Below are 113,666 nucleotides of genomic sequence, written 5' to 3'. Positions count from 1 at the left end.
TGCAAGACAGGCAGACAGTGCAGGGATTCCTCGTGGCCATTTCCCTTCAAAACAAGTATACCATTTTGGATGCTGTTGGGGGGGATGACCTACCGGGGGAAGGCCATAGCGGCCAGGTCTCTTGCACTGAGTCTGGCTATGGGGCTCAGAAGGGAAGGGGGAGAATAGAAAAGCAAAGTAGTCGGAGATTCAATGGTTAGGGGAATAGATAGGAGATTCTGTGGTCGCGAGCGAGACTCCCGGAAGGTATGTTGCCTCCCGGGTGCCAGGGCTGTCTCGGATCGTGTCTTCAGGATCCTTAAGGGGGAGGGGGAGCAGCCAGAAGTCGTGGTGCACATTGGTACCAACGGCGTAGGTAGGAAAAGGGGTGAGGAGGTAATAAACGAGTTGAGTGAGTTAGGCTGGAAGTTAAAAGCCAGGACAGACAGAGTTGTCATCTCTGGTTTGTTGCCGGTGCCACGTGATAGCGAGGCTAGGAATAGGGAGAGAGTGCAGTTGAACACGTGGCTGCAGGAATGGTGTAGGAGGGAGGGCTTCAGGTATTTGGATAATTGGAGCGCATTCTGGGGAAGGTGGGACCTGTACAAGCAGGACGGGTTGCATCTGAACCAGAGGGGCACCAATATCCTGGGAGGGAGGTTTTCTAGTACTCTTCGGGAGGGTTTAAACTAATTTTGGCAGGGGAATGTGTTGCTCGTTTTAGCCTTAGTTTATTTATTTTTATTCTGTCACCTTTGCTCATGAGTCGCCAGGTATCTTTCGGATACCGCCACGTGGTTCAAGTCCAAGTAATGATTAATAATGCAACACACCGCTTAGTAAGAGTTAAATCAACGCTCATTTATTATATACAGCAATTAATACTTATACAATAATCCTACTTCTAGACTACTACCTACCACTAAAGGCCAATACTTAACTTTGGAAATGGCCCACCAGGTCAGGGAAACGAATGGTCTTTCGAATTGGTTCTGAGCCTGCGAGATTCAAAAGCTGGTACAAGTCGATAGTCAGGAGCGCCTATCTGGTAGCGATCGCTGGAGTAACACTTACAGTTTCTTGTAGAAGGGTCTCGCAGGTTGCGAGCAGGAAGAGAAGGGTCGATTTGAACTTGGCCCCTATTCTTATAGTCCCCAGGGGCTTCCCGCCTCTCGGGGTGGACCTCGTACCTGGTTCCAAGTGATTGAACTTGGTCCCAATCACTTGGTTCGATATGCTCCAATAATGGGGTGATTCCTTGATCGGGGGGGGGGGGGGGGGCGGTCATTTGCCTTTCTTTGTGTCAGCCCCTGCTGGCGCCGAAAGATCTGGGTCAGCTTTCAATTGCTAATTTGTAGCAATTGTTCCCGGGGATGGCTGATTAAAATGCAGATGGCTGGGTTGTTGTGATGTTGATGGTGGCAGGTATCGGTCTGGACTGACGTCCCCAGAGGCGAATACACTGTTTTACCTGCAGCTGTCCTTTTGAGTCCTGTTTGCTGATTTTCCCATCAGCCTCTTTCATTCGCCATTTTAAATCGGGGTTTGACCATTCTAATCGGGAATCAGCCATTTTACGTGGCTACAAATGGGAACCGGGTTTGCAGTCCAGCAACTAAGGTAGCCGATATTCAGGACGCCAAAGGCTGTAGTGAGGCAGTGGGGAAGGGAACACTGACAAAGGAGAGTACTTGCAGGCACGGAGATGGGTTGACGTGTGTATACTTACACGCAAGAAGCATCAGGAATAAGGTGGGCGAACTTAAGGCATGGATCGGTACTTGGGACTATGATGTGGTGGCCATCACGGAAACTTGGATAGAAGAGGGGCAGAAATGGTTGTTGGAGGTCCCTGGTTATAGATGTTTCAATAAGATTAGGGAGGGTGGTAAAAGAGGTGGGGGGGGGGTGGCATTGTTAATTAGAGATAGTATAACAGCTGCAGAAAGGCAGTTCGAGGAGTATCTGCCTACTGAGGTAGTATGGGTTGAAGTCAGAAACAGGAAAGGAGCAGTCACCTTGTTAGGAGTTTTCTACAGGCCCCCCCAATAGTAGCAGAGATGTGGAGGAACAGATTGGGAAACAGATTTTAGAAAGGTCCAGAAGTCACAAGGTAGTAGTCATGGGTGACTTCAACTTCCCAAACATTGAGTGGAAACTCTTTAGATCAAATAGTTTGGATGGGGTGGTGTTTGAGCAGTGCGTCCAGGAAGCTTTTCCAACACAGTATGTAGATTGTCCGACCAGAGGGGAGGCCATATTGGATTTGGTACTTCGTAATGAACCAGGGCAAGTGATAGATTTGTTAGTGGGGGAGCATTTTGGAGATAGTGACCACAATTCTGTGACTTTCACTTTAGTAATGGAGAGGGATAGGTGCGTGCAACAGGGCAAGGTTGACAATTGGGGGAAGGGTAAATACGATGTCAGACAAGAATTGAAGTGCATAAATTGGGAACATAGGCTGTCAGGGAAGGACACAAGTGAAATGTGGAACTTATTCAAGGAACAGGTACTACGTGTCCTTGATATGTATGTCCCTGTCAGGCAGGGAAGAGATGGTCGAGTGAGGGAACCATGGTTTGACAAGAGAGGTTGAGTGTCTTGTTAAGAGGAAGAAGGAGACTTACGTAAGGCTGAGGAAACAAGGTTCAGACAGGGCGCTGAAGGGATACAAGATAGCCAGGAGGGAACTGAAGAAAGGGCTTAGGAGAGCTAAGAGAGGGCATGAACAATCTTTGGCGGGTAGGATCAAGGATAACCCCAAGGCCTTTTACACATATGTGAGAAATATGAGAATGACTAGAGCGAGGATAGGTCCGATCAAGGACAGCAGCGGGAGATTCTGTATTGAGGCTGAAGAGATAGGAGAGGTCTTGAACGAGTACTTTTCTTCTGTATTTACAAATGAGAGGGGTCATATTGTTGGAGAGGACAGTGTGAAACAGACTGGTAAGCTCGAGGAAATACTTGTTCGGAAGGAAGATGTGTTGGGCATTTTGAAAAACTTGAGAATAGACAAGTCCCCGGTCCTAACGGGATATATCCAAGGATTCTATGGGAAGCAAGAGATGAAATTGTAGAGCCATTGGCAATAATCTTTCCGTCCTCACTGTCAACAGGGGTGGTACCAGGGGATTGGAGAGTGGCGAATGTCGTGCCCCTGTTCAAAAAAGGGACTAGGGTTAACCCTGGCAATTACAGGCCAGTTAATCTTACTTCGGTGGTAGGCAAAGTAATGGAAAGGGTACTGAAGGATAGGATTTCTGAGCATCTGGAAAGACACTGCTTGATTAGGGATAGTCAGCACGGATTTGTGAGGGGTAGGTCTTGACTTACAAGTCTTATTGAATTCTTTGAGGAGGTGCCCAAGCATGTGGATGAAGGTAAAGCAGTGGATGTAGTGTACATGTATTTTAGTAACGCATTTGATAAGGTTCCCCATGGTAGGCTTATGCTGAAAGTAAGGAGGCATGGGATAGTGGGAAATTTGGCCAGTTGGATAATGAACTGGCTAACCGATAGAAGTCAGAGAGTGGTGGTGGATGGCAAATATTCAGCCTGGAGCCCAGTTACCAGTGGCGTACCGCAGGGATCAGTTCTGGGTCCTCTGCTGTTTGTGATTTTCATTAATGACTTGGATGAGGGAGTTGAAGGGTGGGTCAGTAAATTTGCAGACGATACGAAGATTGGTGGAGTTGTGGATAGTGAGGAGGGCTGTTGTCGGCTGCAAAGAGACATAGATAGGATGCAGAGCTGGGCTGAGAAGTGGCAGATGGAGTTTAACCCTGAAAAGTGTGAGGGTGTCCATTTTGGAAGGACAAATATGAATGCGGAATACAGGGTTAACGGTAGGGTTCTTGGCAATGTGGAGGAGCAGAGAGATCTTGGGGTCTATGTTCATACATCTTTGAAAGTTGCCACTCAAGTGGATAGAGCTATATAAGAAGGCCTATGGTGTGCTTGCGTTAATTAACAGAGGGATTGAATTTAAGAGCTGTGAGGTGATGATGCAGCTGTACAAAACTTTGGTACGGCCACATTTGGAATACGGTGTACAGTTCTGGTCGCCTCATTTTAGGAAGTACGTGGAAGCTTTGGAAAAGGTGCAAAGGAGATTTACCAGGATGTTGTCTGGAATGGAGAGTAGGTCTTACGAGGAAATGTTGAGGGTGGTAGGCCTTTTCTCATTAGAACGGAGAAGGATGAGGGGTGACTTGAGAGAGGTTTATAAGATGATCAGGGGAATAGATAGAGTAGACAGTCAGAGACTTTTTCCCCGGGTGGAACAAACCATTACAAGGGGACATAAATTTAAAGTGAATGGTGGAAGATATAGGGGGGATGTCAGAGGTAGGTTCTTTACCCAGAGAGTAGTGGGAGCATGGAGTGCACTGCCTGTGGAAGTAGTTGAGTCGGAAACATTAGGGACCTTCAAGCAGCTATTGGATAGGTACATGGATTACGGTAGAATGATATAGTGTAGATTAATTTGTTCTTAGGGGCAGCACGGTAGCATTGTGGATAGCACAATTGCTTCACAGCTCCAGGGTCCCAGGTTCGATTCTGGCTTGGGTCACTGTCTGTGCGGAGTCTGCACGTTCTCCCTGTGTCTGCGTGGGTTTCCTCCGGGTGCTCCGGTTTCCTCCCACAGTCCAAAGATGTGCAGGTTAGTGGATTGGCCGTGATAAATTGTCCTTAGTGTCCAAAATTGCCCTTAGTGTTGGGTGGGGTTGCTGGGTTGTGGGGATAGGGTGGAGGTGTTGACCTTCGGTAGGGTGCTCTTTCCAGGAGCCGGTGCAGACTCGATGGGCCGGGTGGCCTCCTTCTGCCCTATAAATTCTATGATTCAAGTAAGGAGAGTTCTATGATAATCTATGATTAATCTAGGTCAAAGGTTTGGCACAACATCGTGGGCCGAAGGGCCTGTTCTGTGCTGTATTTTTCTATGTTCTAAGACAAGATCACAGGACACAACACAAGACACCTTGGGCGTGATTTTCCAAAATGGAGGCTGTTATAACCTGCCTACTTACGATTGGCTGGGGACTAATGACTATCCCACAATCCTATGGGAGTATGAACTTCCCCAATGAGGGGGGCGGAGAAACTCCTAGTATAAATAAGCTGGCCAGTTCAGGAACCAGAGGAAGGAGAAGGTAGCAAGGGAAGTTACTGCTACTGTTATGTATATATTGTTATAGTAAATAAACGTTATTATTTTGTATCCTTAAAACTCGTGCTGGATTCTTCGTGGCCCTTACAAAAGAGGCAGAGTGTGAACGCCGTCGAGGTTCACGACGGCGCGAAACGGCTCCTATCCCGACCGATTCAGGGCCCGATAATGGGCTAGGAGCAATGCCGCGTCATTTACGCACGCCAGGCCTTGGCGCCACGTAAAGGCGGCGCCGCATAACTGGCGTCACCCGCACATGCATGGTTGCCGTCCTCTCCTGGTCCGCCCTGCAAGAAGACGTCTGACGGATCTTGCGGGGCTGCGGAAGAAAGGAGGTCCTCCTTCAGAGAGGCCGGCCCGACGATCGGTGGGCACGGATCGCGGACCAGACCCCTTTTGAGGCCCCACCCCCCCGGTGCAGGTTCCCCCCGCAGGCCGCCCCCCCCAGCGTTCCCACCGGCAGCGACCAGGTGTGGACGGCGCCGGGGGGAACCCGCCGTTTTGGGCAGGCCGCTTGGCCCATCCGGGCCGGTGAATCGCCATTTTGGCTGTCTCGGGCGATTCACTGTACCGTGCCGCGCAAAACGCGATTGTGCCAATCTGGCCGCTTCCGTGAATCGCGGGAGGGCGTCGGACCGGCATCGCGAGAAAATTTGGCGACCCAGGCAATTCTCCAACTGACGCGAGAGCGGAGAATCGCGCCCCAGATTCTGCCATGGATGTGGGCTGGGCAGTGGGGTAATTGTATTCTTACTGCCTCCACGTGGCTCCAGATCTACAGCAATGTTGTGGTTTACCTTTTTTTAATAATCTTTGTCACAAGTAGGCTTACATTAACATTGCAATGAAGTTACTGTGAAAAGTCCCTAGTCACCATATTCCGGCGCCTGTGGGTACACAGAGGGAGAATTCAAAATGTCCAGATTATCTAACAACACATGTTTTCGGTACTTGTGAAAGGAAACCGGAGCACCCTGGGGAAACACGCAGACATGGGGAGCACGTGCAGACTCCGCACAGACAGTGACCGGAATCAAACCTGGGGCCATGGCGCTGTGAAGCAACAGTGCTAACCAGTGTGCTACCGTGCTGCCCTCTGTAAGTGCCCTCTGAAATAGCCTCACAAGACACGCAGTTCAAGGGCAATTGGAATGAGCAGTAAATGCTGGCCCAGCCAGTGACGCCCACCTCCCATGAATGAATAATTTTTAAGAAGGCTCACTGTTCAATCTGAAGATTAGTAAGAAACTGTCTCTTTGATTGGAATTGATTTATTGTCACGTGTACCGAGTACAGTGAAAAGTATTGTTCTGTGTACAGTCCAGACAGATTGTTCCATACATGAAAAAACAAAGTGCGGATCTTGGCAGTTTGCTCAGTTCATAAAAGATTTTAATGGCTTTGTAGACATAGATTAAGATTTTAATCACCGTCTGAAACATACCTAATGTGTGCTCATATATGTGTGCTCATATAGACAGACACTAACGATACTGTAACTGAATTGGAGGAAATGACAGAGATTTAACTGAATCACCTTTTTGAAAAAATGTGTCTTCATGATGGAGAAACAAGAAAAAACACTCAGGGAGATGAGGAAATCCAGACTCAGTGCGGATTTGCTGTCACCTCCTTTCTTATACATGAACGGTATTTAGGCTGCAGAATGTTTCACACCAAAACACAGAGGGGTCAAATATAAGCAACACATAATTCTCAATTCACTTCCATTTAATGATATTTGACTTTGTTCAAAAGCTGACTGTGGTCAGACTGAACAAAGATTCATGGGATTTGTATTACCCAGTGAAACGCTTTCTTTTTTTGGTCAGTCATGTTTGCAATTCAATGGTGTATATTTCAGAGTGAAGTCTCGAGTTATTCAATTTGAAATGAAGTCATATGTAGCAAATAAATATACTGATATTAAGCATTGAATAATGAAACAAAGATGGTGGAAATTTCTGCAGGAAGATAAGAATGATGGATTAATGATTGAACAGAAAACATTGTTCCATTAGATATTTGCTTAACAAATGCTAAATTCAATACAAGCTTATCGCCGTGTAAATTGAGACCTCTGTTTTGAAGAAACAGCTGTCTTCTTGGAAGAAGTGACCTGGCCTCTCAGCCTAACCATGAGAAGCTGCAGCAAGACAGTGCAGCTGAATGTTGCACAGGGCCTTTGGCTGTTGTACAGCCAGCCGTTTCTGTAGAGTAGCAGTTATCACATTCGCCTCACACGTGAAAAGTCCCCGGTTCAAAACCCGGCAGAAACATTAAATTATTCTCATATAGTATGAGAAAAGTTTGTTACTGAATTTCACCTGAATCTCGTATATTACATGAATATGAGATTTAGTCTCACTTCAGCCACAAAAATTCATTCAGCAAAGACTGAAGCACTGAACTTTCAAGACGCAAGGAGAAGAAAAAGGTTTTCCTATTTTGTCACAATTCACATATTAGCAGTTTGTTCATCCACAACAGAATTTAATGGGTTTACAAATGCAGATGAACGTATTTAATCACCATCTCAAACATGTCTAAATGTACGATAAATGCAACTTACTGCGGATGCTTCATTCTGAAACAAAAACAGAAAATACTGGACAATCTCAGCAGGTCTGACAGCCTCTGTGGAGAGAGATGGCAGCTGATGTTTCGAGTCTGGGTGACTCTTTGTCAAAGCTGGAGAACTGGAAATGGGGTCAGAATTAGACAGTTGTGGGTGGGGAGGAGTATTGGGCAGCAATAGGTGGAGAATGACAAAAAATGATTGAGCAGAAAGAAAAAGGGAATGTGAATGAGTGTAATCAAGGCTCAGAAAGGTGCTGATGGTGGCGCATTAAGATATTAGGATGTATTAATGGCAGAACAAAGTAAGCGGTGAGTCAAAAGACAATTAGGAACAGAATTGCTCAAGTGCAATGAGCTGGGGGAAGGGGGGGCAATGGTGAGGGGAAAACAGATTAATGCAAGAACTGAAAATCAGTTGATAGAAATGAACATGTGGTGAAGGTGGAGGATAGAGTTCAGTCTGAAGTTGTTCAACTCAAAGCTAAGTCCGCAAGGCTGTAACATGTCTAATCGGAGGATGAGGGGCTGTTCCTCGGCTTTGGGCTGGACTTCAGGGGAACATTGCAGCAGGCCAAGGTCGGACATGTGGAAATGAGAGCAGGACAGTGAGTTTAAATAGCAAGTGACAGGAGGGTCTGGGTCCAGCTTGTGGATGGAGCGAAGGTGTTTTGCAAAACGGTCACCCAACCGACATTTAGTCTCTCCAATGTAGAGTAGACCGCATTGCAAGCAGCAAATGCAACAGGCCAGATTGAAGGATGTCTAATAGTAATGTGTAATCAAAAGGACAGACATAGACGATATGTAACTGAATTAGAGGAAATGCCAGAGATTTAACTGAATCACCTTTTTGAAAAAATGTGTCTTCATGATGGAGAAATAGGATAAGCCTCTCAGGTAGATGAGGAAATCCAGGCTCAGTGCGGATTTGCTGTCACCCCTCGTTTCTTATACATGAACAGTATTTAGGCCCCAGATATTTTGCAACAAAACACAGAGGGTCAAATATACGCAACGCATAATTCTCAATTCACTTGCATTTAACGATATTTGACTTTGTTTAAAAGCTGACTGTGGTCAATCTCAACAAAGCACCATGGGATTTGTATTACCCAGTGAAAAGCTTTCTTTTGTTGGTCAGTCGTGTTTGCAATTCGATGTTGTATATTTCAGAGTTATTCAATTAAAAATGAAGACATATATAAGTAAATATACTGATGTTAAACATTGAATAACAAAACAAATATTGAGTAAAGTTGGTTGAATGTTTCTGTAGGAAGACAAGAGTGATGCATTAAAATTGAAGAGAAAACATTGTTCTGTTAAATATTTGCTGAACAAATACTAAAGTTGAACATAAGTACTATTTCTTATGGTCTTATAAGTTGAGACATTTGTTTTAAATAAACCGTTGCCTTCTTGTAATCAGTGACATGGCCTCTCAGCCGAACCATGAGAAGCTGCAGCAAGGCAGTTCAGTGAACGTGGCACAGGTCCGGTGGCTTCTGCATTGACAGCTGTTTCTGTAGTGTAGTGGTTATCACATTCGCCTTACATGCGAAAGGTCCCCGGTTCGAAACCGGGCAGAAACATCTCATACTTCTAGTTTAGTCCTTTGCTGAATATTACCTCAATCTCGTAAACGGTCATTGTGAAAGAGAACTAGCAAAAGCCATGAAGGGTGGGCCAGTGGCACAATGGATAACGCTTCTGACTATGAATCAGGAGATTCCAGGTTCGACTCCTGGCTGGCTCGGACTTCAGCGTTTTGGCGTCCGGTTTAGCTCAGTGGGTTGGACAGCTGGTTCTTGATGCAGAGCAAGGTCAACAGGGCATCGTCAATTCTTGTATTGGCTGAGGTTATTGATGAAAGCCCTGCCTTCTCAATCTTACCGCATCAGGTGGGATGTCTGAGTGAATCCTTTCCCACATTCGGAGCAGGTGAAAGGTCTCCCAGAATGTGTGTACTTTGGTGTGTCAGTAGCGCTCGTCTGCTTTTGAAACTCTTCTCGCAGTCAGAACATTTGAAAGGTCTCTGATTAGTGTGAACCACTTGATGTTCAGTGAGGTGGGATAACCAAGAGAATTTCTTACCACACAGAGCAGTCGAACGGTCTCTCCCCAGTGTGAATTCGCTGGTGTATCAGAAAGTCAGATGAATGAATGAATCCCTTCCCACACTCTGAACAGGTGTACGGCCTCTCCCCAGTGTGAGTACGTTGGTGAGTCAGTATCTGGTACCTGCTTTTAAAGCTTTTCTCACATTCAGAACATGTAAAAGGTCTCTGATCTGTGTGAACCAGTTGGTGTGCAGTGAGATGGGGTGACCGCGAGAATCCCTTCCTACACAGAAAGCAGGTGAACGGCCTCTCCCCAGTGTGAACTCGCTGGTGTGTCAGCAGGTGGGCTGACTGAATGAATTCCTTCCCACACTTTGAGCAGGTATACGGCCTTTCCCCAGTGTGAACTCAATGGTGTGTTCGAAGATCAGATGAATTAATGAATCCCTTCCCACATGTGGAACAGGTGAACAGCTTCTCAGTGTGAGTTTGTTGGTGTCTCAGAAGGTCGGATGACCGAGTGAATCCCTTCCCGCACATTGAGCAGGGAAATGGTCTCTCCACAATGTGAGTGTGTCGATGGTATTTCAGCCGTGACTGGTAATTGAATCCCTTTCCACAGTCTCCACATTTCCACGGTTTCTCCATGGTGTTCGCACCCTTGTGTCTCTATCCAGGTTGGATGATCAGCTGAAGCCTCTTCCAACACAGAACGGTTTTTACTCGCTGTGAATGTTGCAATGTTTTTTTCAGGCTGTGTAATTGCTGGAACACTCTCACTTGAGTGTGTGTGTGTCCAGAGACAAACATTTCTCCTTCCACACCCAAAGGCCGGTAATATTTCTGTCCTGATGAGTTCAGTGGCTTTGACAGACCTCAATGAGACATATTTCCGTCTGAAAATCATGTCCTTCTGGTCCCCTGTAAAAGGAGTTACCAGTGTTAATATCAGTCCAGGATAGAAATTCAGAACAGATAATTCTAGTTTTTCCCCTCTCTCTTCTTTCAAATATGTGACCCAATCAAACGGTGGCACAATGGTTAGCAGTGCTGCCTCACAGCTCCAGGGACCCGGGTTCGATTTCAGCCTCAGGATACTGTCTGTGTGGAATTTGCACTTTCTTCCCATGTCTGTGTACATTTCCTCTGGGTGCTCCGGTTTCCTCCCACAGTCCAAAGATGTGCAGATGCGGTGGATTGGACATGTTAAATTGCCCCTTAGTGTCCAAAAGGTTAGGTCAGGTTCCGGGGATAGGACGGAGGCATGGGCCAGTGCAGACTCGATGGGCTGAATGGCCTCCTTCTGCAACAAAGTCATAACAGAAGGGAAGGGAACATTCTTAACAAAACCAGAATGGTTTTACAAAATACAAACAAGGAGCAGGAGTCGGCCATTCAGCTCCTCGACCCTTAATAAGATCATGGCTGATTTGAGTAACCTGAAATCATAGAATTTACACTGCAGAAGGAAGCCATTCAGCCCATTGAGTCTGCACCGGCTCTCCTACCTACGCCCACGCCTCCATCCTATCCCCGTAACCCCACCTAACCTTTCTGGACACGAAGGGCAATTTATCATGGCCAATCCACCTAACCTGCACATCTTTGGACTGTGGGAGGAAACCGGAGCACCCGGAGGAAACCCACACAGACACGGGGAGAATGTGCAGACTCCACACAGACAGTGACCCAAGCCGGGAATCAAACCTCGGACCCCGGTGCTGTGAAGCAACTGTGCTAACCACTGTGCTACCGTGCTGCCCAAATCTGCATCCCAACCACCCCGATAACCTATCAGCCCATCATCGCTGTTTTAAATGGGCGACTCCTGATAATAATAATGATAATCTTTATTATTGTCACAAGTAGGCTTCCATTTACACTGCAATGAAGTTACTGTGAAAAGCGCCTAATCGCCACACTCCGGCTCCTGTTCGGGTACACTGAGGGAGAATTCAGAATATCCAATTTATCGAACAGCACGTCTTTCGCGACTTGTAGGAGGAAACCGGTACACCCGGAGGAAACCCACGTAGACATGGGGAGAACGCGTAGACTCTGCACAGACAGTGACCCAAGCCGAGAATAGAACCTGGGACCCTGGCACTGTGAAGCAACTGTGCTAACTACTTTGCATCGTGCCGTCCTTATTTTTAAACAGTGATTGACGAGTTCCAGATTCTCCCTCAAGAAACATCCTCTCCACATCCACCCTGTCAAGACTCCTGAGGATCATATGTTTCAATCTATTTGCCTCTTATCCTTCGAAACTGCAGCCTAACAAACAAACATTTCTCCACCCACATTCAAAGGTTGATATTCTTTATTATTGCCACAAGTAGGGTTTCATTAACACTGCAATGAAGTTACTGTGAAATTCCCCTAATCAACACACGGTGATAAAGTAGCACAATGGTTAGCACTGTTGCATCACAGCTCCAGGATCTGAGGTTCGGTTCCTGGCTTGGTCACCATCTGTGCAGAGTCTGCACATTCTCCCCGTGTCTGTGTGGGTTTCCTCCGGTTTTCTCCCACAGTCCAAAGATGTGCAGGTTAGATGGATTGGCTGTGCTAAATTGCCCTTAGTGTCCAAAAAGGTTAGGTGGAGTTAAGAGAATAGGGTGGAGGTGTGGCCTTAAGCAGGGTGCACTTTGCAAGGGCTGGTGCAGACTCAATGGGCCGAATGGCATCCTTCTGCACTCTATGATTCTATGATAACCTCACCTAACTTTTTGACACTAAGGGGAACTTTAGCACATGTTAATATAGTTATTTAAACACACGAGTTAATTTGCCTGCATACATAATAGTACAACAGCAAATTCTTTAGCTTCACCAATGTGATTGGTGTAATTAGTCTCAAAGTTAACCTGGAAAATTCATTAAAACTTTCAGTCATTCTGATATCTGAAATCATTGTCCAGACAGAACAGACAAACCATTTTACCTCCCAATGATATTCAGGTCCTGATGAATCGAGTGACTCTGTCAGATGATGTTGTGATATGTGGTTTGAAGTTCCCGTGAGTAAATCCTCCTCTTTCTTAAGGAGTTTCCAAAGGAATTTCACTCTCACTCCAGGAGAGAAATTCACAAGATTCTCTCTTCCGGCTTCTGGTTCCTGGGTGCCCGCGCATGCGTCCTGATGCACATGGCCGGCGAGCAAGATGGCGGCCGCGCAGGCGTCTGCTGCATATCGCCCCCGAAACACATGACAGCCATTAACAGGGGCCGATCAGAGAGAAAAACGCCGATGCGGCCGCCCCATTCGGTACAAACACCGAATTGTATCAAAAGTGCCGGAACCAATTTCTCACCCTGAGGAACGTAACGGAATAATGGCGGATAAGGCTACCCGGAATACCGGGCGCGGATGAATACGGCCTATCTCCATCACAGGAGCCAGAACGTGCAGTGTTAATGTAAGCCCACTGGTGACAATAATAAAGATTATTCTAAATGTATAAAATTCTGGGGGATCATGGTGGCACAGTGGTTGTGTGCCTGCGTGCTGGGGACTCGGGGTCAATCCTGGCCCCGGGTCACAGTCTTCAAGGAGTTTGCACATTCTCCCATTGTCTGCGTGGGTTTCACCCCCACAACCTAAATATGTGCAGGGTAGGTGGCTTGGCCAAATTAAATTGCCCCTTGATTGGAAAAATATATAAATTTACATTTTTTTAAAATTCTGAGGGATATAAATAGATTGGATAGGAAGGTCCTATTCCCTTTGGTTGAGGGATACATATAAAAGGGGGCAGAGAGTTAGGGAAGGACTAGGAGATTTAGAGGGTGGTGAGGATCTGTAACATGCTGCCTGAAATGATGGCAGAAACCCTCATAACATTTAAAAAGTAATTAGATAGACATCTGAATTGATGTAACTTAAAAAGCTACAGACCACAATCTGGAAATGGAGTTTAGGCTGAATACCTACTTTGTAGCCACGATGAGCTGAATGAAATGCAACAGGAACAACAAACTTTAATAAAATCCGGGACAGTAACTCTCACGACTAACAAGGTCAGCAGTTTGCCCAGTTTCGCTGCCAAGTATGCTAATGTGGTCATTTTTAAATTTACCTGCATACATAAGAGTACAACAGCAAATTATTTAACTTCCCCAATGTGATCGGTGTAATTAGTCTCAAATTTAACCCGGAATGGTCATTTAAATTTTCCCAGTCACTCTGATATCTGAAATCTTTATCCACGGACAGAACAGACAAACCATTTTACTTCCCAATGATTTTCAGGTCCTGTTGAATCGAGTAACTCTGTCAGATGATGATGTGATGTTTGGATTGAAGTTCCCGTTAGTAAATCCTCCTCTTTCTAAAGGAATTTCCAAAAAAAATTCAACTCAGTCCAGGAGAGAAATTCACAAGATTTTCTCTTCCGGCTCCTGGACGGCCGCGCATGCGCCCTCCTGCACCTGAGAAAGATGCAGGCGCCCTGCGGCATATCGCTCCTTAAACAGATGACAGGGGCCGATCAGAGAGAAAAACACCGATGCGGCCGCCCCATTCAGTACAGACACCGAACTGTATCAAAAGTGCCGGAACCTATTTATCAGCCTGAGGAACCTAATGGAATAATGGCGGATAAGACTACCCGGAATGCCGGGCGCGGATGAATACGCCCTATCTTCGTCACAGGAGCCAGAACGCGCAGGCGTCAGAATGTCCCGTCCCCGGAAGTACCCCCCCCCCCCTCCCTGTGTGGAGCATGCGCGTTGCTGCTCCGGGCTGAGCGCAGCCGCAATGAGAGTGAGTGCGACTCCCAGAGGGTGAATGAGAGCCGCCGCGAGCGGGGACAATGGTGAGACCCCAAACCCCCCAATAAGACCCATTGGTTTTATTGTCAGTCTGCAGACAGGAGCTGGAGAACTGGACCCAGGCAGAGGAGAGGGAGGGAGAAAACTGGCAGTGGAGGAAAGAGATGGTGAGATGGGTTTGGATTTCAGCCCAGGGAGGAGGGAGAGTGTGTGGAACATTTACAGCTTAAGAGGAACAAGAGGGAAAAATGTTCCAGAGAAACTAGAATTGTCTGTTCAGAATTTCTGACCTGGACTGACAGTGATGACTTTTGTAAACTCCTTTTACAGGATATTGGAAGTGGAGGATTGGCCAACAGAAAATTCAAACCAAACATCACCTCTAAATCTGACAGTCACTCAATTCATTAAGAGCTCAATATCTTCAGTCTTTGAATTTGGAAGAAGTGTTTGTTCTGTTTCAACAGTGTGACTGCAAAAGCACCGAGACCCACCCCAAATGAGAGTTTTCCAGTCCACTGACTGTGGAGAGAGTTTTAACCAGTTACACAGCCTCAAAAAAAGTATCACGTCATTCACTGCAGGGAGACATTAAACGCTTGTTTGTGTGTGGACAAAGCTTCAACCGGGAGAGACATAAAGACCCCTCACCACGGAGAAACTGTGGAAATGTGCGGACTGTGGGAAGGGATTCAGTTACCCATCACAACTGGAAGTTCATTGTCGCAGTCACACTGGGGAGAGACCGTTCATCTGCTCCATTTGTGGGAACGGATTCACCCATTCATACAACCTTCTGACACACCAGCGAGTTCACACTGAGGAGAGGCCATTCACCTGCCCTGTGTGTGGGAAGGGATTCACTCGGTCATCCCACATTGTGACTCATCAACTTGTTCACACTTATAAGAGACCATTTACATGTCCTGACTGTGAGAAGAGTTTTAAATGTAAAAATGATCTGCTGACACATCAATGTATTCGCACTGGGGAGAGACCGTTCACCTGCTCCCTGTGTGGGAAAGGATTAATTCAGTCATCACACCTACAGCCACATCAACTTGTTCACTCTGATAACAAATTGTTTAATTGTCCTGACTGTGAGAAGAGCTTTAGAAACAAAAAGGATTTACTAACACACCAATATGCTCACACTGGGGAGAGACCATTCATCTGCTCTTGTGTGTGGGAAAGGATCCAGCCGTCCATCTGCCCTACTGAACCACCAGAGAATTCACACAGGGGAGAGGCCACTCACTTGCTCTGACTGTGGAAAAGGATTCATTAATTCATCCAACCTTCTGATACACCAGCAACTTCATACAGCGGATAGACCATTCACCTGCTCTGAATGTGGGAAGGGATTCACACGTTCATACAACCTTCTGACACATCAGCAGGTTCACAGTGAGGAGAGGCCGTTCACTTGCTCAGTGTGTGGGAAGGGATTCACTCATTCATCCAACCTTGTGAATCACCAGTGAGTTCACACTGGGGAGAGGTCATTCACCTGCTCTGTGTGTGGGAAGGGATTCAGTCGGGCATCCAACCTGCTGTCACACCAGAGAGTTCACAGTGGGGAGAGGCCATTCACTTGCTCCATAGGTGGGAAGAGATTTTCTCATTTATCTTATCTTCTGAAACACCATCGAGTTCACACTGGGGAGCGGCCATTCAACTGTCATGTCTGTGGAAAGGGGTTTACTCACTCATCCCACCTGTTAACACACCAGCGAGTTCACAAGCAACCACAAAGTTTAGATTACACCCTTATTGATGCTGCTAATCATGTACAGGACTGAATAATGTTCACTCTGACAGTCTTAATCTGCTGATGATGTTTATTATTCTGAATAAATGTGTTTGAAACGTTGTTGCAGATTTTTGTCTTTCCCACCTGAGTGTTGAACATCACACTGAACCTCTCCGCTTTCTGAGTGAACATCTCATTTATGGAGACTCAATCCTTTCTCTCTCTACCTCTCACTTTCTCTCTCTGATTGGCCCTGACTCACTTTTAATCTCCTATTTTCTAATAACCCTCTTTGAGGAAAATTTAAGTTTCTATAATGTCCCCTCATTTCTCCCAGTGATAATCCTCAGTCCATCTTGCAATTCAGAGAACATGTTAAAAAATTAAATAACCTCATATTTTAATGTTTAAAATGGGAAGTGAGGTGAATGTAATGCTGAGAGCGGCAGCAATCTGTGTGGTTGTTCTTGATGCTGTCAGAGTGAGGTCACCCTCACAGGCAGGAAGACTGTTCACGATGATAACGTGAAACTGACGCCTGCTGTTGCATTCTCAGGAAACACAACTTCCTGTTTCTCTGCTGCCGGTTCCAAACCGCACATCTCACTTCTGAGCAGAAAATAAATCCAAGGGATACAAACTGGTGAGAACATCTGTCAGTGCGGCCGATATCTGTCCACAGAGTCAGGGCAGAGTCACCCAGATCACATTGTGGTGACATTTACAAATGAGCCGGTTATTTCTGTTCAGAGTCTCCATTCCCGGACAGAAGCGGCTGTGACTGTGGATCAGTCACTGAGTTCCCTCTGCTCTCTGTAGCATAACCTGCTCCCTTATATTTTATATCATTCTTTCTGTGTTACTTGTTTCCTCTATTTCTCAGCTTTTATCTCTTGCCACCTCACCTTTCTGTTTTTTAAAATCTCTCAGTTCTTCTATCAGTTTTTCTTTCTCCATCTATATTTCACTCCTATTCCTATTTAACTGAGGTGATCAAAATCATGAAGTGTTTGTGATAGATTGAAGAAGGAAAAAGAGGGAGAAAAACAGAAAATGTTGGAAAACTCAGCAGTTCTGGCAGCATCGGTACTGAGAGAAACAGAGTTAACGTTTCGAGTCCTTGTGACTCAGAGCAGGAGAAACCGGGATTGTCCCTCTGAGATCAGGGAAGGTGAAGGGGAGATTTAATAGAGGTGTTTAAAATGAGGAAGGATTTGTGATAGTGTCGATGGGGAGAAGGAGGGTTTGTAACCAGAGGACACAGAGATTTAAGATATTTTACAACAGAACCCAAGGAGGTGTTGAGGAGAATTGTTTTTACACAGTGATGTGATGTGATCTAGAATTCACACTGACACGCTGCAGGAAGCAGATTTAACAGTAAATTGCAAAGGGAATTGGATAAATTCTTGCAGAGGGTAAATTGGCAGAGTTATGGTGAATGGGGTTAATTGGACAGTTCACTCATCTTTGTGACGTTCTGAATTTTGCTCAAACTGATGTTTTAACATTTGACCTTTTCAATCACAGTGTGTCTCAAAGAGAAGATGAAAACTTTGGTTTTGATGATCTGTCGGATACATTTCCTGTGTGTCTGTGTAACTCGAGAACCACAAGAAGGAACTGAATATTTTCAGTTCCTCTAACAGATGTACCTCGAATATCAGAAATCTTTGGAGTTCCCCATGTCCTCATTGCTGTCCCCTTGGGTATAACAGCTCTCAGTCAGGTGGAGTCAGTCACACGTGTCTGTCATGTTTCCATTCCTATTTTATCACACACCTCCCAGTGACACTCACCACAACACAGAAACCTCAAAATATCGTTGCTTCCTTACACCTTGTCCTCCTATTACAATTGGATATTTACTGGGCCTTTTGTCTCGATTAATGTCAGCTTACCTGCAGGTCAAATGACCTCAGAGGCACTGGAACCAGACTCTGTTTATTGTACCAGATTCATTCAGCCCAGGACCTACAGTGGTAACATACACCAGAATTGGAATAAAAGGCAAGGTTATTATCTAATGAAGGGAGCGACATGGTGGCCGCCGCATGCATCACGCTCGATCATAAATCATAGAATTTAAAGTGCAAAAGGAGGCCATTCGGCCCATCGAGTCTGCACAGGCCCATGGAAAGATCACGCGATCTAAGCCCACACCTCCACCGTATCCCGGTGACCCAGTAACACCATCTAACCTTTTTGGACACTAAGGGCAATTTTGCACGGCCAATCCACCAAACCTGCACATCTTAGGAATGTGGCAGGAAACTGGAGCTCCCGGAGGAAATCCATGTGGGCACGTGCAGAACGTGCAGACTCCGCACAGACATTGACCCAAGACGGGAATCGACCCTGGGACCCTGTAGCGGTGAAGCAACTGTGCTAACCACTGTGCTACGGTAGCACTGCTGCCTCACAGTGCCAAGGTCCCGGGTTCGATCCTGGCCCAGGGTCACTGTCCGTGTGGAGTTTGTAAATTCTCCCTGAGTCTGTGTGTGTCTCACCCCCACAACCTGAGGATGTGCAGAGTAGGTGGATTGGCCACACTAAATTTCCCCTTGGAAAAAAATGAATTCAGTACTCTAAATTTTTTTTTTTAAAGGTTATTGTCTAATGGGACAGAGTAACACACTCCAGAAGCGGATTATATTATGTTGTCAAGAAACCATGACTACTTCACTATTATTTGAAAACCAAATTTAGTTTTGGTTCTCTTGATACTTACTGTATCATCATTACATTTGATCCAATGATATTTTCACTCACAAACTGCAGCCTGACTTATTATGGGAACAGACAGTATTTGTTGCTCTCAAAGTGAGTGAATCCTTTGTTGCTTCTCCTCTGGGTCCCATCGCCACTATTATTGTTACTGAGACTCTCACTGTTATTATTGGAGAATCAAGGAGCACGGTGGCACAGTGGTTAGCACTGCTGCCTCACGGTGCTGAGGGCCCAGGTCCCATCCTGGCTCTGGGTCACTGTCCATGCGGAGTTTGCACATTCTCCCTGTGTTTGCGTGGGTTTTGCCCCACAACCCAAAGATGTGCAGGGTAGGCGGATTGGCCACGTGGTCTAGTTATTTTTTTAAACATTATTGGACAATCAGCGAGTCAGCCTGAGCCTGTGGCGGCTGTCACCAACTGGAACTGTCACAATGACCGGCTGATTGACAGCGGCTCCGGACCAATAGGACGTGGAGGGGCGGGAGTGGAGGCCCGACAGAGAGAGGCTGGTCGTCCAACCAATCGGAGTGAAAGAGAGGCGGGGCCCGCTGTGATTGAAGCATGCGCAGTATCAGTAATGGCGATGGAGAGCGGCTGTTTCTATTTTGCATCTATAATTTGTAAGAGGCGGTTAACAATATGTAGGATGCTTGAGATCGCGGGGAAGGTTGGAAACGCTGTGTAAGCACATTGTGAGTCATTAAACTCTGAAAAGAGTTTACCGGACCCAGATTGTACCGAGCGGGGCTGCAGCCCCTCATTTTCGGCCTGGATTAACGGCCGCCATCTTTATTGGAATGAGTGTGCACCATGGCGCATGCGTGGTCGCCATCTTTATCGGGGGCAACGTTTTGATGAGTGGGAGGAGCTTGTTACCCATTGTTCAGAATGCAGACAACTTGTCCAGGCAAAGTATAAGCGGGGAGAGGGCAGTACAGTGGTTACCACTGGGACTCCGGCGCTTAGGACCCGGGTTTGAATCTTGGCCCTGGGTCACTGTCCCTGTGGAGTTTGCAAATTGTCCCCGTGTCTGCGTGGGTTTCACCCCCATGTGCAAGGTGGGTGGATTGACCATGCTAAATTGTCCCTTAATTGGAAAAAATGAATTGGGTATTCTAAAGTTATTTTTAATAACTTTATTTTAAAAAAATTATTGGATAATCAGCCTGAGCCTGTGGCGGCTCTCACCATCTGGAACGGTCACAATGCCCGGGAGATTGACAGCGGCTCCGGACCAATAGGAAGAGGAGTGGCAGGCTGGAGGACCAACCGAGCGCAGCTGGTCCTCCAACAAATCAGAGTGAATGAAGGGCGAGGCCGGGCTATGATGAAAGCATGCACAGTATCAGTAATTGCTCCATAAATTGCCTTAATTGGAAATAAATAAATACATAAATAAATAATTGGATACTCTAAAAAAAATTTTTTAAGTGCAGAGGGGAGCATGAACATTCATACTGGATTAGGGAGCAGGAGAAGGGAATGTTGGGAATTTCTATCCTAGACTGGCAGTCATAGAATCCCGACAGTGCATAAGGAGGCCATTCAGCCCATCAAGTCGGCACAGATCCTCTGAAAGAACACCCTACCTAAGCCCCCGCCCTGTTCCCGTAACCCCACCTAACAAACATATCTTTGGACATAAGGGGCAATTTAACATGGCCAATCCACCTTTGGACTGTGGGAGGAAACTGAAGCACCCCGAAGAAACCTACGCAAACACGGGCAGACAGTGACCCACACAGACAGTGACCCAAAAGATCAAAATTGAATCCAAGTCCCTGGTGCTGTAAGGCAGCAGTGTTAATCGCTGTGCCACCGTGCCGTCCCACACAATGATGGATTTGGGAAACTCCTTTTACAGGAAGTTAGAAAGGGAGAACTTACACACGACAAACCCAAACCCCAATTTTATTTTCTGAATTCCATTTTTGGATTGACATTAGGGTTGACCTTTTGTAAATTTCATTTTCAGGGTATTAGAAAAGGATTTACAGACCGGAACCTTGAGCAAACTCTTACATCACAATGTGACCAATTAGAACCTTAGTTAGGCCACACTTGGAGTATAGTGTTCAATTCTGGTCACCACACTACCAGAAGGATGTGGAGGCTTTAGAGAGGGTGCAGAAGAGATTTACCAGAATGTTGCCTGGTATGGAGGGCATTAGCTATGAGGAGCAGTTGAATAAACTCGGTTTGTTCTCACTGGAACGAAGGAGGTTGAGGGGAGACCTGATAGAGGTATACAAAATTATGAGGGGCATAGACAGAGTGGATAGTCAGAGGCTTTTCCCCAGGGTAGAGGGGTCAATTACTAGGGGGCATAGGTTTAAGGTGAGAGGGGCAAGGTTTAGAGTAGATGTACGAGGCAAGTTTTTTACGCAGAGGGTAGTGGGTGCCTGGAACTCGCTACCGGAGGAGGTGGTGGAAGCAGGGACAATAGGGACATTTAAGGGTTCATCTTGACAAATACATGAATAGGATGGGAATAGAGGGATACGGACCCAGGAAGTGTAGAAGATAGTAGTTTAGTCGGGCAGCATGGTCGGCACGGGCTTGGAGGGCCGAAGGGCCTGTTCCTGTGCTGTACATTTCTTTGTTCTTGTTCTTTGTGACAGCTTCACTCGATTCATCAGGCAGTGAACATTATCGTCCTTTGAACGCAAGTGTTTGCGTTTCAGGTCATTACCATTCGCTGTATTTACACACTCACTCACACAAACACATACATACACTCCCTCGCTGTCTCTGCCTCTCTTTCCCAAATTCTCTCTGTCCCACACACACTCTGTCTCTCCCTCTCTCTCTCGCACCATCTCTCTCACACACACTCTCCCTCTCTCCTCCCATAGAGGTGAACCAGTTGTTTTTTATGACAACCCAGCAGTTTTCATGGTCACTTTTTCCCAGTGCCGGCCCCACAAGTGTCCAGATTCATTCAGCTCAATTTCACAACCTGTCTTTGTGTTTTTGTGCGTTCTCTCTCACTCACTATTTTCTGTTTTGAATCAATTTTGCAGAGTATTAGAAGTGAAGGAACGTCAGTCAGGAAATTCAAACTGAACATCACATCAAGATCTACACTCACCAAAACGTTTGTAACATAAATATCATGGGAGTTTGAAGATGGAAGGAAGATGCACCGTTCACAGTGGGGAGAAACCGTACTCACGTTCTCTGTGTGTGGACAAGGCTTCAGTCGATCATCTGGCCTTTCGAAACATAAATGCAGTCACACCGGGGGAAAACCATGGGAAAAGTGGGATTGTGGGAAGGGATTCGATTATCCATCCAAGTTGAAAATCCATCAGCGCATTCACACTGGGGAGAGACCGTTCACCTGCTTCGAGTGCGGGAAGGGATTCATACACTCATACCACTTGCAGACACACCAACACATTCATGCTGGGGAGAGGCCATTCACCTGTTCGCAGTGTGGGAAAGGATTTGCTCATTCCTCCAATCTGCTGAGACACCAGCGAATTCACACTGGGGAGAGACCATTTAAATGTCCAGACTGTGTTATAAAAGTTCTGGGGAACTGATATCTCATCACCATGTTCACACTGACGAGAGACCGTTCAGGTGCTCTCACTGTGGAAGTGGATTCAGGCGATCATCTGACCTCACTGTACACCAGCGAGTTCACACTGGAGAGAAGCCATTCACCTGCTCGGAGTGTGGGAGGGGATTCACTCAATTATCCAACCTGCTGATGCACGAGCAAGTTCACAAGTAACTTCAGTGATTGGAGCTCGCTGTTAATCACATCCTGGACTGGAACATGTTCATTGGGGGGTCAGTTGCTGCTGATGTTCATAAACTCTAATAGTTACAAAGAATTAAATTCTGAATAAAAATAAAGTCAAATCAGTTTGTGTTAAACAAAGCGTGTGGTGTCTTTTTAATATCGCTAACACAAGTTAGTTCCTTGTGAAGGTCTCTTTCTCCCCGTGTCCCCCATCCTCACCTCCAATAACAAGTGTGAGGAGCTCTCACAGCTTCTTTGTCACTAAGATTGAGACAATCTGATCAGCTACCTCTGCTGCTTTCCTCCACTAACCTACCGGACGAAACTGTCTCTAAAGCCCATTTTTGTTGAAGTTCTGAACTTACATCTTTCTCTATTTTCTCTCCCGTCAGAACTCCCCTTGTCCATGAGACCCCCCTTCTGCTCCATTGATAATTCCCATAAACCGCTGACATCCCAACTTCTCCATGTGAGCTGATATAGTGAAGAGCTCTCTATCTCTGCTGGTACTGTCTCTCTCAGTGTTAAATCCACTGTCATCACGCATCCCAAAAAAACACTTGTCCCTCCCAGCTTTGCAAACTACTTCTCCATCTCCAAACGCCCTTTCCTCTCCACAGTCCTTGTACTCAGTTTCTCCGAAGGATCTATCCTTAGCCCCTCCTATTTCTCTACAAGCTGCCACGAGGTGACATGAAATGAAATAAAAATCACTTATTGTCACAAGTAGGCTTCAATTGAAGTTACTGTGAAAAGCCCCTAGTCGCCACATTCCGGCGCTTGTTCGGGGAGGCTGTTACGGGAATTGAACCGTGCTGCTGGCCTGCCTTGGTCTGCTTTAAAAGCCAGCTATTTAGCCCTGTGCTAAACCAGCCCTAAAACATCATCCAAAAGCACTGTGTTAGTTTTCACATGCACACTGACAACACCCAGCTCTACCTCCCCGCCATCCCTCAAACCCCATTTATCCAGGCGAATCACTGAACAACGCAAACTCCACATTCACTCTATGCTAATTTACTCATGGTGCAGGTATTCATTTGGAACACATTTGTGATCATTTTTAAATTGAGGTCAGGGCTGCTCGTGCGCCATCAGCAGAATCTATTAAAGGAGATGATTACGATTAAAATGCAGATGGAGAGAAAGACCTGGCGGGGGGAAACAGCTAAATCTAAGAGAAAAGAAAAGTGAACCACAGGAGAAGGGAGGAGAGTGAAGGGACAGGGAATAATAGAGGGGAATCAGAGAGGGTGGGGGGAGGCGAGGGAATGAAAGCCGGAAGGAGAGCATGGGAAACGACAACAAGCTCAGCAAATACAGTAACAGAGAGCAAGAGAATACTGGAGAAAGACTGGCCGAATGGTGGAAACAGAGGTGAACGCGCAACAACAGCGGCAGTGAAAACCGTCCAGGAGAAGCAAGCAAAAACACCAACACCAGATCAATTCTTGTATTGCTTCTCTGTATTGGACAGAACTACTGTAATTGTTTCTCCGGCACCCAAATGTATATGCACCTCCCCAGTTTCCCAGTCGTCGTCCCCCCCGCCCCCCCCCCCCACAATCAGGTGCCTACTTATTTGTCAAACGTAAGATTGCGAACTGTACAGAGTTGCTGTTCTTGTGCCAGTGTACAATATCCTACCAGTTTTTTCCTTTTTTTAAAAATATATATATTTCAATCTGTGTACATAACTGTAAATATACTATGTTCAAAAACCCAATAAAAAACATTTATTAAAAAAAAGATTAAAATGGGAATTTCGAACCCAGAGATAGAGAAACTTTTCAGGGAATCAAAAGATTTGGGGAGGATGGTGGGAAGTTGGAGATTAAACCAAGATCAGCCATGATCACAGTGAATATTGAAGCAGCTCAATGGGCTTTATGGTATACTCCTGCTCCTATTTCATATATTTGTATAGAGGCCAGGATCCTGTGTAGGCCCAGACCGGATGGTAGGTTCCCATCCATGAAGGAAATTCCTGACCAGGTAGATTTTTATGACAATCCAGCAATTTTCATGGTCACCTTTTCCCAGTGCCGGCCCCACAAATGACCAGATTCATTCAGCTCAATTTCACAACCTGCCTTTGTGTTTTTGTGGGTTCTCTCTCACTCCCTATTTTCTGTTTTCAATCCGTTTCACAGGGTGTGCGAAGGGGAGGATTTGCAGTTGGGAAACTGAAACCAGACATCACATCAGGACCTGAATATCATCGGATTTTTAACATGCAAGAAAATAGCAATGCTGGCAGTGCGGAGAAATGTGGGGACTGTGAGCAGGGATTCAGATCCCTGTCGGAGCTGGAAGCCCATCCGCCCAGTCACACTGGGGAGAGACTGGTCACCTGTCCAGAGTCTGGGAAGGGATTCACCTGATCATCCAACCTGCTGAGACACCAGCGAGTTCATAGTGGGGAGACGCCATTCACCTGCCCAGAGTGTGGGAAGGGATTCACTCGATCATCAGGGCTGCAACACCAGCGGGTTCACACTAGGGAAAGGCCATTCACCTGCTCCACGTGTGGAAAGGGATTTACTGATTCTTCCACTCTGTTGAAACACCAGCAGGTTCACACGGACGAGAGACCTTTTAAATGTGTAGACTGTGCGAGGTGCTATAAAAGTTCCCTCAACCTAAAGCGTCATCAGCGAGCTCACACTGATGAGAGACCGTTCAGGTGCTCAGACTGTGGAACTGGGATCAGGCAGTCATCTGAACTCATTGTACACTAGCGAATTCACACTGGAGAGAGGCCGTTCACCTGCACCGAATGTGGGAAGGGATTCACTCGATCATCAGGGCTGCTACACCAGCGAGTTCACACCGGGGAGAGGCCATTCACCTGCTCCAAGTGTGGAAAGGGATTCAGCGATTCTTCCACCCTGCTGAAACACCTGCAGGTTCACACTGAAGCGAGACCATTTCAATGCACTGACTGTGGGAAGTGCTATTAAAGTCCTGTGGACCTGATGCGCTAATGTCTCAAATTTCCTTTTTGGCTGTGCCCTTAACAGTAAATAAACTCCAGCTCAGTTATAGGGGTTAATATTCCAGGTAAAAGTTAAATAAATCAGCATTGCGTGAAACAATGTGCATCAAGTATTTCAAAATATTTCTAACAAAAGTTCTTCCTTTTGAAATGTTCTCCCCCCTCTCCCTGTTTCATCTATCCTCACCTCCGACAACAAGTATGTGGAGTTCATGGGGTTCCTTTGTCACTGAGATTGAGACAATCTGATCAGCTGCCTCTGCTGCTTCCCTCCCTCCCACTAACCCGCCAGGCCAAGCTGTCTAAAGTTCTTCCTCGTCTGAGCCCTGAACCCGGATCTTTCTCCAGTTTCTCTCCAATCTTCTGTCTCCCTCCGAGCTTATATTGTCCACAAGCCCCAACTTCTGTTCCCTTGACTCCATTCTCACAAAACAGTTGACCATCCAACCTCTCTATGTTAGTTGATATGTTTCCAGTTCTCTCTCATTTGGTCCTGTCCTTCTCACTTTAATGCAACATCATCACCCATCCTAAACAGAACACTTGACCCCACCAGCTTTACAAATTTCCAAGACATTTAGGGCAGCACGGCAGCATAATGGTTAGCACAATTGCTTCACAGCTCTAGGGTCCCAGGTTCGATTCCCGGCTTGGGTCAATGTCTGTGCGGAGTCTGCACGTTCTCCCCGTGTGTGCGTGTGTTTCCTCCGGGTGCTCCGGTTTCCTTCCACAGTCCAAAGATGTGCAGGTTAGGTGGATTGGCTATGCTAAATTGCCCTTAGTGTCCAAAATTGCCCTTAGTGTTGGGTGGGGCTACTGGGTTATGGGGATAGGGTGGGGGTGTTGGCTTGGGTAGGGTGCTCTTTCCAAGAGCTGGTGCAGACTCGATGGGCCGAATGGCCTCCTTCTGCACTATAAATTCTATGATCCCCAATCTCCCTTTCCTCTCCAAATCCCTTGTACTCGGTGTTCCCGAAGGATCTATCCTCAGCCCCTCATATTTCTCGTGAGGTGACATCATCCGTGACAACACAAAACAACTGTGTTAGTTTTCACATGTACACTGACAACACCCAGCTCTACCTCACCCCCATCACTCTCCATTCCTCCACTGTTACTAAATTATCAAACTGCTTATCCCACATCCAGTACTGGATGAGCAGAAATTTCCTCCAATTAAAAATTGGGAAGACCAAAGCCATTAACTTCAATCACCACTACAAATTCCGTTCCCTAACCCCCGAGTCCATCCCTCTCCCTGAGAACTGTCTGAGGCTGAACCACACTCTACACAATCTCCGTGTCAGATCTGACCCCAAGATGAGTTTCGGACCCCATATCCACACCATCACTGATACCAGATATTTCAATCTCCATAATGTTACCAGGTCCACCTCACCCCAGCTCATTCGCTGCTCTTATTTTGTGTAATAACCTTTGATGTGGCACCTTGGGAAATACCTTCTGGAAATCTAGATAAAGCACATCTACAGGTTCCCCTTTATTGACATCCCTCGTTACTTCCTCAGAGAACCTTGATAAATTAGTCAGTCACAATTGATTCCTTAAACCCATTTTCAAACACTGTGTCAAAAGAAAAATCAAATCTCCTCTACCCCTCTGGCTCCTTTGCCAATTACCTTAGAGGGACTCACTTTCTGTTAAAGAGCTTGTCAACCCATTTCACCCATTTTTCCTAAAGTGAATAAATTTAATCAAGACAAGTTCAACCAATTCAAATATTTTCCTGTTAAAAGTTTATTGATGAAACAGAACATGGTTAAAAAAACTAACAGAAAATTACTTGAGGGTCAAAGACAACCAGAGTAACAGGATGTTCACAATGTTCTGGACCCAAATGGTTTCCCTTCGGCTCCTCTGTACCCTGTTCCCATGACTCCCTGCTTTGGACACGGGGGCCACTGAACCCTGGGGGTCACATCACCGTCAGCCCCGGTCACCCCCCCCCACCCGATTGGTTGGAGGTGCAGTTCCCAGTCAGTCCTCCAGCACCTTCCTGTCTCTATTAGCGACGCCCATGGCAGTTCCCCAACTGGGGCACAGGCCCCGTTATTCTCAGCTAAATTCAGCCCTCAGCTCCATCACCTGGCTGTCACTGACACGAGCAATAGAGACAGAAAGGTGGCCGAGGGTCAAATAGGAAATCAAAATTTGTGGATTAGGATCTCCATAAAGGTCAGCAACTTCTTATAAAAAATCAAATTCCCAGTCAACAAATTAAAGGATCACACGACGGGACTTCAAGTTTTATGACTTTTAATGCAACAAAAAAACAAACTAGAAGCTACTTTAACTCGGAAACCTACACATGAAACTATAAACTAGAACTTTGCCCTTTATACAATCTAAAAATCACACTCCACGATTATAGTTAATCTGTCCTGGAAGTTGAAACTTAATTGTCTCAGAACCTGTCCAAAGTGATGATTCATTCCCGAGGATTTACTTCAGTTCTTCGACCAAGACACTGAGAAACAAAGGGAGAATAGAATAGAATGTGAATTGGCAAAATACATAAAAATGGACTGTAAAAGCTTCTGTGGCTACGTAAAAAGGAAATGTTTGGCTCAGACAAAGTTTTGTCCGTTCCAGATAGAGTCAGGAGAATTTAGAATGAGGAATAGAGATCTCTACAGCCACCTCGTTCAACACTCTGGGATGTAGGTCATCAGCTTTGGGGGATTTATTGACTTTCAACCCCATTAATTTTTCCAGTGCTACTTTTTCACCAATACTAATCTCTGCCAGTCCCTTGGTTCTCTGGTGTTTTGGGGACAATTTCTGTATCTTCCTCTGTGAAGTCAGACACACATTGTTCAGTTTCTCTGCCATTACCTTACTCCCCATTGTAAACTCTCCTGTCTCTGCCTGGAATGGACCCACATTGGTCTTTGCTAATCTTTTCCTTTTCACATTCCTGGAGATGCTTTCCCAGTCGTTTTTTATATTTCTCGCCAGTTTCCTCTCATCAGTTTCTTGGTCCTCCTTTGCTGAATTCTAATGGATCTCATGGAATCTTCAACTTTTCTTGTCAGCCACGGTTCCATCACTTTTCCTTTGGATTTTTGTTCCTGAAAGGAACCTATATTTGTTGTATATATGTGAAATTAAAGTTGTTCAACCACAGAGGACCATAGGCTGCTCTCCCCTTTGACAGAGAGAGCTGACTGGAGGTGATTTAACCCGAGGGTCAGCACACCTCAGGCGAGGGGCCTGGTTGAGAAGGCGGGGCCTTCATGAATAAACGCAGCCTGTACAGGAGTCGAATCCACTCTGTTGGCCTTGGTCTGCATCACAAACCAGTCGTCCAGTCAACTGAGCTAACCGACCCCTGATAAATATGTAATAATTCCTTAAATATTAGGTATTCCCTGTACCAATCAGTTTCCCACTCCACCTCAGACAACTTGCCCCTCATACCCTGATAGTTTTCTTCTGTGAGGAACGCCCAGATAAATTAAACAAAAGAACCATGTAACCACCAGGGCCCATTTCCATGGCAACATGGCACACTTTTGTGGGGGTTGCAAACAGAAATGGGAACAAGTATCTTCAAACTTCCAAACACCCTTTCACTCTGTGATCCTTGTGTAATTTGAAGCCAGGTATTAGTAACAAGGGTCAAAGAGCATCTGTCCACTGGAGGCTAAGTGGTGAGAACGGCCAGTCCAGCAGAAAGAAACCCTCCGTCCATCCCTATGGACCACCTGTCAGAATGAACAAAATGCAGTCCTGGGTGTAGAGCAGAAACAATAACAGGAGAATCCAACCCCTGTAATCAATTGTGAAATTGTTGGCGTCACAGCAGGTGTGGTAAAACATGCAATCCCGTCTCACATTGAGAGGTGGACGGCGTCTCCCCAGTGTGACCTCGCTGGTGTGTCCGCAGGTGAGATAACTGAGTAAATCCTTTCCCACACTGAGAGCAGGTGAATGGCCTCTCCCCAGTGTGAACTCGCTGGTGCCTCCGCAGGTTGGATACTTCAGCAAATCCTTTCCCACATTGAGAGCAGATGAACGGCCTCTCTCCAGTGTGAACTCGCTGGTGTGACTGCAGGGTGGATAATCGAATAAATCCTTTCCCACACTCCGAGCAGGTGAATGGCCTCTCCCCAGTGTGAACTCGCTGGTGTCTCCGCAGGTGAAATAATTGAGTAAATCCCTTCGCACATTGGGAGCAGGTGAATGACCTCACCCCAGTGTGAACTCGCTGATGTGTCTGCAGGGTGGATAACCGAGTAAATCCCTTCCCACACTGAGAGCAGGGGAACGGCCTCTCCCCAGTGTGAACTCGCTGATGTGTCTGCAGACTGGAGAACTGAGTAAATCCTTTCCCACACTTTGAGCAGGTGAACGGCCTCTCCCCAGTGTGACTGCGTTGATGAATCTCCAGCTGAGATGGGACTCTGAATCCCTTCCCACAGTCCCCACATTTCCACGGTTTCTCCATGTTTTGGGTCTCCTCACATCTCTCCAGATTGGATGATCAGTTGAAGCCTTGTCCACAACACGGGTATGGTCTCTCCCCACTCTGAATGTTGTGGTGTTTTTCAGGCTGTGTAACTGGTTAAAGCTCTTTCCACAGTCAGTTCACTGGAACACTCTCACCCGGGTGTGTGTTGTGTGGGTCTCGGTGCTTTCTCAGTCACACTGATGGTTGAAATATTTAGCTGACAGTTCGGGGAAACATTTTTCCTTCTAGATTGAAAGGCCGATGATATTCAGGTTCCAAGGAAGGGAGTGACTGTAAGATCGAGACGTGACGTTTGAGATTTCTGTCTGTAATTCCTCCTTGTCCAATATCCTGTAAAAACAATTTACAAAATTCATCACTGTCAGTACAGGATAGAAACTCAGAAACTGGCATTGTCTGTTCTATGTCACATTTTTTCCTCTCTCTTATTCCCCGAGAGCTGTAAATCTCCATCCCACACACTGCCTCCATTCTTACTCTGCTGTATCTAATATTGACCCTCCTAATTCTCCTGAAGGTGCTGATGCAGGCTGACTGACAGATCCAAGCTCCCAGCTTCCTGTCCAGGAGATCATAACAAATATGAGCTGCAGTTGACCATTCGGCCCATCGAACCTGAACCATTCAATGGGATCATTGGCCGATCTACCTCAGCACCGTTTTCCCCACACTATCCCCCATATCCCCCGACGTCTTCAATATCTAGAAACCTATCAATCTGTGTCTTGAAAATACTTGACGACTGAAGCTCCAGAATCCTCTGGGGTAGAGAATTCCAAAGCTTCACCACATCCTCGAATAAAGAAATCCCTTTCATCTCAGCTTTCTCCCCATTTTCCTGCCAGTTCCCCATAACCCTTGGAAGGGGGGGGGTGGAATGTGACACTGGCATGGGAGTAGCTGGTTTGCTGCAGGTTCTGGTGCCTCTCACCTATAATCTGTCACTTATCCTGATCGCCCAGCACTCATCTACCTAATCCTTGAATTCATATTTGTTAACCACTGGCGGGTGAAAGCAGAACTAGGGGGCATAGCCTCAAAATAAGCGGAAGTAGATTTAGGACTGAGTTTAGGAGGAACTTCCTCACCCAAAGGGTTGTGAATCTATGGAATTCCTTGCCCAGTGAAGCAGTAGAGGCTCCTTCATTAAATGTTTTTAAGATAAAGATAGATAGTTTTTTTGAAGAATAAAGGGATTAAGAGTTATGGTTTTCGGGCCGGAAAGTGGAGCTGATTCCACAAAAGATCAGCCATGGTCTCATTGATTGGTGGAGCAGGCTCGAGGGGCCAGATGGCCTACTCCTGCTCCTAGTTCTTATGTTCTTAACATGTCCTGGAAGACTTCAGGGTTCGGTCTGGTAGGATTATGCCAGAAAAAGTGAAGAAATGCACCAATAAAACAGCGGAGGTGGATTCAGCGGAAATGGAGTCGCCTTTTCAACATGGCGGCCTGACACTCGGGAGGTCTCTCGACCCCGCGCTCTCCGGGGCTCTCTGGGAGGCGGCGAAAATGATGACTGCCGATATTATCCGTGTTATTGACCAGGGGCGGAGTGTGCTGACTCAATATCTATGAGCTCATGAGGCCCAGCTGCAAAACGCCATGAGAGGCTCGATGATCCGGAGGAGAGGATCTGGAATGTTCAGCAAGATGCCTCCACAACGGGGGCAAGAATTCAATCCTTTGAAAACCAGCCGAGTGGCTGGCGGATGTCCTGGAGGCCTTGGAGAACTGAGGGTCGGAGAAAGAACATCCGAGTCGTCGATCTGTCAGAAGATGTGGAGGGTAAGGCTCCCGTTAATTCTTCAAGGACCGGAAGCCATGTTTTCTCAAGCTGGATGTGAAGCCTGGGTGTTCCAAATTAGAAAGGGTGCATTGTATCTCTGAGGCTGAGGGACAGTTTTCATCCCAGGCCTGTAATCATTCACTTCCACAACTGGAAAGATCGCCAGAAGGTCCTGGAGATGGGTATGGTGAGGTGGCATCTGGCCCCAGGAGGGAGGGTGGATTCAGGACTTTCGAAAGCAACACAAACAAAGCGCTGAGGCTTCGATGAAGTTCAAAGGCAGGTCAAGCCTGTGGGAGTGAATTACGTCAGGCTTTATCCTGAGACCCGAAAAATGGTATCCAACAACTCCGTCAAGCCTTTCAATAATCCAACTATTGCCTTGGCCTTCATTAAATCCATGAAGAGCCAGGATCTGAAGGGATGGTTTGCAGCTCGGATTAACTCAGGTTCTAATCCGGACTCTTTCCCTGTCATGGTATTCTTTTTTTTTTTAATTTAGTGGACCCATTTCATTTTTTTTCCAATTAAGGAGCAATTTAGTGTGGCCAATCCACCTAGCCTGCACATTTTTGGGTTGTGGAGGCGAAACCCACGCAAACACGGGGAGAATGTGCAAACTCCACACGGACAATGACCCAGAGCAGGATCGAACCTGGGACCTCGGCGCCGTGAGGCTGCAGGGCTAACCCACTGCGTCACCGTGCTGCCCCTGTCTAGGTATTATTGTCTGAATTTCAGAATCACAGAAATACCCATAGGGACAGGAGTAGGCCATTCAGCCCCTCGAGTCTGTCCTGCCATTTAGTGAGATCATGGCCTATCTGTGACCTAACTCCATATCTCTGAATATCTTTGCTTAACAAAATACCTCAGATTTAATCTTAACAACTGATCCAGCTTCACGTGCTGTTTGTGGGAGAGAGTTCCAAACCTCTATCACCCTGTTTGAAGAAGTTCTTCCCAACATCTCTACTGAACTGTCTAGCCCTAAATTTTAGACAGTGATCCCTCCTTTTAGAACCTCCAACCAGTGGAAATAGTTAATCTTTCTCTGTTAATATCTTAAATACTTCAATCAGATCACACCTTAACCTTCTAAATTCTAGCAAAAACAGGCCTAATTTGAGATTAAAACTTTGGGTCAGAGCCGCTGCAATCTCTCCCTCGCCTCCCACAGCATCCTGGGACACAATTCATCCAGACCTAGTAATCTAATAATCTTATGGGCGGCATGGTAGCACAGTGGTTAGCACTGTTGCTTCACAGCACCAAGGACCTGGGTTTGATTCCCGGCTTCGGAGTCTGCATGTTCTCCCCGTGTCTGCATGGGTTTCCTACAGGTGTTCCGGTTTCCTCCCACAAGTCCCGAAAGTTGAGCTTGTTAGGCGAATTGGACATTCTGAATTCTTTCTCTGTGTACCCGAACAGGCTCTGGAGTGTGGCGACTAGAGGATTTTCACAATATGTTCATTGCAGTGTTAATGTAAGCCTACTTGTGACAATAATAAAGATTATTATGAATGGGTCAAAGGGCCTCTATTTGTGTTGTAAAGAGAGGGAATGAATGAGAAGGAATTGACAGAGACAGTGCCAAAGCCACAACACTCACCAGCTCTGAGGACACACCTTAGCTCCCTTTCCAATCTGAAAGCAGCCTGAGCTGGATTTACATTCCCCTTAATTGATCATTGCTGGGTGATAATCCTGTACTTCCTCACCTCACACCACTGTGACAGCACCTTCACTACACAGACTGCAGCAACTGACCAAACATCACCTTCCCACTTATTCCTGAAGGCACCGCCTTCCCAACCTGGCCGCTTGCCTGAGGTGCGGTGATCCTCAGGTCACATCACCGCCGGTCAGCTCTCTCCCGGGACCAGGCCCTGATTCACAGCCGCCATCTTGGGGAAGCAGAGCGCATGCGCTGGCGTCTTGGTGATGCAACAGTTAGTGGGCGGAACCTGAAGGTTTCTGTTCCCAGCCGGGTCCTAGTGCCCGGCGAAGATAAACAAAGTCAACAGTTTTTCACCCACTCCGGATGAAGCTGATATTTGTCGCCTGGAGGTATCTCTGGATTACGTAGAAATTCAGTGTGAGAGGCTGCAGCCTCTGTATAGCTACCTGAAGGGGGTTATACAGCGTTTGATTACATTTCGTGGTCCTTTCCAGTCCATTATCAGGATGTTTGTGTGATATTTCCTTGCCCTCAGTGTGATTTTTCTTTATTTAAAATACATTTCAGCAGCAGGCTTACTGGTAATTTTTAAAGGAATAAAGGTTATTTATTATCACACTATTTCTCTGGATGTTTGAACATTGGGGGGGTTTAAACTAATGCAGCAGTGGCATGGGAACCTGGATTGTAGTTTTAGGGTAAGGGAGAATGAGAGTATAGAGGTCAGGAGCACAGATTTGACGCCGCAGGAGGGGGCCAGTGTTCAGGTAGGTGGTTTGAAGTGTGTCTACTTCAATGCCAGGAGTATACGAAATAAGGTAGGGGAACTGGCAGCATGGGTTGGTACCTGGGACTTCGATGTTGTGGCCATTTCAGAGATATGGATAAGATTTTCTCTCAGTCTCATCCGATGTGTCTGTGTGGTGTTATTTCCCTGATGGTAGCACAGTGGTTAGCACTGTTGCTTCACAGCACCAGGGTCCCAAGTTCAATTCCCGCTTGGGTCACTACCTGTGCAGAGTCTGTACATTCTCCCAGTGTCTGCGTGGGTTTCCTCCGGGTGCTCCGGTTTCCTCCAAGTCAAGAAAGAGGTGCTTGTTAGGTGAATTTCACATTCTGAATTCTCCTTCTGTGTACCCGAACAGGCACCAGAGTGTGGCAATGAGGGAATTTTCACGGTGACTTCATTGCTGTGTTAATGTAAGCCTATTTGTGACAATAATAAAGATTATTATTATGTGTTTGGGTATTTTAACTTCCTTGGTACTACCTGTTGTCCCCTCAGATATTCCATCTGTTTTTGGTTAATGTGTCTGGAATCTCCTTCTTATCTCGGGTATATGGGTCGAGGTAGCTTGGTGTTGTGATTTGTGTTGTTCTATTGTCTTGTCTGTCTCCAGCAGATATTGTTGGCTCTCGATAATGACTGTGCTGTTGTCCTTGTCTTCTGGTCTGATGAACATATCCGTGTTGGATCCAACCTCCCGGATTGTCTGTCTTTCTCTCCGGGTAAGATTCTGTTTGTCTCTTGTATTTCACTGTGACAGGGCAGAGACCTGATTGAAGGGATTCAAACATGGGAGTTCTGGGAAAGATGGGCAAGGATTTGGGGGGTGACAACATGTTCAAAGAGTTTGGAGAGGAGAGGGAGGTTGAAGAAGGAACAGTAATTTGTAAGGATGGCAGGGTCAAGGATTTGTTTTATTGAGGAGGGGGTGATGATGGCAGATTTGAAGGACAGTGGGACAGAAATGTTGACAATATCCATGGAAACAGGGAAGTTGGCTGATCAGTAGCTCAGTGGGAATAGGGTCGATGGAGCAGGAGCTGGGTCTCATGGACAAGATGAGCTCAGAGAGGGCATGAGGGGAGATGGGAGAGAAACTAGAGAAAGATGTGGGTTCAGGGCTCGGGAAAGGATGAAATTTAGAGACACTTTGGTCCGGTGGGCTCGTGGAAGGGAGGGAAGCAGCAGAGGCAGCTGATCGGATTTACTCAATCTCAGTCACAAAGAAGCTCCTCACACTTCTTGTTGGAGGTGAGGATGGAAGAGACAGGAGAGTGAGATTACTTCAAAAGGAATTAACTTGTGTCAGAGATATTAAAAAGTTTCAACACACTACATATTTCACACAAATCTAATTTATTTGACTTTTAGCCAGAATATTAGCCCCTGTATTGTTATCAGCAGAAAGTGATCCAAATGAACATGGTTCAGTTCTGAATGTGAGTCAACAGCAAAATCTAATCACTGTGGTTACTTGTGGCCTCGTTGGTGTCTCAGCAGGTGGGATAACTGAGTGAATCCCTTCCCACACTCGGAGCAGGTGAATGGCCTCTCCCCAGTGTGAATTCGCTGATGTACAATGAGCTGAGATGATAGTCTGAACACAGTGCCGCAGTGAGAGCACCTGAACGGTCTCTCGTCAGTGTGAACACGTTGATGGCTCATCATATCTCCAGAACTTTTATAGCATTTCCCGCAGTCTGGACATTGGAACGGTCTCTCATCAGTGTGAACTTGCTGGTGTCTCAGCAAGTGGGCTGACATAGTAAATCCCTTCCCACACTCTGAGCAGGTGAATGGCCTCTCCCCAGTGTGAACTCGCTGGTGTCTCAGCAGGTGAGATGAACAAGTGAATCCCTTCCCACACTGTGAGCAGGTGAATGGTCTCTCCCCAGTGTGAATTTGCTGGTGTGTGGACAGAGTGGACAACTCAGTGAATCCCTTCCCACACTGTGAGCAGGTGAATGGTCTCTCTCCAGTGTGACTGCGTCGATGAGTTTCCAGCTTGGATGGGGCAGTGAATCCTTTCCCACAGTCCGCACATTTCCACGGTTTCTCCTCAGTGTGACTACATTTGTGGCTTGTGAGGTCTGATGATTGAGTGAATTCTCGTCCACACACACAACACGTGTACGGTTTCGCCCCACTGTGAACGATGCTTTTTCCGTCCATGTTCAAAGTACGATGATATTCAGGATATGATAAATTGAGGACTCTGTCAGATCCGGATGTGATGCTTGGTTTGAGTTTCCAAACTTTGAAGCCTCCCCTTCGAACACCCTGTGAAACTGATTGAAAAGGGAGTGAGAGAGAACCCACAAAAACACAAAGGCAGGTTGTGAAATTGAGCTGAATGAATCTGGTCATTTGTGGGGCCGGCACTGGGAAAAAGTGACCATGAAAACTGCTGGATTGTTATAAAAACCCAACTGGCCTCTTTGGGAGGAGAGAGAAAGAGGTGAAGAGGGATTTTGTATATCTACAAGACATATTTGTTGGCAAAACAAATTCGATCTTGAGCTTCATAAATGGTAATATTGATACCGAAACAATGTTTCTGGTGGCACGGTGGTTAGCACTGCTGCGTAACAGCGCCAGGGACACGGGTTCAATTCCGACCTTGGTGACTGTGTGGAGTTTGCACTTTCTCCCCGTGTCTGCGTGGGTTTCCACCCGGTGCTCAGGTTTTCTCCAACAGTCCAAGAAGGGAAACTTAGGTGGATTGGCCTTGATAAACTGCCCCTTAGTATCCTTGGAATGGCAGGATAGGTGGGGCTATGGGGTTACAGTGACAGGGGTGTGGGCCTAGGCAGGGCGCCCTTTCAGAGAATCAGCGCAGACGCGATGGGCCGAATGGCCGTCTGCACTGTAGAAATTCTATGGTTCTAATTCTATTCTATGAATCTTTATAAAGCTCTGGCCACCACTCTTCAGGAAGGATGTGAAGGTTCGTGAGAAGGTGCAGAGGAGATTTACCAGAATGGTTCCAGCAAAGGAGGTTGAGGGGACATTTGATTCAGGGACACAAGATGATGCCAGATTTCCATCAGGTGGACAAAGAAACTGTTGTTTCCATTCACTGGTCGTACAAGCAGTCGGGACACAGATTTAAAGTTTGGGGTAAAACCTGGATTGAACTATATAAGATCCTGAGGGGTTTTGACAGGGTGGATGTGGAGAGGTTGTTTCCTCTTGTGGGAGAATCTAGAACAAGGGGGTCACTATTGCAAAATAAGGGGTCACCTATTTCAGATGGGGACAAGGATATTTTTTTCTCCTGAGGGTTGTAAGATAGGGAGTGGCCAGTGGTTAGCACTGATGCCTCACCGCACCAGGGACCCGGGTTCAATTCCGACCCTGGGTGACTGTGTGGAGTTTGCAAGTTCTCCCCATGTCTACGTGGGTTTCCTCCGGGTACTCTGGTTTTTTCTCACAGTTCAAAGATGAGCAGGTTAGATGGATTGGCCAGGTTAGGTGGATTGGCCATGCTAAATTGCTCTTTCGTCTCCAAGGATGTGGACGTTGCGTGGGGTTATGAGGATGAAGTGGGTGGGATGGGGTGGGCTTTGGTGGGGTGCTCTTTCAGAGGGTTGGTGCAGATCTGATGGGCCGAATGGGCTCCTTCTGCACTGTAGGGATTCTATGACTTCGGAACGTCCGTCCTTAAAAGGCAGTGGAAGTAGAGTCCATCAATATTTTTGAGGCAGAATTGGATAGATTCTCGATAAGAAAGGTCATCAGGGTCGGCAGGAATGTGGAGTTGAGGTTAAAATTATTGAATAATGGAGCAGTATTGAGGGGCCGACTCCTAGTTTGTGTGTAAGGAGCAGGCTCGAGAGGCCGACTCCTAGTTTGTGTGTAAGGAGCAGACTCGAGGGGCTGACTCCTAGTTTGTGTGAAAGGAGCAGGCTCGAGACGCCGACTCCTAGTTTGTATATAAGGAGCAGGCTCGAGGGACCGACTCATAGTTTGTGTGAAAGGAGCAGGCTCGAGATGCCGACTCCTAGTTTGTATGTAAGGAGCAGGCGTGAGGGGCCGGCTCCTAGTTTGTACGTAAGGAGAGGCCCTAGGAGGCAACTACTTTTTTCAGAGACACAAAAATCTTTTTTACTGTGATAATGATTTTCGAGAGACCCAGGCATGAATCTCACCAAGGCAGAAGGTAAAATTTGAATTGATTGAAGGTCTACTGATGACCATGAAACAATTGTCGATTGTTGCAAAGACCCATCTGGTTCACTCATGTCCTTCAGTGAAGGAAATCTTCTATCCTTACCTGGTCTGGCCTACATGTGACTCCAGATCCACAGTTAACTGGCTGACTCTTAAAATGCCCTGAGATGCCCTCAGTTCAAGGGCAATTAGGGATGGGCAGTGAATGCTGGCCCAGCCAGCGACACCCGCATCCCGTGAATGAATAGAAAACAAAATTTGACAATAAAACCAATTATTCACCATTTTCTCTCCTGGTGACTGGAACCCTGAAGCCCCGCCCACTCCGGGCTGTTCCACCATGAAGGTCGCGTGTGAAGCAAACAAGCTCCGCAGCTGCAAACCAGGGAGTGGAGATTTATTCTGAAGGGTTTACTCCAACTCACAATGCCCGGGACTGATTGACGGCAGGTAGCGACCAATTGGAAGAGGGGGCGAAGCTGGATGACCGAACGCAAGCGGCTGATCCTCCAACCATTCAGAATGAATGGATGGGGCAGAGCCTTGGGCTCAATGTATGCGCATGCGCCAGGCCAAACACAGTCTCCCGAGAAAATGGCGTCCGTTAACTCGGGCCTGTTTCCGGGAAAAGCCCGAGCAGCTTTCGCCGGTTCAAATGCCGCATCTCAGTTTCGTATTGGGGGTTTCAGGCCTGTGCAGGGGGGGGTTATGAAGCCTCCCGCCCCATTCCTCCCTCAGGACTCACCCGGTGGTACCTCACAGCCAAAACTTTCAACACAACCTCCTCAATCCTGAGCCATGAATGGCACTGCGCATGCTGCAGTTTGTAACAAGGGACATCCGGGCTCAGCCCCGCCCCTCATTCACTCCGATTGGTTGGAAGACCAGCCGCGACCTTTCGGGCCCCCAAACCCACCCATTGCCTCCTATTGGTCTAGAGCTCCCGTCAATCATTCCCAAGGCATTGTGAGCCGGGGCATGCGCAGTGCCGATGCTCGACGCGGCCGGGAGGTTGCACTGAAACCCGGTGGAGGCTTCAAACCCCAAGAAGAAGTTTCCGGGCCCGGGTTTGCATCGAGCGGGGGGACAGCTGCGGCCTGCTCCCGGTAACAGGCCTGAGTTAACGGCCGCCGTCTCTAGAAAGGCTCCAAATCCACGGGAATATAATCAGAGATAGAGTTTGTTGTGAAACCAATGGGATGTAAAACAGGAGGTCAGGGTTACAGTCAACAACAACAACTTCTATTTATATAACACCTTTAACATCATAAATCATCCCAGTCAACTTCACAGGAACATTATAAAACAAAGTGAGACACACAGACAATGAAAAAGATATTCGGCAGGGGGACCAAAAACCTGATTAAAGAGGTAGGTTTTAAATTGAGTCTTAAAGGGGGAAAGTGAGGTGGAGACGGGGAGGTTCAGGGAGGGAATCCAGTGCTTGGGGCCGAGGGAACTGAAAACATGGCCGCAAATGGCAGAGCAATTATAATAGGGAGTGCGCAAGAGACCAGGATTAGAGGAGCGCAGATATCTCGGAGGGTTATGGGGCTGTAGGAGATTCCAGAGACGGAGAGATGAGGCCATGAAGGGATTTGAAAACCAGGGTGAGAATTGACTGGGCGCCAATGCAAGTCAGAGAGCACAGGGGTGATAGAGGAAAGAAACTGGCTGTGAATTAAGACAGCAGACGTTTAGATGGTTTCAAGTCCGGGGCTGGTTTAGCACAGGGCGAAAGAGCTGGCTTTTAAAGCAGACCAAGGCAGGCCAGCAGCATGGTTCAATTCCCATACCAGCCTCCTCGAACAGGCGCCGGAATGTGACGACTAGGGGCTTTTCACAGTAACTTCATTTGAAGCCTACTTGTGACAATAAGCGAATTTCATTTCATTTCAGGTTTCTGGGGTAGAATGTGGGCAAGCAGCCAGGAATGTATTGGAACAGCCGAGTCTGGAGCTTACGAAGGCATGATTTTGGGTTTCAGCACCAGAGGCGTTGAGTCAGAAGCGACACCAGGTGCTGTAGTGTAAGTGGAAACAGGCAGTCTTAGTGATAGGAGAACAGAAACTCATCTTGGGATCAAATGTGACACTGAGATTGCAATGGGATTGTTACCAGGGAGAGGGATGGATTCGGTATCTTGGGATCGGAGATTGGTGTAGGGACTGAAAACAGTGGCTTCAGTTTCCTCAATATTTAATTTGAGTTAATTAGGCAACAGGAAGACAACCAGAAATCAGAATAGGCCCTGAGAACAGTATCAGGTTTAACTTAGTTGGAGATGGAGAGAAAGAAGGACGGAAACCCTGGGAGGTTTGGAGAAACCACCTTCACGATTGCTCATTAAATCTCCACACAGTCAAGGGCAGCACGGTAGCATTGTAGAGGGAAGCACCGTAGCATTGTGGATAGCACAATTGATTCACAGCTCCAGGGTCCCAGGTTCGATCCCGGCTTGGGTCACTGTCTGTGTGGAGTCTGCACATCCTCCCCGTGTGTGCGTGGGTTTCCTCCGGGTGCCCTGGTTTCCTCCCACAGTCCAAAGATGTGCAGGTTAGGTGGATTGGCTATGCTAAATTGCCCTTAGTGTCCAAAATTGCCCTTAGTGTTGGGTGGGGTTACTGGGTTGTGGGGATAGGGTGGAGGTGTGGACCTTGGGTAGGGTGCTCTTTCCAAGAACCGGTGCAGACTCGATGGGCCGAATGGCCTCCTTCTGCACTGTAAATTCTATGACAAGAGTGAGATTCTATGACAATCTGACACTTTATTTGGATTTCAGACCAGGGAGGAGGGTGTATGGGATGGGGATTTACAGCTTTGGGGGAACAAGACAGAAAAATGTTCCATAGAAACTAAAACTTAATTCTGAATTTCTTCCAGGACTGACAATTGTGACCTTTGTAAATTCCTTTTACAGGATATTAGGAGAGGATTTGTGGACAGGAAAGAGAAAACAAACTTCAAGATCTTCAGAGTCAACAGGACCTGGGTATCTTCGGACTCTGAATATGGAAAGAGAAATATTTATCTGTTCTGTCTGTGGTTAAATATTTCAAACATCAGTGTGACTGGAAAAGCATCGAGACCCAGACACACATTGAGCGAGAGTGTTCTCGTAAACTGACTGTGGAAAGAGGTTTAACCAGTTGCACAGCCTGAGAAAACATCACACCATTCACAGCAGGAAGAGACCATGCTCATGTCCAACATGGAGAGACAAGATGACACCGACACCTCAGAAAAACCATGGATATGTGGGGACTGTGGGAAGGCATTCACTTGCCCATCCAAGTTGGAAACTCATCGACGTGTCCACACAGGGGAGAGGCCCTTCAGCTGCTCTTTATGTGGGAAAGATTTCAGTCAGTCATCCAACCTAGCGTTACACCAGCGAGTTCACACTGGAGAGAGGCCGTACACCTGCTCTGTCTGTGGGAAAGGATTCATTCAGTCATACAATCTAGCATTACACCGGCGAGTTCACACCGGGGAGAGACCATTCACCTGCTCTGTATGTGCGAAGGGATTCATTAATTCATCTAACCTAGTGGCACACCAGCGAGTTCACACTGGGGAGAAACCATTCAGCTGCACCTCCTGTGGAATGAGCTTTAGGCTTTCATCCACTCTGCTGAAACATCAGCGAGTTCACACGAAGGAGAAACCATTCAACTGCCCTGACTGTGGAAGGAGCTTCAGGCACTCAGGCAGTCTCATTGTACACCAGCGCGCTCACACTGGGGAGAGGCCATTCACCTGCTCCATGTGTGGGAAGGGATTCACAGATTCATGCCAACTGCTGAGACATGAACGGGTTCACACTGGGGAGAGGCCGTTCACCTGCTGCGATTGTGGGAAGGGATTCATTGATTCATCCCAGCTACTGAAACACCAGCGACGTCACAAGTGACTCAGGGATTGGATTCTGCTGTTATTGCTGCTGTTAATGACAAGCAGGCCCGAATCACATTAGTTCTGACAGTTGGGGTTTCTGCTAATGTTAATCCACTGTTTAACTGGGCTGGAGTTTATTATTCTGGATCTATAGCTGATTGTGTTCTCGGGGCTGCGGTGTCCCTTCTGGAACTGCTGTCTGTGATCTTTCCCCATAATCCAGGAACTCTCATCAGAAATTAGTTCGCAACAAGAGTCTGGACTTTTACTTCAATCTCAAATTGAGATTTTGTGTGAAACTCTACAATTGAATGTCTGAACATTCCGCTGATTAACATCGCCAATTAGAAATTGCTGATTAATCCTTGCTGACAATTCTTACTGACCTGTACATTACACACACAGACACCTCTGTTATCGGCCAGCGAGACTGGAACTGGGAATTGGTGGAGAATCGAGCTTTCCCAAATGCTATCCTCCAATCTGATTCAGAAATCCTTCGGCATGGGAATAGAGACAAGTTGAATCCAAGTAACAACTATAAGAAATGGCTATCTAATAACTGCATAATATCTTTTGCAATTTATGGAATATTACAGAAATAGCTCACTCTCATAAAGAAAGCTTCCCTAGCAGCTTGCTGGGTGACAAACACAGGACAGACCTGTTCCCTCTGCCAAGGACATATCTCTAGCACGGGCCCTGAAACAAGTAACCCTGATACGATTACGGGGCAGCAAGGTAGCATTGTGGATAGCACAATTGCTTCACAGCTCCAGGGTCCCAGGTTCGATTCCGGCTTGGGTCACTGTCTGTGCGGAGTCTGCACATCCTCCCTGTGTGTGCGTGGGTTTCCTCCGGGTGCTCCGGTTTCCTCCCACAGCCCAAAGATGTGCAGGTTAGGTGGACTGGCCATGATAAATTGCCCTTCGTGTCCAAAATTGCCCTTAGAGTTGGGTGGGGTTGCTGGGTTATGGGGATAGGGTGGAGGTGTTGGCCTTGGGTGGGATGCTCTTTCCAAGAGCCGGTGCAGACTCGATGGGCCGAATGGCCTCCTTCTGCACTGTAAATTCTATGAAATTCTATGTAAAAAAAATTCTATGATTGGATCTCAGGACACATAGCCTAAAGCAGTTGTCTGTGTGAATGTTAAAACAGGCTCTCGAGAGCAATAGATTTTGAAGTGATCAATACTGGCTTTAGCCCAACACCACACTCTGGCTCACACCAGTTAACCGTTCAGAGGAGAATGCCGTCACCAGCTGCAGAGACCAGAACTCACTCATCTGTCCGTTTGTCCTCCAGGTTGGTTAATAGGCTGGTGAAAAAGGCAGATGGAACACTTGCCTTTATCAATTGAGGCATAGATTACAAAAGCAGGGAGGCCATATTGGAGCTGTACAGAACTTTGGTGAGGCCGCAGCTGGAGTACTGCCATTCTGGTTGTCACATTATAGGAAGGATGTAATTGCACTGGAGCAAGTGCAGAGGTGATTCACCAGAATGTTGCCTGGGGTGGAACATTTAAGTTATGAAGTGAGGGTGGCTAGGCCTGGGTTGTTTTCGCTGGGGCAGAGAAGACAGGGGTGACCTGATGGAGGTGTACAAGATTATGAGGACCGTGGACAGAGTGGATACGGAACAGCTGTTCCAGTTGAAGGGTTAGTTACGAGAGGACACAGGTTCAAGGTGAGAGGCAGGAGGCTTAATGGGGATTTGAGGAAAAACATTTTTACCCAGAGGATGGTGACGGTCTGGAATGCACTGCCTGGGAGGGTGGTAGATGCGGATTGCCTCATATCCTTTCAAAAGTACCTGGATGAAGACTGGCACGACATAACATTCAAGGCTATGGGCCAAGCGCTGGTAAATGGGATTAGGTCGGCAGGTCAGATGTTTCTCATGCGATGGGGCAGACTCGATGGACTGAAGGGCCTCTTCTGCACCGTTATTCTGTGTTTCTGAGACGGGTTTACTATTATCACCTGTCTTGGGTCATGTGTTTTCCTGACCATTTAACTGCTGAATCATATTTAAACTGTTATTTCTCAATAAACTACTTTAAAATCGCTTCTGAGCTCAACCCCCTTTTAGACTATTCTGTGACTTGTGGACCTGAATGCTACAAGTGGTGTTAAGAGTGGTATCACAGGCACAGTTAAACGTGAATGGAGACATTCCTGAGTGAAGCCTGGGGTAGACAATGCCATTGATATATTACCGGAAACGACTGATAGATAGTCTGACAGAGAAAACAGACGATCCGGGGCTTATATATAACCCCACACGAAGGGGCAATTTAGCATGACCAATTCACCTAACCTGCACATCTTGGGCTGTGGGAGGAAACTGATGCACCCGGAGGAAACCCACGCGCACACGGGGAGAAAGTGCACACTCCTCAGAGACAGTTTCCCGAGGTCGGAATCAAATCTGGGTCCCTGCTGCTATGAGGCAGCAGTGCTAACCACTGTGCTGCCATGCTGCCCCAACAGACAGCTGAAGAATCTTTAAAGTCTGTGTATGAAGTTTGTTTGAACCAGATATATTTACAACGTGCCAGTAATTTGGAATTGTGTGAGATGACCTGCAGGTGGGGAGGATGAATCTAAGTTGATACTTATCATATTTTTCTATCAAAAGGTTTTACATTTATTATTGGTCGCAGCTGAAGCGATTGTGTTGCTGATTCTGATCATTCTCGTGGCATTACTAAGTTATCTATGGTATGTAATCAAGAAAACATGCATTGAAATAGCTTAAAATTGCGACGTCAGAAATTAGTTGTGAGAAGTTAATAAGGATATTCTCTCTCGGGTTGGGGAGATCTGTAAAAAAATTAGTGTCGAATAACACAATAAATTCTTCTGAAATGTGTTGACTATTATAGGACTATTTCAGTCTCTCTTCCTCCCATTGGGAACATTTTCAGGATTGACAAATACAGGGCAGTGTTAGCCTGTTGTCTCTGCCAAGGACATGTGGCTTGCACAGGGCCTGAAACAAGACAATCTTGGTGTATTTGTGATCTCAAGTCCAACATGTAAACCAGCTGCCTGTGTAAAGATTAAACAGGACGTCCGAGCAAGCGATGAGCCACAACCTGGCTTCATGGACATCCGATGGAAAATGAGGTTTTCACTTGAATATCTATTCCTGACTAATGGACAGTTGAATAAGTGATTGATGTAAGACCCTAGAAATAATGGTTATAAATGGGCTTTTGAGAGGGATAATCATATCAGGCAGTGGGCGGTGCACAGTGGTTAGCACTGCTGCCTCATAGCGCGAGGGACCCGGGTTCAATTCCAGCCTCACGTGACTGTGTGGAGTTCTCACTTTCTCCCGGTCTCTGCGTGGGTTTCCTCTGGTGCGCCGGTTTCTTCCCACAGTTCAAAGGTGTGAAGGTCAGGCAGGTTGGCTATGCAAAATTGCCCCTTTGTGTCCTGGGATGTGTACGTCAGGTTAAGGGGTTACAGGGAAGTGGGTTTGGGTGGCACGCACTTTCAGAGGGTCACTGAAGTCTCGATGGGCCGAATAGCCTCTTTCTGCACTGTCGGGATTCTGTGACCTCAGATATCAGAAATCTCTGAAATTCCACATGTCCTCATTGCTCTCAGTCAGGTAGAGTCAGTCACACGTGGCTCTGTCATGACGTTTCCATTCCTATTTTATCACACACCTCTCAGTGACACCACAACACAACATTTTTGCTCCTTTCCACCTTCTCTTCCTTTCCACCTTGTCCTCCTTTTATTGTCTAATAATAATAGTAACAGAGTAACACACACCAGAATAGGAATAACAGGCAGCTTATTGTCTAATAACTGTGACAAAGTAACAGGGGTGGCATAGTGGATAACACTGTTACCTTACAGCGCCTGGGTTCAATCCTGACCTTGGGTCACTGTGTGGAGTTTGTACATTCTTGCTGTGTCTGCACAGATTTCCTGTTGGTGCTCTTCTTTCCTCCCACACAGTACAAAGATGTGCAGGTTAGGTGGATTGGCTATGCTAAATTGTCCCTGGGAGGGGTTATGAGGATAGGGTGGGACTTTGGATTCAATGATCATAGAATTGCTACAGTGCAGGAGGCCATTTGGCCCATCGAGTCTGCACCGCCCCTCTGAAAGATCACCCAATCTGGGCCAATCTCCCACCCTATCCTCATAACCGCTCCCAGGGACAATTTAGCATAACAGTCCACCTCACCTGCACATCTTTGGACGGTGAGGGAGGAAACAAGAGCAGCGGCAGGAAATCTGTGCAGACACAGATGTGTTCACTCACACACACTGCAGCCTGACTTTTATTATGGGAACAGACACTGTGTTTGTTACTCTCAAAGTGAATGAATCCGTTGCTGTTTATCCTCTGGGCCCCATCTCCAGTGTTATTGTCTGATTGTCCCACTGAGACTCCCACTGTTATTATTGGACTATCAGCGAGTCAACCTGAGCCTGTGGCCACTCTCACCATCTGTAACCGTCACAATGCCCGGGTGATTGACGGCAGCTCCCGACCAATAGGAAAAGGAGGGGCGGAACGGAATTTCCCGACCGAAAGCGGCTGGTCCTCCAACCAATCGGAGTGAATGAGGGGCGGGGCCCGCTGTGATTGAAGCATGCGCAGTGTGGGTAATGGCGAAGGAGAAGCAACTTTTCTTCAGATCCGAAATTGGTAAGAGGCGTTTAACAGTATAGAGGCAGCGAGAGAAAGCGGGAGTGGGCGGAAACGTTGTGTAAAGCTGTTGCAATGGCAAACCTCGCAAAAGTTTACGGGACCCAATTTGTACCGAGCGGGGCTGCAGCTCTTCACGTTCGGCTCGGGTTAACGGCCGCCATCTTTAATGTGTATCAGCACGCATGCGCGTTTGTCATGTCTGTCGCGGGCGATGTTTCAATGAGTGGGAGGAGCTTGTTCCCCATTGTTCAGAATGGAGACAACTTGTCCATCAAACTGGATTAGTCTTTGAGTCCCAATGTCTTATTGATGCGAAGCGGTGGCAGAGATGGAAAGAAAAGGAAGCCAATCCTGTCCTCCAGATATTACTGTCTTATTAGATATCCTGTTCCATGTGTCCAAAGCACTGCGGCTCTGTTGAGCAGCACAGTAGCATAGTGGTTAGCACAATTGCTTCACAGCTCCAGAGTCCCAGGTTTGATTCCTGGCTGGGACACTCTGTGCGGAGTCTGCACGTTCTCCCCATGTCTGCGTGGGTTTCCTCCGGGTGCTCGGGTTTCCTCCCACAGTCCAAAGATGTGCAGGTTAGGTGGATTGGCCATGCTAAATTGCCCTTAGTGTCCAAAATTGCCCTTAAGGTTGGTTGAGTGGGGTTACTGGGTTATGGGGATAGGGTGGTGTGGGCTTGAACATAGAACATAGAAAATACAGCACAGAACAGGCCCTTCGGCCCACGATGTTGTGCCGAACCTTTGTCCTAGATTAATCATAGATTATCATTGAATTTACAGTGCAGAAGGAGGCCATTCGGCCCTTTGAGTCTGCACCGGCTCTTGGAAAGAGCACCCTACCCAAATTCAACACCTCCACCCAACACCAAGGGCAATTTTGGACACTTAAGGGCAATTTATCATGGCCAATCCAACTTTGGACTGTGGGAGGAAACCGGAGCACCCGGAGGAAACCCACGCAGACACGGGGAGGATGTGCAGACTCTGCACAGACAGTGATCCGAGCCGGAATCGAACCTGGGAACCTGGAGCTGTGAAGCAATTGTGCTATGCACAATGCTACCGTGCTGCCCTTGAGAACAAATAAACCTACACTGTATCATTTTACCGTAATCCATGCACCTATCCAATAGCAGCTTGAAGGTCCCTAATGTTTCTGACTCAACTACTTCCACAGGCAGTGCATTCCATGCCCCCACTACTCTCTGGGTAAAGAACCTACCTCTGATATCCCTCCTATATCTTCCACCTTAAATTTATGTCCCCTTGTAATGGTTTGTTCCACCCGGGGAAAAAGTCTCTGACTCTCTATCTATTCCCCTGATCATCTTATAAACCTCTATCAAGTCGCCCCTCATCCTTCTCCGTTCTAATGAGAAAAGGCCTAGCACCCTCAACCTTTCCTCGTAAGACCTACTCTCCATTCCAGGCAACATCCTGGTAAATCTTCTTTGCACCTTTTCCAAAGCTTCCACATCCTTCCTAAAATGAGGCGACCAGAACTGTACACAGTACTCCAAATGTGGGCTTACCAAAGTTTTGTACAGCTGCATCATCACCTCACGGCTCTTAAATTCAATCCCTCTGTTAATGAACGCGAGCACACCATAGGCCTTCTTCACAGCTCTATCCACTTGAGTGGCAACTTTCAAAGATGTATGAACATAGACCCCAAGATCTCTCTGCTCCTCCACATTGCCAAGAACTCTACCGTTAACCCTGTATTCCGCATTCATATTTGTCCTTCCAAATGGACAACCTCACACTTTTCAGGGTTAAACTCCATCTGCCACTTCTCAGCCCAGCTCTGCATCCTATCTATGTCTCTTTGCAGCCGACAACAGCCCTCCTCACTATCCACAACTCCACCAATCTTCGTATCGTCTGCAAATTTACTGACCCACCCTTCAAGTCCCTCATCCAAGTCATTAATGAAAATCACAAACAGCAGAGGACCCAGAACTGATCCCTGCGGTACGCCACTGGTAACTGGGATCCAGGCTGAATATTTGCCATCCACCACCACTCTCTGACTTGTATCGGTTAGCCAGTTTGTTATCCAACTGGCCAAATTTCCCACTATCCCATGCCTTCTTACTTTCTGCAGAAGCCTACCATGGGGAACCTTATCAAATGCATTACTAAAATCCATGTACACTACATCCACTGCTTTACCTTCATCCACATGCTTGGTCACCTCCTCAAAGAATTCAATAAGACTTGTAAGGCAAGACCTACCCCTCACAAATCCGTGCTGACTATCCCTAATCAAGCAGTGTCTTTCCAGATGCTCAGAAATCCTATCCTTCAGTACCCTTTCCATTACTTTGCCTACCACCGAAGTAAGACTAACTGACCTGTAATTCACAGGGTTATCCCTAGTCCCTTTTTTGAACAGGGGCACGACATTCGCCACTCTCCAATCCCCTGGTACCACCCCTGTTGACAGTGAGGACGAAAAGATCATTGCCAACGGCTCTGCAATTTCATCACTTGCTTCCCATAGAATCCTTGGATATATCCCGTCAGGCCCGGGGGACTTGTCTATCCTCAGGTTTTTCAAAATGCCCAACACATCTTCCTAACAAATATTTCCTCAAGCTTCCCAATCTGTTTCACACTGTCCTCTCCAACAATATGGCCCCTCTCATTTGTAAATACAGAAGAAAAGTACTCGTTCAAGACCTCTCCTATCTCTTCAGACTCAATACACAATCTCCCGCTACTGTCCTTGATCGGACCTACACTCGCTCGAGTCATTCTCATATTTCTCACATATGTGTAAAAGGCCTTGGGGTTTTCCTTGATCCTACCCGCCAAAGATTGTTCATGCCCTCTCTTAGCTCTCCTAATCCCTTTCTTCAGTTCCCTCCTGGCTATCTTGTATCCCTCCAATGCCCTGTCTGAACCTTGTTGCCTCAGCCTTACATAAGTCTCCTTTTTCCTCTTAACAAGACATTCAACCTCTCTTGTCAACCATGGTTCCCTCACTCGACCATCTCTTCCCTGCCTGAAAGGGACATACATACATACATTGGGTAGGATGCTCTTTCCAAGAGCCGGTGCAGACTCGATGGGCCAAATGGCCTCCTTCTGCACTGAAAATTCTATGATTCTATGAGTCACATGAAGACCCAAGGCAGAAGCTCACAACACGTGAGTAGACGTTGCCCTCAAATCAAGGGACTGCTGATGACAACGAGGGTCAGTGTGCAGCGGGGGGCATGAGCGGTCATCCTGGACCAGGGAGCAGGAGGAGGACTGACTGCGATGGATTTTGGAAACTCCTTTTACAGGAGATTAGACCATAAGACATATGAGCAGAATTAGGCCACTCGGGATCATTCTTGTGAACCTCCACTGGACCCTTTCCAAGACCAGCACATCCTTCCTTAGATATAGGGCCCAGAACTGCTCACAATACTCCAGATGGGGTTTGACCAGAGCTTTATACAGCCTCAGAAGCACATCCCTCGTCTTGTATTCTAGCCCTCTTGACATGAATGCTAACATTGCATTTGCCTTCTTAACTGCCGACTGAACCTGTACGTTAATCTTAAGAGAATCATGAACAAGGACTTCCAGTTACCTTTGTGCTTCTGATTTCCGAAACATTTTCCCATTTAGAAAATAGTCTATGCCTAAATTCCTTCTTCCAAAGTGCATAACCTCACACTTTTCCACATTGTATTTCATTTGCCACTTCATTGCCCACTCTCCTAGCTTGTCCAAGTCCTTCTGCAGCCCTCGTGCTTCCTCAATACTAACTGTCCCCCTTTAGATCTTTGTATCATGTGCAAACTTAGCAACAGTGCTTTCAGTTCCTTCTTCCAAATCATGAATGTATATTGGAAAAAGTTGTGGTCCCAGCACAGACCACTGAGGCACACCACTAGTCACCGGCTGCCATCCTGAAAAAGACCCTTTTATCCCCACTCTCTGCCTTCTGCCGGCCAGCCAATCCTCTATCTATGCCAGGATCTTGCCCTTAACACCATGGGCTCTTAACATATTTAACAGTCTACTGTGCGGCACCTTGTCAAAGACCTTCTGGAAATCTAAATAAATCACGTCCACTGGTTCTCCTTTGTCTATCTTCCATGCTACCTCCTCAAACGGACTTGTTCGACATGACCTCCCTTTGACAAAGCTGTGCTGACTCAGTCCTATTTTACCATGTACTTCCCAATACTCCGCGATCTCAGCTTTAATAACGGACTCCAAAATCTTAGCAATGACCGAAGTCAGGCTAACCGGCCTCGAAGTTCCCATCTTCTGCCTTCCTCCCTTCTTAAACAGCGGTGTTACATTAGCCACTTTCCAGTCCTCTGGGACCCTTCCTGCCTCCAGTGATTTCTGAAAGATCACCACCAATGCCTCCACAATTTCCTCAGCTATCTCTTTTGGAACCCTGGGGTTCTAAACCCATCCGGTCCAGGTGGTTTATCTACCTTCAGACCTTTCCCCAGAACCTTCTCCTTAGTGATGGCCACTGCACCCACCTCGGCCCCCTGATTCTCCTGGATCTCTGGCATCCCACGTGTCTTCCACCATGAAGACTGATGAAAAGTAACTGTTCAGTTGCTCTGCCATTTCTTTGTTTCCTATTATTACTTCTCCAGCCACATTTTCCAGTGGTCCAATGTCTATATTTGCCTCTCTCTTACCTTTTATATATTGAAAAAAACTCTTCATATCTTCACTTATTACTAGCTAGCTTGCACTTCTATTTCATCTTCCTTTATTGCTTTTATAGTTGTCCTCTGATCGCTTTTAAAGGCTTCCCAATCCTCTGGCTTCCCACTAATCCTCGCCAAATTGTATGCTGTTTCATTTGCTGTCCTTGACTTCCCTCTTCAACCATGGATGCCTTGTCTCCCCTTTAGCATGTTTCCTCCTCCTTGGGATGACTTTCTGTTGTGAATTGGACATTTTGAAATCTCTCTCAGTGTACCGGAACAGGGGCAGGAATGTGGCGACTAGGGGATTTTCACAGTAACTTGATTGCAGTGCTAATTACGTGTGACAATAAAGATTATTATATTATAATTGGGGGGATAAAACTCATGCAGATTTGCAGCTCCACAAAGTGTTTCCAACTCCTCCCACACATCTCCTTAACAGGTTGACGCATTTATTTGTCTTGACTAAAAGGGTGGTCACTGGTGGCACGGTGGTGCAGTGGTTAACACTGCCGTCTCACTGTGCCGAGAACCAGGTTCGATCCCAGCCCCGGGTCACTATACGTGGGGCGTTTGCACATCTCTGCACATTCTCCCCATGTCTAAGTGGATTGGCCACGCTAAATTGCCCCTTAATTGGAAAAAAAATAATTGACGTTGAATGGGCATCTTGACAAATACATGAAGAGGATGGGAATAGAGGGATACGGACCCCGGAAGTGCAGAAGATTTTAGTTTAGATGGGCAGCATGGTCGGCACGGGCTTGGAGGGCCGAAGGGCCTGTTCCTGTGCTGCACTGTTCTTTGTTCTTTGTTGTTCTAAATTTATTTTTAAAAAGGCTTGTCTCTTTCCTGATGTTCACAATTAAAGGGGTGGGTTCCCCAGGAGATGGCTGACATTTCAGGGGACAGTAAATTAATAATGGACAGAGATATGTCTCGTGTTGTTACATGGCACAGATTAGATATATTATTTGCAGTTTGTAATAAAGTAAATTTGTTCTGATATATATATATATATATATATATATATATATATGGTTAGGTGGATTGGCCATGATAAATTGCCCTTAGTGTCCAAAATTGTTCTTAGTGTTGGGTGGGGTTACTGGGCTATGGGGATAGGGTGGAGGTGTTGACCTTGGGTAGGGTGCTCTTTCCAAGAGCCGGTGCAGACTCGATGGGTCGAATGGCCTCCTTCTGCACTGTAAATTCTATGATAATCTATGATAAGACTGCAGCTATGTCATAGATTTCCAGTCATCTCTTCCCTCAGAGGGTTGTTAGTCTTTGGATTTCTCTTTCAGAGGGACCAGTTGTATCTGAAAAATTAAAATGAAAATCGCTTCTTGTCACAAGTAGGCTTCAATTAAGTTACTGAGAAAAGCCCCTAGTCGCCACATTCCGGCGCCTGTTCGGGGAAGCTGGTACGGGAATTGAACCGTGCTACCGGCCTGCCTTGGTCTGCTTTCAAAGCCAGTGATTTAGCCCTGTGCTAAACAGCCCCTATCTGGGGATCATTGAATATATCAAAGCACAAGTTTGACAGATATTTTATTGACAATGGAGTTAAGGGTTATGGACAACAGGTAGGAAAATAGAGAGAAAGCTGAGATGAGGATGTGGTGAAGCTTTGGAATTCTCTACCCCAGAGGAATGTGGAGCCTCAGTCATCTGGGATATTCAAGACAAATATTGGTAGGTTTCTAGATATTGAAGATATCGAGGGATATGGGGATTGTGTGGGAAAATGGTGCTGGGGTAGATCGGCCTAGGATCGCATTGAATGGTTGAGCAGACTCAGTGGGCCGAATGGCCTACTCTTGCTCCTATTCTAATAGAACATAAGAACTAGGAGCAGGAGTAGGCCATCTGGCCGCTCGAGCCTGCTCCACCATTCAATGAGATCATGGCTGATCTTTTGTGGACTCAGCTCCACTTTCCTGCCCGAACACCATAACCCTTAATCCCTTTATTCTTCAAAAAACTATCTATCTTTATCTTAAAAACATTTAATGAAGGAGCCTCTACTGCTTCACTGGGCAAGGAATTCCATAGATTCACAACCCTTTGGGTGAAGAAGTTCCTCCTAAACTCAGTCCTAAATCTGCTTCCCCTTATTTTGAGGCTATGCCCCCTAGTTCTGCTTTCACCCGCCAGTGGAAACAACCTGCCCGCATCTATCCTGTCTATTCCCTTCATAATCTTATATGTTTCTATAAGATCCCCCCTCATCCTTCTAAATTCCAACGAGTACAGTTCCAGTCTACTCAGCCTCTCCTCGTAATCCAACCCCTTCAGATCTGGGATTAACCTAGTGAATCGCCTCTGCACACCCTCCAGTGCCAGTACGTCCTTTCTCAAGTAAGGAGACCAAATCTGAACACACTACTCCAGGTGTGGCCTCACTAACACCTTATACAATTGCAGCATAACCTCCCTAGTCTTAAACTCCATCCGTCTAGCAATGAAGGACAAAATTCCATTTGCCTTCTTAATCACCTGTTGCACCTGTAAACCAGCTTTTTGCGACTCATGCACTAGCACACCCAGGTCTCTCTGCACAGCAGCATGTTTTAATATTTTATCATTTAAATAATAATCCCTTTTGCTGTTATTCCTACCAAAATGGATAACCTCACATTTGTCAACATTGTATTCCATCTGCCAGACCCTAGCCCATTCACTTAGCCTATCCAAATCCCTCTGCAGACTTCCAGTATCCTCTGCACTTTTTGCTTTACCACTTATCTTAGTGTCGTCTGCAAACATGGACACATTGCCCTTGGTCCCCAACTCCAAATCATCTATGTAAATTGTGAACAGTTGTGGGCCCAACACTGATCCCTGAGGGACACCACTAGCTACTGATTGCCAACCAGAGAAACACCCATTAATCCCCACTCTTTGCTTTCTATTAATTAACCAATCCTCTATCCATGCTACTACTTTCCCCTTAATGCCATGCATCTTTATCTTATGCAGTAACCTTTTGTGTGGCACCTTGTCAAAGGCTTTATGGAAATCCAGATATACCACATCCATTGGCTCCCTGTTATCTACCGCACTGTTAATGTCCTCAAAAAATCCTCTAAATTAGTTAGGCAAGATCTGCCCTTTATGAACCCATGCTGCGTTTGCCCAATGGGACAATTTACATCCAGATGCCTCGCTATTTCTTCCTTGATGATAGATTCCAGCATCTTCCCTACTACTGAAGTTAAGCTCACTGGCCTATAATTACCCGCTTTCTGCCTACCTCCTTTTTTAAACAGTGGTGTCACGTAATCTCTGTGTCCTGGTCAGGAAGCAGAGAGCTGAGCTTGGATCTGTCAATCAACATGAATCAGCACCTTCAGGAGAATTGGGAGGATGAATATTAGATACAGCAGAGTGAGAATGGAGGGAGATTGTGTGGGATGGAGATTTACAGATTTTGGAGACCGAGAGAGGAAATAATGTTCCATAGGAACTAGAATTGTCTGTTCTGAATTTCTATCCCGTACTAACAATGATGACTTTTGTAAATTGTATTTAAAGGATATTGGAAGAGGAGGAATTATAGACAGAAATCTCAAACATCACGTCTTGATGTGACAAACTCACTCGATTCCTTCTGATCTGAATATCATCGGGCTCTGAATATCATTGGCGAGAAGGAGAAATGTTTGTCTGATCTATCAGCTTCAAAACATTTTAAATGTGAGTGTGATGGGAAAAGCACCAAGACCCACACAACACACACCCGAGTGAGAGTGTTCCAGTGAACTGACTGTGGAAAGAGCTTCAAGGTGTGATACAGCCTGAAAAAACATCACACTATTCACAGTGAGGAGAGACAGTGCACATGGTCTGCGTGCAGACAAGGCTTCCACTGACTGTCCAATCTGGAGACACGAGACCCAAAACATGGAGAAACCGTGGAAATGTGGAGACTGTGGGAAGGGATACAGAGTCCCATCTCTGCTGGAGATTCATCGCCGCAATCACACTGGGGAGAGGCCGTTCACCTGCTCTCAGTGTGAGAAGGGATTTACTCAGTTATCCACCCTGCAGTCACACCAGCGGGTTCACACAGGGGAGAGGACATTCACCTGCTCTCGGTGTGGGAAGGGATTCACTCGGTTATCCACCCTGCAGGCACACCAGCGAATTCACACTGGGGAGAGGCCGTTCACCTGCTCTCAGTGTGAGAAGGGATTCGCTCAGTTATCCACCCTGCAGACACACCAGCGAGTTCACACTGGGGAGAGGCCGTTCACCTGCTCTCAGTGTGGGAACGGATTTATTGATTCATCCACCCTGCAGAGACACCAGCGAGTTCACACTGGAGAGAGGCCGTTCATCTGCTCTAAGTGTGGGAAGGGATTTATTGATTCATCCACCCTGCGGAAACATCAGCAAGTTCACACTGGGGAGAGGCCATTCACCTGCTCCCTCTGTGGGAAAGGATTCACACTGTTATCCAACCTGCAGAGACATCAGCGAGTTCACACTGGGGAGAAGCCATTCACCTGCTCTTAGTGTGGGAAGGGATTACATAGAAAATAGGAGCAGGATGAGACCATTTGGCCCTTTGCACCTGCTCCGCCATTCATTATGATCATGGCTTACCATCCATAGCCTAATCCCGCTTTCCCCTTCATATCCTTTGATCCCCTTCGCCCTCAGTGCTATATCCATCTGCTTCTTGAAAACATACAATGTATTGGCCTCAACTATTTCCTGTGGTAACAAATTCCACAGGCTCACCACTCTCTGGTTGAAGAAATTACTCATCTCTGTCCTAAATGGTTTACCCCCTATCCTCAGACTGCGACCTCTGGTTCTGTACACTCCCACCATCGGGAAAATCTTTCCTGCATCTACCCTGTCAAGTCCTGTTAGAATATTATAGGTTTCTCTGAGGTCCCCCATTCTTCTGAACTCCAGCGAATACAATCCTAACATTCAATCTCTCGTCCGTCAGTCCCACCATCCCAGGAATCAGTCTGGTAAACCTTTGCTGCACTCCCTCTGGAGCAAGAACATCCTTCCTAAGGAGACCGAAACTGCACGCAATATTCCAGGTACTGCCTCACCAAGGCCCTATATAATTGCAGCAAGATATCCCTGCTCCTGTATTCAAATCCGTTCGCAATGAAGACCAGCATACCATTTGCCTTCATTACCGCCTGCTACAGCTGCATGCTTTCCTTCAGTGACCAGTGTACGAGGACACCCAGGTCTCAATGCACATTCCCCTCGTAATTTATGGCCATTCAGCTAATAGTCTGCCTTCTCATTTTTTTTTTAATGAACAATTTTATTGAGGTATTTTTGGCATTGTAAACAGCCACAGTGTACCATTATCATGTGCCATTATCACGAGAAACATAGTGCAAAAAAACAAGTCATCTCTCACAAACACCCGCCTATTTATCCCCCTACTCTACTCTACTCACCACACACCCCCTCCCCCCCGCCCGCTGACGTTTAATTCTCCGCAAAGAAGTCGATAAACGGTTGCCACCTTCGGGCGAACCTTGTCATTGATCCTCTTAAGGCGAACTTAATTTTTTCCAAACCGAGAAAACTTTCGGACATGGCAAGCTATATTTCAGTCTTTGGGTGCTTTGAGTCCCTCCATGCCAGCAGTATTCGTCGCCAGGCTACCAGGGAAGCAAAGGCCAAGGCGTCGGCCTCTTTCTCCTCCTGGACTCCCGGGTCTTCCAAAACCCCAAAAATTGCCACCTCTGGACTCATCGCCACCCTTGTTTTCAAAACCTGGGACATGAAGTCCGCAAAACCCTCCCAGTATCTCCTAAATTTTGGACATGCCCAGAACATGTGGACATGGTTCGCTGGTTCTCCTGCGCATCTAGCACACTTGTCCTCCAGTCCAAAGAATTTACTCATCCGGGCCACCGCCATGTGTGCCAGATGGACGACCTTGAATTGAATCAGGCCGAGCCTTGCGCATGTTGGAGTTGAGTTTACCCTACTCAGGGCTTCCGCCCATACGGCGTCCTCCATCTCCTCACCGAGTTCCTCCTCCCACTTAAGTTTCAGTTCCTCTGTCTGAGACTCCTCCGCTCTCATGAGCTCTTTATAGACGTCCAAGACTCTCCCTTCTCCCATTTCTCCCTTGGAAACTACTCTGTCCTGGATCCCGTTTGGTGGGAGGCGTGGGAAGGATGGGACCTATCTGCAAATGAAATCAGGTACTTGCAAGTACCTGAAGTCCTTTCCCCATGCCAGTCCAAATCTCTGCTCCAGCTCCCTTATGCTCAAAAAACTCCCTACTAGGAACAAATCGCCCATCCACCCCGCCCCCACCCTTCGCCATGCTCGGAACCCGCCATCCATGTTCCCCAGGTTAAAACGGTGGTTGTCACAGATTGGGGACGAGACCGATGCTCTCACCTCCCCCACATGTTTCCTCCACTGGCCCCAGATCCACAGGGCCGCCACCACTACAGGGCTGGTGGAGTACCTGGCCGGCGGGAGCAGCAGAGGAGCCGTGACCAGGGCTGCTAGACTGGTGCCCCTGCATGAAGCTGCCTCCAGCCACCCCCAAATAGACCCCGTACTCACCATCCATTTCCTTATCATGGCTATATTGGCTGCCCTGTAGTAGTTGCTAAGATTCGGCAGCGTCAGTCCCCCCTCGCTGCGATTCCTCTCTAGCATCACTTTCTTCATCCGCGGGGACTTCCCCGCCCAAACAAAGCCCCTAATAATTTTATCAACCCGTTTAAAGAAGGATGAAAATTGGGAGGCACTGGAAAATAAATAGGAATCTCGGGAGGATCGTCATCTTCACCGTCTGCACTCTCCCCGCAAGTGATAGCGGGAGTGCATCCCATCTCCGGAACTCACTCTTCATTTGCGCCACCACCCTGGTCAAATTTAACTTGTGTAGCCTGCCCCAGTCTCGCGCCACCTGTATCCCCAAGTATCGGAAGCACTTCCCGACCAGCCTAAATGGAAGCCCCTTCAACCTATTCTCCTTGCCCCTCGCCTGTACCACAAACATCTCGCTCTTTGTCATATTTAGCTTGTACCCAGAGAATCAGCCAAATTCTCTCAGTGTTTCCATTATACCATCCATCCCGGTCAGTGGGTCCGATACGTATCGAAGCAAGTCGTCTGCGTAGAGCGAGACCCTATGCTTAATCCCCCCGACTATTCCTTTCCAACCCCTGGCTGCTCTCAGAGCAATCGCCAGCAAACAGCAATGGAGAGAGTGGGCATCCCTGTCTGGTCCCGTGGTGTAGTCTAAAATAATCGGATGTTGTCCTATTCATCCTTACGCTAGCTTCCGGGGCCTGATATAGCAATCTGACCCAGTCGATGAAGCCCTCCCCGAACCCGAACTGTCCCAATACCTCCCACAAATAGTCCCACTCCACCCGGTCAAAGGCCTTCTCGGCATTCATTGCCACCACTAATTCCACCTCTCTGCCCTCTGGGGGCATCATGATCACGTTAAGTAGTCTTCTTAAGTTGGCTGTCAGCTGTCTACCTTTAACGAACCCAGTTTGGTCTTCCCCAATTACCTCCGGTACCCAGTCCTCAATTCTAAACGCCAAGACCTTGGCCAGCGGCTTAGCGTTAACATTGTTCAGGGAGATTGGCCTATATGACCCACACGCTTCCGGGTTCTCGTGCCGTTTTAGTATCAGCGAGATGGTGGCTTGTGACATCGTCGGGGGTAGAGACCCTCTGTCCCTCGCCTCATTAAACACCCTGGTCAGAACCGGCCCCACTATCTCCGGGAACTTTTTGTAGAACTCTACCGGGTATCCATTCGGCCCCGGGGCTTTGCCCTACTGCATGTCCTTCAAGCCACCCAGTATTTCCTCCACCCTGATCGGGGCCCCCAACCCGTCTACTAGCCCCCTTCCCACTTTAGGGAAGGTCAGTCCGTCCAAGAAGCGCCTCATCCCTTCCGGCCCCTCGGGGTTCCGAGGTATAGAGCTTGCTATAGAAATCCCGAAACACCTTGTTCAGTCCTGTTGGGTGGTCCACTTTGTTTCCCTCACCATCCGCTACCCAACCTATTTCTCTGGCTACTTCCTTCTTCCAGAGTTGTTGCGCAAGCATTCTACTGGCTTTCTCCCCATGTTCATAGATCGCGCCCCTTGCCTTCCTGAGCTGTTCCACAGCCTTACTCGTGGACAGCACTCCCACTTCCATCTGTCTCTGAGTAGGTCCTCCCTCGGGGACTCCGCATATTCCTTGTCCGTCTGGTGAATCTCCCTGACCAGTCTGTCCATTTCCGCTCTGAACCGTTCTATCCCTATGGGCTTGTATAGAGATCAATTCCCCTCTCACCACCGCCTTCAGCGCCTCCCACAGGACCGCTGCTGAGACTTCCTCTGTGTCATTGACCTGCATATAGTTCTGCATACACTTCCTCAGGTCTCTCACACACCCCCTCATCCACTAGTAATCCGACATCCAGTCTCCATTGCGGGCGCAGGTAACTCTCTTTGCAGACCTGCAAGTCAACCCAGTGTGGGGCATGGTCCGAAATAGTGATCGCCGAGTATTCCGTGTCCTTTATCCCAACTAAACAATCCCTACTCATGATGAAAAAGTCAATTCTAGAATAGACTTTATGGACATGTGAGTAAAACGAAAACTCCTTTCCCATCGGCCGACTGGCTCTCCATGTATCTACATCCCCCATTTGCTCCATGAACCGATCAGTTCCCTTGCCATTGCTGGGACCCTACCCGTTCTGGAGCATGACCGGTCTAGGCCGGGGTCGAGAACCATGTTAAAGTCTCCACCCATAATCAGCTTGCGTGAGTCCAAGTCGGGAATTTTCCCCAACAGCCTTTCAATGAAGTCTGCATCGTCCCAGTTTGGGGCATATACATTCACCAGGACTACCCTCATTCCCTCAAGCTTGCCGCAGACCATAAGGAATCTGCCACCCCATCAGCAATTGTGTCCTCCGCCTTAAATAGAACCCGTTTATTGATCATAATTTCCACCCCCCTGGATTTGGAGTCTAAACCCGAGTGGAAGACCTGGGTAATCCAGCCCTTCCTGAATCTAGTGTGATCACTCACTTCCAAGTGTGTCTCCTGCAGCATGATTCCGTCCGCCTTTAAAGCTCGCAGATGTGCAAACAGACACGTCCTCTTGACTGGCCCGTTTAACCCTCTGACATTCCAGGTGATCAGCCTGGTTGGAGGGCATCCGGCCCTCCCCCTACGCCAATCAGCCATAACCTTTCCTGGGCCCGCCTCCAGCCCATGTGCCGCGCCTCTTCCGGTTCGCCACCTGGCGGCTCCCACCCCCAACCTCCTGTCTGTTACTTGATTCAAATCCCTCCCATGTCAGAATAGCTCCCCCCGACCCCCCCACCCCCCCCCCCCACCCCCAGCAACAACCCTCTGTAACCCAACCCCTGCCATATACTGGCTGTATGCACACCCCCCACCTGGCTTCCGTTGACCAGCTTTCTCAGCGAGCCCGATGACTCATCACTCCGCCCACTTGTCTCGCTCTCATTGTTCCCCCTCTCCCATCCCCCCGCCCATCAACACATAACCTTGCATGTCTCCAAATAATACTGCATCTCCTTTCATTTGCCCACTCACTCAACTTGTGCAAATCACACTGAAGGATCTCTGCATCCTCCTCACAGCTCACCCTCCCATGCAATTTGGTGTCATCTGCAAATTTGGAAATATTGCATTTTGTCCTCTCCTCCAAATCATTAATATATAGTGTGGCACAATGGTTAGCACCGCTGCTTCACAGCACTGAGGACCAGGGTTCAATCCTGGCCCCGGGGCACTGACCGTGTGGAGACAACGTCTCCCCGTGTCTGCATGGGTCTCACCCCAGAACCCAAAGATGTGCAGGCTAGATGGATTGGCCCTAATAAATTGCCTCTTAATTGGAAAAAAAGAATTGGGTACTTTACATTTTTTTTAAATCAATTAATATATCTTGTGAATATCTGGGGACCTAGCACCGACCCCTGTGGTACCCCACCCGTCACTGCCTGCCAATTGGAAAAACATCCATTCATTCCTACTTTTGTTTCCTGTCTACCAACCTGTTTTCTATCTATCTCAATACACTACCCCTAATCCCATGTTCCTTAATTTTACACATTTAATATCTTATGTGGGACTTTGTCAAAAGCCATCTGAAAGTCCAAATATACCACATCCACTGACTCCCCCTCATCAACTCTACCAGTTATACCCTCGAAGAATTCCAGTAGATTTGTCAAGCATGATTTCCCCTTCATAAATCCATGCTGATTCTGTCCAATCCTGCCACTGTTTTCTAAGTACTTTGCTATAACATTTTTGATAATGGTTTTCTCGAATTTTCCCCACTGCTGATGGTCTATAATTCCCTGATTTCTCTCTATCTCACTTTTTAAATAGTGGAGTTGCATAAATCACCCTCCAATCTTCAGGAACTGTTCCAGAGTCTGTAGAATCCTGGAAGATGACCATCAATGCATCCACTATTTCTAGAGCCACTTCCTTAAGTACTTTGGGAAGCAGATTATTAGGCGCTGGGGATTCTTCAGCCGTCAATCCCATCAATTTCTCCAACACCATTTCTCGAATATTGATCTCCTTCAGTTCCTCCCTCTCACTAAATCCTGCATTCCCCAACATTTCTAGTATCTGCTATGTGAAGACAGAACCAAAGTATGTATTTATTTGCTCACCCATTCCTTTGTCCCCTATTATACATTCCCCTGTTTCGGACTGTAAGGAACCTACATTTGGCTTCACCAATCTTTTTCTCTTCACATTCCTATAGAAACTTTTACAATCAGCCTAATTTCCTGTTTTATGCCATTCCCAACATCACCACTGCAGTTTGGGAGTCTATATACAATGCCCACTAATTATTTTGCCCCAGCTCTACCCATACAGATTGCACATTGTCGGAGTTAATATCCTTCCTCACTATTGCATTAATTTCCTCTTTAACCAGCACTGCCTCGCCACTGCCATTTCCTTTTTGGCTGTCCTTCCTAAATACTGAATATATTCAATTCCCATCCCTGGTCATCCTGCAGCCATGTCTCTATAATCCCGATTATCTCACACCCGTTTGTGCGTCGATTTGGGCGATTCACTCGGTTATGCTGTCTACAGTCACACCAGGGAGTTCATACTGGGGAGAGGCCATTCACCTGCTCACAATGTGCAAAGGGACTTTGTAATTTATCGCACTTTCTGAGACACCAACAGGTTCACAACTAATTACAGGGATTGGATTCTGCTGTTATAGTTTCTGTTCTCAATTACATCCAGACTGCATTTTATTCATTATGTTGGTCAATGGGGATGGTCAGAGGGTTTCTTTCTGCTGGACTGGCCGGTCTCACGACTTCGCCTCCAGTGGGCTGATTCTCTCTGAGCCTTCTTGCGAGTATCTAGTTTCATATTTCACAAGGAATGAAAGGGGGTTTGGAGGTTAGAAGATGTTTCATTACCATTTCTGTTTGGATACCCCAAAACTCATGCCATATTGCCATGAAGATGGGCTATGGTGGTTACATGGTTCTTTTGTTTAATTTATCTTGGTGCTTCTCACAGAAGAAAACTATCAGGGTATGAGGGGCAAGCTGTCTGAGGTGCACTGGCAAACTATATTAAGTAGTATGGTGGGAGACAGACAATCAGTAATATTTAAGGAATTATTACAGATTGACACGGGGATCGGTTAGCTCAGTTGGCTGGATGGCTGGTTTGTGCGGAGTGACACCAACAGCACACGTTAAATTGCCATACCGGCTGAGGTTAGCCATGGATTGTGTCAGTATTTATGCTCCACATGATCCTCCACCACCCCTCTACATCTCCCCCCCCATCAGCATCTCATTCTATTCCTTTCTCCATCATTTGTGTATCTAGCTTTACGTCCAATGGATTCATGCTGTTCACCTCAACCACTCGCTGTGGAGTGAGTTCCACATTCTCACCACTCGCTGGGTAAAGAGGTTTCTACTGAAATTCCTATTGGATTATTGAATCCATTCATAATCTTAAAGATTTTCTACAGGTCATCATTCAGTCTTCTCTTTTCCCGAAAAAAGCAGCCCCAGCCTTTCCTGGGTGTTAAATGCTCTCAGTTCTGAATATTTTGAATCTTTGTTGCACCTTCTCCAGTGCCTCTATTTCCTTTTTCTAAATGGAGATAATCAATGTTGACAGAGCTCCCAGTGTAGTCCAACCCTGGTTCTAAACAAGTTGAACATTTCCTCCGTGCCTTTCAATTCTATCCCTCTACAATGGAACCCTATATAGGGGCCCCACACTTTAGGAAAGTTGTGAAGTTCTTAGAGACAGTGTAGCAGACATTAACAAGAATGGCACCAGAGTTGATGGACTCCAGTTAGTTGGAGTGATTGGAGCAGCTGAATTTCTCTCCTGAGATCACAGCATCTGGAGGGTGGTGAATGGGGCCGTTCAGCCCTTTGAGACCATGTCGGCTCCCTGTGGAGGAAGCCAGTCTGTCCATTGCCCCATTCTATCCCCAAATCCCCATGATTTATTTCTGTCAGTGCCCGCCCAATTTCCTATTGAAATCATTCCTTCATCTCCTATCCTCTTGAGCAGTAGGTTCCAGGTTGTTACCACTCCCTTTACATCTACACAAGGCTCATGGAGCATCGAGGAGTCTATTTGGCCCATTTTTCCCGTGCCAGCTCTTTGTACAGCGACCCATTTAAGCCCATAGTTCGATTATTTTGTTTTCTTTTTCAGAATGCACTAAATTTCCTTTTGGAAGTTACAGTCCAATGAGATTCTGGCACCATTTGTAGACAGTGCATTCCAAATCACAACAACTCGCTGTGTTTTACAACAGATAATTGTGCCTATGGTGTGTCTGGAGGTTCACAGAGTATTCAAAATGGTGTCAACGACGTGCTTATTACACAAAATTAAGACTCTACCTTTATCAATAAATTGGTGAGGACAGCGAGTGTAATATATCCTAGTTTGCGGACAGTTCGAACAAATGTATATTTCTATAAAACATCTCATGACCACTGGATCTCCAAAAGTATTTTAAAGCCAATGGAGTACTTTTGAAACATATTCACTGTTGTAATGTAGGAAGCTGTAAGTACGCATGTGTAATCACATTTAGTTATAAAATTGTTATTTTCATAGTGTAATCACTATCATTAGTAACAAGGTCAAGGAAGCCCTTTTATACCTCGAACATGTGGCTTCCTGCAGCCATTTCACCTTCTGTACCTTTTCTATATTAACTATGTATTGATTTCACAGCAAAAAACAATTAAATTCATGATTATTCAGTAGTGAACATTGATTATCATTAGTGAATTGGTGTATTGGGTAATTATGTTGTAAAGACTAGATCTTTATTTAAAAAAATAACACTATCAACCAAAATGTTTCCAGAAACTGCAGAGTTATCAGAATTTGGTTGAAAAAATAAATTACTTTATAATTTTGAGAAGTTACTAGACATCATATTCTGCCAAGTCTATGTGGGCTAGGCAGTGGTGTAATGGTATTGTTACTGGGCTGGTAATCCAGAGACCCAAGTTAATGCTCTTGGGGATCTGGGATCGAATCTGGCAAGATAGATGGTGAAATTGAATAAAAGTTTGCAATTAGAAGTCCAATGATGACATTGTTGAATGTTGTAAAACCCACCTCGTTCACTAAAGACCTTCATGAAATCTGCTCTCCTTATGTGGCCTAGCCTAAACGTGACTCCAGATCCACAGCAATGTTGCGGTTAATTTGTAAGTGTCCCCTGAAATAGCCTCACGCAGTTCAAGCACAATTGGAATGAGCAGTAAATGCTGGCCCAGCCAGTGACTCCCATGAATGAATAATTTTTAAGAAGACTCTTTGTTCAATCTGAAAACTAGTAAGAAATTCTCTTTGATTGGATTTTTAATTTTTTTTAAAAGTTAGAGTACCCAATTTTTTTTTTTTCCAATTAAGGGACAATTTAGTATGGCCAATCCACCTAACCAGCACATCTTTGGGTTGTGGGGACATGGGGAGAATGTGCAAACTCCACACGGACAGTGACCCAGAGCCGGGATTCAAACCCGGGTTCTCCGCGCCGCAGTCCTAGTGCTAACTGCTGCGCCACATGCCGCCCTCTCTTTGATTGGATTTGATTTGTTGTCACGTGTACCGAGGTAGTGAAAAGTATTGTTCCATCCATGAAAAAACATAGGACATACGATAAATATACAATGTAAACACAGACACCAGGTGAAGCATATGGAGTGTAGTGCTACTCAGTAGAGAACAGTGCATCTTGTATTAACCAAATGTATTTATTACAAATTACTGTATTAATTATTTTGTAACATGATTAAATGTGTAGTGATCCTTAATTGAGTTACAATTAATGAAACAATTTTTTTTTATTCATTGGACGTGGGCGTCGCAGGCTGTGCCAGCATTTATTACCCATCCCTCATTGCCCTTGAGGGGACTGATAAGTCAACCACATTGCTATGTCGTCTGGAGTCACATGTAGGCCAGACTGGGTAAGGACGGCAGATTTCCCTCCCTAAAGTACATTAGTGAACCAGCTGGTTTCATAAATTTTTAATTCCAGATATTTTATTGAGTTTAAATTCCATCACCTGCAGTAGTTGGATTCAAACCCGAGTCCCCAGATCATTATCCTGGGTCTCTGGATTACTTGTCCAGCGACGATACCACTACACCACCGCCTCCCCACTGTGTAACTGGTTAAATCTCTTTCCACTGTCAGTTCACTGGAACACTCTCACTCGGCTGCATGTGTATTTTGGTGCTTTTCCAGTCACACTGATGTTTGAAATCTTTTCTCACAGGCAGAACAGAGAAACATTTCTCCTTCCACATTCGAAGGATGATATTCAGTTGCTGATGAATCAACTGACTTCTGTCCGAACTTGATGCAATATTTAATTTGAATTTCCCGAATGCAAACTTCTATTGTCCTGTGAAAGGAGTTTACAAAAGTCATCACTGTCAGGACAGGATAGATATTCACAACACCTAATGCTCGTTTCTATGGAATATTCCTTCCTCTCCCATCCCCAAAACCTGTATATCTCCATCTCACACACTCCCTCCATTCTCTCTGCTGTGCCTAATATACACCGTCCCAATTCTTATGAATGACAATTCATGCTGATGAACATATCCATGTTCACTAATTCCTGTGCAGGGCAGAGACCTGAAAAGGATCATATAGGTAGGATATGTATATATTACTGGATTAAAAATGTGTGTAAAGTACACTGCATCACTCGGTGTGGTGATGACATATTGTTAATATCACATGACTAGTATGGGAAGCATGGTGGTTAGCACTGCTATCTCATGGTGCTGAGGTCCCAGGTTGATCCGACTCTGGGTTACTGTCCGTGTGCAGTTTGCACATTCTCCCCCTGTTTGCGTGGGTTTCACACCCACAACCCAAAGATGTGCAGGCTAGGTGGATTGGCCACGCTAAATTGCCACTAAATTGGAAAAAATGAATTGGGTACTCTAAATTTACTTTTAAAAAGTAGAAGTCCAACACACTATCCATTGCCCATAGAGCCATATCCTTTGATCACTTTAGCCCTAAGAGCTATATCTCACTCCTTCGACGATTTTAGTATTGACGGGCAGCATGGTCAGCGCAGGCTTGGAGGGCCGAAGGGCCTGTTCCTGTGCTGTACTTTTCTTTGTTCTTTGTTCTTGAAATTGCACAATGTTTCGGCCTCAGTGACTTTCTGTGGTAATGAATTCCACAGGCTCATCACTCTCTGGGTGAAGGATTTCTCCTCACGTCAGTTTTATTCCTTATCCTCAAACTATGAGCCCCTAGTTCTGGACTCCCCACCAGCGGGAGCATTATTTCTGAATCTACTCTGTCCACTCCTGTTGAAATTTATATGTTTCTATCAGATCCCCTCTCAGACCCACAAAAATGTGGTTGATCTCAAATGCCCGAACAAATCAACCCAGTTCAAGGGCAATTAGGCAATAAAGGCTGACCCAGCCAGCGAGGTCTAGGTATCATGAATGAATGAAAAAAAATTACAACAAAGAAGATCTTTATTTATGAGTGAATGCACATGACCAGGAACTTGTTACCTATGAGATGAATGAGTTCTAAATGAAATTGGATCAGCACTTGAAGAAATAAACTTACTGGGGAAGGGGATACAGGCAGGGGATATAGACCGGGGAATGGACTGACTGGATTGATCTAAAGAGAGTCAACATGGACACAAGTTGTTAAATTTGACTTTGTGTGCTTTAGTGACACTATAACTGGAAAAATATAACACAACTAGAGTAATATATTACAAGACTAGAAATAATTATGAATGAAATTTATTACAGGCCAATAAATATCTAAAACATACCATATAACATCACGAGACATATCTCTATCCTCTCTGAATTTACTGCCCCCTTAAATGTCAATCGCCTCCTGAGGAAACCAGCCCTTTAATTGCGAACATTAGGAAAGAGACCATCCTTTTAGCCAGACAAATAAATGTCATGCTGAGAGTGCAAAGGATGTTAATGTCTTTAAGAGAGAGAGTGAGAGGAAGGCATGGTGGCTAGCATTGCTGCCTCACAGCTCCAGGGTCCCGGGAGATAGGATGGAGGTGTGGACTTAAGTACTTACCTACCCTTAAGTAGGGTGCTCTTTCCAAGGGCCGGTGCAGACTCGATGTGGCCGAATAGCCTCCTTCTTTACTGTCGGGATTCTATGACCTGGACCAACCTTTCCAGAGTGTCCAACCTCCCTGAATTCACTTACTTTCCCTTCAGTTTCAGCAAATCAACAATTGAAATCCAGAATTAGAAAAGAAATGGAAAGGGGAAAGAAAGTAAAGTGATTTTCTCACAGATGTTTGAAACAGGAGGAAGTTTCAGTCTCCGTGAAGCTCAATCTTCATTCACACAAAGCCCGCCCTCTGATTGCCTGGAGGTGCAGAGTCCTTCCGGTCCTGCAGAGCTCCTCGTTGGCCGGTTACAGGGAAACCTTGGCTGGAAGGGGTCTTGGTGAGGGACAGGGTTACAATGACGTCACTGTGAAGCAGTGATTCTTATTGGCTGATTCAGGCAGGACTCCGTTGTGGCGTCACAATGGCTCAGAGGGTTTACCCAGCACACAATTGGAGTCCCATTGGGAGACTATCACTGGTTCCTGCTGTAAAACACTGCGGATTGGACAACAGTTCAGCGCATCAAAGTGTCTCCCAGCCCCACGTGGGGTCGGAATCCGCTCCGCGCGAGTTGACCAATGGGAAGAGTCAGCGCACCGGAAGCACTATGATCATCCCGCGTCTGAATACGGAAGTTGGACAATGGGTCTGTGAACCTGTCCATTGCTGTGCAGCAAAGCGGCTGCTGCTCCATCGCTGAATGAAGATTCAGATTCACACAGACTAAACCGCCTCCCGTGTCCAATATCTGTGAGTAACACACTTCTTTTTCTCCACATTTCTAATTTTGAACTAAATTGTTGACTTGCAGGTGGGACAGGAGGTGAATTTAGGAAGGGTGTAGACTCTGGAAAGATTGTCCTAGGTCTTTCTCAGAGACATTGACATAATTTGCTCCCTCAGCTTGAAACATTTATTTCTAAGACAAAAGCAAACTACTTACTGTGGATGCTGGAATCTGAAACAAAAACAGAAAATACTGGAAAATGTCACGCCTCGAGCCTGGATGGCTTTGTCAAAGAGTCGTCCAGACTCGAAACATTAGCTCTGTTCTCTCTCCACAGATGCTGTCAGACCTGCTGAGGTTTTCCAGCATTTTCTGTTTTTGTGACATGTATTGTCTGGCTAAAAGGATGGTGCTTTCTAATGTTCATAATTATAGGGATGGTTTCCCCAGTAGATGGTTGACATTTAAGGAGACAGTAAATTAATATAGGATAGAATGTATCTAGTGTTGTTATATGGTACTTATTTTATCTAAATTATTTTGATTGTGAAAAACTGCATTTATTATTATTTCTATTTTAAAAAATATATTACTAAATATATTCCCAGCCATAGAATCATTAAGGCACAAAAAGAGTCCATTCGGTAACTTGAGTCCATGCCGAGACACTCTAAAGCAATCCAGTCAATCCCTTCCCCCTCTATAATCCAGTTTCTGTGTCGGTTTGTTTTCTCCAATTGCCTATGGAATTTAATTTTGAAATTATTTGTCTCCACTTCCACCATCCTCAGAGATGGGGATTTCCACATTATGACCACTGGCTGTTTAAATAAAGCTCTTCCACACTTCCCCTTCCAATTGTATGTCTCTCCAATTAAGAAATACATTACTGTATGTCACACACACACATACATACAAGCAGTCTCTATAAAGATTTTTAATCCACTGTCCTGGACAGAAAGCAGTGACCGTGGATCTGTCAATCAGCATGAATCGCTCCTTCAGAAGAATTGGGGGGGTGAATATTAAGTACGGCAAAGTGCAAAAGGGAGTCTGTCTGGGATGACTTTAGGCAAAAGAGCGATGAAAGAATAATCCATTGAAACTAGATTTGTCTGTTGTATTTCTGTACTGTACTGACAGTGATGACATTTGTAAACTCTCACAGGATATTCAAAGGGGAGGATTTGCAGTAAAATCTCAAACCAAACTTCACATTAAGATCTGACAGAGTCACTCAATTCGTTTAGGACGGGGAAAACCGTTGGCTGTTTTACTGTCAGTGTGACTGGAAAAGCACTGTGTCACGGACACCCGCACCATGGGGAAATCGTGGAAATGTGGAGATTGTGGGAAGGGATTCGGATCCCCATCTGAGCTGGAAACTCATCGACGCACTCACACCGGGGAGAGACCGTTCATCTGCTCTCAATGCGAGAAGGGATTTAGTACGTTATCCAACCTGCGGACACACCAGCGAGCTCACAGCGATGTGCCACTGTTCATCTGCTCTGAGTGTGGGAAAGGATTTACTACTTCATTCAACCTATGCACACACCAGCAAGTTCACACTGGGGAGAAGCCGTTTACCTGCTCCGTATGTTTGAAGGCATTCGGATGTCAATACAACTTACAGAGACACCAGCGAGTTCACACTGAGGAGAGACCATTCACCTGCTCAGTGTGTGGGAAGGGATTCACTCAGTTATCCCATCTGCAGAAACACGAGCGAGTTCACACTGGGGAGAGACCATTCACCTGCTCAGTGTGTGGGAAGGGATTTACTGATTCGTCCAACCTGCTAGCACACCAGCGAGTTCACACTGATGAGAAACCGTTTATCTGTTCCGTGTGTGGGAAAGGATTCAGAAGTGCAGCCCACCTGCAGAAACACCAGCGAGTTCACAAGTCATTACAGGGGTTGGATTCTGCTGTTGTTGCTGCTGTTAATCACATCCAGGACTGAACCATGTTCATTCTGACAGTTGAAGTGGGAGGGTCAGAGAGTTTGTTTCTGTTGCACTGGCTGGTCTCCCAATTTACAATCCAGTGACTGAATTTCCTTGAACGAGGGCACATTTCCACTGAAACGATTCACAGAAGCAGATGTAATGTATTAATTTTATCTTGTACAGTTATGATGAATGTTTATTATATTAAATATATTGTATTGTAGGAACATAGGAACCAGAGTAGGCCATTCAGCCCCTCGATTCAATGAGATCATGGCTGATCTGTGGCTTATCCCCATATGGGCCTTTGGCCCATGTCCCTTAATATCTTTGCTTCACAAAAATCTATCCATCTCTGATTTAAAATGAACAACTGTTCTAGCTTCAACTGCTGTGTGGGGGAGAGAGTTCCAAACCTCTCCCACCCTGTGTGTGAAGACGTTTTTCCCATCTCTTCTGAATGGTCTGGCCCTAATTTCCAGATTATGCCCCTAGGTTTAGAGGCTCCAACCAATGAAAATAGTTTACCTTTATCGACCTTATCTTCTCCTGTTAATATCTCCTTTTTCACATTTTCTCCCAAATTTACACCCACCGAATACAATGTCAATCCCCATCTCAACAACAACAATCCCATCCTCCCACCAAACCCCCAAACAACTGCTCGCATGTTAAAATAAACAAATAACAAAAAGGAATCGGGAATCAACCACCGTCACCATTAACACATACAGTCCCAACCCACCCCCCTCCCTAATGTTCGATGTTATCCAATTCTTGAAAGTGCATAATGAATTATGCCCATGAATTGTAGAACCCCTCCATCCTTCCCCTCTGTTCAAACTTAACCTTCTCAAGAGTTAAGAATTCCAACAGGTCCTCCCACCATGCCAGGGCACAGGGTGGAGAGGTTGCTCTCCATCCCAACAGGATCCGCCTTTGGGCTATCAACGAGGCGAAGGCTACAACATCTGCCTCCACACCCGTTTCCAACCCCGGCTGGTCCGACACCCCGAATATGGCCTCCCGGGGATCCGGGTCCTGTTTCACGTGCACCACTTTAGTGATTACCCTAAAAACCTCCTTCCAGTAATCCTCCAGCTTTGGACGGGACCAGAACATATGAACATGATTCGCTGTAAAGTAAAATGGGAAAGATGTCAATTGAAACAAGTAGGTATGACAAAACCCAAAGGTCTGAGAAAAAGCAAGCAAAAATCCCACAAAGGGTTAACAGCATTCAGAAAAGAGGGTTTGAAATGCAAATAGCCTTTACCAGCTTGAAAACCAGCTTGAGACTGCTTAATCTGACGCTGTCCTTTCAAGTTAAAGAAAAACTAGTCATTTAAGTTTTTAGTTACATCGAGGGAAAACTACCTCACACTTTCATAGAAGTTAATTATTTTAGCAAGCAGTTGATACGAATTGCCAGAGTCTAATAAAGCAGAAATTAACACCAAGAAGGAGTCTGTTTAAACATGACCAGAACCAGAGGTATCACTCCACTAAGATTAAGAGACAAATATCAAAGCATTTTTACCAATGCTTATCATTGAAGCATCTTCTTGTTAGACATGATGGAAACTAGGAGTGTGCAACAGACAAATAAAATTACATAAATGAGCAGAAGATATTACTTGAAGATAATAAAATTTAACCAGCACTGCTTTGAGAAGGAAATAAATATCCTGAATCGCTATAGTCATTCACTTCCAGCTCTCAGAGCTGTTTCGGTAGATGGGAATGATTGAATGCACGAACCTAACAAGGGATCGAAGCTACTGAGAACACCCACAGATAAGAAGAGAGATTGTCAAGGATGCCACGAAGGTCTGATCAACTCGAACTGAAAATCCAGAAGCAAGATCTTTTTTACTTGTTGTAAAGTCAGTGATGTTATGTTTTGAAGTAAAATAAAGTAATTAAAAAATTAACCGTAACCTGAAACAGAGGTTATTACAAAATATCAATGAGTCTACTATACTTTCTTAGCAAGGCGGGACCCAGGATCAAAGCTATTAAGTGGTAAGTAGATAAAACCTTCTTTGAAGATATAGATTATATCTTCTAACTTGAAACACTAGTTTGGCCTGAATAGCACCTACTTAAATCTGCGAAGGAATCGAGGAGTGAAAATCCTTGTTCACCATTTAGAACATCTTTTTTGACCCTTTTTGGTTCAGGGGGAGATTTCTAAGAATAGTGGTGATTTTAACTTGAAGGCATGCACTCTCCGGGGCACCTCACAACAGAACCCCTCCTCCATACCCTCTCCCAACTCTTCCTCCCACTTTGCTTTGATCCCTTCCAGTGGTGCCTTCTCCTCTTCCAAATTAGCCCGGTAAACCGCCGACACTACGCCCTATGTGTAGGTTAAGTTAAGGAGTTATTGGGACAGAGCAGAGGAGTGAATTTGGATGTAGTGCTCTTTCAAAGGGTTGGTGCAAACTCAATGGACTGAATGGCCTCCTTCTGCACTGTAGGAATTCTCTGATTCTATAATTTATTGGTCCAAAATGAACAACCTCACATTTGCTAACTTTGAATTCCATCTGCCACAATTTTGCCCATTCTAGTCTGTCAATATCTTCTTACAATTTTTTTGTTTTTTTAAAATAAATTTAGAGTACCAAATTATTATTTTTTTCCAATTAAGGGGCAATTTAGCCTGGCCAATCCACCTAACCTGCACATCATTGGGTTGTGGGGGTGAAACCCACGCAGACACAGGGTGAATGTGCAAACTCCACACGGACGGTGACCCAGGGCCGGGCTTCAAACCCGGGTCCTCAGCGCCTCAGTCTCACTGCTAACTGCGCCATATGCCACCCTATCTTGTAATTTAATGCTATCATCTAGCCTGTCTACAATGTCACCTAACTTTGTGTCATCTGCAGATTTGGATATATGACTTTCTATGTCATCATCCAAGTCATTAATGAATAATTGCGGTCCCAACACAAATCCCTGTGGTACAGCACTAGTCACATCCTGTCAATTAGAGTACTTCCCATTATCCCCACTCTGTCACCTGCCACTCAACCAATTTCTAACTATCCTGGCCGCGAGGTTTGCTAGTGTCACACGGGAGGGTTTAAACTAGTATGGCAGGGGGGTGGGCACGGGAGCAATAGGTCAGAAGGTGAGAGCATTGAGGGAGAACTAGGGAATAGGGACAGTACGGCTCTGAGGCAGAGCAGACAGGGAGAAGTTGCTGAACACAGCGGGTCTGGTGGCCTGAAGTGCATATGTTTTAATGCAAGAAGTATTACGGGTAAGGCAGATGAACTTAGAGCTTGGATTAGTACTTGGAACTATGATGTTGTTGCCATTACAGAGACCTGGTTGAGGGAAGGGCAGGATTGGCAGCTAAACGTTCCAGGATTTAGATGTTTCAGGCGGGATAGAGGGGGATGTAAAAGGGGAGGCGGAGTTGCGCTACTGGTTAGGGAGAATATCACAGCTGTCCTGCGGGAGGACACCTCAGAGGGCAGTGAGGCTATATGGGTAGAGATCAGGAATAAGAAGGGTGCAGTCACAATGTTGGGGGTTTACTACAGGCCTCCCAACAGCCAGCGGGAGATAGAGGAGCAGATAGGTAGACAGATTTTGGAAAAGAGTAAAAACAACAGGGTTGTGGTGATGGGAGACTTCAACTTCCCCAATATTGACTGGGACTCACTTAGTGCCAGGGGCTTAGACGGGGCAGAGTTTGTAAGGCGCATCCAGGAGGGCTTCTTAAAACAATATGTGGACAGTCCAACTAGGGAAGGGGCGGTACTGGACCTGGTATTGGGGAATGAGCCCGGCCAGGTGGTAGATGTTTCAGTAGGGGAGCATTTCGGGAACAGTGACCACAATTCAGTAAGTTTTAAAGTGCTGGTGGACAAGGATAAGAGTGGTTCTAGGATGAATGTGCTAAATTGGGGGAAGGCTAATTATAACAATATTAGGCGGGAACTGAAGAACATATATTGGGGGCGGATGTTTGAGGGCAAATCAACATCTGACATGTGGGAGGCTTTCAAGTGTCAGTTGAAAGGAATTCAGGACCGGCATGTTCCTGTGAGGAAGAAGGATAAATACGTCAATTTTCGGGAACCTTGGATAACGAGAGATATTGTAGGCCTCGTCAAAAAGAAAAAGGAGGCATTTGTCAGGGCTAAAAGGCTGGGAACAGACGAAGCCTGTGTGGAATATAAGGAAAGAAGGAAGGAACTTAAGCAAGGAGTCAGGAGGGCGAGAAGAGGTCACGAAAAGTCATTGGCAAATAGGGTTAAGGAAAATCCCAAGGCTTTTTACACGGACATAAAAAGCAAGAGCGTAGCCAGGGAAAGGGTTGGCCCACTGAAGGATAGGCAAGGGAATCTATGTGTGGAGCCAGAGGAAATGGGCGAGGTACTAAATGAATACTTTGCACCAGTATTCACCAAAGAGAAGAAATTGGTAGATGCTGAGTCTGGAGAAGGGTGTGTAGATAGCCTGGGTCACGTTGAGATCCAAAAAGACGAGGTGTTGGGTGTCTTAAAAAATATTAAGGTAGATAAGTCCCAAGGGCCTGATGGGATCTACCCCAGAATACTGAAGGAGGCTGGAGAGGAAATTGCTGAGACTTTGACAGAAATCTTTGGATCCTCACTGTCTTCAGGTGATGTCCCGTAGGACTGGAGAATAGCCAATGTTGTTCCTCTGTTTAGGAAGGGTAGCAAGGATAATCCAGGGAACTACAGGCCGGTGAGCCTTACTTCAGTGGTAGGGAAATTACTGGAGAGAATTCTTCGAGACAGGATCTACTCCCATTTGGAAGCAAATGGACGTATTAGTGAGAGGCAGCACGGTTTTGTGAAGGGGAGGTCGTGTCTCACTAACTTGATAGAGTTTTTCGAGGAGGTCACTAAGATGATTGATGCAGGTAGGGCAGTAGATGTTGTCTATATGGACTTCAGTAAGGCCTTTGACAAGGTCCCTCATGGTAGACTAGTACAAAAGGTGAAGTCACACGGGATCAGGGGTGAACTGGCAAGGTGGATACAGAACTGGCTAGGCCATAGAAGGCAGAGGGTAGCAATGGAGGGATGCTTTTCTAATTGGAGGGCTGTGACCAGTGGTGTTCCACAGGGATCAGTGCTGGGACCTTTGCTCTTTGTAGTATATATAAATGATTTGGAGGAAAATGTAACTGGTCTGATTAGTAAGTTTGCAGACGACACAAAGGTTGGTGGAATTGCGGATAGCGATGAGGACTGTCTGAGGATACAGCAGGATTTAGATTGTCTGGAGACTTGGGCGGAGAGATGGCAGATGGAGTTTAACCTGGACAAATGTGAGGTAATGCATTTTGGAAGGGCTAATGCAGGTAGGGAATATACAGTGAATGGTAGAACCCTCAAGAGTATTGAAAGTCAAAGAGATCTAGGAGTACAGGTCCACAGATCACTGAAAGGGGCTACACAGGTGGAGAAGGTAGTCAAGAAGGCATACGGCATGCTTGCCTTCATTGGCCGGGGCATTGAGTATAAGAATTGGCAAGTCATGTTGCAGCTGTATAGAACCTTAGTTAGGCCACACTTGGAGTATAGTGTTCAATTCTGGTCGCCACACTACCAGAAGGATGTGGAGGCTTTAGAGAGGGTGCAGAAGAGATTTACCAGAATGTTGCCTGGTATGGAGGGCATAAGCTATGAGGAGCGATTGAATAAACTCGGTTTGTTCTCACTGGAACGAAGGAGGTTGAGGGGCGACCTGATAGAGGTATACAAAATTATGAGGGGCATAGACAGAGTGGATAGTCAGAGGCTTTTCCCCAGGGTAGAGGGGTCAATTACTAGGGGGCATAGGTTTAAGGTGAGAGGGGCAAAGTTTAGAGTAGATGTACGAGGCAAGTTTTTTACGCAGAGGGTAGTGGGTGCCTGGAACTCACTACCGGAGGAGGTAGTGGAGGCAGGGACGATAGGGACATTTAAGGGGCATCTTGACAAATATATGAATAGGATGGGAATAGAAGGATACGGACCCAGGAAGTGTAGAAGATTGTAGTTTAGTCGGGCAGTATGGTCGGCACGGGCTTGGAGGGCCGAAGGGCCTGTTCCTGTGCTGTACATTTCTTTGTTCTTTGTTCTTTGTTCTTTGAGACAGGATCTACTCCCATTTGGAAGCAAATGGACGTATTAGTGAGAGGCAGCAGGGTTTTGTGAAGGGGAGGTTGTGTCTCACTAACTTGATAGACTTTTTCGAGGAGGTCACTAAGATGATAGATGCAGGTAGGGCAGTGGATGTTGTCTATATGGACTTCAGTAAGGCCTTTGACAAGGTCCCTCATGGTAGACTAGTACAAAAGATGAAGTCACACGGGATCAGGGGTGAGCTGGCAAGGTGGATACAGAACTGGCTAGATCATAGAAGGCAGAGAGTAGCAATGGAAGGATGCTTTTCTAATTGGAGGGCTGAGACCAGTGGTGTTCCACAGGGATCAGTGCTGGGACCTTTGCTGTTTGTAGTATATATAAATGATTTGGAGGAAAATGTAACTGGTCTGATTAGTAAGTTTGCAGACGACACAAAGATTGGTGGAATTGCGGATAGCGATGAGGACTGTCAGAGGATACAGCAGGATTTAGATTGTTTGGAGACTTGGGCGGAGGGATGGCAGATGGAGTTTAATTCGGACAAATGTGAGGTAATGCATTTTGGAAGGTCTAATGCAGGTAGGGAATATACAGTGAATGGTAGAACCCTCAAGAGTATTGAAAGTCAAAGAGATCTAGGAGTACAGGTCCACAGGTCACTGAAAGGGGCAACACAGGTGGAGACAGTAGTCAAGAAGGCATACGGCATGCTGGCCTTCATTGGCTGGGGCATTGAGTATAAGAATTGGCAAGTCATGTTGCAGCTGTATAGAACCTTAGTTAGGCCACACTTGGAGTATAGTGTTCAATTCTGGTCGCCACACTACCAGAAGGATGTGGAGGCTTTAGAGAGGGTGCAGAAGAGATTTACCAGAATGTTGCCTGGTATGGAGGGCATTAGCTATGAGGAGCGGTTGAATAAACTTGGTTTGTTCTCACTGGAACGAAGGAGGTTGAGGGGCGACCTGATAGAGGTCGACCAAATTATGAGGGGCATAGACAGAGTGGATAGTCAGAGGCTTTTCCCCGGGGTAGAGGGGTCAATTACTAGGGGGCATAGGTTTAAGGTGAGAGGGGCAAGGTTTAGAGTAAATGTACGAGGCAAGTTTTTTACGCAGAGGGTAGTGGGTGCCTGGAACTCGCTACCGGAGGAGGTGGTGGAAGCAGGGACGATAGTGACATTTAAGGGGCATCTTGACAAATACATGAATAGGATGGGAATAGAGGGATACGGACCCAGGAAGTGTAGAAGATTGTAGTTTAGTCGGGCAGCATGGTTGGCACGGGCTTGGAGGGCCGAAGGGCCTGTTCCTATGCTGTACATATCTTTGTTCTTTGTTTGTTCTAACCAAGTTAATAATTTTCCCTCAACTCCATGGGCTTTCACTTCCGTTAACGGACTCTTATGTGGGACTTGGTCAAATGCCCCTGGAAGTCCAAGTTAATAACATCAATAGACATTCTCCTGTCCACTAGCTCAGTCACCTCTTCAAAATATTCACTGAGATTTGTCAGGTATACCCTTCCCTTCACCAATCCATGCTGGCTCTCCATGATCGATCAAAATCTTTCAAGCTGTTCAGTTACCCTTTCCCTAAGTATAGAATCCAGCAATTTCCCCACCACAGATGTTAGGCTAACTGGTCTGTAATTCCCTGGTTTCCCCTTTCACTCTTCTTAAAAGGTGGAGTGACATGTCCAATTTTCCAATCCAGGGAGAGTACTCCTGAATCTCGTGAACTCTGAAAGTTTATAGTTTGGGCATCTACAATGTGCTCCCCTCCTTCCTTTAACACGCTCGCTTGGAAACCATTAGATCCTGGTGATTTGTCACTCTTCAGTGTCATTAATTTCCTAATTACTGATGCTATACTTACGTTAATTGTATTAAGTTCCTGTCCTCTATCAACATTACATTTTCAGGACTACCGGCAAGTTATCCTCCTTTTCAACTATAAACACTGAGGCAAAGTAATTGTTCAACACATCTGCCATTTTCCCATTATCACTGACAATCTCTCCATTTTCAGCTTTTAGTGGCCGACACTACTTTTGTCCACCTGCTTTCCCTTTATATAACTGCAACATTTCTTCTTATATACTTGCGCTGTATCTCATTAAATGTTTCTTAAATATTCTCCACAGATCTTCAGTTGTTTGACCCGTTAACAGATGTTCCCAGTTTACCGTGGACGGTCTCTGCCTCATCCCGTTAACATCAGCCTTACCCAAGTCTGAAACTCCAGTATCTGAATCGTGCTTTTCACTTTCAAACGCTACATTGAGTTCAATCATGTTGTGATCACTATTTGATAAATGTTTGTGCACACTTAGGCCATTAATAGAATTTGGTTCATAACTAAATCTATTACTGATCCCCTTGTTACATCTCGAACATGTTGCTGCAGGAAACTACATGTTCCAGAAATTCACTACCTTTCTGATAGCTGCTTGTCTGCCTCTCCCAATCTTGTGTAAGTTAAAATCCCCCATTAATACTACACTGCCTTTGTCACACATGTGCCTAATTTCTGGATTAAGCATTCTCCTGCCCACTACCTCAGTCACCTCTTCAAAAAATTCAATGAGATTTGTCAGACATCACCGTCCCTTCACCAATCCATGCTGGCTCTCCCTGTTTGATCAAAATGTTGATGTATGCAGTACACCTCAGAGCCCCCAATGGGGAAGTCTGGGATGAAACGGTTCCTTGATGGACTGGACATTCCAGTCGTGGGGGAGGGCAAAATACGGGGCTTGGAAGCACCACTAGCACTGGGAGAGATCATGGACAGCATTAGCTCCATGCAGGCGGGGAAGTCTACAAAAAATTTGGGACAGCACTGGCCCCGCATCTGCGGGAGATGTTCACAGACTCGCTAGCGAGGGGCACACTGCCACCCACGCTAGCACAGGCCTCAATCTCGCTGGTACCTAAGAAAGACAAAGACCCAATGGAATGTGGGTCATACAGACCCATCTCACTGCTGAATGCAGACGCCAAAATACTGACCAAAATCCTAGTCAAAAGGTTAGAAGACTGTGTACCTGAGGTGGTCGCAGAGGACCAGACGGGATTTGTCAAAGGTAGACAGCTTACCTCGAACATCAAGCGCCTGTTGAACGTGATAATGACCCCCTCCGAGGAGAGAACACCAGAGGTGATGGTCTCCCTAGATGCAGAAAAGGCCTTCGACAGAGTCGAATGGAAAAACCTCAGAGGTAGTGGAGCGGTTCGGACTTGGAACAGGGTTCACCTCCTGGGTAAAGCTCCTATACAACACTCCCATGGCGAGCGTATGGACCAACAATACCAACTGCCAATACTTCCAGCTGCACAGGGGCACCAGACAAGGATGCCCACTGACCCCGCTGCTGTTCGCTCTAGCGATCGAGCCACTAGCAATCGCGCTCAGAGCAGCAAATAGCTGGAGGGGGAACCGAAGGGGAGGCAGAGAGCACAGAGTCTCACTCTATGCAGATGACCTGCTGCTCTACATTTCAGATCCACAGAGCAGCATGGACGGAATCATCGCGCTCCTGAAAGAGTTGGCACCTTCTCGGGCTACAAACTCAACATGAGCAAAAGCAAGATCTTCCTGGTACACCCACAAGTAGGTGGGGCAGCCCTAACGGGACTGCCTTTTAAACAAGCCCGACTCAAATTCCTCTACCTGGGAATCCAAATAGCCCATGACTGGAAAGGGATCCACAAATGGAACCTCAGCAGTCTGACAGAGGAAGTAAAAAAGGACCTGCAAAGATCGAACACACTCCCACTCTCCCTCGCGGGGAGAGTCCAGATAGAATCATAGAATCATAGAATTTACAGTGCAGAAGGAGGCCATTCGGCCCATCGAGTCTGCACCGGCTCTTGGAAAGAGCACCCTACCCATGGTCCACACCGCCACCCTATCCCCATAACCCAGTAACCCCACCCAACACTAAGGGCAATTTTGGACACTAAGGGCAATTTATCATGGCCAATCCACCTAGCCTGCACATCTTTGGACTGTGGGAGGAAACCGGAGCACCCGGAGGAAACCCACGCACACACGGGGAGGATGTGCAGACTCCGCACAGACAGTGACCCAAGCTGGAGTCGAACCTGGGACCCTGGAGCTGTGAAGCAATTGTGCTATCCACAAGGCTACCGTGCTGCCCAGGTATCTCTTTCTATTCAGATCCTGGGGGGGGGGGGGGGGCGTCGACAGCCGAGCGAATAAGGGGATGGATCAAGGAGCCAGAAGCCGAGTGGGTGCGCGTGGAGGAGGCCTCCTGCAGGGGGACCTCCCTCCGGGCCCTGGCCACGGTGGCGCTCCCATCCCCACCCAAAAAACACTACAGCAGGAGTGAAGGACAGAAGGACACTGACAGTCAGGGGCCTATACACGGATGGAAGGATCGCAACACTGGGCGAACTGACAGAGAAATTCCAGCTAGCCAGGGGGAATGAGCTAAGGTACCTGCAATTAAAAAAACCTCCTACGAAAGGAGACCGGGACATACCCACAACCACCACGCGAGACGTTACTGGAAGAGTTACTGGACGCAAACATACTAGATAAAGGAAACTGTAGTGAAATGTATGACCGACTGGTAGAAGAGGCCGACATCTTACTGGACGCAACAAGAATGAAGTGGGAGGAGGACCTGGGGATCGAAATAGGGTGGGGACTCTGGAGCGAAGCACTGCATAGGGTCAACTCCACCTCCACGTGCGCAAGGCTCAGCCTGACGCAACTAAAAATGGTACATAGAGCCCACTTAACAAGAACCCGTATGAGTAGGTTCTTCCCGGAGGTGGAGGATAGATGTGAGCGGTGCCAAGGAGGCCCAGCCAACCACGGCCACATGTTCTGGTTCTGCCCCAGACGTGTGGAGTACTGGACAGCCTTCTTCGTGGCAATGTCCAAGGTGGTGGGGGTGAGGGTGGAGCCATGCCCGAAAGTGGCGGTCTTCGGGGTTTCAGACCAGCCAGATCTATTCCTGGGGAGGAGGGCGGACGCCCTTGCCTTTGCCTCCCTGATCGCCCGCCGTAGAATCCTGTTCAGCTGGCGGTCAGCAGCACCACCCAAAGCCTCTCGGAATCTCTCCAAATGGAGAAAATCAAATTTGCCATCCGAGGGTCAGCTGACGGCTTCCACAGAACGTGGGAGCCATTCACCCAAATGTTCCGAGACCTGTTTGTGGCCAACAAACAAGCAGAAGAATAGCCAGGTAGCCAAGAAACAGGGGAGAGTAGCCAAAACGTGAGAGGGAGAGATAGACCGGGGGGGGGGGGGCAGAGACAGCTAAATCTAAGAGGAAGGAAAGGCGAGCCACAGGGGGAGGTGGGGGGCAGGAGTGGAGAGTGGGGGGGGGGGGGGGGTAGAGGGAAGAGACCGGGAACAATAGAGGAGAGCCAGGGAGGGGGGAGGCAGGGAAGCGTTAACAAACTTAACGTCCAAAGGAACAGAGAAAACGGGGAAGACGGGAGGGCCGCAGAAGTGGAACGAGACGACAGCGGCAGCGAACTCCGTCTGGGAGAAGCAAGGGACAACACCATCACAAACAGATGCCTACTTATGTGTGTAAATAATTTTGCCAAGTGTACAGAGCTGCTGCTGTTGAGCACCGGGGGCGTAATACCGTCCGATGGCTTCTCAGGGAAAATTAAAACGTCAGCAGCAGTAGGGGAGTGGGGGTGAGTGTTCCATTGGGAGGGTGTGGGAAGACTGAGGCGCGTGCGGTCACGTCTCATCAATTGCTATTGTATATTCTCTTTTTGCACTATGTTAATTTTCACTCTATTTTGCTGTGTTAGGATTATTACTATTTATTATGAAAAATTTTGCAAAACTTTAATTAAAAAAAATATTTTTTTTGAAAAAAATGTTGATATATTACCCAAGCCACGTCCAAATTGGCATAGAGATGAGAAAATTAGGGAAGTTAACACGTGGCTAAAGGAGTGGTGTGGGAAGGAGGGGTTCCATTTCATGGAATACGATCTAAAACCTCAGAACTGCCACCAGGGGGTGATATACAACACCCATTATAGTTTTAGATCATTTCCTGTTCCTCAGTTCCACCCATATGGTCTCCACTGGATGCTTTCCCCTCATTATATCCTCCCTCATCATTGAGGTTATAGTATTTCTAATCAGTAAGGCCACTCCACTCCCTTGACCAACTTCCCTGCCCCTCCTGTAAACTTTATAACCAGGTATATTTAGTTCCCAGTCCCGACCATCCCACAGCCATGTAATAGCAGCTGCATCATAATCTTTAATTTGAACTGCATCTGCAGCTCATCTTGTTTATTCCTTACACTCCGTGCATTAGTTTATAGAACTCTGACTTGCCCCCCCCCCCCCCCCCATGAACTAGTTTAAAGTCCTTCTGATCACCCAATTTATCTTTTCCGCTCGGACACTGGTCCCAGATCATTTCAGGTGGAGACCATCCCAACAATACAGTTCCCGCTTGTCCCAATATTGATCCCAGTGACCCACCAAATGGAACCCCTCTTTCCCACACCACTCCTTTAGCCACGTATTTGCTTCCCTAATTTTCTCATCTCTATGCCATCTTAACTAAGGCTAAAAACCCTCAATTATCTAAACCTCAGGGAACCTTCTAGCTATAAACAAAATTCCATTAGACCTATATAGGTAGACAAGTAAATGGTTGGAATCGATGATTATCCCACTTCTACAACATTTTAACTGCAACGTTTATGCCAATTTAGATGTGGTGTGGGTAATATATCTTTTGTAGTAATATTTTTTTAAATCCTGGTTTAACATACAGGCAGGCCTGCCTGCAAAAGATGCAGTTAAAATGTTGTGGAAGTGGGATAATCAGCGATTCCATCCATTTACTTGTCTACCTATATAGGGCTAATGGAATTTTGTTTGTAGCTAGAAGGTTCCCTGAGGTTTAGATAATTGAGGGTTTTTAGCCTTCGTAAGATGGTCATAAGATAGTTAGTTGGCTGAAGATGATGTAATTAATGGGAGGAGCCAGGTCTGTCAGAAGTAGTTTAGCTTTTTGCCTGCCAAAGACAGAAGGACCTACAGGTAGGTCTGAAAGGGTATCTCGGACTTCCGGTGGCTATGAAGGAATAAGTCACATTTTTGGTGGCTCCCACTTTGGTTGGACTTTTGGGCCTTTTCCCCCGACTTTTTAATCGACTTGAATTGCAGAACGGATGTTAGTGGCAATTCTCTACTGAATTCCCACTTCAGTGCAAGGAGAAAAGGACTGGAAGTGTTTGTAAGGGCAGAAACAAGAAGACAGAGATAACTTGGGCTGTGTTGCAACAGGGGACAGCATGGCGGAGGGGCGAACCTCTGGCTTGTCGACCCAGCAGTCTATGGAGCAGCTATGCAAGTCATCCAGGAGGGCTTTGCTACGCAGAAACGGGTCTGCTTGGACCCGATAAAAGCATTGATTGAGTGATTGGAGCTCAGGTTGGACACCCAGGATCGGGCGATCCAGAAGGTGGAGAACGCGCTGGCTGAGCAGGAGGAGCATCAGACTGCGGTGGAGTTGGAGGTGGGGATGCTGAGGGATCAGCAAAAGAAGCTTCTGGAGCAGGTGAAGGACCTAGAGAATAGATCCCGCCGGCAGAACCTAAGAATTGTTGGGCTCCCAGAGGGGTCCGTAGGAACGGACACTGGGGCATACGTCGCAGGCATGTTTGAGAAGCTGCTAGATGGGGCATTCTCCGGCCCTTGGAGGTGGATAGGGCTGACTGAGCACCTGTGAAGAAGCCACGAATGGGACCCCCCCCCCCCAACCCCAACCCCCCGAGGGCTATGGTGGTGAGATTCCACAGGTTGTCGATAAGGAATATTCTGCAGTGGGCCAAGCAGACACGGAGCGGCGGGTTTACCAAGACCTGAGTGTGCAGGTGGCCAGGAGGAGAGCAGGTTTCAATCAGATCAGGGCGATCCTGTTCAAGAAAAAGGTGAAGCTTGGACTGTTATACCCAGCCCGTCTCTGGGTCACGCATGAGGATCAGCACCTTTATTTTGAGTCGCCTGAGGACGCGTTGGACTTTGCAAGAAAGAAAGGGCTGACGAAGGACTGAGAACTTTTGAATTTGGCTGCAACGTTCGTGTTTTGTTTTCTCTGTTTTGTGTCTGTTTTCGTAAAAAGTTCCTCGTTTTGCTTGGACAATGAGCCCACCAACTAGGCTGATCACCTGGAATGTTTGAGGGTTAAATGGGCCAGTCAAAAGGGCACGTGTGTTTGTGTATCTTAGGGGATTGAAGACGGTTGTGGTAATGTAGCAGGAGACGCACCTTAAGGTAACGGACCAGGTTAGACTGAGGAAAGGCTGGATCAGCCAGGTGATTCATTCGGGACTAGATTCAAAGATTAGGGGAGTCGCGATCCTGATCAATAAGTGGGTGGTGTTTGAGGCGCCTAGAATAGTCTTGGATGTGGGAGGTCGGTACATTATGGTCAGTGGGAAACTGGAGGGGGTGCAGGTGGTATTAGTGAATGTATATGCACCAAATTGGGATGATGTGGAGTTTACAAAGAGGATGCTGGGGAAGATACTGGACCTGGACTCGCACAGGTTGGTCATGGGAGGGGACTTCAACACAGTTATGGACCCTGGCTTGGACCGGTCAAGCTCGAAAATGGGCTGGGTGCCAGCAATGGCAAAGGAACTAAGAGGGTTCATGGAGCTGATTGGGGCGGGGGGGGGGGGGGGGAGGAGTGGATCCATGGAGGTTGGGGTAGCCGGGGGCGAAGGAGTTCTCCTTCTACTCACACATGCATAAAGTGTACTCCCGGATTGATTTCTTTATTTTGAGCAGGGTCTTTCTGGCTGGGGTGGTGGACACGTGGTACTCGGCGATTACAATCTCAGACCATGCACCGCACAGGGTTGAGCTGCAGGTTAGGAAAGGCAGTAATCAGCGCCCGCTGGAGGTTGGATGTGGGACTCTTGGTGGATGAAGAGGTGTGCGAGAGGCTGAGGAAATGCAGTGGGAGTCTCATCACCATCCAACCATCACAGAGCATTCCCCGTTCTGCTGAGCAAGAATCAACTATATTTATATATCCCAGGAGGTGGGGTGCACAGCCCAGGAGTTTGAGTAACCAGGCATTGTGAACTTACTCACCAATCACATCTGTCCAATTAGAAGTTGAGATGCATTCATCCAGGTTTCATTCTTCACTGCTGTTATTTGCAGTTGAACGCTCACAGACAACATACAGAACCCTCGGTCTGAGCTGATCTCAGTGGGTGTAGTGAGGCTAGCGATGGGTTTCGAATGTAAATCTACACAACGAAGATCAGAATTGGGTGAGTTTTTTCCTGCTCCACCGGCTGATCCAATAAACACTTGGCGCCCCTTCAGTTACCTTGTGTCAAATAGTTCAAATTCTCATTTTGGAAATGGAGTAAGGGGGTTTCCTTTTTAAATAAATTAACAGAAACATCCTATTTATAGATTCCAATTTAAAAGACTTAATATGTACACAGTCTTTGGTATTTGTGCTACCTTATCTATGAAAATAAGTAAACTAAAAAAATATTCAACTCAAATACAGACGGTAATGTGATTACGTGACTACATCACTTAATAAAGGAGTCAGTGAAAGTGGAAAAGGAGACCATGGAAACCAAACATTAACTCCTGAAAATCAAAGAGCATCTCTCAAGAAAATCTCAAGAAGAGCCATTGAAAAAATATATTTTGAGCGCTGGAGTCGGATCTTTCAGACACTGAATTGTAGATTATGCACCAAAGATTGATTTAGAATTGAAGCAAAAGTTCATAAATTTATTCCAAACAGGTTTCTGCTGAGAGTTCCTGGATTAAGGGGAAAGATCACAGATGGTGCTTTTAAAAATAGACACTGTAGCCCCCACAATAAATGCCATTTTCAGCAGATTAAATTCCAGCAGTTTTGGGGTTAACATCAGCAGAAAATATTGTCAGACTGTCAATACGAAACAACAGCAGAATCCAACCCCTGCTGTCATTTATGAACTTGCTGATGTCTCTGGAGGCATCGTGACTGAGTGAACTCCTTCCCACACACACAGCAGTTGAATGGTTTCTTAGTGTGAGTGCGTTGGTGTGTCAGCAAGTTGAAAGACTTTGCAAATCCCTTCCCACACACTGAGCAGGTAAACGGTTTCTCCCCAGCGTGAACGCGCTGGTGAGCAGCGAGGTTGGACGACCGATTGAATCCCTTCCCACACACAGAGCATGTGAATGGTCTCTCCGCAGTGTGAGTGTGTTGGTGAGCAGTGAGGTTGGATGACTGCCTGAAACTCTTTCCACAGGAGGTGCAGCCGAATGGTTTCTCTTCAGTGTGAATTCGCTGGTGTCTCAGAAGGGTGGGTAAAACTGTGAATCCCTTCCCACACACAAAGCAAGTAAACGGTCTCTCCCCAGTATGGAGCCGCTGGTGTACAATGAGGGAGGATGCCTGTCTGAAACTCTTTCCACAGGAGTTGCAGCTGAATGGTTTCTCCTTAATGTGAACTCGCTGGTGTGACAGCAAGTGGGATGATCCAGTGAATCCCTTCCCACACACAGAGCAGGTGAATGGCCGCTCACCTCTATGAACACGCTGGTGTGACAGCAGGTGGAATGACTGAGTGAATCCCTTCCCACAGTCGGAGCAGGCGAACGGCCTCTCCCCAGTGTGAGTGCGTTGATGTACAGTGAGTGCTGAAGAATGCCTGAACCTCTTTCCACAGGAGGTGCAGATGAATAGCTTTTCCTCAGTGTGAATCCGCTGGTGAGACCAAAGGCCAGATGACTGAATGAATCCCTCCCCACACACAGAGCAGGTGAATGGCCTCTCCCCAGTGTGACTGCGCCGATGGTTTTCCAGCAGGGAAGGGTAACTGAATCCCTTCCCACAGTCCTCACATTTCCATGGTTTCTCCATGGTGCCAGTGTCCTTGTGTCTCTCCAAGGTGGATGATTGGTTGAAGTCTTGTCTACACACAGAACATGTGCACTGTCTCTCCTCACTGTGAATGATGTGATGTTTCTTCAGGCTGTGTAACTGGTTAGAGCTTTCCTTGGTCAGTTCACTGGAACACCCTCACTCGGGTGTGTTTGTTGCGATATCGTTCCAGTCACACTGATGTTTAAAGTTGTTTCTCACAGACAGAAGAGACAAAAGTTTCTCCTTCAACATTCAAAGTCTGAGGATTTTCAGGTCCTGATGAATTGAGTGACTGTCAGATGATGTTTGGTTTCTGTCTCACATCTGTAAATCCTCCTTTCTAATATCCTGTAAAAGGAATTTACAAACATCATCACTGTCAGTGAATGCTATAAATTCAGAATAGACAATTCTAGTTCAATATACCATCATTTCCTCTCTCGTTCTCCCAAAGCTGTAAATCCCCGTCCCACACACTCTCCCTCCTCCCTGGACTGAAATCCAAACCCATCTCACCATCTGCACCATTTCTTTCCTCCACTCCCAGTTTTCTCCCTCCCTCTCCTCTGCCTGGGTTCAGTTCTCCAGCTCCTGTCTGCAGACTGACAAAACCAATTATTTTCTTTGTCAATTATTCTTTTTGTCTACTGTGTACGTACTGTGTATGTTCCTTGGCCACAGAAAAAATACTTTTCACTGTATTTCGGTACATGACAATCAATCAATCAGCCGGGTGCACCATCTACAAGATGCACTGCAGTAACTCACCAAGGTTCCTCAGACAGCACCTTCCAAACCCACAACCACTACCATCTAGAAGGACATGAGCCACAGACACCGGGAACCCCATCACCTGGAGGTTCACCAAGTCATTCAGTGCCCGGACATTGAAATATATCACCGCTCCTTCACTGTCGCTGGGGCAACATCCTGGAACTACGTCCCTGACAGCACAGTGGGTGTACCTACACCTCAAGGACAGCAGCGGTTCAAGAAGGCAACTCACCATCACCTTCTGATGGGAAACTAGGAATGGGTAATAAAAGCTGGCCGAGCCAGCGACGCCCACATCCCGTAAAAAATTGAATAAAGAAATATATATCTGCTGCTCCTGTCCTAGATGGTAGTGGCTGCATGCCTGAGTGTGTGTGTCTGTTTGTGTGGGTGTGTCAGTCAGTGTGTACGGGGAGTGTCTGGTGTGTTCTTGATGTAAGGGTACCTGCTGATTATGTCCTTCTATATGGGAGTGGTCGTTGGTTTGGAAGGTGCTGCCCAAGGAGCCTTGGTGATTTCCCGCAGTGCATCTTGTAGATGGTACACCCACTGCTACTACCGTGCGTCAGTGGTGGAGGGAGTGAATGTTTGTGGAAGGCGTGCCAATCAAGTGTGCTGCCTTATCCTGGATGGTGTTGAGCTTCTTGAGTGTTGTTGGAGCTGCACTCATCCAGGTAAGTGGTGAGCATTCCATCACACTCCTGACTTGTACCTTGTAGATGGTGGACAGGCTTTTGGGGAGTCAGGAGGTGAGTTACTCGCCACAGAATTCCTATCTTCTTTTTGTTTTCTAATTTAGAGTACCCAATTATTTTTTCCAATTAAGGGGCTATTTAGCGTGGCCAATTCACCTACCCTGCACATTTTTGGGTTGTGGGGATGAAACCCACGCAGACACGGGGACAATGTGCAAACTCCACATGGACAGTGACCCAGAGCCGGGATCGAACCTGGGACCTCAGTGCCGTGAGGCAGCCGTGTTAACCACAAGGCCACCGTGCTGCCCGAATTCCTATCTTCTGACCTGCTCTTGTAGCCACAGTATTTATATGGCTAGTCCAGTTCAGTTTCAGGTCAATGGTAACCCACCCCCCGTGGGGGATTCAGTGATGGTAATGCCATTGCATGTCAAGGGGTGATGGTTAGTATGTCTCTTATTGGAGATGGCACTTGTGTGGCACACATGTTACTTGGCACTAGTTAGCCCAAGCCTGGGTATTTTGTCTGACATCCCAAAAAATTTCATGGGAGAGGCTATCAATCATCATTTAACACCGGAAGGATTTTATCGAGCAGATGTGACCAAAACAACTGGTCAAAGAAGTAGGAATTAAGGAGTATCCAAAGGAAGAAAATGAGGTGGAGATATTTAGGGAAGGAATTCCAGAGTTTACTGACTCTCCTAACAGTGGAAATGTTTTCTTCCGATCTACCTGCAGAAACCTCTCATCATTTTGATCACCAGCAATAAATTTCCCTCGAACCTTCTCTGTGTAAGGGAGGAAATCCCAACTTCTCCAGTCTGTCCATAAAACTGAAATCCCTCAACCTTGATACCGTTCTGGTAAATCTCCCCTGCTCCCTGTCTGAGACATTGGCCTCCTTTCTAAATTGTGCTCCCCACAACTGGTCACGAGAACTGTCAACTTAAGAAAACTGTCATTATTCTGAACGTTGCTTTATTAATTTAAAGAAATTAACATATCTTGTTAGCTGTGTTTCCTTTAACAGAATTGACAAATTCATCAACAGAAAATCAAGATACAGCACAAGATTGGTTCAGTTATATATTTAATAAGTTATTGTATTTGATATTTTAAAATAAATGTTTAAAATTAGCCTGGAAATTAAAACTTCAAACAATGTGGAAGCTGGTTTTAAAAAAAAAAACAACAATCTTTGATTAAAAGCCAAAAGAACATAACGTTCAAAGAAATTTGATAACGGGAATTTGGCAGCAATCCAACTTTTACTCCCAGTCCATTTGAGTGACAAAAAAAAAGTTTAAAGATGCGAATGGCATCATTCCAAGCTATACGCCTCTTTTTGTCTCTGTAAGAAAATTAACCCTTTCAACAAGCTTTTGTGCATAATCCAGAGGATGTCCATTTTGATAATCATTTTACCATTTATTACTAGATCATATGTTCAACTTTTATTGTATAATAATTTTACATGAAGTTATTATTAATTATCAATGTGATCAAATTTGATTAACTTATTAATTATAATAATTATTTTGAAATGCCTGTTGCAATGTTAATTCCATTTTATTGTTTAAAACTGCAATGATTCTTTGCGCTTTTACCTATCCTATCGCATTAATGATGTATTTTGATCTTTTCTGATATATCTCAATTTTTCGATTTATCAAAGGGCCGACTGTAGAAGCCAGGTATTTCAAATACAACTAGTATAGGTAAAAGATAGCTGTTTAAGCATAAATGTTGAGCCCCAGTTTTAAATACCCATTTATACAGCATAATTCACTTTTACTGAATTCCGTTGTTCTGGCAAATGCATATTTTCAAAGACAGTGTGACATTAAAACAGCACAGTTGCAAGATAATTTGACACTGCTTGTGCTAATTGTCAAGGCCAAGGGATTGAATACACAGCAACATGAAGGCACCATTGTTCACAATGCAGATAACAGCTAGGTCAGAAAAGCTGATGTTGCACATTGAAGATGGACGGCTTGCCATCAAATCAAATGTGTTTGAGTCTAACCCAAACCAATTAGGATTATATTGGGGTGTAATTAGACGACTTAAGACAGATGAAAGTGTATAACTGAAAAGTTTCTCCCCGCCATTTTAGGTTTTGTTTTAGTGTTTAGTTTTTAGGTAATTGTCTTTGGGGGTTCTGTCAGTCTACCAGTCTGTGTCAGTGATGTTAGTCCACTTTTGACTTTGAGTTTGAGTTTAGCTGAAGATTAGCTTTCTCTCTCTCTTTATGTTTCATTGCCAGACTTTGACCTTTTAAAAGTTACTTTTGAGCTGTCTGCCTAAGCAAAGAAAGATAATGTCTGTAATTCTCTGAAAGCTTCGAAATGTCTACGAATTGCCTTTTAAATGACTTTCAAATTGTAATCAAGTGACTACAAATAAAACAATTCTTTTTGGCACCTGAGGAGTTTATACTGCAAATTTCTGCTGAGTTCCAGTATTCGCAAAGTGCTACTGATAACCGAATAGCAGAGATGATATAAATTCCTTCAACTATACACAGTCGAATAATACAAGGAATCGAACAACTTAACACAGTCTACAAATAGTACAAATCTTACAACTTCTCGTATTGCGCCAGGACTTGATTCATCAACTAAGCTTCCCCCAAACTTGGCGTAGTTCGACAGGTTAAGATCCCTATAAATTAAAGATTCCTTCAGTGTGAAAGGTTCTACATCAGCACAACAGAATCTCAGACTGTTACAGCGCAGGAGGCCATTCGGCCCCTTGTGTCTGCACTGTCTCTCTCTGAATGAGCCTTTCACCCAGTGCCGTTCTCCTGCTTTCTCCCTGTAACACTGCACATTGTTTAAAAAGGTATAGATTTTGAACCAAATATTAAATTGGGATTGATATTCAAAGTTAAAATTTTTACTGCAGAAACAGCTTCAGCTGGGAGTCTGAATGAAGAGGAAAGATCCCAGGCAGCGGTTCTTCAAGGTTCACTGCAGGCCCAGCCGTTCAGGAACCTTGCATCATATTCAGTCGGGGCAGGGGGGGCTCAATTGGGATTGGCGGCACTGGGGGGGGGGGGGGGGGGGGGCGGTCCAGGATGCGCGAGCGCCCAAAGGGGATACTACTTTTGCGGTCCGGGTCCGCGGGCGTAGTCTGCCATGAAGCACGGCGAGGCCGCTGCTGGCCTCACCCTGCGCATGCGCGGCCACGGACCCAGCAATGCTCCGTGACATAGCAGAAGCTGGAGATGAGAGCTATATGCTGCCTCCCTGCTAACCCCCGCATCCGCCTCCCCCGGAGCAGGGAATCGGTGGCTGTTTTGTGCCAGTTTTCGTGGGGTAAAACACCCCCGTTTTCACGCCTGAGTGGGGACTTGGTCCAGCCCAATACTTTTCATTGTACACCAATGAAAATTAATTTGTACTCCCCTTTGTTCTGGTTTATAATTGAGGGCCTGCTCACTTGCATTTATATATAATTTTTATCCTACCCACCCAATCTTCACAACATAGCAAACAAAAATCACTATTCACGAATTGGGATGATCAATGGCGTGTTCATTACCCGGCATTCCCCGCGGTGGTGAATGTCCCCTCTCGACACTGCAGGACAGCAGTGCGCAGGCGCATTGCCTGGGAGTAGTTGGAGCATGCGTGGTGTGTGATGGCGCCTGTGAAAGAGACGATTCTTTGTCTCAAGGGCAGCGGGTAAGGATGGGGAATCCGGAGCAAGCGATAGAGCCGGCTCTGGAGGGATAAAATGTTTAAACACCGTGTGAAGACCCTAAACCAGGAATACGTACCTGTAAGTCCTGCGCTTGCAGCTTCGGATATTTTTCCCCATAACAGGCCCAGTTTAACGGCCGCCATCTTGATTCAAATAGAGCGGTGCGCATGCGCGTGTGTACGGTGACGTCAAATGGGCAGGGCTTCATAGTCTGTTCCAGGCCAAGTCCTAGTGCCCGAAAAAACGTTCTTCACGGGCTGCAGTCTCTCTGAGCTTGATTAATTTGTCAAGTGAAAAGGATGGTCTCATTCCTAATGTTCTCAATTAAAGGGCTGGTTTCCCCAGGAGATGGCTGACATTTCAGGGTCAGTAAATTAATATTGGGCAGTGATATCTAATGCAGCGGCACGGTCGCACAGTGGTTAGCACTGTTGCTTCACATCGCCAGGGACCTGGGTTCGATTCCCACTTGGGTCACTGTCTGAGCGAAGTCTGCACGTTCTCCCTGTGTCTGCATGGTTTCCTCCGGGTGCTCCGGTTTCCTCCCACAAGTCCCGAAGGACTTGCTGTTAGGTAATCTGGAGATTCAGAATTCTCCCTGTGTTCCCGAACAGGCGCCGGAATGTGGCAACTAGGGGCTTTTCACAGTAACTTCATTGCAGTGTTAATGTCAGCCTACTTGTGACAATAATAAAGAATATGATGTTCTGACGGTTAGTCTTTGGATTTCTCTACCACAGGGAGCAGCAAAGTCTGGGGGGGTCATTGAATATGTTCAAACATGGTATCGACAGATATTTGATGGACAATGGAGTTAAGGGTTATGGGGTTCAGGCAGGAAAATAGAGAGAAATCTGAAGCTGAGGAGGGATTTTTTCACTCGAGGATGTGGTGAAGCTTTGGAATTCTCTACCCCAGAGGAGTGTGGAGCCTCAGTCATTAAGTATGTTCAAGACAAATATTGACAGGTTTCTAGATATTGAAGATATCGTGGGATATGGGGACCGTGTGGGGAAAATGGTGCTGAGGTCGATCGGCCAAGGATCTCATTGAATGGTTGAGCATACTCGGTGGGCCGAATGGCCAACTCTTACTCCTATTATAATCTCTGTGTCCTGGTCAGGAAGCAGTGAGCTGAGCTTGGATCTATCAATCAACATGAATCCGCACCTTCAGGAGAATTGGGAGGGTAAATATAAGATACAGCAGAGTGAGAATGGAGGGAGATTGTGTGGGATGGAGATTTACAGATTTTGGAGAACGAGAGAGGAAATAAGATTCCAAAGGAACTAGAATTGTCTGTTCTGAATTTCTATCCTGTACTAACAATGATGACTTTTGTTAATTGTTTTTAAAGAATATTGGAAGAGGAGGAATTATAGACCGAAATCTCAAACATCACGTCTCGATGTGACAAACTCACTCCATTCCTTCTGATCTGAATATCATCGGGCTCTGGATATCATCGGCGAGAAGGAGAAATGTTTGTCCGATCTGTCAGCTTCAAAAGATTTTAAACGTGAGTGTGACTGGAAAAACACCAAGACCCACAAAATACACACCCGAGTGAGAGAGTTCCAGTGAACTGTGAAACGAGCTTCAACCAGATATACAGCCTGAAAAAACATCACACCATTCAGAGTGAGGAGAGACAGTGCACATGTTCTGTGTGTAGACAAGGCTTCCACTGATTGTCCAATCTGGAGAGACACGAGGAGACCCAAAACATGGAGAAACCGTGGAAATGTGGGGACTGTGGGAAGGGATTCAGAGTCCCATCTAAGCTGGAGATTCATCAACGCATTCACACTGGGGAGAGACCGTTCCCCTGCTCTAAGTGTGGGAAAGGATTCACTCAGTTATCTAACCTTCAGGCACACCAGCGAGTTCACACTGGGGAGAGGCCATTCACCTGCTCTCAGTGTGGGAAGGGATTCACACAGTTATCAAGTCTGCAGTCACACCAGCGAGTTCACACTGGGGAGAGGCCATTCACCTGCTCTCAGTGTGGGAAGGGATTCACACAATTATTCAATCTGCAGACACACCAGCGAACTCACACTGGGGAGAAGCCATTCACCTGCTCTCAGTGTGGGAAGGGATTCATTGATTCATCCAACCTGCGGACACACCAGCGGGTTCACACTGGGGAGAGGCCATTCACCTGCTCTCAGTGTGGGAAGGGATTCAGTGATTTATCCAGTCTGCGGAGACATCAGCAAGTTCACACTGGGGAGAGGCCATTCACCTGCTCTCAGTGTGGGAAGGGATTCAGTAATTTATCCAATTTGCTGAGACACCAGCGAGTTCACACTGGGGAGAGGCCATTCATCTGCTCTCAGTGTGGGCAGGGATTCACTTGGTTATCCTGTCTGCAGACACACCAGCGAGGTCACAGTGGGGAGAGGCCATTCACGTGCTCTCAGTGTGGGAAGGGATTCAGTGATTTATCCAGTCTGCGGAGACATCAGCGAGTTCACACTGGGGAGAGGCCGTTCATCTGCTTTCAGTGTGGGAAGGGATTCACACAGTTATTCAATCTGCAGACACACCAGCGAGTTCACCTGCTCTAAGTGTGGGAAACGATTTATTGATTCATCCCCCCTGCTGAAACATCAGCGAGTTCACACTGGGGAGAGGCCATTCACCTGCTTTCAGTGTGGGAAGGGATTCCGTGCTTTATCCAGTCTGCAGAAACATCAGCGAGTTCACACTGGGGAGAGACCATTACCTGCTTCCTCTGTGGGAAGGGATTACATAGAAACATAGAAAATAGGGGCAGGAAGAGACAATGTGGCCCTTTGCGCCTGCTCTGCCATTCATTATGATCATGGCTTATCATCCAACTCAATAGCTTAATCCCGCTTTCCCCTCCATATCCTTTGATCCCGGTCGCCCGAAGTGCTATTTCTAACTGCTTCTTGAAAACATATTGGCCTCAACTATTTCCTGGTGATAAGAATTTCCACAGACTAACTACTCTCTGGTTGAAGAAATGTCTCCTCATCTCTGTCTAAGTGGTCTACTCCGTATCCTCAGATTGCGACCTCTGGTTCCCACCATCAGGAAAATCTTTCCTGCATCTACCCTGTCAAGTCCTGTTAGAATATTATAGGTTTCTATGTGATCCCCCATTCTTCTGAACTCCAGCGAATACAATTCTAACTGATTCAATCTCATACGTCAGTCCCACCATCCCAGGAATCTGTCTGGTAAACCTTCGCTGCACTCCCTCTAGAGCAAGAACATCCTTCCTCAGATAAGGAGACCAAAACTGCACACAATATTCCAGGTATGGCCTCAACAAGGCCCTGTAAATTGAAGCAAGATATTCCTGCTCCTGGACTCGAGTTCGCTCGTAATGAAGGCTAGCATACCATTTGCCATCTTTATCGCCTGCTGTAGCTGCATGTTTACTTTCAGTGACTGGTACTTTACATTTTATTAAAAATCATTAGTATATCTTGTGAATATCTGGGGTCCTAGCACCGATTTCTGCGGTACCCCACTAGTCACTGCCTGCCAATTTGAAAAAGACCCATTAATTCCTACTCTTTGTTTCCTGTCTGCCAACCAGCTTTTTATCCATCTCAATACACTACCCCTAATCCGATGTGCTTTAATTTTACACGCTAATATCTTATGCGAGACTTTGGTCAAAAGCCATCTGAAAGTCCAAATATACCACATCCACTGGCTCCCCCTCATCAACTCTACCAGTTATACCCTCGAAGAATTCCAGTAAATTTGTCAAGCATGATTTCCCCTTCTTAAATCCATGCTTTGACTCTGTCCGATCCTGCCACTGGTTTCTAAGTTTTCTTGGGCTGCACGGTAGCACAGTGGTTAACACTGTTGCTTCACGGTGCCAGGGTCCCAGGTTTGGTTCCCAGCTTGGGTCACTGTCTGTGCGTAGTCTGCTTGCTCTCCCCGTGTCTGTGTGGGTTTCCTCTGGACGTTCCGGTTTCCTCCCACAAGTCCCAAAAGATGTGCTGTTAGTTGAATTGGACATTCTGAATTCTCCCTCTATTTACCCGAACAGGCGCCGGAATGTGGAGACTCGGGGCTTTTCACAATAACTTTATTGCAGTGTTACAAAGAACAAAGAAATGTACAGCACAGGAACAGGCCCTTCGGCCCTCCAAGCCCGTGCCGACCATGCTGCCCGACTAAACTACAATCTTCTACACTTCCTGGGTCCGTATCCTTCTATTCCCATCCTATTCATGTATTTGTCAAGATGCCCCTTAAATGTCCCTATGGTCCCTGCTTCCACCACCTCCTCCGGTAGCGAGTTCCAGGCACCCACTACCCTCTGCGTAAAAAAACTTGCCTCGTACATCTACTCTAAACCTTGCCCCTCTCACCTTAAACCTATGCCCCCTAGTAATTGACCCCTCTACCCTGGGGAAAAGCCTCTGACTATCCACTCTGTCTATGCCCCTCATAATTTTGTATACCTCTATCAGGTCTCCCCTCAACCTCCTTCGTTCCAGTGAGAACAAACCGAGTTTATTCAACCGCTCCTCATAGCTAATGCCCTCCATACCAGGCAACATTCTGGTAAATCTCTTCTGCACCCTCTCTAAAGCCTCCACATCCTTCTGGTAGTGTGGCGACCAGAATTGAACACTATACTCCAAGTGTGGCCTAACTAAGGTTCTATACAATGTAAGCCGACTTGTGGCAGTAAAGATTATTATTATAAGGGCTTTGCAATACAATCTTTGATAATGGATTCTAGAATTTTCCCCACGGCCTATAATTCCCTGTTTTGTCTCGAGCTCCCTTTTTAAATAGTGGAGTTACAGAAGCCACCCTCCAATCTGCAGTGTTCCAGAGTCTAGAGAATCCTGGAAATTGACCACCAATGCATCCACTTTTTCTAGAGCCACTTCTTTAAGTATTTTGGGTTGCACATTATCAGGCCTTGGAGATTTGTCAGCCTTCAATCCCATCAATTTCCCCAACATCATTTCTCTCCTAATATTGATCTCCTTCAGTTCCTCCCTCTCACTAAATCCTGTGTTCCCCAACATTTCTGGTATTTGATTTGTGTCCTCATTTGTGAAGACAGAACCAAAGTATGTATTTATTTGCTCCGGCACCTGTTCGGGGAGGCTGGTATGGGAATTGAACCCGCCCTGCCTTGGTCTGCTTTAAAAGCCAGCTATTTAGCCCTGCGCTAAACCAGCCCCAATTTGGGAGTCAATATATGATGCCACTAACTATTTTACCCCTTGGGTGTTTCTGAGCTCTACCCCTACAGATTCCACATTGTTGGAGCTAATATCCTTCCTCACTATTGCAGTAATTTCCTCTTTAACCAGCACTACACTTCCTGGGTCCGTATCTCCTATTCTTTCTCCCTCATGTATGTATCTAGCTTTACGTTCAATGTATTCCTGCTGTTCACCTCAACCACTCGCTGTGGTAGCGAGTTTCACATTCTCACCACTCGCTGGGTAAAGAGGTTTCTATTGAAATTCCTATTGGATTATTGAATCCCTTCATAATCTTAAAGATTTCCATCAGGTCACCCATCAGTCCTCTCTTTTCCAGAAAAAAGCAGCCTGAGCCTTTCCTGGGTGTTAAATGCTCTCAGTTCTGTATATTATGGATCTTTGTTACACCTTATCCCATGCCTCTATTTCCTTGTTGAAAATGTAGATCACCATTGATTTTTTTTCTGTGAAAAAAAAAAAAATTGTAGAGTACCCAATAAATTTTTTCCAATTAAGGGGAAATTTAGCGTGGCCAATCCACCTAACCTGCACATCTTTGGGTTGTGGGGGCGAAACCCACGCAAACATGGGGGGAGTGTGCAAATTCCACACGGACAGTAACCCAGAGCTGGGATTGAACCTGGGACCTCAGGGCCGTGAGGCTTCAGGACTAACCCACTGCGCCACCGTGCTGCCCTAAGATCACCAATGTTGTCAGTGCTCCCAGTGTAATCTAACCATCGTTCTAAACAAGTTGGACATTTCCTCCGTGCTTTTCAATTCTATCCCTCTAGAATGGAACCCTAGACATGGGCCCCACACTATAAGAAAGCTGCGAAGTTCTTCGAGAGGCTGGACAGGACATTTACAATAATAATCTTTATTAGTGTCACAAGTAGGCTTCCATTAACACTGCAATGAAGTTACTGTGAAAACCCCGTCGTCGCCACACTCTGGCACCTTTTCGGGTACACAGAGGGAGAATTCAGAATGTCCAATTCACCTAACCTGCACATCATTCGGGACTTTTGGGAGGAAAGCCACGCAGACACGGGGAGAACGTGCAGACTCCCAAAACAGGAATTGAGCCTGGGCCCCTGCTGCTGTGAAGCAACAGTGCTAACCATTGTGTCAGAATGGCACCAGGGATTAGGGACTCCTGTTAGTTGGAGTGACTGGAGCAGCTGAATTTTTCTCCTGAGATCACAGCACCTGGAGGGTGGGGAATGAGGTCATCCATGTTGGATCTCTGTGGAGCAAACCAGTCTGTCCATTGCCCCGTTCTATCCCCGAATCCCTGTTGGTTTCTTTCTCTCAGTACCTGTCCAATTTCCTATTGAAATCTTCCATCATCTCTGAATCTCCTACCCTCAGGCAGTAGGTTCCAGGTCGTTTTCACTTGCTTTACAGGTACACAATGCTCCTGGAGCACAGAGGAGTCTATTTGGCCCATTTTTCCCGCATCAGCTCTTTGGACAGCGACCCATTTAATCCCATAGTTCGACAATTTTGTTTTCTTTTTCAAAATGTATCAAATTCCCTTTTGGAAGTTACAGTCCAACATATCCACATAAGGGTCGTTCCAAGAGTCTAATGTAACTCTGTGATAACATGGTCTGTATAGCATTCTGATCATTACCGTACCACGTGTACATTAATAAATCATCATTCTGGCTAAGTCACCAGCAGATCTGTAGAAGCATTGCAAGAATAGATCACAGAACACAACACTAAACATCATATTCTGTCAAGAATATGTGGGTTAGGCATTGGTGTAATGGCATTGTTACTGGGCGAGTAATCCAGAGATCCAGGTTAATGCTCTACTGATCTGGGATCGAATCTGCCTATGACAGATGGTGAAATTGAAATTGAAATGAGGCTCGAGCACCATTTGTAGACCGTGTATTCCAAATCTTAACAACTCGTTTTGTGTTTTGCAACAAATAATTGTGCATATGGTGTGTCTGGGGTTTCACAGAGTGTCAAAATGGTGTCAACGATGTGCTAATTACACAAAATTAAGAGTCCATTTTTATCAATGATTCTGTTGAGGACACCAAATGTAATATATCCTAGTTTGCGGACAAATGTCCATTTCTATAAAACCTCTCACTACCACTGTACCTCAAAGTGTTTTACAGCCAATGGAGTACTTTTGAAACATATTCATTGTTGTAATGTAGGAAACTGTAAGGACAGATGTGTGATCACATTTAGTTTTAAAGTTGTTATTTTCATAGTGTATTCACTGTCATTAGTAACAAGGTCAAGGAAGCCCTTTTACATCTCTAACATGTGGCTTCCAGCAGCCAGATCACCTTCTGTACCTTTTTTATATTAACTATGTATTGATTTCACAGCAAAAAACAATAATTAAATACATGATTATTCAGTCGTGAACATTGATTATCATTAATGAATTGGTGTATTGGGTAATTATTTTGCAAAGACTAGATCTATATTTTAAAAAATAACACGATCAACCAAAATGTTCCAGAAACTGCAGAGCAATCAGAATTTGTTTGAAAAAATAAATTACTCAATAATTTTGAGATGCTACGAGATGTGGTGATAAGCATGTATATAATATTACATGTGCTCAGCAGTGTGACCTCCCACCAGCAGGTGGCGTCAGGCATCAGTCAGGTGACAGCAGAAGGTTGTAAAGCATACACGAGGTCAGTCGCACATAAGGATCGTTCCAAGAGAGTCTAATGTAACTCTGTGATAACTTGGTCTGTATTGCATTCTGATCATTACCTTACCATGTGTACATTAATAAATCATCGTTCTGGCTAAATCACCAGCAGATCTGTAGAATCATTTCAAGAATAGAATCATAGAATTTCCAGTGCAGATGGAGGCCATTTGGCCCATCGAGTCTGCACCGGCTCTTGGAAAGAGCACCCTACCCAGCCCGCACCCCCACCCTATCCCCATAACCCAGTAACCCTACCCAACACTAAGGGACATTTTGGACACTAAGGGCAATTTAGCATGGCCAATCCACCTAACCTGCACATCTTTGGACTGTGGGAGGAAACCGGAGCACCCGGAGGAAACCCACGCACACACGGGGAGAACGTGCAGACTCCGCACAGATAGTGACCCAAGCCGGGAATCGAACCTGGGACCCTGGAGCTGTGAAGCAATTGTGCTAACCACTATGCTACCATGCTGCCCTTAAATAGATCACAGAACACAACATTAGACATCATATTCTGTCAAGAATATGTGGGATAGGCATTGGAGAATTGGTATTGTTACTGGGTGAGTAATCCAGAGACCCAGGTTAATGCTCTGGGTATCTGGAATTGAATCTGCCTATGACAGATGGTGAAATTGAATAAAATTCTCGAATTAAAAGTTTAATGATAACACTGTTGATTGTTGTAAAACCCCGTCTGGTTCACTAATGTCCTTCAGGAAATCTGCCCCCCTTACGTGGTCTGGCCCACACGTGACACCAGATCCACAGCAATGTTGTGGTTGATTTGTAAGTGCCCTCTGAAATAGCCTCACAAGACACGCAGTTCAAGGGCAATTGGAATGAGCAGTAAATGCTGGCCCAACCAGTGATGCCCACCTCCCATGAATGAATAATTTTTAAGAAGACTGTTCAATTTGAAGATGAGTAAGAAACTGTCTCTTGGTTTGGATTTGACTTATTATCGAGGTACAGTGAAAAGTATTGTTCTGCGTACAGTCCAGATCGTTCCATAGATGAAAAAACAAAGTGCGGATCTTGGCAGTTTGCTCAGTTCGCAAAAGAATTTAATGGCTTTGTAGAAGCAGATAAATATTTTAATCACCATTCAGAACACATTTAATGGTAATGTGTGCTCATATAGACAGACACAAACAATTTTGTAACTGAATTAGAGGAAATGAAAGAGATTTCACTGAACCACATTTTTGAAAAATTCGGCCTTCCTGATGGAGAAACAGGAAAAGCCACTCAGGGAGATGAGGAAATCCAGGCTCAGTGTGGATTTGCTGTCACCCCTGAACGGGATTTAGGCTGCGGAATGTTTCATACCCAGAACAAAGAGGGTCAAATATAATAAACTTATCATTCTTTAATCTCCTACCTGTGAAGATATTTGATTGTGTTTAAAAACTGACATGGCCAATCTCAAATGAACTCAACAGAACTTGTATTACCCAATGATTCGATTTATTTTCTTTGTCAGTCATGTTTCCAATTCAATGTTGTATATTTCAGAGAGTCTCAATTTCAGATGAGGACATAAATATCAAATAATATCAAGTTTTGAGTAATGCAATAAATACTGAGTAAAATTGTTTGATGTTTTTCGAAGGAAAGTAAGAATGATGTTATTACTGAATGAGAAGAAATATTTGCTGGACGGACATTTCTACATTTCATAATTCATTTGAAATCTAATAAAGTAAACTACTTCAACAAAGTGGTCGCCAGAGGGCTTTGTTAAGCTTTACTAATAGACAGACTCTGTAAACAGGATGTAGATCAAATGTAATTAGATTCTGTTATCAACTCAGAAATAATGACAAGATGCTTCAGCAAAAAAATACACTTTTGTAAATTCAATATGAAACCAATTGCATGATTACATAATGTTTATATCGTAAACTACACCATCTTCGTGTCCAAATCTTCTGGTCATTGGAGCAGGGGAACGTTCTCATTAAATCAAACTGAGCAAGAATTCTGCAGAAACTCCTTTTTCAAAAGCAAATTGGAAGAATAATCGGAATAGAGAAACTTCAAGATCACAGAGAGGACATTGAGACTAATTGATTTGCTCTTTTTCAATCTATATTTTTATTCGACTTTTATCATTTTTACAGATAACACAACATAGTTTCCAAACTCCAGTCCAATGGGCTCATTGCCAATCAGCTGTTTTTTCAGTGTACTGATTATCACGTTCCCCTCACACACCAAATGTCCCATATTATTATTATTCAAAACATTACTGATGTTACTCATCTAAATTTGCAGATAAGTTGTATCATTGGTATTTATTGTTCAATAGTTAAGCGATTGCATTATCTTACACCCGCAAAGTTCCAAATGATACCCTGCAAAATACTGTGATGGAGACTGGCAGGAATCGCAGTCAGAGTTCACACATGTTAGTTGTGAATGGTTTTCTAATGTGCTGTGCCATTTTATGATTCTAATTTCTCCGCCAAGTGCCTAATTTTCAGTCAAATTGTACTCCCACAATAGAAGGTTCTTCAGTGCAATAAGGATGCACTGTTTACTATTCTCGGTCAGTGCACTAAGCGCTGTTCCCTGTTTCTGTGGTGTAGTGATTATCATGTTTGCTTAAAGGCCCTCGGTTTAAAACCGCACAGAAACATTATCAAACTCCATTCATTTCCGTGTGTGGAAAAGTTACATGATTGACATTTTCATTATTCATTTATACCCATCCTGAATTGCCCTTGAATTGAGTTGCTGAGTTGATCTGCCGTGTGGAACCCCGTTCCCCAGAGCTTCAGCCTGGTTCTCTGCTTCACTAGTCTAGATGTGGAGATGCCGGCATTGGACTGGGGTGGGCACAGTAAGAAGTCTTGCAACACCAGGTTAAAGTCCAACAGGTTTGTGTCGAATCACTAGCTTTCGGAGCGCAGCTCCTTCCTCAGGTGAATAAGGAGGTGGGTTCCACAACCACATCTCTAGACAAAGTCACTGATGCAAGATGGTACTTTGAATGCGAGTCTTTGCAGGTAATTGTATCTTTACAGGTCCAGACTGTGTCACTGGAGAGAGGGATAATCACAGGTTAAAGAGATGTTAATTGTCTCAAGCCAGCACAGCTGGTAGGATTTTGCAAGCCCAGGCCAGATGGTGGGGGGTGAATGTAATGCAACATGAATCCAAGGTCTCGGTTGAGGCCGTGCCCGTACGTGCCGACCTTGGCCAATCCACCTAACCTGCACATCTTTGGACTCATGTCTGTGCTATCATTAAGACTGCCTGTTTCCACCTACGTTACATTATCCAGCCTCTATCCTGTGTCTGCGCGCCTGGGGCTGAAACCTCGGTCATGCCTTTGTCACCTCCCGATTCGACAATTCAATTACACACCTGGCTGCTCTCCCACATTCTACCTCTGTAAACCTAAAGCCATCCAAAAGTCTGCTACCCATGTCTTAATACACAGCAAGTTCCTTTCCCCTATGATCCCTGTGCTCCGAGATTTGCATTCGCTCCCAGTCAATTCTCAGCCTGTTTTCAAATCCCTCCATGGCCTCATCTCTCCCTGTGTCTTGTCATCTCCTCCAGCTCCACAACCCCCTGAGATATCTGTACAGTTCTGATCCTGGACTCTTGTACACTCCCAACTCTAATTACTCCGCCGCGGTTTTAAGTTCCCTCGGCCCCAAGCACTGAATTCCCTCCCGAAACCTCCCCGTCTCCACCTCACTCACCTCCTTTCAGACTCTTTAAAACTCACCTCTTTGACCAAGTTTTTGGTCACCTGCCCTAATATCTCCTTTTGTGTCTGGGTGTCTCACTTTGTTTTATAATGTTGCTGTGAAGTTGACTGGGATGATTTATGATGTTAACGGTGTTATATAAATAGAAGTTGTTGTTGTTGACTGTAACCCTGACCTCCTGTTTTACATCCCATTGGTTTCACAACAAACTCTTATCAATGTTGTTTTGCCCCCTGCGGGTTTGCAGCCTCGAGAAAGACGGCGGCCGTTAACTCAGGCCTGTCACCGGGAGCAGGCCGCAGCTGTCCCCCCGCTCGATGCAAACCCGGGCCCGGAAACTTCTTATTGGGGTTTGGAGCCTCCACCGGGTTTCAGTAAAACCTCCCGACCGAGTCCAGCTTCGGCACTGCGCATGCTCCGGCTCACAATGCCCAGTGGATGATTGACGGCAGCTCTGGACCAATAGGACGAGAGGGGCAGGTCTGGAGGACCGAGCGGAGCAGCTGGTCCTCCAAGCAATCGGAGCGCATGAGGGGCGGGGCTCAACCACGGTCTCCCACGTGAGTTGGAGCATGCGCAGTGCCGATGACAACTCAGGTTTCCGGCGGTCCGGTGGAAATGCTCAGTCGGTCATATCCCGCGCGGTGAGGCATGAGGGAGGGATGGAGCCGGCGGATGGGTCGGGAGGCTTCATAAACACCCTGCGCAGGCCCCAAGCCCCGAATGCGAAACTTGGATACAGCAGTTGAACCGGCGAAAGCTGCTCGGGCTTTTCCCGCAGACAGGCCCGGGTGGACGAAATATGCGACCGTGCGCATGCGCAGTGAGCGAGAACCCGGCTTTGCTCCACCTCCCATTCACTCTGATTGGTTGGAGGACAAGCCGCACTCGGTTGGTCCTCCAGCTCTTCCCATTGGTCCGAACCTGCCGTCAATCTGTCCCCGGGCATTGGGAGCTGGAGCAAACCCTTCACAATCATTGCAAGAAATCTTACACCAGGTTAAAGTCCAACGGGTTTGTTTCAAATCACTAGCTTTCGAAGCACTGCTCCTTCCTCAGGTGAATGACACCTGGTTCACCTGAGGAAGGAGCAGTGCTCTGAAAACTAGTGATTTGAAACAAACCCGTTGAACTTTAACCTGGTGTTGTGAGACCTTTTACTGTACTCACCCCAGTCCAACGCCGGCATCTCCACATCATGGCTTCACAATCATTGTCAGCTCCCTGGTTTGCAGCTGCGGGGCTTCTCCCTCCCTCCCGAGAACAGGCCCAGGTTAACGGGAACCATCCTGTTTCAGCCACTGGAGGATGGTTCACATCAGAGGAGGGGGACAAGAAATAAGAGCTTCCACTTTGCACTCAAATCAATGAGAACTCTGATCTCTGGCAAGGAAGGAAGCCCTGGCAGGTGGGCGGGGAGGATTCACAAACACCCGCTGGAGGCCCCAAACGTCCAATACAACACATTGATTTTATTGTCAGTCTGCAGACAGGAGCTGGCGAACTGAACCCAGGCAGAGGAGAGGAAGGGAGAAAATGGAGTGGAGAAAATAAATGCCCAGGGAGGAGGGAGAGTGTGTGGGACGGGGATTTACAGTTTTGGGGGAACAGGAGAGGGAAAAATATGCCAGAGAAACTAGAATTATCTCTTTCAGAATTTCGATCCTGGACTGACTGATGGTTTTTGTAAACTCCTTTTACAGGGGGTTAGAAGTGGAGAATTTACACAGAACAAACTCAATCCAACAGAAAGGTTTGTCTCTTTGCGGTTTCTATCCTGCATTGACAGTGATGAATTTTGAAACATGATATTACAGCTCTCAGGAAAGATTAAATGGAGTGGGGCCTTTTTTCTATCGAAAATAAGGAATTCAGCAGTGACCTAATAGAAATATTTAACATTATCAGTAGTTTGGAGAAGGGCGATGTGAGAGAGTCCAAACCCAGGGACCATCAACAAACAACGAGTCATGAATACAAGATAGTTACGAATAAATCCAATGAGGCAATACAAAATAATTTATTCACTCACTTGTTTAGAATGTGCAACTCATTACCATGGAAAGGAGTTGAGGAAAGTGCTGAGATGTTTTCAAAAGGAAACTGGACAAGCACATGAGAGAAAATGGAACCGAAAATCAGCTGAAAGGCTGAGATTTGATAGGTGTGACAGTCGGAGATGTGTGCCGCGTATGGACAGCAGCAGAATCTGTGACAGAATGGCCTGTTTGTGTCTTATATATTCACAGTAATTCAACATAATCTCCTTTTACAGAATATTTGCAGATGCAAACATCATGTCAAGATCTGACACAGTCACTTGATTCATCAGGACCGGCCTTTCAACGTGGAAGGAGAAATGTTTGTCTGTTTTGTCTTTGTGGAAAATATTCAAAAATCACTGTGATTGGAAAAGCACCGAGACACAGACATCTGAGTAATTCTCCACAGTTAGCTGGAACTGAGGTTTAACCAATCATACAGCATGAAATTAAATTGCAGCATTTACATCAGGGAGACACCGTACTCAGGCTTCAACTGATGATCCAAGTTGGAGAGACAAGGACATTCGCACCAAAGGAATCAAGAAGCAGCAATTGGACATTCAGCCCCGTGAGCCTGTTCCACCATTTAATAACATCACGGCTGATCTGATAGTGACCTCAAATCTGCATCCCACCTACACCTGATAACCTGTCAATAACCATGGAGAAACCGTGGAAATGTGGGGACTGTGGGATGGGATGCTATTCCCCGTCTGAATTGGAAACTCATCGACGTATTCACACTGGGGAAAGGCCATTCACCTGCTCCGTGTGTGGGAAGGAATTCACTAAATTATCCAACCTCGACACACCGGCATGTTCATACTGACCAGAGACCGTTTAAATGTGCTGACTGTGAGAAGAGCTTTAAAAGAAGAAATGGTTTACTGACACACCAACGCACTCACACTGGGGACAGGCCATTCATCTGCTCCATGTGTGGGAAGGGATTCACTCAGTCACCCAATCTCCTGAAACACCAACTTGTTCATACTGATCAGAGACCTTTTAAATGTGCTGACTGTGAGAAGAGCTTTAAAAGCAGAAAGGATTTACTGACACATCAACGCACTCACACTGGGGAGAGGCCATTCACCTGCTCCGTGTGTGGGAAAGGATTTAATTCTTTATCAAATCTTCGGACTCACCATCAGGTTCACTCTGACCAGAGACCGTTTAAATGTGCTGACTGTGAGAAGAGCTTTAAAAGCAGAAAGGATGTACTGAAACATCAACGCACTCACACTGGGGAGAGGCCGTTCACCTGCTCCGTTTGTGGGAAGGGATTCACTTGTTCTTTCCAGCTTCTGCAACACCAGCGAGCTCACACTGGGCAGAGACCGTACACTTGCCCCGTGTGTGACAAGAAGTTCACTCTGCCATCCCACCTGACTTCACACCAACTTGTTCACACTGATCAGAAACCTTTTAAATGTTCTGACTGTGAAAAGAGATTTAAAAGTAAACCAAATCTGCAGAAACACCAGCGAGTTCACACTGAAACAGAATCATAGAATTTACAGTGCAGAAGGAGGGCATTTGGCCCATCGAGTGCACTGGCCCTTGCAAAGAGTACCTTACTTAAACCCATACCTCCAACCTAACCCATAACCCCATCTAACCTTTTTGGACACTTACGGGCAATTTAGCATGGCCAATCCACCTAATCTACACATTTTTGGACTGTGGAAACCGGAGCACCCGGAGGAAACCCCACACAGACACTGGGACAATGTGCAGACTCCGTACAGACAGTGACCTAAGCCGGGAATCCAACCTGGGACCCTGGAGCCTTGAAGCAACAGTGCTAACCACTGTGTTACCGTGTGGCCCACACGTGGGAGCGGTACTGGGGAGAGGCTGTGTAACTGCTCCCTGCGTGAGAGGAGATTCACTCAGTCAAACAACCTGCACAGACATCAGCAAGTTCACAGGCAACAGCAGGGTTTGGATTCAGCTGTTGTTGCTGCTGTTAGTCACATCCAGGACTGAATGATGCCTGGACGTCTGTTTCCAGTGGGGCTCCACAGTTTTCCGGTATATATCAATGATTTAGACTGAAATGTATGCACCAGGATTATACAAAAGTTGCTCATGTGTTTGAGACAATGAGGGAGAAAGCCATGGACTGGGTTAGATGGACAGAAAAGTGGTAAATGGAAATTTAGATAATGAGGGGTTAGGAACACACTTCAGTTAACTCCCAATAAAAATAAGGTCACTTCAGGATAATGGAAAAAACTGATTGGTGAGTATCTGATGTATCTTTATTTGTTTTATTCTTTTTTTATATAAATTTAGAGTACCCAATTCATTTTTTTCCAATTCAGGGACAATTTAGTGTGGCCAATACACCTAGACTGTGCATCTTTGGGTTGTGGGGGCGAAACCCACGCAAACACGGGGAGAATGTGCAAACTCCACACGGAGAGTGACCCAGAGCCGGGATCGAACCTGGGACTTCAACACCGTGAGGCTGCAGTGCTAATCATTGTGCCACCGTATGCAAAGGGGAATGGTCCAGTGGTATTTTTGTGACTGGAAGACTGTTTCCAGCGGAGTTCTGGATTGTTCAGGACAAGATTCTATGCTTTGTGTGTTATATATGAATGATTTAGACTTTAACATCGGGACATGGTTGAGATATTTGCAGTGTTGTGGTTGACAGTGAAGTTGTAGACTACAGGAAGATATCGGTAGACTGATCAGCTGGGCAGCAAAGAAGCAAATGGAGATCAATCTGGAGGAGTGTGAGGTAATAAATACATTTGTGGTTCGTGTACAAGGACACACAGATTCTTCTCCACTGTGGTATTCTGCAATCTCTATTTAAATTATTATTCTTCCCAACACGGGACAACTTCACTTTTTTTCAAAAATTATACTTTATCTGCCAAATATTTCCCACTGACTTACCCTATGTGTGATCTTTCTGCTGGCTGTGGAACTGGGTGAAGCTCTTTTCACAGTCAGTTCACTGGAACACTCTCACTTGGGTGTGTGTATCGGCACGTTTCCAGTCACAATAATATTTGAAATCTTTTCCCATGGGCAGAATAGACTTAACATTGCTCCTTCCACATTCAGAGGCCAATGTTTTTCCAGTCCTAATGAATCGAATAACTGTTACCTCTCAATGTGATGTTTGGTTTGAGTTTGTCATCTGCAAATTTTCCTCTTGAATACCTTGTACAAAATTCGGGTCAGTCAATTCCACTTTCAATGTTTTCTTCCAATTACCCAAAGCTGTAAATTCTCATCTCACACACTCTCCCTTCTTTCTGTGATGAGAACCAAACCCATCTCACCATCTGCACCATTTCTTTCCTCCACTCCCAGTTTTCTCCCTCCCTCTCCTCTGCCTGGGTTCAGTTCTCCAGCCCCCATCTGCAGACTGACAATAAAATCAATGGGTCTTATTGGGGGTTTGGGGCCTCCAGCGGATATTTGTGAATCCTCCCCGCCCACCTCCCAGGGTTTCCTTTCTTTCCAGAGATCAGAGTCCTCATTGATTTGAGTGCAAAGTGTCAGCTCTTATTTATTATCCCCCCTCCCCATCCTCTGATGTGAACCATCCTCCAGTGTCTGAAGCAGGATGGTGCCCGTTAACCTGGGCCTGTTCCCGGGAGGGAGGGAGAAGCCCCACAGCTGCAAACCAGAGAGCTAACAATGATTGTGAAGGGTTTGCTCCGGCTCATAATGCCTGGGGATTGATTGACGGCAGGTATGGACCAATAGGATGAGTTGCGGGCTGGAGGACCAAACTGGAACGGCTGGTCCTCCAACCAATCCGTATGAATGAGAGGCGGGGCTGAGTCCAGATGTCCCTCATTGGCTGAAAGTTTGAATCATTTTGAAAGCTGATTTTTTGAATAATGTTTATTGTCACAAGTAGGCTGACATTAACACTACGACAAAGTTACTGTGAAAAGCCGCTAGTCTCCACATTCCGGCACCTCTTCAGGTTCACAGAGGGAGAATTCAGCATGTCCAATTCACCTCATGAGCATGTCTTTCAGGACTTGTGGGAGGGAACCGGAGCACCTGGAGGAAACCCACGCAGACACAGGGAGAACGTGCAGTGTGTGCACAGACAGTGACCTAATCTCGACCCTGGTGCTGTGAAGTAACAGTGCTAACCACTGTGCTACCGTGCCGCCTTTTGTCTCAAATCACTGTGCTACCCTGATTTGTCTCAAACCCCAGGAGGAACCGGGACCTTTCTGTGGCTTTAGACAGGTGAAACCCTGTGGGTGTGGAGCAAACATTTCAACATTTGTTGCTGAAATGTGGCAACAAGATGGTTCAATCTACAAACATTCAAAGACTGACTTCAAGGGCTGGTTTAGCTCAGTGGGCTAGACAGCTGGTTTGTCATGCAGAATAAGGCCAGCAGTGTGTGTTCAATTTCCGTACCAGCTTATCCGAACAGGCGCCTGAATGTGTCGACTTGGAGCTTTTCGCAGTAACTTCATACTTCTGACAATAGATTATTATTATCAAGGAATAACTGGCAGACAGGAAATGGCACCATTAAAACAAGTATTGTTCCCCATTACAATAACGAGGATAGGACAGGGAGGAGGTTAATACTGTTACCATTCAAAGGTAGCACGGTGGTGCAGTGGTTAGCACTGCTGCCTCACGGCATCGAGGTCCTAGGTTTGATCCAACTGCAATTATGTAGTTTGCAGGTTTCCCATCACACTTATACACACAAGCACCCACACACAGAAGCACCCACACACTCACAGACACACAGAAGCACCCACACACTCGCAGTCACTTCCAGTCCAATCAGATGGAAATTTTTCCTCACACTAACCAACTTGACTATTACTGTGGTTAGGTCCACAGTTTTGCCGAAATTCAAGTAAACCTATCCCTGCGGGACTGTGAGCAGTTTTAACCATCCAGTGTTTTAACCGTCCAATGATCAGTATGAGATTGTTTGCAATACAGGGAACCAGCCTTGAATAATTACAACGTGCTATTACAGATGATGCTAATTCCCCTGAGCTTGATGGGGAGATGAAGAGGAATCTAAGACAGGTTACAAGGAGAAAAATGCAATGGGACTGTTTGCACTGAGCAAGAGAAAAGCTTTGAAAAAGCAAAAGCATTGAATCTCTTGTGCCCCGAGGTGGTGTGTGGGTGGGGGCGCAAATCACGTTCATATGTTTTGGTCCTGTCCAAAGCTGCAGGATTATTGGAAGGAGGTTTTTAGGGTAATCTCTAAAGTGGTGCATGTGAAACTGGGCGTGGGCCCTCGGGAGGCCATATTCGGGGTGTTGGACCAGCCGGGGTTGGAAACAGGTGCGCAGGCAGCTGTTGTAGCCTTCGTCTCGCTGATCGCCCGAAGGCAGATCACCTCTCCACCCTGTGCCCTGGCGTGGTGGGGGGAACCTGTTGGAATTCTTGACTCTTGAGAAGGTTAAGTTTGAACTGAGGGGAAGGATGGAGGGGTTCAAAAATTCATGGGCGTTATTCATTATGCACTTTCAAGAATTGGATAACATCGAACATTGATAGAGGGCTACAAAATTATGAGGGGCATAGACAGAGTGGATAGTCAGAGACTTTTTCCCAGGGTAGAGGGGTCAATTACGAGGGGACATAGGTTTAAGGTGCGAGGGGCAAGGTTTAGAGGAGACATACAGGCAAGTTCTTTACACAGAGGGTAGTGGGTGCCTGGAACTCGCTGCCAGAGGAGGTGGTGGAAGCAGGGGCGATAGTGACGTTAAAGGGGCATCTTGACAAATACATGAATAGGATGGGAATAGAGGGATACGGACCCCGGAAGTGTAGAAGATTTTAGTTTAGACGGGCAGCATAGTCGGCACGGGCTTGGAGGGCCGAAGGGTCTGTTCCTGTGCTGTACTTTTCTTTGTTCTGTATTGGGCGGGGGGGGGGGGGGGGGGGGGGGGGTGGGAAACGGTATGTGGGTTGGTGGGAGGATGGGATTGTTGTTGTTGATTTGGGGATCAACATTATCTTCGTTACTGCTTATTGTTTATTGTTGGTGGGTGCAAATTTGGGAGAAAATGAAAAAGGAGAATAAAAAATATTTTTTGAAAAACCTAAGGATCTGCAATAGACGTTTGTCCTAGTAAGTCATATTTCGAGCAAGATTATAAACACAGGGCATTCATTTAAAGTGATTATAAAAAGAAGCAATGCTGATGAGAAGAAAAACATTCTGTGCTGCATGTGGGATCATGAATGCACTGCTCGAAAATGTGGTGGAGGCAGATTCAGTTGATGCCGTGAAAATAATTGGACAACTATCTGTGACTATCAGATCAGCCATGACCTTATTAAATGGCGGCGCAGACTGGGCTG

The 113,666-nt window shown here is 46.2% G+C and overlaps 3 protein-coding genes, 2 long non-coding RNA genes and 2 other non-coding genes across 16 annotated transcripts; 5 read left to right on the top strand and 2 right to left on the bottom strand.

Annotated features, from left to right (window-relative positions):
- The first annotated feature begins 9,254 nt into the window (after positions 1–9,254).
- On the top strand, positions 9,255–9,327 carry trnav-uac (transfer RNA valine (anticodon UAC)). Its single transcript has one exon. It is a non-coding gene; the product is annotated as a tRNA-Val (tRNA).
- A 91-nt stretch (positions 9,328–9,418) lies between these two features.
- trnah-aug (transfer RNA histidin (anticodon AUG)) lies at positions 9,419–9,491 on the top strand. Its single transcript has one exon. It is a non-coding gene; the product is annotated as a tRNA-His (tRNA).
- A 10,143-nt stretch (positions 9,492–19,634) lies between these two features.
- Positions 19,635–22,948, top strand: LOC140419381 (uncharacterized). Its single transcript, XR_011945750.1, has 2 exons — positions 19,635–19,748; positions 22,080–22,948. It is a non-coding gene; the product is annotated as an uncharacterized lncRNA (long non-coding RNA).
- A 4,600-nt stretch (positions 22,949–27,548) lies between these two features.
- On the bottom strand, positions 27,549–39,588 carry LOC140419373 (uncharacterized). 9 transcript variants are annotated; one of them, XM_072503249.1, is made up of 2 exons: positions 39,477–39,567; positions 27,549–30,633 (listed from the first exon to the last, which is right to left on the bottom strand). In XM_072503249.1, exon 2 carries the CDS (start codon positions 30,277–30,279, stop codon positions 29,629–29,631), a length of 651 nt encoding a protein of 216 aa, XP_072359350.1. In that variant the 5' UTR covers positions 30,280–30,633; positions 39,477–39,567; the 3' UTR covers positions 27,549–29,628. The 9 variants fall into 9 exon arrangements, 5 of the variants coding, with proteins under 5 accessions (XP_072359350.1, XP_072359347.1, XP_072359349.1 ...); XM_072503246.1 differs by lacking the exon at positions 39,477–39,567 and adding an exon at positions 33,812–34,100; XM_072503248.1 differs by lacking the exon at positions 39,477–39,567 and adding an exon at positions 33,871–34,100.
- A 163-nt stretch (positions 39,589–39,751) lies between these two features.
- On the top strand, positions 39,752–101,644 carry LOC140417850 (uncharacterized). The gene is made up of 3 exons (XM_072501295.1): positions 39,752–40,102; positions 41,652–42,641; positions 95,311–101,644. Exons 2-3 carry the CDS (start codon positions 41,928–41,930, stop codon positions 96,187–96,189), a joined length of 1,593 nt encoding a protein of 530 aa, XP_072357396.1. The 5' UTR covers positions 39,752–40,102; positions 41,652–41,927; the 3' UTR covers positions 96,190–101,644.
- Positions 87,198–93,774, bottom strand: LOC140419372 (uncharacterized). The gene is made up of 2 exons (XM_072503245.1): positions 93,693–93,774; positions 87,198–88,778 (listed from the first exon to the last, which is right to left on the bottom strand). Exon 2 carries the CDS (start codon positions 88,425–88,427, stop codon positions 87,504–87,506), a length of 924 nt encoding a protein of 307 aa, XP_072359346.1. The 5' UTR covers positions 88,428–88,778; positions 93,693–93,774; the 3' UTR covers positions 87,198–87,503.
- Positions 101,645–105,865: 4,221 nt separating the features above from the next.
- On the top strand, positions 105,866–113,223 carry LOC140419379 (uncharacterized). 2 transcript variants are annotated; one of them, XR_011945748.1, is made up of 4 exons: positions 105,866–105,923; positions 106,983–107,032; positions 107,555–109,572; positions 109,655–113,223. It is a non-coding gene; the product is annotated as an uncharacterized lncRNA (long non-coding RNA). The 2 variants fall into 2 exon arrangements; XR_011945747.1 differs by lacking the exons at positions 105,866–105,923; positions 109,655–113,223 and having other exon boundaries at positions 106,409–107,032; positions 107,555–109,569.
- The last annotated feature ends 443 nt before the right edge of the window (positions 113,224–113,666 follow it).

The sequence above is a fragment of the Scyliorhinus torazame genome, chromosome 5 (genome assembly GCF_047496885.1).
Source record: "Scyliorhinus torazame isolate Kashiwa2021f chromosome 5, sScyTor2.1, whole genome shotgun sequence".
In the NCBI taxonomy this organism is placed as follows: domain Eukaryota; kingdom Metazoa; phylum Chordata; class Chondrichthyes; order Carcharhiniformes; family Scyliorhinidae; genus Scyliorhinus; species Scyliorhinus torazame.
Note: the sequence above shows the minus strand (reverse complement) of the source record. Positions and strands in the feature narration are given on the sequence as shown.

Coding starts and splice junctions, on each gene's coding strand:
- LOC140419373 (XM_072503249.1), bottom strand. CDS start 30,279: ATGGAGAAACCGTGGAAATGTGGGGACTGTGGGAAGGGATTCAGAGTC.
- LOC140419372 (XM_072503245.1), bottom strand. CDS start 88,427: ATGGAGAAACCATGGAAATGTGAGGACTGTGGGAAGGGATTCAGTTAC.
- LOC140417850 (XM_072501295.1), top strand. CDS start 41,928: ATGCTCATGTCCAACATGGAGAGACAAGATGACACCGACACCTCAGAA. Junction 42,642..95,310: donor AACACCAGCGACGTCACAAG/TGACTCAGGGAT, acceptor TTCCACTGATTG/TCCAATCTGGAGAGACACGA.